The sequence below is a fragment of the Pelophylax lessonae genome (genome assembly GCF_965119305.1).
Source record: "Pelophylax lessonae genome assembly, chromosome: 1".
NCBI lineage: Eukaryota > Metazoa > Chordata > Amphibia > Anura > Ranidae > Pelophylax > Pelophylax lessonae.
The window spans coordinates 55,241,991-55,382,229 of record NC_138768.1 but is presented as its reverse complement, the minus strand read 5'-3'; the positions used below and the strand labels follow the sequence as shown (position 1 = coordinate 55,382,229).

Genomic DNA, 140,239 nt, shown 5'->3' with positions numbered 1-140,239 from the left:
AAAGTTAGCCCATTTTTTTGTATATTGCGAAAGATGATGTCACGCCGAGTAAATAGATACCCAATATGTTACGGTTTAAAATTGCGCCCCCCCGTGGAATGGTGACAAACTACGGACAATAGAGATCTCAATAGGCGACACTTTAAATTTTTTTAACATGTTACCAGTTTAGAGTTAGAGTGTAGCTCTTTTTTTTTAAATGATTGCCCACGCTCTGGCGATCGCGGCGATACCTCACATGTGTGGTCTGAACAGCGATTTCATTCGCGGCTCGACTTCCGTATACTTTTTTTGTGCGCGAGCTAACAGTGACGGGGGGGGCTAAAATGTTTTTTTTTTTCCTATTTATTTTATTTTTTTTTTTAACTTTATTACAGGATTTAAAAAAAAAAAAAATCTGATCACTTTTATTGCTGTCACAAGCAATGTAAACATCCCTTGTGACACCAATATGTAGTGACAGGTACTCTTTATGGAAGGATCGAGGGTCTAAAAGACCCCAGACCCCTCCACTACACTTTCATGTATGCAAAACGCAGAACGGCATTTTTGCATACAGCCATTTTTTTAATTTGCCGCCTTTTGCAGCACAGTAACCCGGAAGTGACGTCATGGACGCCGCCTCCGGGTTACGTCATCGGAGACCCGATCTAAGCCGTTTCCGGCATTGATCGGGACTCCATCCAGCTGGCGGACGTGCCGGCTGGGTGCTCGGGGCTCCCGGTGGGACGGGAGCCCCGAGCAAAGTCACGGAAGGCGGCGGGAGGGGGGGCGTCCCTTCCCGCTCACCCGGGTAAGGATCGAGCGGCTCCCGGGCCGCATCGGTCGTTACCGGCGGAAAGCCGACCGTTGGCTCTAAACCACGGTACCGGGATGGTGCCTTTAGCTAGAGGCATCATCCCGGTATAACCCCGCAAAGTTACCCGACGTACCCCTATGTCACTTTGCGGTAAGTGGTTAAAGTCAGTTTGTATAAAACCAATAAATTAATACCAGCGCTGTGATGTTGAATGAGTTAAAAGTCAGTTTGTAACCAATGTGTTGATATTTAGGTGTTTATATCTTTAAATATCCACAATAAAATTCTACCATATTGTTAGATGTCATGGAAGGGGGATGGGGGGGGGGGTGTCTTTGTGTGACAACTGAGTGTAATGATTATTTTATAGATTACATTCTGTTATATTTTATATCTTCTTGTTCTTGTCCTGAATATCCGACCAAAAAAACTTGTCTGATACCATGACCACTGATGGCTTGACTTGAGTATCGGCTAGGTCATCAGAGCCGAGGGGGGGGGAGGGGGATTGAACATTATAGGGAGAGTTTGCATTGGAGTTAGTGTCGGGGTTACAAGGAAGGGTAATATAAGCATTAATGAGGGTAACAAAGAGGGTTAGTATGACAGTTATAGGGGAAGTATTGTGAGTGTAACAGGGAGTGTTAGGGTTACAGGGAAGATTAGTGTTAGAAGGAGTAACAGGGAGGGCCAGTTTGGGGGTTATAGAAGGGGTTAGTGTTGGGATTACGGAGAGGGTTAATGTTATGTTAATAGGGTGAATTAGTGTGTGTACTGGCATGGTTAGTGTTAGGGTTACAAGTAGGGTTAGTGTTAGGGCTACAGAGAGGGTTAGTGTTAGGGTTACACAGGGTTAGTGTTAAGGTTACAGGCAGGGCTGGTTTTAGGGTTACAGGGGTGGTTAGTGTTAGGTTTACATGGAGGGTTGGTGTTAGGGTTAGAGGGAGGGCTAGGATTAGGGTTAAAGGGGGGGTTAGGATTACAGGGAGGGTTGGTGTTAGAACTACAGGGAGGGTTAATGTTAGAATTACAGGCAGGGTTGGTGTTAGGATTACAAGGATGGTTAGGGTTACGAGGATGGTTAGTGTTAGCATTACCGGGAGGGTAGGTGTTAGAACTACAGGGAGGGATTAGTGTTAGGATTTCAGGCAGGGTTGATGTTAGGATTACAAGAATGGTTAGTGTTAGGGTTACAGGGAGGGTTGGTGTTAGGATTACAGGGAGGGTTGGTGTTAGAATTACAAGGATGGTTATTATTAGGGTTAGGGAGGGTTGGTGTTAGAGTTAGAGGGGTGGTTAGTAGTAGGGTTTCAGGGGTGGTAAGTGTTAGGATTACAGACAGGGTTGGTGTTAGGTTTCAGGGAGGGTTAGTGTTAGAAATACAGTAGGGGTAATAATAGGATTACAGGCAGGGTTGGTGTTAGGATTACAAGGATAGTTAGGGTTAGGGTTATAGGGAGGGTTAGTGTTAGGAGTACAAAGATGGTTAGTGTTAGGGTTAACAAGGAGGGTTGGTGTTAGGATTACAAGGAAGTTAGGGTTAACAAGGGGGTTGGTGTTAGGATTACAGGGAGGGTTGGTGTTAGGATTACAAGGAAGTTAGGGTTAACAAGGGGGGTTGGTGTTAGGATTATAGGGAGGGTTAGTGCTAGGATTACAGGGATGGTTTATGTTAGGATTACAGGGAGGGTTGGTGTTTGGGTTAGAGGAGTGGTAAGTATTAGGATTTCAGACAGGGTTGGTGTTAGGAATACAGGCAGGGTTAGTGTTAGAATTACAGTGAGGGGTTGGTGTTAGGATTACAAGGGAGTTAGGGTTAACGAGGATGGTTAATTTTAGGATTAAAGGGAGGGTTAGTGTTAGGATTACAGGGGCGGTTAGTGTTAGGATTACAGGGAGCGTAGTGTTAAAGGGGCAGTTGGTATTAGGATTACAGGGGCGGTTAGTGTTAGGATTACAGGGAGGATTGGTGTTAGGATTACAGGGAGCGTAGTGTTAAAGGGGCAGTTGGTGTTAGGATTACAGGGGCAGTTAGTGTTAGGATTACAGGGAGGATTGGTGTTAGGATTACAGGGAGCGAAGTGTTAAGGGGGCAGTTGGTGTTAGGATTACAGGGGCGGTTAGTGTTAGGATTACAGGGAGGATTGGTGTTAGGATTACAGGGAGCGTAGTGTTAAAGGGGCAGTTGGTATTAGGATTACAGGGAGCGAAGTGTTAAGGGAGCAGTTGGTGTTAGGATTACAGGGGCGGTTAGTGTTAGGATTACAGGGAGCGTAGTGTTAAAGGGGCAGTTGGTGTTAGGATTACAGGGGCGGTTAGTGTTAGGATTACAGGGAGGATTGGTGTTAGGATTACAGGGAGCGTAGTGTTAAAGGGGCAGTTGGTGTTAGGATTACAGGGAGCGAAGTGTTAAGGGGGCAGTTGGTGTTAGGATTACAGGGAGCGTAGTGTTAAAGGGGCAGTTGGTGTTAGGATTACAGGGGTGGTTAGTGCTAGGATTACAGGGAGGATTGGTGTTAGGATTACAGGGAGGATTGGTGTTAGGATTACAGGGGGGGTTAGTGTTAGGATTACAGGAAGCGTAGTATTTGTGTCGCCTTTATTATCAGTGATTTACATTTTGACTCTGGAAGAAATCCAGCCTTGCTAGCATTCTGTTGATAAACTCCTTCTAGTCCTTGGGCCCCTGCAATGCATTGGCGGTTTCATTTCACATTTCCCCAATTGAGAGAATTTAAAAATCTTCTTTGACTTTATATTCGTTATTTCCACAAAAGAAACCTGAAAGGAGAATTAACACGGTTTCTTCGGCTTTAAATACACTGCCTGCAAAAAATTCATATTTTCAGCCCTCACAAAGTATTTATTTCCCGTGTTTTTTGTGCTATCTTCATCTTCAATCACAGGGCTGTTGCAAATTGACAAACAGTCAGCGAGTGATGGCGGCAGGGATGATAAATGGCCGAAGCAGGTGACGCATATTATAAATATCCAGCTCCAATATTACTGATAAGGGTGATGGATTGTTCTCAGGGATGGAACATATACAGTATCAGAGGCCAGGTTTCAATGTAATTTTTATATATATATATATATATATATATATACACACACACACATACACTATATTTCCAAAAGTATTGGGACACCTTCCTTTACACACACATGAACGTTAATGGCATCCCAATCTTAGCCTGTAGGGTTCAATATTGAGTTGGCCCACCCTTTGCAGCTATAACAGCTTCAACTCTTCTGGGAAGGCTGTCCACAAGGTTTAGGAGTGTGTCTATGGGAATGTTTGACCATTCTTTCAGAAGCGCATTTGTGCGGTCAGGCACTGATGTTGGACAAGAAGGCCTGGCTCGCAGTCTCCACTGTAATTTATCCAAAAGGTGTTCTATCGGGTTGAGGTCAGGACTCTGTGCAGACCAGTCAAATTCCTCCACCCCAAACTTGCTCATCCATGTCTTCGTGGACTTTGCTTTGTGCACTGGTGTGCAGTCATGTTGGAATAGGAAGAAGCCATCCCCAGACTGTTCCTACAAAGTTGAGAGCATGGTTCAAAATGTCTTGGTATGCTGATGCCTTAAGAGGTCCCTTCACTGGAACTAAAGGAGTTGCAAAGTCAGAAGGTGTCAAACCCAACCCCTGAAAAACAACCCCACACCATAATCCCCTCTCAACCAAGTGATTTGGACCAGTGCACAAAGCAAGGTCCATAAGGACATGGGCGAGTGAGTTTGGGGTGGAGGAACTTGATTGGCCTGCACAGAGTCCTGACCTCAACCCGATAGAACACCTTTGGGATGAATTAGAGCGGAGACTGCGAGCCAGGCCTTCACGTCCAACATCAGTGCCTGACCTCACAAATGCTCTTCTGGAAGAATAGTCAAACATTCCCATAGACACACTTCTAAACCTTGTGGACAGCCTTCCCAGAAGAGTTGAAGCTGTTATAGCTGCAAAGGGTGGGCCAACTCAATATTGAACCCTACAGACTAAGACTGGGATGCCATTAAAGTTCATGAGGGTGTAAAGGCAGGCGTCCCAATACTTTTGGTAATATAGTGTGTGTGTGTGTGTATATCTATACACATGTGTATGTATGTGTGTATCTATAATATATATATATCTATCTATCTATCTATCTATCTATCTATCTATCTATCTATCTATCTATCTATGTGTATGTATATATACTGTATATATATATATATATATGTGTGTGTGTGTGTGTGTATATATATATATATTTACACACACTATATAGGCTGGGCCCTCTATGCATGTGCAGTGTGCTGTTAGTGGTAAATTAAGGTAAATTATTTCTATACTTTCATTGAGTACATGATTGAAGATAGAATTGTAAGGTTTACCTTAACAATGCTGCAGTCATTTTTACATTTCTGCTATGAACCTTCAGGCCTCATTCACAATGGATGTTTGGCCATCTCTCCTGGACGCCTTTCTTCCTGGCAGCAGCATTTTGGCAGAAAAACAAAGTTTGACACTTGTAAACGCATTTGAATGCATTTAGGCATTAATTCATTTCATAGGCCAGTATAATAATTTATTCTGGCCATTGAAAAGAAATAACACTCAAGCACTAAACACCCCTAGCGTTAATGCGCTTTTCCAAGCGTTTTTTCTGCCGCTTCTGGATGCGCTGGCTGTGTTTTCTTTTCTGCCTGTAAACACCTCTTAACGCCTATGTGTGCATTGACACATAGGTTACCATTAGTGATCGACCAATATCGTTTTTTTAAAGCCGATACCGATTGGCCATTGAATATCGGTATCAGACGATATTTTTATACATTTAAGAACATTTTTTTTTTTTTTTCTTGACAGGTACTGTTGTGGAGGGATTTGGGGGTCTAAAAGACCCCAAACCCCTCTTTTGCACTCAAAAGCATTCAAAACGCCAAGTTTGGCTGTTTTGAATGCTGTAATTTTTTGGAATTTGGTGCCGAGTACCCGGAAGTGATGTCATGACATCACTCCCGGGTTTCTACATGGAGACCTGATCAGAGCCCAATGCGGCTTTGATCGGGTCTTCGGCAGCTGTGCAGGATGGTTGCCCTGGGACTCCCGGTGGGACGGGAGACCCGGGCGAGCTGCGGAAGGCGGCGGGAGGGGGCGTCCCCTCCAGCTCCTTGTAATGACAGCCGAGTGGCTTCTCAGCCGCATCGGTTGTCATTACAAGACAGACGACGTTGGCTATGGATGCCGGTACCGGGGTGATGCCTCTAGCTGCAGGCATCACCCTGGTACAAGTACTTTCCTGAAATATCGGCAATATCGGTAACCTCAGGGGCCGATTCCGATATATGGGGGAAAGTCCATAGCAGCCCCCGATATATCGGCATTGCCTATAATCGGTCGATCCCTAGTTACCATGCAGGGGTGTTTAGAGGCAGAAAAAATGCCACCAGATGTAGCGCATGTGCAGCTCAGTGTACATTCTTAGTATGCCTCAGTGCCAGGATAGTCAAACTCCCATGCGTGGGAGTTATTGCATCCTGGCTTGATCAATCAAGATAGCGAAAAACCCTGAACCCAAAAGAAGTCTCACGAACATTGCATCACTGGAAAGGAGTTGAGTACTGAAGGGTTCTGCTTTAAACTCTGAGTTGCTCAAAAAGGGCAACTCAGTGCTGAGGACTCATCTCAACCCCATATGACCGCAATACACTGATCTCCCAACAGCCGTTATCATAGGAGTGCGTAAAGTGCTCCTCCATGTGGATGGGGCTCAGGGCTCAATGCCCGCTAGGGAAGAGAACTCCCATGGAGACCAGTTGTTGCCACAAGCTATATTAACTTGGGGTATAGAGGAAATATATCAGAGTCTGCATAAATGGCCATGCCGGGCCAAAGCACTTACAATGAACCATACAAAAGATTTCCCTGCACACAGTTGACACCCAGCAGCTCCGATAGAGGAGGCGGCTGGAAGTCAGACCGGCAACAGGGCACCTAAATAAGGAAAGGCTGCTGCCCTTCCCCACAGGACTTCTCCCAACGCTAGACCACCTGTCTCTAGCCAGCAGGGGTTCTATCTTTGACCTGACCATGTGAAAAATGCGTGCCAACCAAAGGGGGGTAGTGCTTTTTATTAACACTGCCCACACTAAAGATGGCCACGGAGGTCAGCCAGGGCAGCAGCATCCACTCGGACAGCTGCTCCCCTGTGACACCTATGGAGGGCTCAGAGGAACATGGGGTCCTCCTCTCCCTCCGCTTTCTGCACCAGGCTGCCAAACAGCACCCCACTTGCAAGGAGACAAACTACACCTGCTTACATCCATATCTGAAGGAACAGCTGAATATAGCAGTGAAGGAGCAGGCTATTAAAGCAACTGTTGAGTTTACCTGCATAGGCAAAGCACAGGTTTGCTTTGATGAATTCCAGGCACGGAATTTTTTTACATTGTTACATTGGGCCAGCTTAGACCAATGTAACTATTTATATAAAAAATATGTCTGATACCCCTGGAATTTAGAAATCCCTGAAGTAGACACAGCTACTCCAGTGATCCCCACTTGCTTCAGGGTCCTGTGCTGCGCGGTCCACCTGATGAGCTGTGAATGGCTTAGGTACCCTTCAGAGAATTCTTTGCATCTTTTGAATGAATGTAAAGCATTCTCTGATTAGCCAATGTAGGGAGGGTAGGCAGTGAGATCACACTCATGGTGACATCAGCACTTCATCCATTCAGAGGATGCTTTACATTCATTCAGAAAATGCAAAGCATTCTTTGAATGGTGCCTGTGCTGAGCCGCCAACCTCCTGTATTCAAAATGCATCAGGCCAGCTGCTCAGCACAGGAAACAAGTAAAGTGGTGTCTACTTCAGTGATTTCCAGCTTCCAGGGCCATCGGCCAGGTATAGTATATACAAAGTCCCATTGGTCCAAGCCAGAGCAATGTGACTATGTAAAAATATACCATGCCTGGTAATATTCTTTAAAAATCAGACAGCAGTATTCTTTGTTATACCATTGTATTCTCTTTGTTATTGTGAAAAACTTTAATAAAAATAATGAAACAGAAAAAAATTGGACAGCAATGTAGGCACATCTCTTGGCTATTTAAAGCTGAAACTGGTTGTTCTTAATTACAGCACTTTCCACATAATAATAGCATTAGCGAATCAGTTAGTTAAACCTTTTATGTAAATAAAAAAAACAACACAGACACCAGTTAAATCTTGTATTGTATTTGTTCTTTTTAATTGATCAACTTGTGTTAGGCCTATGGGGGCACCTTTAGAGTCAGGTGAACCGATGGCAAAATTATTAAGGGGGTCACAGTGAATGAAACCACCATAAACACAATGGCAACAACACTGTACAAATACAAAATACATTCACATTCATCAGGAATCTCCCTCCGCACAAGGTAGCACTGGTTTTACAGTCTCACACTGGTTTAAGTCTTAAAGTATATCTAAAGCCAATACTTTAATTTGGGATATGTGTCCAATTAGGCAGATTGCCTTCACTCCCTGTCCTGTAAATTCAACAAGAAGTGAAGGGATAACCTCATAGCCAGGAAAATCCCCTCTTAGCCAGTTGTCACAGGAAAGTGTCCCGACTGGAAGATTTCCCCTCTATTTCTGCTCTGGTGGCAATTAAAACATTTTTATTTACTCTCCCTCATTTATAGAGCGCTCTTCATTGGTAGAAGCTACAGTACAGCTTCCTACAATGGAGGAGGTAGGCAGAAAGGACAGGCCTAGTCAGCACCCTTGATGAGTGCATATGACAGGTCCCTCAGCTCCCTTGCACCGTTAGAAGAATATGGATGTGGGGTAGGGGGTATCAGAGGACTGAAGATTTCAACAAAAAACAGAAGCACTAGGGACACTTCTTTTTAAAAGTAAACATCCCTAGCTACTAACATATGTACTGTATCTGCTGAGCTTAGCATACTTGAGTTTTCCTCAACATCTGGAAGGCCACAGCTCATGCATATGGTAGTATATAGTCCATAAGCATGAACATACAAAAAGCAGACCTTCATTCATAATTTAGATCCGAGCACGAGGTTCTTAGGGCATCTTGTAAAAAAAAAACCTGCAGCCCCACTAAAGTTGAGCATTAACATGTGACCACGCAGATATCAGTAGGCAAAAATATGTCATGTGGATCTTTATTCTATGTACAGATTACCCTTAAGCCCCGTTATCATTGGCAATCGATGCACATACTGTACTTCTGGCATGGTGGTATGGCTGAAGGCCCGCAATGCAATTTAGTATTGAAAAATACAGGTGAGGTGTAGCTAAAGTCTGACCTTAAAGCTGGACCATGCCCTGGCCAAGCTTGGACCCTTTGTGTGAGGGCTACCAATGCTCCATGGATATGAAGACGTGTTCAGCCACCTTTTTGTTGCCTTTTACTTTTTGAGGATGACTTTTAGTGTGTAACTTCCCTACAGTCTTGCTTTCTGATCTTCCTTCTCCTTATAAATGGGTTCGCTAGGAAAGTATATTGTCATACCAGACTTATCTCCCTCTATTGAAAATGAATTTAAACTCATTTAAAGAGGAACTTTAATAAAGCTGGCCATACATGGTTCAGCATTTTTCATTCAGCCAGCGGGCTGAACAAAAAACTAAATCAATTCCCCCATCCACACAATACAAATTGAGAGACTTCCCGAATTCTGTTCAACTTCAGTGGCCACACAAGGATCGAAATTTGGTCAGTCCCTGCTGAACTGCCTGAATTTTGATCCATTTATGGCCACCTTAATAAGTTTGATCATTATACCCAGGCATTGGAAACCTGTGCCTATGCAGATACTATGCTTCTGGAAGAGAACCATTTCCTTTAGCTGGGTGGAGACCTCCAATTGTAGAGTGGAATCTAAAATCTGGCTAGTCAGTAGAGATCCACAGCCTGATGACCAGCTTAGCAAGATGGCCTGCCCACAAAGAATGTAGAAGGCATCTAAGGTGAAGCAAATAGCTTAAGTAGCACTAGGGGCTACCATATTGTTGGTGGTCAACTAGTGAAATGGGGCAACTATTGTCCTAGCTGGTTATCAGACAGCTGGGATCCTGATGACAAGCCCCATTTCAGAAAGCAACATTGCAATCAATTGGGAGAGCAGTTAGAAGAAGGGTTTCTCTTGGGAAAATAGCCATTTATGTACAGGTTGCCTGATGACAACAACTGGAAACAAATTTAACCAGAGAACCTGCTCAACACTTGCAGGGCGAAGATCTTATTGAAATGCTATGCCAAAAAAATTGGAATTTTTCTTACCATAAATTCAATTTCTCTGATTTCAACGACATACACAGCGCTCCATAAATCATAACTTTGGGTTATATTGCCTCCTCCAGGAGTAGGACTAGGTAGAACAAAAAAAGACATGGCTATGCCCATTGGCCATCCAAATGCAGTGCCAAAAGGAAAATGAGGGGTGGGGAAAAGGCTAAACATAAGAGCCCTTAACCGGGACACAGAAGCCCCATCTGAAAAATAAAAGTTTAAAGACAAACACCCCTCAAGAGGGAACAGCCCCTCCTAAACAGCAGCTTGCAAAACTTTGCGGCCAAAAGAAGCATCCGCAGATGCCAAAAGTATCTACCTTATAGAATTGTATGAAGGTATTCACCGACAACCGAGGGGCCGCCTTGCAAACTTGTGATATTGATGCCTGATGACGTAAGGCCCAAGAAGCTCTCAGTGCCTGAGTAGAATGCGCCGTTATAGGGAAAGGTAGAACCTGACCTTTAATGGAATAGGCCTGAGTCACCGTCTGTCTGATCCATCTGGAGATGGTAGCCGAAGAAGCGTCCAGCCCCTTTCTTGGTCCGTCTGTAACCACAAAAAGGGAGTCTGACCTCCGAAAGTACTCAGTAGCTGCCAGATACACCGAATTGCACAAACCACATCCAAGGTATGCAAAGCAGATTCCTTGGGATGAGCCTGCTTGGGACACAAGGAAGGCAACACAATGTCCTCATTCAAATGGAAGTCAGAGACAACTTTGGCCAGGAATGATGGACAGGGGTGAAGAACCGCTTTATCCCTATGGACCACTAAATAGGGACTGTGACAGGATAATGCCGCCAATTCCGATACCCTGCAGGCTGAGGTAATGGCCACCAAGAATGTCACCTTCTGGGATAACATAGGCAAGAAAATTTCCCGGATATTCTCAAATGGAGGTTTCTGGAGAACCAAAAGTACTAAATTTAAAACCCATGGCGGCAAAAGAGACCATACAGGTGGAGCCACATGTCGAACCCCCTGAATGAAGGTACATAATAAAAATTGCAGGGCCAGGGGTAGCTGAAAGAAGACTGCCAGGGCAGACATCTGGCCCTTGATGGTACTTAAGGCCAACTTCTGATCCACGCCCTGTTGAAGAAAGGTTAAGATCCGAGCCACAGAAAAGGATTGAGAATGAGCACCAATCGACTCACACCAAAAAATGTACGCTTTCCACGTACGATGGTATATCTTGCTGGAAGACGACTTTCTCACCTTCACCATAGTGGGGATCACTGATCCAGACATACCTTTATCCCTCAGTACCTGGTTTTCAATAGGAATTGCGAAAGAAGCCTGAGCCGAGGATGATACTGGCCTTATTGTGGCCCTTGGATGCCTGCCAGAGGAACCCGTGATCTCGCCACAAACCTTGGTATCTTCCTGTGGAGCCAAACCTGCTAAAGGAGCTGCATGTAGGACTGTGCAAACAGAACTGTCTTGAAGGCGGATACCACCAGACTCAGAACCTGAATGCAAAATGGGAGAGAGAACTATCTGTGTGACAGCAGCTGGGGGATCACGGCCTGGGGTTCCTGAAGTTTGTCCAGAGGAAGGACCACCCTGGTCAGAATTAGAATCAAACCTAGGTAAATAAATTCCCTGGACAGGGATAGGGGGGACCTTAGGTAGTTCGGACATTTCCTGAACCTTTGCAGGAATTAACACAAGGAGACTCAGGACCTAAAAAAACCTGAAAAGAACAAACTTTGCCCCCCTCTTGGGTACCCACCCCCAAAATAATCATTTTGTGCATCCCCGTGACGCTCATGAAGGAGGTCCATGAGGCCTGAAACCAGCGAAGATGTCCCCCCACCCCAATAATGGGTGAGGGCAGACCTTCATTCTGAAGGGGTCTTGTCTGCGGGTCCGGAGAAGCTAGCTCTAGGCCAGGGGTGGGGAACCTTTTTTTTGCCAAGGGCCATTTGGATTTTTGTAACATCATTCGGGGGCCATACAAAATGATCAACTTTAAAATTAGCCTGTTATATTTGGTCAAACATTTAATTAACTCACTCCTAATGTGATGGCTGGAACTGCTTCTCTTTGGTGAGGTGTGTGATGTTAGCTGATATTGATGATGTTGCAATGATGTGCCCCCTTTCAATGCAGACGGACCACAGCATTGCCCCCTTTCAATGCAGACTGACCACTGCGTGCCCCCTTTCAGTGCAGACTGACCACAGCATTGCCCCCTTTCAATGCAGACTGACCACTGCGTGCCCCCTTTCAATGCAGACTGACCACTGCGTGCCCCTTTCAATGCAGACTGACCACAGCATTGCCCCCTTTCAATGCAGACTGACCAATGCGTGCCCCCTTTCAATGCAGACTGACCACTGCGTGCCCCCTTTTAATGCAGACTGACCACTGCGTGCCCCCTTTCAATGCAGAGAGACCACTGGGCCTCCCGCCTCCTCCTCAACCAATGGCATGTGTTCGCCTTTCGAGACCCGCTTCCTGATTGGCCAGGAGGAGGATCCGTGTGACAATAGCAAATTTTCATTCGCTATTGTCACACAAATTGGTGGGCTCGGGACGCACTGCTCTGCGCCCCGGGTCCACACTTTTCTGAAGCTTTTCTGTGACTCACACTGTCAGGACGGAGCCATCGGCTTCTTCTGACAGCTCCGCTGGCATACACAGGCTCAGCGGCATGAGGGGGGGGGGGCAGGAGCAACAATTGTCTCCCCCCCTGCTCTAGGCTTATCAGACCAAGGATGCTTGGAACCTCCCAGGGAAGATTTGAAAGATCGATTTCCTTTATTCTCTGTCCCAGAAGCACAAAGTAATTTTATATGTGTTGAGAAGGAGGGCCCCCGCATGCGACGAGGCTCCTTCCCTTTCCTAGACTATAGCAGGAAGGCACTCTTTCCCTCCCGTGATACCCTTAATGATTTCATCCAGGGTAGTCCCAAACAGGTGATCGCCTTGAAAGGGCAGATCAATGAGAGCTTTCTTAGAGGCTTGGCCTGCAGATCAATTCTTAAGCCACAGCACACTCCTAATCACCACCACTGAAACAGAATGTTTGGACAGCACAGGAGCTGTATCCAAAGCTGCATTACAAAAAAAAAGTGTAGGCCATTGACCAACTGGTCCGCTAAATCAACATAAGCAGCGGGAACCTGCTCACCCCCCAGGCCCTTGCGCAAAAGCTCGGCCCATTCAGTTAGGGTCTGAGACACCAGGACTGAGGCAAAGACTGGCCGCAATGTCAAACAAGCCATAGTAAACATGCTTCGTGCCACAGCCTCCACTTCCCTGTCAGCTGGGTCCTTAAAGGACAGAGATTCCTCTACTAGGATCAGAGTAGCTTTGTTCAACCTGGAAACAGAAGGGTACAACACTGGTGGACTAGTCCACTTTTTTAAAAAGTATCGGAGTGCTTATAAGGAGTTATCACCTACTAATTTCCCTGGAGAAGAGTACACTATAAGAGGTCGGGAGTAAGTGGATAATTAACCAGCCTTCGGAGGGACCCCTGAGAGTCACCCCAAACAATGTTTACCCCTGTAGGGGTACCACTATCTGGTGAGTGCGGGATCAATAGGAGGGGAGCACTTATTTCCTTATTCAGCACCCCCACCATTTTGGAACCTCTGGAATCCACTTTCTCCTGATAATCTCTTCTCCCTCTATATTTTGGGACTTATCTACATCTGATTGTATATTTGTGGTACCAGTTACCTTTATGGACATTTTATGCAATTTGCTGGGACACTGTTTATGATTTGATTTTTTCACATTTTTTTTCTACCTAATTTATGCATTGCTATATAGTTTTTGGATCACTAGCCTATTGATGCACTTGAATAAGAGCACCTTAAGGCTGCATTCACATGTCAGCTTATAATCGCGGGCAGAACCGCCGTGGTTCCGCCCGCGATTCAGAGATTTATTGCAAATCGCGGGACGCCTAGCGTTGCCCGTTGATTTGCAATAGCCCCCCAAACGCCAAGCGATGTTGCCGCGATTTACGCCCGCCGAATCGCGGCAACATCGCGCAAACAAAATCGCGGGACGCAATACGCTCCAAAGAAGCTCTTGTACTTTTTTGGAGCGTATTGCGTCCCGCGATTTTGTTTGCGCGATGTTGCCGCAATTCGGCGGGCGTAAATCGCGGCAACATCGCTCGGCGTTTGGGGGGCTATTGCAAATCAACGGGCAACGCTAGGCGTCCCGCGATTTGCAATAAATCTCCGAATCGCGGGCGGAACCGCGGCGGTTCTGCCCGCGATTATAAGCTGACATGTGAATGCAGCCTAATTGTTTAATAGTTATTTATTTATGCTACTTAATTTATGCAATATTATATCACCTTATGTATTGATTCTATTAGCGTGGTTTATAAGTGGATCAGATTTTTACTCTTTATTGTTACACACGGAATTTATTTATTTTTGTGTCACTTATATCTGAATAATTTTACACATATTTGTTTCTATTTCCCACCATTTACACACGGTGATTTTTTAGATTTTTTACATTTTTATATTTATAAGGATTCACTGCATATCACGCTCTAATTTGTGGATTTTATAATCTGACACATTTTACCTTATTTATTTCACATCATAAGTGTACCCACTGTTATATTTATATTCCCTAATTTATACGTCTGACAGCACCATTTACCTCCATTCCCCCCACACTTGCTAAATATAGCTTGCTATATTTTGAGGTAGGCTGCAGTCATTTATTTAAACTCCTCCATCAGCGCTGGAAACCCTTCTCCACACTTTTTTAAAAGTGACTACTCAAAAGGGTCTATACTTAACCTCAGGGGCGTAACTACAGGGGTTGCAGGGGTTGCAATCGCTACCGGGCCCCATGCTCCAGGGGGTCCGGTAGCAAACCAGTGGGTGAACTTCCAGGATCGCAAAGGTCACACTTGCGACCGGACCCTGGCATTGCACCACTGTGGGGAGGCCCCAAGATTTCAGGAAGGGGGCCCACAAGATTGCAGGAAGGGGGCCCACTGCAGAACTTGTGAAAGAATCCTGCTGCTGGACCGTAATAAAAGGCCATGCAACGAGTGTAAAGAGCCCCAGGATTAGTGGGAAGAGCCCTGGGCTTGAAGGTAAGGGCCCCGGCCAGGGGTCTGGGGGGCCCTTCATGGTTTCTTGCATCAGGGCCCTGAAGGTTCTAGTTACGCCTCTGCTTAACCTTCCATGGTGCGGGTAACGTTCCAGACAGAATCCTCGCCACCGAAGTAGAAGAGCTGTCGGCCAAGGGACCGCTGCCACACAGACCCAAGCCCGGTCGTATGCGACCCTGCGAGATGTTTATCTCGCGGGCCAGCCTCTGTCAGTGAGGGTATGTCACGGCCGACCGAATGTGTAGCTGCAGTCTGCATGCGCTTGCTGGCTGGGCTGGGGGGACCACTGGATCTAGATTATCCAGCCTGTCGCCCAGCCCGGCAGTTGATTGTAGATCTCCCAAGAGAAAAAACAAAAAAGATGTAAGGAAGGATAAAAAAAATTCTAGGACCAGAGATCCCAGCCAGGAGCCTAGGTCCTTACTCCTGACTAGACAGATTAGAACTGATCACCTAGAGCAGAGAGGGGGATTTATACCAGCTGAGGATGGCCCATGGGCGCAGCCAGGTGTTTTTTGTTCTGCCTAGTCTTACTCCTGGAGGAGGCAATATAAGCCAATACCCAGTAGTTATGATTTATGGAGAGCTGTGTCCTTAGATGAACGAAAGAAAAATATTCCTTTACTTTTAATGCAATCATACTTACAGTACAGTGGGTATAAATGATTTATTCTGCACAGAAGATTTTAAGTATGCCTGTGCACCAAAAAGGGCATGTCAGATGAATTATGTTCTTTTGACATTATTCTATACAACATCCCTTGCTGAGGGTGGAGCTTGGAACCAGGTAACACATTCCTTTGTATTTTCACCGGCTTCAGTACAGGACACAGCTTCAATCCAGGACCATTTTTCTTTTAAAAAAGCCCACAGGAGACCAGGGATTTTAGTGGCATGATCAGTCAGGAATTAAACATGAATCTCATGTAACAGGGAAGGTGCATCCCTTAATTCAAATTTCTTATCTTTGATTACAGTGTACTTTACTGTATATTTAATCCACAATCACCTAAAAAGTGTCTCTGCTAACAATACTGTTTAAAGAGTAACTCCCCCCCCCCCCCCCCCCGGGAGATCTATGTACATTGCAAGGAAGTTAAACTTTGTTGCAGATTCCTAACTTTTGTTATTTTGCAGAAATAAATGTTGGTGTCCATGTGCACAGTGAAGGAGAATGGGAGTGGTTTTGTAATTAGCTGCTGCAACTGCAGGGCTCCGATGAGGAAAGCTGCAGAGTCTGCATCCCTTTAGACATGATTTTCTTTGTGAGTATGTTGTTGCAGGGGATGCTCAAAATTGAATTTGTATCTTAGTGCAGATTTCTGAGAAAATCAGTAAGCCAAGCACACAAGCAGATATTGACATATCTGGGGGTTGTTCTGTACACCGTATATGTACATAACACCTCCAGGTAGCCATACTGCATTGCATTTTACAGCAGCTGTAGATTAAGAAGAAAAGGTAATTTTTAATAACATTCAATTAGAATATTACTTGTGTCACAATTGTATACGCTATATTATTATTAATTTTTTATTTTTTGCTAATTTTTTCCCCCACAATAGTGGAGTTACCCTTTAAGTGTTTGCTGTATTTAATCTTCAAATCAAGTTCTGTGTGCTTATGTAGCTCCTGGGTCTTAGGGCAAGGCTTAATTATGAGCTAATAATTATATGGTGCCTGTATTAAGGTGCAGTAAAGCTGGTATTTGACACAGATGTATAGAGGTATAAACCTAATTTTACTTGTTTTTTTTTTTTTTTTCATGTATTGTCGAACTTTTTTTAAATAAAAACATATAAATAGAAAAAAAAAAAAAAGGATATGGTGCCTGTAAGTCCCATCCTCATTTAACCATCTGGTGACAACCCTCAGTGGCCAACAGAGTCTCGGCCATTTGAAAACTGAACTGCAAGGGTGGGACTTAGCAGCAGAAGGGGCAGGGCCTAGTGCTGACTTGGCAATAAGTCATTACCCTGTGTACAGCCTGGAGCTAGTATCCACAGGGCTCCTAAAAAACACAGAAACTGGTTTAAATATTAAAGCATAAACTTCAGCAATATTTAAAGCAGAAACTTCAAATTTAGTTTACTGAGGTGTTTAGATGAAATTAGGTGAAAAAAAAGAAAGTCCTATTCTGTTATATTCATTCATTTAGAGTTTTTTTTATTTATTTATTTATTTGGGGGGGAGGGGGTGTATTTAGTTTGTAAGGTCTACTTTTATTTTTTAGGAATATATTCTACATTTTGCTCATCCCTAGTTGAAAACACCCTGCTTGTTGAATTTCTAAATCTCATTTTAACGTTTCCAAGGCTTTCTTCCAGTCTCTCCATTGCCCATATCTGGGCCTCTTAATTGGTAGCACAGAGGGCACTATATTGAATAAGCCTGGGTGAGGCTGTGCCCATGCTCCAGTATCAGTGTGTGTGTGTGTAGTGACTTTTGGAAGGCACTCTTAGGCCCCTTTCCTACATACGGTCCGTTTGTCCGTTTTTCATCCATCCGTTGACATATGGAAAAACGGACATCTCTATGTAAAAACGGATGACAACGGATGGTCATCTGTTACCATTCGTTTTCATCCGCTTCCGTCAATGTCCGTTTTTTGGAATGGATGAATGCCCTATTTTTCATCCATCAAAAAAAACAGTTCGAACGAAAAACGGATGTAAAACGGACAAACGGTCCATTTTCATCCGTTTTTGCATTGGTAGTAGATGTAAAAAAAACAGATGAAAAACGGATAAAAAAACGGATGAAAACGGACGAAAAACGGATGAAAAATGGATGAAAAGGGATGAAAAATGGATGAAAACGGACAAAAAAACGGACGGAAAACGGATGGAAAACGGTTGGAAAACTGATACATTTTGACGTGACTGAACTGATGAACTGAGCGGACCGTATGTGTTAAAGGGGCCTTAAGGGCTGCTATTGAAAAAAATAAAAATGAATAATAATATTAATAATTATATATATATTCACCTTCTTTGCCCAATAGAGGAGATCTCACTTGACTTCTTGTCCCATTGATACAACAGGAAGTAGCGGAAATCTCTCCAATGTAAGCGAAATTCCTCTTTCAGAGTCGTCACTGGGACAGGAGTTCCTATTGGAAGATTTCCTCTCTCCTCCAGGTCTGGTGACAACTCAAAATTTGGAATTTTACCTTACTTACGTTTGTCCCAGGCACAATCCCTTTGCAAGGGAATTTTCCCTTAGCTTAGTGAATGTGATAAAAAATTACTTTGCAAAAAATACCCAATCACATGAAAAAATAAACAGCATTCTTGCTTGCACATGATTGGACGATGGAGTTCAGCAGAGCTTCACCTCATTCCAAAAGCTAGGTGAACATTCCCTTGCAAAGTGTACAGCCTATTTGCCTTTAGCATATTCGACCCTATGGAGAGTATGAATCTTATCACAGACATCAATAAAGAGCAAACAGAAGTTCTAACCTACTTTATTCAAAAGTTGGCTTTAGATACACTTTAAATATTTTTCACAAAAAAAAAAAAAAAAAAATTAAACAGATTCCTGCATCTGTGCTAGAGAATTTTGGTGTGTTGTACTGTTCTGCGAATGCTTAGGTACACCTTAGTTTTGCTATTGTGCTTGCCATTTTTACTTTTACTGCAGATATACGCTGGAGAACTTCAGTTTCGATTGAGCGAGTTTGGGCTTTTGGTGTGTATCTGCACCTTTAAGGAAGACTGGGTTACTGTAACTGTTAATTCATTTTTAATGATATATCTTAGTATGTGAGCTCTGTTATTTTTTACAGCCAGGGGACCACAATTTTCAGAAGTACCTTGACACAGCTTCATATATTTGTGCAAATGTTTGCAACAAAAGTGCAAATTGTTGAAACAATTTAGACTTTTTTTTTTGGACTATCTGGTAAGTTTGCTGGGGAACTTTTTTTTGTGAAATTCCTGCATCCAGCTCGTATTCTTTTAATAAAATGCTTACATTTGAGTTAAAAAAAGCAATAGTCACAAAGCAATAATCATATCTTGGCTATCAAAAGATTCTATAATTTTTGTGCTGAACAAAATATTTTACCACTGCCAAAGTTAGCAATTTAATTGTTTTTATTCGGTTTGAACCCAATTGTGTTAAGTGTTAAATCTGGTAAACAATTCATGTTTGTTATGCTACCATAAAAAATAAGGTGACTTGTCAAAAGGTCACTGTTTATCGGCAGTTTTTTTTTTTTTTTCTTTTTTGCTATTTAAAACAAAAAGCAGCGCAATATTTACAAAACCAGCTTAATCTTATGTGTATTTCTTTTAATGAAATGGTAATTATGAATGGTGTGAGCGAGAAATAAAAATATAATCTAATGTTTTTGCAATACACAAATTATAAATTAATTTGGATAATTAGATAAACTATATATATTCATATCTCATTCATATATTAAATACAACTTTTAAATAATTATACAAATAAAATTAAAAAACAAATATCTATTTTTGTAATAATTACCACTTTACCCTGTTGATATTTAAGACATTTAAAAGAATTTAAATTACTTTAAAAATGAATAAAAATTTAGTGCTGTGCCTCTCAAGAAGTATTCAATCTGTGACGATTATTATTATTATTATTATGTCAGTTGCTATTTTTACAGTATATTTCACAGAATTTTCTTTTTTTTTTCCAGTGTCATCTACTTTATGTTATAATTTAGATCATTCTTCTAAAGGTATAAAAAGAAAAAAAAATGGAATGGAAAATGTTTCCTTAAAGTTAATAATATTTAAAATTGCAAATTACATTTTTTTTTTTTATATATACATAAATGTAAAGGTGCTTTAAATTTATGAACCATATTTGCTCATTTTAACCTTTATACACCTTAATCAGCTGGTAGTGTATAAAGATGATCCAAAATGATATGAAGGATACAGTGCAAAAGATTATTTGGTGGGCACACCATCTGAGGTTAGTCTTTAGAGTCGATATTAATGATTCTTACAGCATATGTTCTACATTATATAAAAGTATGTGGACATCTGGCCATCACACCTACCATATGGCCAAAAGTATATGGACACCTCTCCGAGTCACTGTTCCTTTAGTGATGGATATTGTTAATGCTGGAGCATTACGTGTGGCAAGTTTGGTGAAGGCTCTTTTCTGTTGTAGCACGACTGCGCCCCAGTGTACAAAGCCAGCTCCGTAAAGACATGTTTTGACGAGGTTGGTGTGGAAGAACCTAAGGGGTCTTCATACAGTCCTGACTTCAACCCTACTCAACACTTTTGGGATGAATTGGAACACTGATTGTGAAACAAGGTCCTCTCAACCAGCATCAGAACTTGACCTCACAATAGCTTTTTTTGGCTGAATGGGCGCGGATTCCCACAGATACACTTTAAGGCCCTATGGAAAGCCATCCTAGAAGAGTGGAGGCTGTCAGTTCTGCGAAGGGGGCAAGGAATGGCGGGGACTCCATATTAATGCCTATGATTTTTGGATGGGATATTTAACAAGCATATAAGTGTGATGGTCAGATGTTCCAAAGTTGTGGCCATATAGTGAAAATTAATATAATGCACATCTTTGTCATATTAAAAAATTAGGGGACTTAATATAGTTTTATCAGGAAATCAAAGCTATCCCTCAAGCTACCCTGTACACCCAATTCCCTAAGGGTCATAAAAAGCAAGAGTCTAGAATACTTTAGCAAAACGCACAAAGAGAGGGCCCACCAGCCTAATGCATTACCAAAAAACCACTATATTGACTCAAAATGATCAAATATACTCGCAACCATAAGTATAGGCAGGCATGTCACTATTCCAACAAGAACTATCCCGTGTGTTATGCACGTGATGTCTAAAGGGTATAGATCATGAGTTTCTAGGGCAGTACCCTCTTCCTCAGATTTAATAGGGGCTAATGAAGCCTCTGTGTGTGCCTCTGTTAGCTCTGTGGAAGAAGGCAATGCCCTAGAAACGTTCAAGATACTCTCCATACGCTTGGACATCACTTATCACACAGGATAGTTCTTGTTGGAATAGTGATTTGCCTGTCTATACTTACTGTTGTGAGTATATTTGATCATTTTCAGACAATAAAGTAGTTTTTGGTAAAGCAAGAGGCTAGTGCCCCGTCTCTTTGTGTGTTTTGTTTCAGTTTTGAAGGATCTCCAATGTCTGTAGAGGGCAGCAAAGCTTGTTCATCACGGGACTTTCAATGGATTATCTGATTAGAAGAGTTTATCTGAAATTTGCCCTTTACATTTCTGGGACTGACTTCTATTAGCGAGTCAGCTACTGCTTATGCTTGTTTTTGTGTCTAGAATACTTTACCCTTGCTGCAGAAACCGGTGGACATGTGGTCACATGGTCTTTTCTGATGCAGATCAGAGCTCTGTTCTTCCTCTTTTGCAGAGATCAAGTGACCAAATGCATAAAAACTTCAGATCCTGGGGTAGCAAAGGCAAATATTTTAGCACATTTGTTTATGACTTTCGGGTAATGGTGATGGCAAGGTGCTTGGGGTATTTCGTTACGGACTTGCATTAGAATCAGCCTTGCACTAGCATAATCCAAATTATGTCTGTATTTGGTCCATTTAACTGTTCATACAATCAGGACTTTACAGGCAACAGAAGGACAGCTGGAGGGTATGTGGATTAATAATTAAACAAACCAATAGGTTTTTTGACTAGGGATGTAAGTCATGTTAATTGAATATTTTCTGTTTTAACAAGGCGGTGCTGTATTTTGCCCAGTATCTTATTGGGAAGAGTCCAATTGGAATTCTTTAGTTAGATATACTGAACTTTCAGTAATTGAAAATATACCAACCATAAAACATCTACTTTGTACCTTTTTGCTATACATTCAGGATATCTATATATAAAATAGGAAACTGCATTTGAACTTTAATCTAGACTGTAAGAGGTCTTCTGTGATGTAAATCTTGACCTTGGATACATACTGCCCTATTTGCTCCAATGCAGCCTATCAGCTGCATTGTTTGCTATTTATCAACCATATAGTTCCATATTTGGTTACCATCGCTTGCTATTGAACAATCATAACGTTCTGTATTTGGCCACCATTACTCTTTAAAGCATTAAAGTGCACCTGTCTTATAGCATAAATTAATATGGTAAAGAGGTGGAGGGTAGAATGTGTCCATTGCCTTTGTTTTTGCCTCAGTCTTGAGAGATTTAGGTTGGTGTTATGATACAGCTATGCCTTACTTCTTTACGATAGATTGGTCGATTTACAAGGTTAGTTCTCACTTGCAGTGATGTTGTAACATACAAGAAAAAATATGGAAAATACCTCCAAACTGGCACAAAAAGGAGTAATAAAATCAAAAGCAAAAATATTTTTCTTATGACTGATGCCCTCTAATGTTACCTTCACTTGTTGGTTGAAAGCTGTAAAATATGACAGTACTGGTGTTTCCTGTTTTTTTTTTTTCCTGTGCTTGTTCACATGCATCTACCCTTTTTCTTGCTTACTCCCACTAGCCTGTTTGGTGACCAGTCCTGTTTTATCTATCTGGCTGCAGTAGCAGTTTTAATTGCTGTGTCAAAGGGCAGTGATGCAGCACTGGCTACTGGATTCCTCCAAGTTTTTCAAGGTGGTAAAATATGGCGCGAGGGCAGCTCCCAGAAGAAATTAAAGAGTAAGTATAATTTGCAGTGATCACCTTTTTTTAAAAAAAAAAAAAAAAAAAGATTTCTTGCTAAGGAAATTAGTTATTTTCTGTGGAATTGCTGACAAACTAATTCCACAGTGATTTGTAGTTCAGTCAGCCGCAATCACTCAGCATTTACCACTATGGCTTAGCTACAAAATAGCTGAAGGGTGGTGATTTGTAGCAGAGCGCACTAACCCAGTTTTGGCCCTGCCAGGGTAAAATACATATAGCATGAAAGCACAGACACGTGGAGTAGGCCCTAAACAAGAAAATTCCAAACTACACTACAGTATATTGCCAAAAGCATGTGGACATCCCTTCAAATTATGGAGTTCAGGTGTTATTAATGAAGGGTAGTGTTAATGCTACATCATACAAAGACATATGTGATCATCAAAATTGTGACCCTCCATCCTTGTGCCAGCAAGTGTGTGCCCCCATGCACAAATTTGCTATCTCATAGCAAGACATGATTTGAAAAGTTTGGTGTGGAAGAACTTGAGTTGCATGCATTGAGCCTTGACCTTAACCCTACTGAACACCTTTTGAGATGAACTGGAATGCTGATTGTGAGCCAGTTCTTCTTATCAAACATCAATACTTGAACTCACAAATGCTCTTTTGGCTAAATGGGCACAAATTCCTACAGATACACTCCAAAATCTTGTTGAAAGCCTTCTACAAGTAGGAGTGGAGGCTACTATAGCTGCAGAGGGAGTCAACTCCATAATAATGCCTATGGTTTTGGAATGAGATGTCCAACAAGTTTATACAGGTATGATGTGCAGGTGTACACTAACCTTTGACCATATAGTGTATACCTTTTCATCACATAAAGCATCGAGTACGGCATCCACCATCCCTGCCCTCCTCCTTCACATCATTGCACCTATTCAATTACAGGTGTCTTTAAGGAATAAAATAATATTATAATAATATTTCTAATATGTACACTGGTGTATAAATGATAAATGCTAATGATCTCTTATTGTATGTATTTTTCCACTCTCCTTCACTCAAAAACTGTAAGGCATCAAATATTGAGCAGTCAGTAGAACAAGCCTTTAAATTAAAGGCATTTAGGATTTTGCAATGTAATAAGATTACATTAGCTGTATATCAATACACTATTTTTTTCACCAACCCTTTATCTTGAAAGTTGTGCGAGATATTCGAGGCATCACAGTATACTTGCCAACACTCCAAGAACATGTGAAACATCAACTAGCTCACGCTCTGTTCACAAATTACCAAACTCTGCCTAGATACACCCAAACACCATCAAAACCCCACCATTTTCAGTCCCAGCACCACCCTAACTGAACCTTGGGCAGTCTAGAACTGTTGGCAAGTATTTGTTAGTACATTGCTCAGTATTCTAGATAAAAACATCAAAGTTTACACCAAAGGCCTAAAAAATGTTCTCAGTAAAATATTCCATTGTTATAAGGTTAGTGTATTATCATAAATATATTTATGAAAAAAAGACACACTATTTAAAATCCAACCATTCACTCTACCATCTGTCTTTATGGAATACTTCCTTCTGTGCAATATCCTTTGGGTGCTCAGAAATACAAGCCCCGTTGATGTCACTGCGTTTATTGTCAGGTATTTCTTCCTGGCTAGTACACAATTTAAGTGCCCTGGTAATAAAAACATCCAGATTAAAAGAGGAATCGGCATCCTTGTTAATAGTGCTCTGGTCCTCCTGATGAGGAGGACAAGGTTGATGTTCCTCCTGCATCTCCGAAACAGGACTTGGTGGACATTCTAGCCCTGCCTGGGTGCTCTTCACCCATTGAGCTATCTCCAGAAAAAGATTGGATGGTTCCTCTCCCAAGGCAATGTCACCTGTTGGTGGTATAGTAGTCTTTTTCCAATTGGAAAGATCCAAGATGAGTTTAGGTTCAGAGTAATGGTGGGGCTTGTTGTCTCTCCATAGTAACTTATCGAGGTAGGATGGGGATCCTACTTTATATTCACATGACCTTCCACAATCCCCCTCAAAAACCCGATCCATAGAGGAGTGTGACTGTTCAAGGAATCTTTCCGAACTGCTTTGAGAGTACTTGCGGGGATCAACTTGAGCTTCTTCAACTACGGAACCTGATCCAGCACGTGGGTCCCGCTGAACATCACTCATGGCGTGGCTATGGCCCTGTCTCCAATCCAGGTCAGAAGACATGCTCACTTGATACCTGCCAAAAAGGATAGACAATGTATACATAGGTTTAAAAAAAAAAAAAAAAGTCTCAGAACGCTTGGTTTTCTAAGAAAAAAAGAAAAGGAAATTATTACCAAAGGCAAATAAAACAAAGGCAAGTCTTAGGTCCAAATATTGATATAAGTACAGAAGAAGTGACAACATACCGTATATACTCGAGTATAAGTCGACCCGAATATAAGCCGAGGCCCCTAATTTTACCACAAATAAGTGGGAAAACTTATTGACTCGAGTATAAGCCTAGGGTTGGAAATGCAGCAGCTACCGGACCCAACTGGACCACTACGAGACACAAAACAGGGGCTGTAGGCATGGTACAGGAGATGGCGCAGGTCATGGTATAGGCATGGCACAGGTCATGGTAAGGGCATGGCACAGGTCATGGTACAGGAGAGCACAGTATGTACAGGCATGGCACAGTAGGTATAGGCATGGCACAGTAGGTACAGGCATGACACAGGAGATGCAGTGCTGCGGGCATGGTACAGGAGAATGTCCTGTACCATGCCCGCAGCACTGCATGAGAAAATGCAGGGGCTGCGGAGGAGTCTCACTTACCTTGCGCCGCCGATGCTCGGGAAAGCCCGTACACGTTGGGCTATTCCCGGGCATGTGGCACATGCGCGGTGACACGTTGGCACCATTTTTGAACAAAGACAGTGACTCAAGTATAAGCCGAGGGGGGCATTTTCAGCATGAAAAAACATGCTGAAAATCTCGGCTTATACTCGAGTATATACGGTAAGTTAGACCTTTTTAGGATATGTAAAGTCTGATTCAGGTAAGCCCAAAGGGGCACCAAAGACACCAGCATGAAGTCTCGTAGACGCGTTTTACACATACATCTTGTGCTTAATGATTAAGCACAAGATGTATGTGTGAAACGCATTTACGAGACTTCATGCTGGTGTCTTTGGTGTCATCACTTGCAACTTTTTGGAAATAAAGGTATTTGAAACCTATTGGAATCCCTGGATGTGCGGCTAATTATTTTCCTACTAGTAAGTTGGGCAGCTCCCACCCTCAGTCCCGATCTGCAGCTCCTCCCACCCCTGCTTGCTGTGAGGATGGCAGCGGAGCCTGGGCGGGAGACTCGGAAGAGCGTACACAGCTGACTGTGCCTCTACTCTGCCGAAGGCAGAACAGTACAGGGGTGGCTTATGTTGAAAGGGACACTGTGATGTGGAGGAGCACTGTATTGTGATGTGGAGGGGCACTGTAATGTAAGGGGCAATGTGATGTAATAGAACTATGACGTAAAGGGCAATGTAATGTAGGGGGCACTATGACGTAAGGGGCACCACTCAGACATAAGGAGCACCACTGTGACATAAAGAGGAACTGTGACGTAAGGGGTACTGTGATGTAAGGGGCACTGTGTTTAAAAGAGCTAAAATGAATCCTGGGTGGCTAACCCTAAACGTAAAAATGCATATAAAAGCAAACGAAAAGGCCTTTAAAAAATACAGGGCTGAGGGGTCAATGTCAGCATTCCAACAATACAAAGAATAAAATAAGAAATTAAGAGTGCAATCAGCCAGCTAAAATAGACCACGAAAGGCACATAGAGGAGGGGAGTAAAAAAAAAAAAAACAAGAAATTCTTTAAATATATAAACAGCAAGAAAGTGAGACCAGAACATATTGGCCAATAAAGGACAATGAAGGGAATTAGGTTACAAAAGACAAGGTGAAGGAAAAGGTTTCAGTTTTCACAAAGGAAACGGGGGGGGGGGGGGGGGGGGTGGGGAATAAGTAACCAAGATTGTAATGTTAATAAAACATCACAGAATGCACAATCTTGGCTAACAGAAGCCAGTATCAAAAATAGACTTGAAAAACTTAACATAAATAATTCACCAGAACCAGATGGTTTACATCCGAGGGTACTTAAGGAACTCAGCCAGGTGATAGCTAGACCATTGTTCCTAATTTTTATGGACAGTTTACTGACTGGAATGGTAACAGCTGATTGGAGAAAAGCCAACGTGGTATCAATATTTAAAAAAGGGCTGAGATAGATCCCTTGAAACTACAGACCAGTCACCCTAACATCGATAGTATGTAAGCTAATAGAGTTGATGATAAGGGACTATATCCAAGATTTTAGTAATTAAAATGAGATTATTAGGGGTAATCAGCACGGATTCATGAAGACTCGTCCTTGCCAGAGCAATCTTTTAACTATCTATGAAGAAGTGAGCTGCCAACTAGATAAAGGAAGGCCTGTGGATGTGGTGTATCTGGATTTTGGAAAGGCATTTGATACAGTTCCTCACAAAGGTATACTTTCCAAACTGAGGTCTGTCAGCATGGACCAGAAGGTGATTACCTGGACTGAAAACTGGCTACAGGGACGCGTCCAAAAGGTGGTGATAAATAGCGGGTACATGGAATGGTCCGGGTTGGTGACTGGTGACCCTCACGGATCTGTCCTGGGACCAATTCTGTTTAATGTATTCATAAACTATATAGAGGATGGGATAATCTCAATATTTCAGGATGATCCAAAGTTAAGCAGGGCAATAAACTCAGGAGGATGTGGAAACCTTACAAAACGACCTAAATAAAATAATGTGGTGGACATCTACATGTCAAATGAGGTATATTGTTAAAAAAATGTAAGGTAATGCATTTGTGTGCTAAAAATATGAATGTAAGTTACTCGCTAGGTGGAGAACCTCTGGGGGAATCTAGGATAGAAAAGGACCTGGGGGTCCTAGTAGATGACAGGCTCAGCAATGGCATGCAATGCGAAGTTACTGCAAGCAAAGCCATCAGAATATTGGCATGCATTAAAAAGGGGATTCAGTCCAGAGATAAATCGATAATTCTCCCACTCTACAAAACTCTGGTCTGGCTGGATCTTGAGTATGCCGTTCAATTCAGGGCACCAGTCCTCAGGAAGGATGTGCTGGAACTGGAGGGAGTCCAGAGAAGGGTAACAAAGCTAATAAAAGGGACTAGAGGATCTTAGCTATGGGGAAAGACTACAAACATTGGACTTATTCTCTCTGAAGAGGAGACCGTTGAGAGGGAATATGATAGTAATGTACATATACCGTACTGGTGACCCTAGCATATGAAAGGGAATTTAAAAAGACACATGGCCATTCAGTGAAATTGGATGAGAAGCAGTTTAACCTTAAACTGCGTAGAGGGTTCTTTACTGTCAGAGCGGTAAGGATGTGGAATTCTCTTCCATAAGCAGTGGTATCATCAGGGAGCATCGATAGCTTCTAAAAACTATTAGATGGGCACCTTAATGATCATAACATACAGGGGTATACAATGTACTATTGACATAAACACAAGCACACTCACGCACCACAGGGTTGGGCTGGATGGACTGATGTTCTTTTTCAACCTTACCAACTATGTAACTAGGATGTAAAGGGGTACTGTAATGTGAAGGGCACTGCAACGTAAAGGGGCACTCCAATGTAAAGGGGGGCTCTAATGTGAAGGCGAAATGAGAAAACTGTGGGACTGCTTTAAGGGGGGGGGGCTGTGATATAAAAAGGGATTACATTGCTGATGTAAAGGGGGGGACTGTCATGTTAAGAGGGGTTCTGATGTGAAGGGGGTGGGGACTGAGGATACGGATGTAAAGAGGGGGCTGTGATGTAAGGAGGGTTATGATTTGAAGGTTTGGCTAAAGACACTGATGTACAGGGGGGCTGAGATGTGCTCTAGTGCAAACATGAGATTCAGACCTCTGCTGAAAATATTTTTTACTGACTGGACCCCTGTAAATTTTAATTCAAGACCCTGGCCATAGTATATCCTGGTGCCATCTCTTCTCTTCACTGTTATCAGTGATGTCATCACTTGGAGATTTAAAATTGTTAAAGAAGATAAAGGTTGCAGTACTGACATAGCCATTAATCAGTTTAGAGTTCACCCCAACAATAATTCTTTACTGCTCTGCCCATGGCATGAGGGATCCCCATCAGCTCCAAAGCACTGTGTGCATATAATATCCTATTGTGTGATGTGCGGAATGTATAGGTCTACACTGACTAAGATGGTATCTGAGATTTGGTGAGTGCTGGACACACCTAAAGTACTTCAAGAACACTTGGAGATTTATGCAGTGGGCATATAAGTATTGAGTATACATATTCATGAGAAAGCAAAGATCACTCGCTGTATCAGGAGCCTAAAGCTGTAAGGGGCACATAAGTTTTTCTCCATTATCCATCTCTATTGAGTTCAGGTGTTTCCAGTGAAGGGTACCACATACAAATATATTTTAGACAATTGTGTGCTTTCGACCATACAACAGCATTTTTAGGAAGACATTTTGTGTTCCAGCAAGAATGTGCTCTTATGATAACAAACTCAGCTCCATAAAGACATGGCGTGATGAGTTTGGTGTGGAGAAACTCAAGTGGATTGCACAGAGTCCTACTGAAAACCTTTGGGATGAAGTGGAGTGATTGAAACCAGATTGTCTTGTCCAACATCTCTACCTGACCTAACAAATGTGCTTTTGATTGAATGAACACAAATCATCACAGACACACTCCAAAATCTTATGGAAAGCCATCCCAGAGAAGCAGAAGCTGTTATAGCCACAAAGGAGTGAAGGGAAGCTTTTATTCTTGTGGAGAAAGTGCCATTTTTGGATATTTAACCACCTCCCACCAGGCCACTGCACATATACGGCCGGGTGGGAATCTCGTCCTTCTGATCGGACGTTCCCGGAACGCCCTTCAGAAGGAGCGAGATCACGCCGCCGCGGGCACGCGCAGCGGCGCGATCTCGATGTGCCTGTGTCCCTCGGACACAGAGCAACAAGTTGCGGCAGGAGGGCCCTGTGATTGGCCCTCCTGATCACATGACAGCTGTGTCCAATCACAGCCGTCATGTAATGTAAATACAGCCGTTGTAACGGCTCTGATCTCTTCTTCTCCTCACACAGAGCCTGTCAGTGAGGAGAAGAAGACGATCTGTGCTGCAGCCAGAGGGATCAGTGAGTTTTTCTAATTACTCACTGATCACGGGGGGGGGTCTGTGCTGGTAATCAGAACATTAATTACCAGTGCAGCCCTGGGGGGGGGGGGGTGCCACACTAGAGCCACCAGGGATGCCCATCCATGGCCACCAGGGATGGCAATCAGGGCTCAGAGAGCCTGCCAGTGGTGACCTCCCTATCAATGCTGCCCACCAGTGCCCATTATTGCCATCTATCAGTGCCACCCCCCAGTGCCCATTATTGCCCACCAGTGCTGCCTTCAGTGCCCATCAGAGCCACCTATCAGTGCCCATCAGTGCTGCCGATTAGTGCCGCCGATCAGTGCCCATCAGTGCCACCTATCAGTGCCCATCAGTGCCGCCGATCAGTGGCCATCAGTGCCGCCGATCAGTGGCCATCAGTGCTGCCGATCAGTGGCCATCAGTGCTGCCGATCAGTGGCCATCAGTGCTGCCGATCAGTGCCCATCAGTGCTGCCGATCAGTGCCCATCAGTGCTGCCGATCAGTGCCCATCAGCCGATCAGTGCCCATCAGGGCTGCCTATCAGTGCCCACCAATGCTGCATATCAGTGCTACCTATCAGTGCCACATATCAGTGCCCATCAGTGCTGCATATCAGTGCTACCTATCAGTGCCCATCAGTGCTGCATATCAGTGCCACCCCATCAGTGCCACCCCATCAGTGTCTCCTCATCAGTGTCTCCTCATCAGTGTCTCCTCATCAGTGCCTCCTTATCAGTGCCTCCTTATCAGTGCCTCCTCATCAGTGCCTGTCAGTGCGGCGTCATCAGTGCTCATCAGTGCAGGAAAAACTTATCTATTTACAAAATTTTATAACCTAAAACAAAAAAACTTTTTTTTTTTCAAACTTTTCGGTCTTTTTTTATTTGTGCACCAAAAAAGAAAAAACCTTGCAGTGATCAAATACCACCAAAAGAAAGCTCCAAATTTGGTTTAGGTACAGTGTTGCATGACCGCGCAATTGTCATTCAAAATGCAACAGCGCTAAAAGCTTAAAATTGGTCTGGGAAGGAAGGGGGTTTAAGTGCCCAGTATTGAGGTAGTTAAATCAATCACAGTGCAGTGAGCTGTTATGACAGACAAAAACTCTGGTCAGTACTGAGTTATAGGCATGCTGGGGGTAAATGAACAATGAGTGGTGCAGGCATAAAGCCTGTGCCACTCTTCTGAGCTGAAAAAACTAAGCAGATCCTGCTCCAAATCAACAAATGGCACACAAGGCCCTTTTTTTAAAAATTAGTGGCGATCTGCTCCGTCTTGTATGTTATGTCTATGCCAGACACGTCATAAAGAGCAGGAGACCTAAACTACGTTATTTTGTTTACCCTGAAGCGTTTTTTAGTGTGCCGCAGTGTGTTTAAATGCAGAATCTGACATTTTCACCCGGCGAACAGCAACACAGCACATAAAGCGATACGCAAACTGTTGACGCTATATAAATCCTGTATAATAATAATAATAATAATAATAATAATAATTAGAGTAAACTGTGCCTGTTGGAAATAATAGATTTCAGCTCATCATTAGGCCCACTAATTTTGTATAAATGAGCCTTGAAAGGAGATTGTTTTAAACTTTTTGACTGCATTTTCTGCATAATTTTGATTTAGGGAAAAAAATCTATTGCTTTACTTGCATACAGAAGTTTGGATATACCCAGGTTAATTGCACATGGTTTGCAAGTGCCCTGTAGTAAACAAGTGACCATATGGACACAATCTAATGAATATATCCAGTGTTCCAAAGTGCCACAGTAGCTTTCAAATGACACATTATGGTCAGTATGCGCTTTGAAGGATGTCTCCCAGGAACTGATTGGAAATGCTAATTCCAGTACCAACTGTCACATTTCAGCACACGATGTTAATAGACACCAGTGACCAAGCTAGCTTGCTCTTTCCTAATGCCAGTTTCTTTACCTAGCACCTAATCAATTTTGACTATCACATTTGTTGTGTGTTTTTCAATTGCCCAAATAGAATTATATTTGTTTAAGAAAATTCTGTCAGTCTGGCCTTGGAGAATTATTCCTTTATGTTGGGCGATCTTATCAGCTTAAAGGATTGCTAGCATCACCCTTATCTAAATATAACCGCAAATTGCAGCAGCATATGTGAAGCTGTATACCTTCCCAATGTGTAGACACAATAAAAAAAAAATTGCTAGTCACATGATCTATCAAAGGCTCCCGTCCAATCACAGAGTTCTCTTTGCTGCGTTAAGCAAAGAGAAACCTGTAGGATGTTGCGGACTGCATTTTATGAACTGGACGCAAGATGCAGGCTGAGGTATGGAATAACCCTGCAGAGTATAACAGAGCGGGGATAGTAATATCTGCTCCTCCATTATCAATCATCCCCTTAGTCTACCATAGTGCAGGTCTTACCTGTCCCAGTTAGACAGCTGGCTTTGACTGGCCTCCATTAGTAAGATGTCATCGATTTCATCCTCGATCCGGAAGGGATGCAGCGATATGGGCTCATCCTCTGGACAGGAATAAGGCCCCATATAAGGATGTTGTAGAGCAGCCTCAGCTGTTAGCCGGTCCATTGGGTTGAAGGTCAGAATTTTCTCCAAAAAATCAATAGCTGGGGATCAGAAGCAATGATAACTCTGTACTTGTATATAGAGAAATGTAACTTCTTCAAACATAATCTAATTTATTTAAAGTATATCTAAAGCCTACATTCTGGATACACCTGTTTCAGGGAGAACTATCAGAGAAGATTTTCTCTCATTTGAAGAGATTTCCTTTTATTTCCTGCTGTGTCTCCAGGCCAGAGAGTAATTTCTGAAGGAAATTTCCCCAACTGAGAAGGACAAGAAAAACCTGACAGAAGTTTTACCCATTACATACACCATCCAAAACTTTTCAAAAGTCTTGATGTTTTATATATTATACAAGACCAGGCACTACAAAGGATTTAACTTGCCTTCAATATTAGACTAAATTTCTTCTGTTGTCAGGACCTAGATCACCTGCTGGTGGCACTGTGCTTTCAAACAACAAAGGCTGTAGTTCCCTGTGCCCACCAGTCGGTGTCTTCCAGCAGCCAGCAGATCCCATTAATCTGTCTCCGCCTGATGCTGGCTGCTGGGAGGGTATTTAGTCCCTCTTCTGCTGATTCACCTTGCCCCAGTGTTCTACTTGCTGCCAGATACTGCTGACCATTATCTTGTTCCTGCTCTTTGATTTTGCTCTAGGCCTAATATCTTTACCCTGAACCCTGCTGCTTTGTTCCTACAGTCCCTTGTCCCTGATCCCAGTTTTGATCCCTTCACCTCCAGTTTAGCCTACGTTCCTGTGTTCTCCGTTTGTGTATATAGTATATAGTTCCTTCAATAGTTAGGATTTCTGTTATTCTTTTAGGTTGTTTAATTGGGGAATTGTCATTGGGTATTGGTTCACTTTTATCTTTGTTTGCGGTTTGCTGGTGCTTTTTTGTCTTTTACTTTACTATTAATAAAAGTTTATTTAAATCTTACTCATTTATTTAATTGTATTGTAACTGTAATGTCTGTCCTCATCTTTTACAGAGCTGTGCAAACTAAGTGCTATATAAATCTTGTATTATAATAATAATAATAATAAACATATATGGTCTGGTCCCAGTTTCCTTGGTGTAGCTACACAGGTTTGGCCATATTTGCTGCGGATTCCTGACATCTGTGCTCCCAGGGAGTCCAGCAACCCCACAAACCAATGGTAGTGCCTTGGCAGCCAATAACAGTTCTTATTTATTTGTGGGATGTCTAGGGTAAAGCTGCAGTCAAGGCCTCTGATCTGCCCTGGTATTGCAAGGGTCCTTGGAGGGCACAGAGGAGGATCCACCACTGGAAATGGTGAATACTTCAAGGGATAATACAAGCATGAGAGAACAAGAGAGGTTATATTACTTGTTGCTTAGGAGGTAATTTTGCTGGTTTAGTATACAATATAAGATTAGCCAACTAGCCATGCCTGGATAGGAGGTGAGGCGGAGACGGCTGCAAATAGAAGAATCTATCTCTCCATTTTCATCCTGCAGGTGCTGAATTCCTGCAGGAAGGAAGAGGAGGAGAAGAGGAGGCATTTAATGGGCTCGGAGGGAAGGGCCTCAGCCGGGGCTTAGGGGGGCTCTTCATGGTTTCTTGCACCAGGGCCCTGAAGGTTCTAGTTACACCACTGGTAGCCTCCTTAAATAATTTAAACTCTAAACAGAACAAAGTTTATAAAACACTGACCTGATAAGTTAAGTCACTACTGTCTGCTTGAAATGTGGATGTTACTTTCACAATCTTTAGATGCTTCCTGTACTATACTGTAGTTTATAGCCCTGGAAACTGGTTCTCTTTTTAGAGAATATGTCAACTTGCCCATTGCTATGGCACCCCCAACAACCAGTGATAATTCTCTTCTCTAGTCTCCTCTGCCATCCCGTTCACATGTTTATCTGGGGGAGCATGTGACCTTCCCCACTTCCTTAGAGGATGCAGTGCTATGGCCTCAGTGAGCAATTGATTAAGCACTATCATGTGAAACGCGTTTGCTGAATGGTGTGTTGTCCTATGGTCTATGTCGGATGATTTTATGTGCAATAAACTCCACGATTTTCCTGCATTTGGAAGTGCCGCATGCTCTCTTTTTACATATCTGAGTGAGCAATTGCCAGGCCTGAGCCCTGTCATGTCAGAAAGGGAAGAAGGTCATTGACGTCATGGAGCTTACAAAAATAATTAAGACTCCAGGAAGGGGAGTGTCAAGTTTTAAGAAAATGTTAAAGCGGAGTTCCACCCAAAAGTGGAACTTCCGCTTTAGGTAGTGCTAACCCCCTGACATGCCACATTTGGCACGTCATTTTTGGAGGGGGGGGGGAGCGGGTACCTAGTTTTGACAGGTACCCGCTCCCACTTCCGCTCGGTGCGCCGCAGCACCCTGAGCGGAAGTTCTCCTTTCCCCCTCCCTCCCTGCAATCTTCTGGGACATGTCAGAGGTCCCAGAAGATTACCGGCCAATCACGACGCGTAGCGCAACTCACGCATGCGCAGTGCGTACCCGGCTGTGAAGCCGCGAACGGTCATAGCCGGGTGCCCACACCAGTGATGCCGGCGCCGGAGAGCAGAGAGGGAGAAGAGCGAGGCTTCGGGCGACCGCATCGCTGGACCGTTGGACAGGTGAGTGTGTTAGGCTGGAACTCCGCTTTAAGAATATCATGGGAAAACTTTTAGGAATATGGTTCTTCAATGTTTCTAGAGCATCTGTGATTGATGTATAACTTTAGAGGCAGAGACTGGTTTCTCTATTTTATGAATAGAGCTCTCACCTTCCAGGTTCATCTCCGGCAGAAGCTTTCTCAGAGGTCTCTTCACTACCCAGGTGGCGTTAACAAATGATGGCATAACTTTAAGAAGTTCTTCTTTGTCTTCCTTATGGACCACGGGAATTGTGTCCAGGATCAGCTGCATCTGCTCCAACTCATGGCTTCCTACATTAAAAAAAAAAAAAAACATAGGGAGAGGTTGCTGTTTGTTCGAAAATGCACTATATGACCTAGAGTATGTAAACCCTTTCAAAGTTAAGTTCATTGTTTAAAACAATTGTGATAACAGTTTGGAGAAGGCTGTTTTCTGTTCAGCTTGACTGTTTCCCTGTACAGTACACCAAGTCAAATCCATAAAGACATGGTTTGAGTAGTTTGGTGTATAGGAAATTAGGGGGCCTGAACAAAGCCCTGACCTCAGCCCTACTGAACATCTTTGGGATGAACTGGAACACTAATTGTGAATCAGGTCTTTTCGTCCTGACAAATGCCCTTTTGGCTGAATGGGCAGAAATCCCCACAGTCATTTCAAAATCTTGTGGAAGCCTTCCAGAAAAGTAGAGGCTGTTATAGTTCCAAAAAGGATAAAGGATCCATAATAATGCTCATGGTTTTGGATTGGGGTGTCCAACAATTTCATATGAGTTTAGAGATCAAGTGTCCTCAAGTATAGGGGAACATCCAGTGTACCAACCCCCCAGACAAATCTTAAAATGTCAGCCCTCTGCTCTGAATTTTTTTGTTTTTGTACTGTTTTTAATGCTCTGACAGTTCATACATGAACTGGGGCCAAATATGAGTCATGTTGCAGTCATGGTAAAAAAAAATAAAAAAGACTACACCCACCACCAATAGTACAATTGGTACAAAGAAATAGCAAGAAATGGCAACCACCTTAACTTTTAATTAGCCTTTTCAGCAAGGAGAACATGGAAGGTCAGCGCATGTCAAAAAACAACAAAACAAAAATTCCCAGCTCACTTACCAGCCAGCCTGCAACAAACCGAATTGACCTGTCTAACAATTCACATTAAAACCAAGGGGTTTAGTTTGCACATATTTTCATTTATATAGGTACACTGCAGAGGCCACGTCAAGGCACCCCAGTGTACTGCAGTCCCAACTCAATACATTTTGACAGATTCCAAAGTTGGAGCACATATATATTAATGGATAGATTAAGAACAGGTATGCCTGGAGGGAGCCTACCCCTCTATAAAGGTATAGGGATGCATTTGGCACCGAGCAATAGCACAATGGCATTCATCAACAGTAAAAAAATCAACCACCTCCACATATAACTTGCTTTTGCAGTAAGGAACACACGGAAAGGCGATACATGTCAAGAAACAACAAACAAAAATTCCCAGCTCACGTACCAGCCAGTCTGCAACAAACCGAATGACCCGGTCTAACAGTTCACAATAAAACCAAGGGGTTTAGTTTGCACACATTTACACCCACCAACATCCTAAAGTGGACCTAATCTCAAATGTTAAAGTTTTAATAATATAATTTAAAATGTTACTAAGCCCACAACAGTAAGATCTGTCTGTATATGCAGAATAGCATGCTTGTTATACTCACTGCGTAACCTAAGTGATTAATCCTCTGCAATGTGTAAAAAGGCTGTGTGATCCGGTATGCACAGATCCTCCCCCTCCAGCTGAGACACAGTAAGTGTAGTTCATCTGCACATGCTCAATTTGGTCTCTATCGCTGGAGAGAACACTTCTAGGTTTTAGCTGAGCTATTCAGGTCACATGGTATTGACATCACACATTTGGGCGTATATACAGATCCTAAGTGACAGCCCAGTCCCTCCCTTCTCCTCCATGCCCAGTAACTAAAAAAGAACACAGTGGGTGGGGTGTCAAATGATTGATGGATGCTCCGCCTCCCATAAAAGCAAGAGGACACAAGCTGTAGTGGATTTCAAGAGGCAGTGATTCCATAAACGAGATCACACCACTGTTCATGTTTTTGCAGTGTTCTTTTCTGACTTCTCAACAGCATCAGTTACAGCCTGCAGACATGCATAATGACGTCCTATATATTTCTAAACTTTTAAAAATAAATGTACTTCCCAATTTCTAAGTTCATAAACAATACAGATTATGCCAAAAATGTGTTTTCTTTTTTTCATATTTGTAAAATCTTCTCTCTTTCTGTGGCTTTCCTCTTTTTTTCTCCCTCTCCCCTGTCATCCTCATCCCACCTGGCAATCCACTGCAACCTTGCTAACCCCCCACCACCTACCGTCCTCATCTTCATCACACCTGCACCCCACTGCAACCTTCCTAACACACTACCCCCTGTCATCCTCATCACACCTGGCAAGCCACTGATACCTTGCTAACACCCCACCCCCTGTCAGCCTTATCACACCAATCAGCACTGTCCAGATATATTCAGGCAGGGGATCAGGGGTCTTGAAGCCTGATAGGAAAATCGTAGGAGAAATGAAATCTCCTCCTACAAGCTACCAGCATGCACTCAAGAAGTGACATCAACAAGTCACAAGATTGCTCTAACTGTTATATACAGCTGATGAAGAACGGTATTTATCAGTTTATATTTACTAAAATAAATAGCATTTTCATGTTCTGCCTATTGTGGGAGACCAGATATAGTGAATGCAAGATCTGGGTTTAGTAACACTTTAACCACTTGCCGGTACCGGTACGTCACTAGCCTGTGAGGCTCTGGGCAGTGAGCGCGCGATGTCCGCCGCTCACTCAGCGATCGTCGGGGGAGAGGGAGAAAGGCAGGTGGCTTGTGTAAACAAGCTGCCTGTCATTCTCCCCTGTGTAGAAACTGTGATCACACGGTTCTACTATGTAGGAACGTTGATCACTGTTTCTACAGCTCAAGCCACAGCCAATCACAGTTTGAATCACGCCCCTAGGGACACACACAGCCCCTCCCTCTCAAATAAAGTTAACCCCTTCACTGCCAGTGTAATTTTACAGTAACAGTGCATATGTATAGCACTGATTACTATAGAAATGTCACTGGTAACCCCAAAAGTGTCAAATATGTCAGTCAAGGGTCCGATCTGTCCGCCGCAATGTCGCAGTACTGCAAAAAAAAAAATCGCAGATCGCCGCCATTACGCGTTAAAAAAAAAAAACAACAAAAATGACAAAAATCTTTCCCTTTGTTAGTAAACGCGATAACTTTTGCGCAAACCAATCAAAATACGCTTTTTGCGATTTTTTTTTACCAAACATATGTAGCATAAAACAAATTGGCCGAAAATGTTAAAAAATTTTGATTTTTACATTTTTTTTTGGGGAATTTTATATAAAAAAAATGTGAAAAATATTGTTATTTTTGCAAAATTGACGCTCTTTTTTTGTTTATAGCGCAAAAAGTAAAAATCGCACAGGTGATCAAATACCACCAAAAGAAAGCTCTGTTTGTACAGCGTCGCACGACCGCGCAATTGTTCGTTAAAGTCACGCAGTGCCGAATCGCAAAATACCCCCTGGTCTTTAAGCAGCCAAATCCTCTGGGGCTTAAGTGGTTAAATACAATGTGAAACAGGAACAACAAAGTAACATTCTATAGACAGAAAAACTCATGGTAATTTATTAAATTCCTACTGTGATTCCCGAAAGTTGACTATATTTAAGAAGATCAAGAATTTTTTTTTGCCAGCTTGCCCTTTTGTTGGGTATAGTTATGCCATCACAGACAGAAGTTAGTGTATCAAATAAGATGTAAAGGTTAACTTTTTTGCTTAGCTGTATCAATGAATTGTGAGGAACAGAAAATAAAAATCTACATCTGCGCTGAAGCTATCCCTTTTCAGCCAGTAATGAGCCATGGGGGAGTTAATTATCCTGCGGTGGAAATTTACACGCGGCACGCCAATTAGGAAAGCGGAGAACGGGTGTTTGAGGCTTATTTAATGATCCAGCATAACAGAGAGAAAAAGCTACAACAATTGTATAAACCTGCCAGAGTTGAATCAAAGAAACTAGAAATATTTTTCATATCATGGACTAGGCCGAGAAAAAGCCAAAATTTGTATGTGCACCATATTCGCTTTATATAGGATTAACATTTTTTTAAAACGTGTTAATGTTTGAAAAAAAAATAGAAAGTTCTCCATTTACCTGTCTTATACCCAAGGAGATTTTTTCTATAGGGTTGCTGGGTGCTGCACAGGCTTTTGACTGAAAGTCTCCTGGCAAGTCTGCACTAGGCTTGCCACCTCATCCCTTTAATCCAGGACACATATTAATTACACAGGTTCTGAGGCTAATATAATGCACTTAAGGCACTAATTGAGTTTAATTACCACCTTTATCAGCTGGAGAACCTGTCTAATGAATGTGTCCTGGTTTAAAGGGATGAGGTGGTAACCCTAGTCTGCACATATGCATTCGCTTTCCCATTTATTCCAATGGGGAGCATGTTAAACATTGGGGCCAACAATGGACCTAACAGCCCTTTCAGGTTATTTTTTTTTTTAATCCTGTGCCCCACTGGGGGGATTTTTCCTCACTTCCCTGTCCTGGAGACACAACAGGAAATGAAAGAAAATATCTCCAAAGTTAAAGTAGAACTATAGGCAAAATGTTTTTTTTTCCATTTTGGATAGAGCAAGGGAGAGTTATAACCCCCATCCAATTTTTTTTCGCCATCTGTGTCCCATTGCGGAGATTTGCCTTCACTTCCTGTTCCATAGCCAAACAGGAAGTGAGAGGAAATCCCTGCAAATTAAGGGAATTCCTTGGGGACCCTCATGTCACCAGAGTTAGTGTCACCATTGGAAGATTTCCCCTCTATTACTTTTCTGGGGACAACCCAAAATTTGGGGTTTTTTGTTCCCTTCACTTTCAATGATAATGTTAAACAGTTTAAACAGAGCTCCAAAATAGAAAAAGAAAAAAAAAAAAAAAAAAAAAAAAAAAAGGTTTGCCTTAAGTTATACTTTAAGAGAATACAGATCTTAGGGACCTTTCACACCAACAGGGACCGGATCGGACCACCTATTGGTCTCTATGGAGTGGCAGATGTCAATGGACATGTGTCTGTTGACACCAGCTGGCATCCAATCCAGTCCGCTAAAAATAATTGGACAGGGATCCGTTCCCCATCAGTCCAGCGGGGCAGATCAGATGACAGTTGGATTGAAACGGATAGGCAGTTCTGACCGCCCCATAGAAAACAGCAGGCTGTGTTTGTGTCCGCTCTACATAGCCGAGCAGGCAAGGATCTGTCAAACGCCTGCTCAGGAGGGATCAGCGGAGAGACCCCCTGCTAAGCAGGCAGATCCGCTTGACGAATACCGCTCCATCTGAAGGGGGCCTTAGGGAGTTTTCATAGGATCAAGTGTCCCCATTGCAGGATTCATCCTGACCTCTTTTCCCCTCCCTTTCTGTCTCAGTGGCAATGGTCACCAGGACATATAGCATGGTGAACCTCCCCAGAGGGGGACATAGACAGCAATAAAAAAAAAACCAGAAAGGTCTAACACTACCTTGATCTATCCAAAATAAAAATTAAAAAAACATTTTTACATCACACGTTAAGGGGGTTGTAAAGGTTTTTTTTTTTATAAAAATAACAAACATATTATGCCCACCTGCTCTGTGCAAGGATTTTGCACAGAGCAGCCCCAAACCTCCTCTTCTAGGGTGCCTGGCTCCCCCTCCTCATTGGGTGCCCCCACAGAAAGGCCACTTTCCATGGGTCGTCCGTGTGGGCGCGTTCGAGTCCTGCTGCTGCGTCCATTGAGACAGACCCAGTGTTCTAGCAGAAAACCCTACCCCATCAGATTTCCCTACCTACGTCATTTCCAGTGCGGGTTCATCATGCACCAGCTGTAGCCGCTTCACACGTCCTACTGCGCATGCGCGGAATAGGTAGGGAATTTTGATAACATCGTAAGGGGTGAGGCAAAAGTCCTACTGCGCATGAACGGATCGGGCAGCGCCATCTCTTATAACAAACATACATCCGATATCCATGGCACACACTGCGCTGGGCCAACAATGGGACAATCCTATTCCCTACCCACACGCGCACGCCCACTGTCTCATTGTCGGGTCGGCGCAGTGTGGGGCATGGAGATCGGATTGTCGGCTCGGTGCAGTGTCGGCTTGGCGCAGTGTTGGGTCAGTGCAGTGTGGGGCATGGAGATCGGATTGTCGGCTCGGTGCAGTGTCGGCTCGGCGCAGTGTCGGGTCAGTGCAGTGTGGGCCAGGGAGATCGGATGGATGTTTGTTATAAGAGATCTCTCTGCCCAACCCGTTGGTGCGCACTAGGACTTTTGCCTGACCCCTTAAGATGTTATCAAAATTCCCTACCTATTCTGTGCATGCCCAATAGGACGTGTGACGCGGCTACAAGCTGCTGCATGACGAATCCACAGCTGATCTCAACCAGAAATGACGTAGGTAGGGAAATCTGACAGGGTTGGGAAATCAGATAGAACACCGGCCCATTGCCGGCTCCCGTGTCACTGGGTTTGATTGACAGCAGGGGGAGCCAATAGCTCCTGCTGCTATCAATCTGTCAAATTAGACGAAAGCCAGCGGCTGGAGCCGCTGGGCTTGTGCACAGCACTGGTATAAATGGGCTCAGGTAAGAAAAAGGGGGGGTCTGGGGGGGCGCTGCAGCAAAGTAGGTTTTTCACCTTAATGCATAAAGGTGAAAAACTTTGTGACTTTACAAACCCTTTAAAGTACATTTATCCATTAACCTTGCAAAATTATAGTTGCAGTATTAAAGCCTCCTCTTTTTTCTACATTATTTTACAAGTATTTGGGGTTAATTTACTAAAGTTGGAGAGTGCAACATCTGGAGCAGTTCTGCATAGAAACCAATCCGCTTTCAGAATTTTGGCAAAGCTTAATTGAACAAGCTGAAATTAGAAGCTGATTGGCTCCCATGCACAGCTGCACCAGAGTTTGCACTCTCCAGTGCACTCTCTATAGATTTTCCTGATAGAGGGCTGCGCTGACTTTGGACTTGATAAAACACAGTGGACCAACACCAGCAGATCACATGGCTCCCAAATTTTCATGGACTGTGGGAAGTTTTGCATTTCATTTGGAAATTAAGGTCCCAGAGTCTGGAGGAGGAGTGGAGAGGCACAGAATCCAAGTTGCATGAGGTCTAGTGTGAAGTTTCCTCAGTCAGTGATGACTTGGGGAGCCGTGTCATCTGCTGGTGTTGGTCCACTGTGTTTTATTAAAGCGGTTGTAAACCTAAAAAAAAAACCCTGCAAGACAAAGGCATAATGAGCTAGTATGCATCGCATACTAGCTCATTATGAATTACTTACCTTAGAACGAAGCCCCAACACAGACCCCCGGACACCGCTGTGGGAGCTGACATGATCCCTCGGCGTCTCTTCCGGGTTCGGCGGCTCTGGCGCTGTGATTGGCCGGAGCCGCAATGACGTCACATGCGCGCGGGAGTCATTTTCCGGCAAGCTCCCGGCAAGGAAAGTTGAAGGTCCGCCGGACCTTCAGAGCGCATGCCCCGCAGTGCAAATATCTCCTAAACTGTGTCGGTTTAGGAGATATTAATTGTACCTACAGGTAAGCCTTATTATAGGCTTACCTGTAGTTAAAAGTGGAAAAAAGCGGGATACTACCGCTTTAAGTCCAAAGTCAGGGCAGCCCTCTACCAGGACATTTTAGAGCAGTGTTTCTCAACTCCGATCCTCAGGGCACACTAACAGGCCAGATTTGAAGTATTACCTTGGGTAGATGCAGACTAGAATACTGCAATCACGGAGCAGCAACTGATATCACCTGTGATGTATTTCAGTTTTCTTGCCAACCTGGCCTGTTAGTGTGCCCTGAAGACCGGAGTTGAGAAACACTGATCTAGAGCACTTCATGCTTCCCTCTGCTGACCAGCTTTATGGAGATGCTGATTTCATTTTCCAGCAGGACTTGGCACCTTCCCACACTGCCAAAACTACTAACACCTGGTTTAATGATGATGGTATCATTGTAATCGATTGACCAGCAAACTCGCCTGACCTAAATTCCATAGAGAATCTGTGGGGTATTGCCAAGAGGAAGATGAGAGACACCAGACCCAACAATGCAGACAAGTTGAAGGCCGCTATCAAAGAAACCTGGGCTTCCATAACACCTCAGCAGTGCCACAGGCTGATCGCCTCCATGCCACACCGCGTTGATGAAGTAATTCATGCAAAAGAAGCACCGACCAAGTTTTGAGTGCATACTATATAGTACATAGACATACTTTTCAGTATGCCAACATTTCTGTATTAAAAATCCTTTTTTTTTTATTGGTCTTATGCAATATTCTACTTTACTGAGATCCTGAATTTTGGGTTTTCACTAGCTGTAAGCCACAATCATCAAAATGAAAAGAAAAAATATCACTCTGTATGAAACGCATCTATATAAAATATATGAGTTTTACTTTTTGAATTGAATTACTGAAATAAGTTAACTTTTTGATGATATTCTAATTTTATAAGATGCCACTGTATATAGATGATTACTAGAAGGGTCAATTCCAGCAAACAAGTATAAATGTTGAATCAAAAATGACTTCCAGGTAAAGGTCACGACAATAACTTGTAATGATAGCATTCTTGCTTTTGCCATCTCTTGGGAAAGACAGCCTCAGGTGGAGGTTTAATGTGAAGTTGGCGAGAGTCCATACCGTGGTTCAGGTTGCAAACTGGCTGCAGGCAGCTTTATTCTGCACCTAGTATAAGATACAATATAAGCAGAATTTTTAGCCGCAAGTAACCTAAGCAGCTTGTCCACGGCAAAGAATCAAAAGCTAAAAATAAATCCTAGCCTTAGTGGTCCTTGTGTCCAGATCCTCAAAACAGTAGTTCTTACTTGCTAAAGCTATTGATACATGACTAAGGCACCCCAGATGTAATCCTCAAACTCATCATAACCTCTATTTAACCCAACCCCCTTTTACCCCAACTCTGTAGAAAAAATGCCAAAACACATTTGTTGGAGTAAAATTTGGCCATAACGGCCATTTATTAAAACCAAAAAAAAATATAACAAACATTCCTTAAAACAACCAAAAATAATATTACTGTAGCACCCTCCTAGGTAGGTGCTAGGAAAGCCATAAGGAAGGCACTGTCTGCTTATCAGGGGGGCCTAATTGTTCAGTCAGGCTGTCATGTGTTTCCAGGTGTGTCTGTTGGGCTTGGGGAGTCTCCCCACTGCATCCAATGAGGGCTCTTATTGGACAGTGGAGGAAACCTGACCAATAGCACACCAGGGCTTGTATCTATCCCAGAGGGCAGAATCTGCCGCAATGCATTCTGGGAGGGGGTATAAGTCTGAGGGGAGCACATGACAGGGCGTCTTTGGCAGGAAGCAGAGTCCCAGGAGGAAGAGGACAGCTGTCTCTCCTCCTGTCAGCGTTAGTGAAGGTGTCCTTGGCGGTCGGCCTAAAGGACAGAAGGTTAAGCTGAGCTGCAGAAGGGATCCAGTGTGCTGTGGACCGTGTGGAGCTGCTGGGCAAGAGTTTTCGGGAAAGCAGTGTCGTGAGTACTGGAAACTACCCAGGGGTCTGCCTAGGATAGGGGACCACTCCAGGAGGTCTGAGGGATCCAGAGCCAGCTAACCAGTACAGAAGGCTTAGAAAGGGGGTGCCAGTGTCTGAGCCTTGAAGATAAGTGTAAGAAAGAGGGAGCCGGTGCGGGCTCTGAAGTGTTACAGCAGTGCAGCAGATCAACAAGTAGCTACCTCAGCCAGGAGGGCTAAAGGAAGCAGTACAGAGGACTTTGTGCCACAAAGGGGTGTCAGAAGTCAGCTCAGCGTTAACCGACAGCAAGTCAGCGTTAACCAGCCCCAACTGGCGTTGACCGGCATCCAGCCAGTGTCAAGTCAGCATCAATAGGCATTTTTCAGTTGTCCCATTCAAATTGTGCATAGTTGAGCCAGAGGAGTATCTCACTCATCCCTTCTCCCATTCAAGTTCTCAATAAACCTAAAAACCCAAAGATATTGGACTGTTTTTTTTTTCTCAGTGCTCACACTTGGAGTACATGCCTAAATTTGCTGTTGTTGCTAACGGTAACCCTGGCGGACCAACATCCAGCAAAATGTCTGGGAATCCTGCTACATTACAATAACAAGAAACATGAGGTTGCCGATCTTTGGAGGCACCAAGTATCAATTATCAACTTTGTATCTGCATAACTACTTAAATGGTCCCTAGCCGCACCACACCGGCTCGGGGACAACCTCAACATTCTGCACAATTTTAACCTACCAGTTAACCCACCATTAACTGGCATTCCACAGGTGACTCCATACCTTAGATGGGTCCCTAAACTGATAAGCACAGCAGATTTTTTAACCCCTCCAAAGACCCCAACCGCCAAATCATGAAGACCACATACAGAAGCATAAATCCAATATATGGGCAGGCGGGAACCTTCCTTCCCACGTGCTTCACGGAATGCTGGGAAGATGTGTTGCCTTCTCCAAGACCACCCTACCAGTCCCTCCCACAGGCTAAATCAAAATCCCTAACTGGGTGGAAGACTGAGTGAACTTCTAATGAACTTTCTTAACCCTATCTCTCCTGCTTACACTATCTACCTAGTCATGCTAGCCCAGCACTTATCTTTTTTTTTTTGCTTCGGGCTGTACAGTATCTCTCTATGCAGCAACATACTCTGACTTTCCCAAGGTTTAGTATAAAAGTTACTCTTGCGCTTATCTGGAACTAAAAAGGTGCACATAAACCAAAAATCAAGGGGAAATAAAAAATACCTCCCACCCATGTATGCATGAGCTGCCCCCCCAATAGGACTTTGTTCAAAATAATAAATGGATCAAAGTAAAAAAAAAGTAATAAAAACTATTAAATTGTGAATACAGTATGTTCACAATTTAATATTGTGTGCTACTTTATAGCATAGGATGAGATGTTAATTCAGCGTCACCCTTTGATTAATTTATTATTTCCCCAAGATTTAACAGACTTTGATAGATTGTCATCCGTCTCCTCTATCAGAACAGTGGCAAAAAAATCCCCTAAAGCTATCCTTTACTAAGTGGTTAGCACTTCTGCCTAGCAGCACTAAATTGGATCCCAACCATGACACTACCTGCCTGGAGTTTGCATGTTTTCCCTTTGCTTGCGTGGGTTTCCTCCAGGTACTCATGTTTCCTCCCACACTCCAAAGGCATGCTGGTAGGGTTATTGGCCCTAGTATATATATGTATGTGAGTTAAGGACATAAGACTTTAAGTTCCTGGAGGGCAGGGACCAATGTAATTGTACAATATATATGTATAGCACTGTGAAAATTGAGGGTGCTATATAAATACCTGTAATATATACCACACAAAATCAGGTTAGAGCTTGATCACATTACCCTAAACAATGCAAACGGTAAACAGTAATAACATGACATCTAATTAACAGCTACATAAACAGTAAACTAAATAACAACTAGTCACCTAACAACTAAGGCCCCGTTCACACTGGGGAGATCCGACTTCCCGGGACGACCTCCGAGGTCGCGGTGCGAGCAGCGCGCCGCGACCTCGGAGCGGCCGGCACGGACTTCATAACATTGAAGTCTATGACGGTCGCTCCGGGTCGGAGCGACTTGTGTCGCTCCTATTAGAACGGGTCCGCAGCTTCTCTATGGAAGGCGACCTATGGCGACCTGTGAGGCGACCAGGTCGCCTCACAGGTCGCCCGAGTGTGAACGGGGACTAACAGTGATCTAATCAAACAGCAATCTAATTAACATCAACATATAACATCCCACAATAGTTTTGTAACAAGTAAAAGGGGACACAATACAAGACGAGGCTCCAAATCTGTATCCAGATCCTACATTCTAGAGTCTGTGTGTTTGCGGGGAGACATGGACCCGAATCTTAAGCAAAACCACCCCAAAGGTCCCCCAGGCACACACCTCCCAAAGAATAGAGCCCCCTAAAAAGCCAGGGTCCATAGTCAGTAGGCAAGAAACTACCCTGCAGTCCCCTCCAAAAGCCCCTTACCCAGTTGGGTATGTCACATTTACCATTACCAAAAAGCTGCCTATACTACAGATAAGGGGAATCTGTAGATAAAAACAAACTGTCCAACTCTGACTAAAGTTGAATAGGTGCTATAGGTGTAAGTCATTTACATACCTCCTGAAGCCTGAATGGACAACTTCTTGGACATTGCTAAGAGGAACCCACTTCTCACCTTTATCATCACAGGAGCAATCCTACCAGTTCCAAAATACACTGGACAGAATGGTGACTTTGTGATTGGCACTGGTGCCTTGCAGTTGGGCATCCTGGGTTGTCCAACCAAGCCCGCCCCCCCCCCCCCCATGCCCTCTTATGCCCAAACTGGGGCATATATCATCGCATATATCATCACATACGTTTCTATTTGTATACAAGTAATATCATACAATAAAAGTGTTTAGATTATATTCAGTATATTGATATTCATAATTACTTTTCAAATAGGAGAGTAGGGGACCATATAGTAAATAGAATCCAGGAATACATGAAATAAATCAGCATGATTCTGTGTTGTAGAATTTCTCCCTCTGAGAACTATAGAGGGCGATGCTGGGAACCAGAGAATGCTTGGCCTTCATCACTGGGTTAGATTTGGTGCCATACCAAGAACAGGGTTACCAGTAACCCCAGTGGGCAGACAGAAAACCGCACATGATCAATACCAGAATGGAAATGACCACAATCTGCAGGTAGAATGCATTGTTTCTTGAATGACTGGAGTACACCTTTAATTTGCAGTGACCAGGAATCTCTTCCATCTTCAGAACTAACATCATCATGGCTCTGATTTGATTAAAATGATTAGTGCGCTGTACTGGACAATGGAAAAGCGAAGGCTTTCCTGGAATCCTAGCAGGCACGGTATGTAAGTATAGCTGATTTACAGTCTACCCCCATTGTAAAGAGAGGAGACACTGCTGTGTTTATTGATGGAACCAGCATGTACATTATTGCTTTTCTCTGGAAAACTGGTTTACAATACACTTACATTTTTTATGCAGACAAAAAAAATTGTGATAATAATACAGAAGGCTACTCACTAGGATGCTATAGAAAAGCTTTATAGCTAAAGCATAGAAAAGTGATGGCAGAAAAATACTAAGTAGTCCATCGAATCTGCCCATTTATTTCTTGTTTTTTATTTTGATCATTTTGTTGTATAGATCTACGTTTGTCCCAAGCATGTTTGAAGCCATTTACTGTTGACTGTCTCACTACCTCTGCTGGTGGTTTATTCCAAGCATCAACTACTCTTTCATTAAAATAATACTTTCTAAAGTTAGTTTTGAACTTTTCTCCAGTTAATTTGACGTCCCCGTGTTCTTGATTTTGGTTTAATATTAAAAAACTGCCCTCCTGAACCTTATTCACAGCCTTGATGTATTTTAAGTTTTCAATCACGTCTCCCCTTCCCCTTCTTTGCTCCAGACTGTATATAATAAAGTGGGAGTAACTCCCATGCATGCATTTTACCTATAGGTAAATCTATATTAAGGCTTACCTATAGGTACTGTAAAAATCTCCTAAACGTGCATTTACTGTAGATGCAGCAGGTGACGTCACCGGCACCTGCGCAATGAAGGAACGGCATACCTTCAGAGTTATGTGTCGTAAACGGCGGCTCTCCCCATGAGACCTTGCATGGAGCCCTAGACTGAGGGAGATTGACAGCTATTTTGGGTTTCTTCCATTTGCGAATAATCGCACCAACTGTTGTCACCCTCTCACCAAGATGCTTGGCGATGGTCTTGTAGCCCATTCCAGCCTTAAGCCCCGTACACACGCGTCGAAAATTGGCAGGGAATTTTCGTCCGACGTCCGATCGGCCGATTTTCGGCTTGTTAGTATGATGCTTCCGACAACCAACTCTGACTTTTCGGCCGAAAAAAATCTGGTGTGCAGACTATAAAATTTTTGTTGGCCGTCAACACAACGGCCGATTTTCGTGCAGTCAGTACAGATTTAGACAGGGAAAAATCTGATCAGCAAGACTAGGCATGCTCAGTGAAGAAAGAACACAAAGAAAGCAACCCAACACATGACATCACTTCTGAAGTAGAATTTTGTTGGGCGAGAAAATTTGTGTGCAGTCTAGGCACATTCCAACCAACAAAACACAACTCTGGACAAAAGGCGGATGATCGGTCGGCCGATAATCGTTGCATGTGTACGGGGCTTTAGGCAGGTAGGTCTATAATCTTGTCCATGACATCCTTGGACAGCTCTTTGGTGTTGGCCATGGTGGAGAGATTGGAATCTGATTGATTGCTTCTGTGGCCATGTGTCTTTTTTTTTTTTTTTTTATAGAGGTAACAAGCTGAGATTAGGAGAACTCCCTTTAACCACTTAAGCCCCGGAGGATTTGGCTGCTAAATGACCAGGGGGTATTTTGCGATTCGGCACTGCGTGACTTTAACGGACAATTGCGCGGTCGTGCGATGTTGTACCTAAACGAATTTGACGTCCTTTTTTTCCCACAAACAGAGCTTTCTTTTGGTGGTATTTGATCACCTGTGCGCTTTTTACTTTTTGCGCTATAAACAAAAAAAGAGCATAAATTTTGCAAAAATAACAATATTTTTCACATTTTTTTATATGAAATTCCCCAAAAAAAAATGTAAAAATCAAAATTTTTTAACATTTTCGGCCAATTTGTTTTATCCTACCTATGTTTGGTGAAAAAAAAAAAATCGCAAACAGCGTATTTTTATTGGTTTGCACAAAAGTTATCGCGTTTACTAACAAAGGGAAAGATTTTTGTCATTTTTGTTGTTTTTTTTTTTAAACGCGTAATGGCGGCGATCTGCAAATTCTTTTGCGGTACTGCGACATTGCGGCGGACAGATCGGACCCTTGACTGACATTTTTGATACTTTTGAGGTTACCAGTGACATTTCTACAGTAATCAGTGCTATACATATGCACTGTTACTGTAAAAATACACTGGTAGTGAAGGGGTTAACTTTATTTGGGAGGGAGGGGCTGTGTGTGTCCCTAGGGGCGTGCTTTCTACTGTGATTGGCTGTGGCTTGAGCTGTAAGGACACTGATCAACGGTTCTACATAGTAGATCCGTCTGATCAGTGTTTTTACACCGAGGAGAATGACAGGTGGCTTGTTTACACAAGCCGCCTGACTTTCTCCCTCTCCCCCGACGATCGCCGAGTGACCGGGGGACATCGGGTCCGCCAGTCACACGCGCGGGGGGGGGGGGGGGTCCGTGACCGCGCGGGAGCGCGCCTCCGCGGGCGCGCGCTCGCTCGCTCCCCAGACCCTCCCAGGCTAGTGACGTTAATTAACGTCACTCTGCCTGGCCGGGGCTGACCGCCGCAGTAAATCTACTTGCGGCGGTCGGCAAGCGGTTAAGAGAGTGCTCCTAATCTCAGCTCCTTACCTGTATGGAAGACACCTGGGAGCCAGAAATCTTGGCGATCGATAGGGGATCAAATACTTATTTCACTCACTAAAATGCAAATCAATTTATAACTTTTTTTAAATGCATTTTTCTGGATATTTATGTTGTTATTCTGTCTCTCACTGCTAAAATAAACCTACCATTAAAATTATAGACTGATAATTTCTTTGCCAGTGGGCAAACGTACAAAATCGGCAGGGGATCAAATACTTTTTTCCCCTCACTGCAGAGGAGTCAGAACCTCCTTCCTCCTGCTGGTGATCCCTCTAGTGATGGATACTAGAATTCTTTTTGCCACTGCAGGTCACATTGTGTGCTCATTTTGCAATAATCTGAAATAAGTACCCCCAAATATTTTTCTTTTGTAATGCTGGCTAACACTGTACCCCCAATGTTGTACTCTCTCAGGGGATTTTTTTCCCTAGGTGAATTATTTTATATTTAGAAACATTGAATTGCAGTTTCCACTGCTTTTACCTCCGGTTAAAAAAAATAATTTACCCTTGAAGTAGCTCCCCCTCCCCATTGCAAGAGTTAACCGCTCATTTTGCCAAAGGCATGATGAACAAAGTAATATACTTACCTAATTCATCACTTTTTCCGCAGCAGGCCCTCCCCACCACTGCTTGACACTCTGCATTGTGGGGAATCTCAGTCTCCTCCAGTTTAATGCAGGACTGCTGGTCCTGCCTTGTGTGCGATGATGTCAGAGAGCTGTGACGGATGACTTCTGGAGGGAATAGGAAATCTATATAATTTTATTCATCATCAATAAGCAAAATGAACAGTTAACCCTTGCAGTGGGGAGGGGGTTCCACTGCAAGAGTAAACCTTTTTATTTTCCTGGAATTCACTTTCATTAGTAGGGATTAAAGGCTTGTCTTTTCCTAGCAAAGGCTTGGCTGCAGAAGCAAAATAGTACCTCCTTTCAACCAAGTTCCCATGCTTGATATTTGTGGGCTACTTTGCTTGTTCTCTATTGCTTCAAAGTCAATTTGGTCAGCAAGAAAGAATATGTTTTCTCCACAATCCAGGTATTCTTCTCCCCAAGGTTGTAACCATTTCCATTAGCAGTGTTGCCCACCGCCCGTAGATTTACGGGCAGCCCGTAAAACAGGGCACTTTTAGGCTGCCCGTAAATGCCCATAGGAGCCAGTAAGTGCCAGTAAAAATGGCTGCTACAGGCTCGGGTGAGAACTGCGCATGTGCAGTTCTGGAAATCGCTGAGTCAATCCGATCTTGAGTCCGCATCACCCACTGATAATGTCATGCCGCACAGGCGACGGCCTAAAAAATTAAAAATGCCAGGAGCCGAGCCGTGGCGCGGGCTGACGGAAGGAGGAGACTTGTTGTGATCAAGGTGTGAACAGTGCAGGTGACCCGAAGGCGAGGCGGGTGTCTGAGCAAGCATGATGTCATCATCATGGTGCCATTCCCACCACTACCGCCAGCCAGCCGTTAAAAAAAACCCAGGACTCAGGAGCCAAGCAGAGTGTGGCCTGATGTGCGGGACGGACCAGGCCAGATGGGGCTTGGGAGCTCAGCAAGGCAAGCTGGGACGGACGAGTAGGACTGTGTCAGTGACTCGGTGGCAGACTGGCAGTGCTTTTCTGTGCTGGAATCTGGAGGGAGCAGTGACCACCTGTCCAGGCATGGGAGACTGGACTGGCTATATTCAGGAATGATACAAGCAAGGTATGCCATTACTGTAAGTTTTCTGGAGATGGCAGAAAGTTTTTGAGGCATTGGCTTTCACATTCAGATATCATTCGTTCATCGAGCCATTATACCTTTGTGCAAATAGTAAGTGCCTAAGATGTACAGGATTGGCAGTTGACCCATGTTTTTTGGAGATTTGTTCCTGTAAATCTGAAATCCCATAACCCTGATAAATGCCACACTAAAAGGAATGCTATATTCTCTACTACTCACTCTACATAATAACCTATCTGTTCTGTACTCTACAAGGCTTGGCTATAGTACAGCAAAATGTTCTGTATGGTCTGTTCTCCGACACCTCCACTAAAATTATACAATAAAGAAAAAAGAAAGCCAATGCGCTACCAATGGGGTATAAGATAGAATAGGAGTAGGGATTATGCAAAAAGTGGTCACCGCCTCCACCTATAACTGGTCTTAGTGGTAAGGAGCACTGGAAAGGCGGACGCAGATGCTTACGCATGTATTTACAAATGTGTGCAACCAAACCCCTGTTTTTAATGCATACTGTTAGACAGGTCAATTTGGTTGGTCGCTGGCTGGTTGGTAAGTTGTGACTGGAAATCTCTTCGTTTTTTTGATCTGCGTCTGCCCTTCCAGTGCTCCTTACCACTAAGACCAGTTATAGGTGGAGGCGGTGACTACTTTTTGCATTATTGATATCTATATTGAGCCAGGCAACGCATTGACACCTTTGCCACCATTGTGCGATGTGCTGGGTGTTCAGTGTGACCCTGTGCCTTTAAGGAGGGGTGGGCTCCCTCTAGTCACCTGTCCTCCATCTATCCCATTAAATGCATGTGCTCTCATTGTAGAGACTCTTTAAATTGTAGAGTTAGGGACTGCAGATCACAGGGTGCCTGGTGGGGGCCTGCAGCTTACGCATGCATTTGCAAATGTGTGCAACCAAACCCGTTTTTAACGCATACTGTTAGACAGGTCAATCCGGTTGGTCGCTGACTGGTTGGTAAGTTGTGACTGGAAATCTCTTCGTTTTTTTGATAGGAGTAGGGATTAGTCTGTATATTTGAACCAAAATTCCTGAAACAGACAGCCAATTCTGAAGTGTCACCACCTACTCACAGAAATAGGAAGAAAAAGGGGGGAATCTGCGCTTGTTTCACTGAATGATGGCCCAAGGAATAGGTTCCTAAAACTAAATATGACACAAAATCCTGGTTGCACTGTGATACACGTTCCAATGTGTAAATGTGGTAATACAAAATAATGAAGTGGATACAAATTAAATATGCGACTTCAGTGAAAAGGTTTTGGGACTTAAGTGAAAAATAAAACATTCATAGGTGCATGGAACATATATGATAAAAGGTTGACTGATGCAATATAATGAGAAAAAAATATCCACAATAAAAAATGTTAATCAATAAATATAAAGATGAAGAAAATGAATAAATATTATACTAGTATTGGGGGGTGATATAAAAAGTCCATGTGCAGGAAAGTGCAAAATAATGCTTGAAAGGAAAGGTGAATTTCGTGACTCTTCACAAAAATTTGAGTGACTTTCGTGGAACTGAGAACCGTGTCACTAGGAAACACATCTGTCAAAACATCTCATCCAATAGAGCACCTTTGGGATGTGGTGGAACGGAAGTTTCACATCATGGAGAATCTGACAGCAACTGCGTGATGCTATCATTAGGGATGATCGAACGGTTCGGGTCGACCATCGGTTCGACCCGAACATTGACTGTTCGAAATTCGGCAGAATTTCGAACTTTTTGCTGAAAAAGTTCGGAATTCGGCAACCAGAACCGACCAAAATGCAATGGGACAGGAACTGGGCTTTAAAAGCCCGTGATTGGACCAGAATCATCAGTAAAAGCCAATTGAGGGGGCAGGAGGATGCTAGGAATGTGATTGGAGTGACTAGGGGGTCCAGAGGCCAATCAGTAGTGAATACGCCCCCCAGTATATAAGATAGCCCCGCCAAATCTCTAGCATTGTAATACAGGGCTGTGGAAGAGAGTGGAAGCAGTTCTGTTACTCCTGCTTCAAAAGTGTCATTTAGCAATTATTAGTGTGAGGAAAGGGATATCTAGTGTAGTTAGGGTGCTATTTTCCACTATAGTTAGATTTAATAATCTAGTTTCTGTAGGGAAAGTGTTAAGTGTCAGGGTGACTGTAGTGTAGTGTAGGGTGAACTGACTCTGACTGCTATGGCAGGGTGACCAAACCCTTCCATGTCAGGGTGACCGCCATAGAAAAAAGATTGTTTCTATTAGAATTGCAGTAGAGCAGGATAGTGGCTTCGCTACTTTCACACCTGGCTGTTTTTGTTGCAGGCGTTTTATTGGGCTTTTTTGTGGACATCTTTGGAGGCAGGCATGAAATGTGAACTTCTGTGTAGGGGCATATTGTTGTATCTATGCCACGAAAAATTAGGGCAGTTCTGAAGGCAAATGGGGGTCCAACTCAGTACTAGCAAGGTGTACCTAATAAAGTGGCCGGTGAGTGTAAGTACCTGAAATAAAAAATAACTACACATCATAGTGCTGCTGTTTTTTTATTCTCTCTGTAGGCTGTATGGTGAAGATTTCCTACTGCAAAAGACCGCATGAACAACGATGATCAACAGATACACAATTTACTGACCTGCAAAGAGCATCCGTCCCGTCAGCATCTCAGCTAGTATACAGCCTGTAGCCCACATGTCAATGGCTTTGGTATAGTTATTTGGGGAGAGGAGAAGATGGGGCGATCGATACCACTTAGTAACCAGTCCTTCTGAGAGGTAACCCTGGAACAATACAGAAGACATCAGTAAATCATCTGCCATTCTCCGCTATGCTTCTCTGGATAAGACAGCTCTATTTGTGATGCAAGTGTGAATGTGGACCTGTCACACACAATGTCAGGATTAGCAAATCCCATCAGTAAAAAACGAAAATAAAAAATAATTCTTTCCATGTAAAAATGCTGCTGGTGAGCCACTATATGACCTCAAGCCAAACTCAGGGGTCTGATTACATTACTTCTGCTCTGCACCACTTGTCAGTTTCATTAATTTGGTGGAGCACCAGCAGGTAACGAGGGTTCTGCTAAGGTTCACAGCAGAGAAGCGAAGCCTTCTTTGCCCCCCCAGGGGATTCGATGAATTAGTAAAACTGACAAGGGGTACAGACCAGGAGCAACGTCACTGCAACCTGAAGCTGGCAGGATCAGATGTAGAATTTAACAACCATGGAGATTGCAGATTGCTGGACGACTTTGGCTCCAAACCCACCAACATCCATAGAAAGAAGAGGACAAGGGAAAGGAGATCCTTCATAGAGACAACTATTATAGTAAACAAAAAATGAACACAAATTTATAAAGATACGTGTGTGAACACAATCTGCTTAACACCTTCCTGCCCTACATTAAGGTTCCTCCCCACAATGTTCCAGGCTGTAGATACATTTATATACATTCTATTTCAGAACTATTAGCGGTCACCTGTGCCAACTGCTGGTTCTGTTATATTGCGGTCAGAAAATAGTGAAAGGGAATCCTGGGCCCTCGGTTTTTTTAAATTTTTTTACAGTTTGAAAATGCTTATGCCACTTAGAGCTTCTAAAAGCCTGTGTGCATGGACACATAGAAAAACATTGAGAGGCATTTTTAATAGGGATCGACTGGTTATTGGTAATGCCGATATATCGGGGGCCGATATGCACTTTCCCCGATATATCGGAATCAGCCCCTGAGGTTACCGATATTGCCGAAAATTCCAGGAAAGTGCTTGTACCGGAGTGATGCCTGCAGCTAGAAGCATCACCCCGGTACCAGCGTCCATAGCTGACGGTTGACTCTCTTGTAATGACAACCGATGTGGCTGAGAAGCCGCTTGGCTGTCATTACATGGAGCGGGAGGGGACGCCCCCCCCCCTCCCGCCGCCTTCCGAGAGACCCCGGCATCCTACCTGCACGGCCGCCGAAGAGAAGACCCGATAAACGCCGCATTCGGCTCAGATTGGGTCTCCATGTAAAAACCCGGAAGTGATGTAAAAAAAATTACAGCATTCAAAACAGCCACACTTGGCTGTTTTGAATGCTTTTAAGTGCAGAAAATGGGTTTGGGGTATTTTAGACCCCCAAATCCCTACATAACTGTACCTGTGAAAAATAAAAAAAAATCTTTTTTTAAATGTCTGAAAATATCGGCCAATATCGTCCGATACTGATATCCGAGGACCAAAATATCGGTATCGGCACTATAAAAACGATATCGGTCGATCACTAATTTTTAACCACTAGCCGATCCCCCACTATGTATATACTGTGGCAGTGTGGCTCTACCTGTACGTTGTTTCGGTCAATAGCCACTAGATGGCGCGATTGCGCCATGTTTGGCTAGAGTGAATGTCAATCAGTGGGTCCGCTGGCCACCCGCGATCATCCCCGGGAGAGGCAGAACGGCGGTCTGCCTATGTAAACAAAGAAAACAGGAAAACGGATCTCTGTCTTTCCTGAAATCAGTGCAAACCCCCCCCCCCCAGTTAGAAAGCACCCCCTAGGGACACATTTAAACTAGCGATCAACCGATATCGTTTTTTTATTGCCGATACCAATATTTTGGTCATCACATATCAGTACTGGCCTATATTATTGGACATTTAAAAAAAAAAAATGTTTTATTTCACAGGTACTCTTGTGGAGGGATCTGGGGGTCTAAAAGACCCCCAAACCCCTCCTCTGCACTTAAAAGCATTCAAAACGCCAAGTTTGGTTTTTTTGAATGCTGTCATTTTTTTTTTAATCTGGCGCCAGACAGTACCCGGAAGTGATTTCATGACATCACTTCCGGGTTTTTACATGGAGACCCGATCAGAGCCAAATGCGGCTTTGATCGGGTCTTTGGCGGATGTGCAGGTAGGATTCCACGGTCTCCTGGTGGGACGGGAGACCCGGGCGAGCCGCGGAAGGCGGCAGGAGGGGGGGCATCCCCTCCCGCTCCTTGTAATGACAGCCGAGCGCCTTCTCAGCCGCATCGGTTGTCATTACAAGACAGCCGTCCGTTGGCTATGGACGCCGGTACCGGGGTGATCCCTCTAGCTGCAGGCATCACTCTGGTACAAGCACTTTCCTGAAATATTGGCAATATCGGTAACCTCAGGGGCCGATTCCGATTTATCGGGGAAAGTACAGATCGGTCCTTGATATATCGGCTTTGCCGATAATCGGTCGATCCCTAATTTAAACCTTTGATCACCCCTGATGTTAACCCCTCCCCTGCCAGTGACATTAGTGCAATAACAGTGCAAGGTTTTTTTAGCACTGATCATTGCATTGGAGTCACTGGTTCCCAATAAGCGTCAAAAGTGTCAGTTAGACGTCCGATTTGTTCGCTGCAATGTCGCAGTGTTGCTAAAAATCATAATAAACAAAAATATTTTATCCTTTGTAGATGCGATAACTTTTGCGCAAACCAATCAATATATACTTACTGGGATTTTTTTGACCAAAAATATGTAGCAGAATACATATTGGCCTAAATTGATGAAAAAAAATCGATTTTATTTATTGGCTGTGTTTTATAGCAGAACGTAAAAAGCATTGTTTTTTTTTTTTTTTTCAAACTTGTCACAATTTTCTTACGCCTCTAGAAGCAGCTATAAAAACGTCCAGTGTGCATGGGGTCTTTTACTTACTTGCCTCTTTTGTGAGTGAGAGTGAATCACCCCAACAAAAAAAACGCGATAAAAATACAACAGAAGTGTCGCCCTTTATCCAGACCTACAAAAATTTGTTTAGTCTGGAGTTGCACTTTAAGTACACGGAGGCAGTACTAGACAAACTGGTATTCCTGCACCCTGGCTGCATTATACTGATCTTCAATGCATGTGTACAGTCAGCTCAGATTCATAATCATTCCTTATACACAATACATTCTCTTGGTAGCTCGTTCTGCAAATAGTTTTATCTCAGCAATCATTCAGCAAGGATTCTAATTGCAGCTGTTACATTGTAATGAAAATATGGAAAAGCATGATATTAAAATTTTGAAAGCGAAATCAAAAATAATTTCACATAAACTGAAAAAAAAATGATCTATATAAATGTTCCCTTTAACAGAGAGTTCGGAGGATTGATTTTTGCGCCGTGCCTGACCATGAATCATACCTGGAGATTGTCAATAGCAGTCTATTAGCGGCTTCTTTGTGAGACAGTCACATTACAAATCTAATCGCCTCTCTTGCCCTCTGTGACGGGTCCACAGTGCTGACTATTCAATACATTAGCACTGCTTCTCTCATTAGTAAAATTAGTTCATTAGGACCGCCCTGCAGAGACGCCGCATGCAGCATCCTTTCAGTATGTCATCTGTCACAACGTTGGCGTTGGCAGATCACACTCCAGAAGAAGGAAAACAAAATTACAAACAACAAAGGGCTTGATCACACCTGTGTGTTGCAATAACTCAGTGTAAAATCCATGGTTTATGGCAAATGGCTGCAAACGCATAGCAGCTTATGTACTACAGTGCATTGCTAGTGTAAGTGATGTCAAAATCAGGTACCCCATATAAAAAACAAATAAGTATCATATTTCCAGCTCCAGCAGTCCAGGGTTATAGTTCTGTTCATAGAGAAAAGTAAAACTCATGGCATTTCTTTTTCTTTTTTTCTTGTCTAACAGAAGAAGATTATTTATTGCAGCTGTTACTTTTTATGGCATTTCTATTAAATCACCAATAGATGGCAGCATAGAGTTAAAAGCCTGAATGACAGAGAGCACATTTTAATGGAAACTGCCAATAAAGCAGGGGGAACCAAAAAGACAGACCTTTGTTTCTAGCGGGCACAGAATAGCAGTTGCTATCCTGTCTTTTAGACAGCAGGCCATGCTTTATGTCATTGCAGGTAAGAGGGAGCATATTTAGGGCTATAAACAGAGCAAAATGGATTTAATTTACATCCCTGTGATCAGTAAAGGCTGGCCGCTACTGTGTGAATAAATAACACATTGCATAAATGTTAGTGGATCACACTGAAGCATCACATGGCGCCAGTGTACCGGGAATGTGATTATCATAGGGTTATGTTCTTATTTTATATATTTTATTATTAGACCACGGTGGTGCAGAAGGAGAAAAAACGTGTGTGTGTGTGTCATTGCAGAAACGTTTCAATAAAAACACTTCTTGTTTCACCCAGCCCGCTCCCTTCGCACATTGGAGTTTGTTCAACACGATTCATTTTGAATAGCACCCCATTGCACTGCTCCCAACTGTCCCTAATTTAAAGGGACTGTCCCTGATTTGAAACAAAGTCCCTCTGTCCCTCTTTCCTCCAGATTTGTCCCTCATTTTGGTCTGATCTACATAGTTGTATATAAAATGCACTTTTTATCTTTCAAAAAGTGTTAAACCTTTCATCCAATTTCTAAATTGCTGCATTAGTAAATTTCAAAAGACAATATAAAGGAATAGTAGTGGTAAAAAAAAAAACATTTGTGGATTTAACCACTCATTTTTTTGTACAATTCTCCTTTAAGCGCGTGTGTCCTATACCTACATACTTTTGCTAATAGGTGTCCCTCATTCCCATCTGTAGTGCTCTGCGCTCAAAAAAAGTGTGTCAAATAGTATTTTTGGTGCATTTCGGCACATTAAAAATGAACGGATTGCTTAATGCAATGTACTTAGCTGATGCAACACTCCACAACACATGGTGCTTTGGTTTAGTGTGTTGGGGTTGGGAAGGGGTATATGATTGGTAAAGGAAACGGGGGAGGCTGCTGAATTTGTGGACCATGCATTTTACTGCTTTAGGTTGCGTGTTACTGTGGCGCATTTACTGTATGTGTAGCCCCCTTGTCTTAAAGAGGAAGTAAACCCTCCTCTGACACTTTTACCTATAGGTAAGCCTATGATAAGGCTTACCTATAGGTACTGTAAATATCTCCTAAACATGCACCGTTTAGGAGATATTTACCTTACATGGAGCCAGTGACGTCACTGGCGCATGCGCTCTGAAGGAACGGCCGCTGGTGCCGTTCCTTCAGAGCCCCATGCCGTGACCGTCGGCTACCGCGCGCGTTCGCGGGAGTGACGTCACCGCGGCTCCAGCCAATCAGAGGGCCGGATGCCGCGATCCCGGAAGGCGGGCGACTGGACATGTCGCCCATCATACAGGTAAGCGGACGGCACGGCGGGGGCTCATTCTAAGTTAAGTATTTCATAATGAGCTAGTATGCTGTGCATACTAGCTCATTATGTGTTTCTCTTTCAGGTTACAAAAATATATATATATATATATATATATATATATATATATATAGTTTTACAACCTCTTTAAACGGGCAACAAGTACATTTAGCTGTGCTAGGTTGTAGTTAACCTGACTGATTTGTAGTCTTTGTGATCATTTGGGTTTTCTCCTAAGCATGGTGTAGCTGTAGTTCCTCCCTTTGTCAGTAGGTGGCACGGTTACCATTGGCATTAGTATGATGAGCTGCAGTAAAGCTGGGTTATAAATATGCATATGTAGCACCCTCCTAAGTAGGTGCTAGTTTAAATATGTGACTCTGTTCTGCTTATCAGGAGGGTCTGATCTGTCAGTTAGCCCGTCACATGTTTCTAGGTGTGTTCTGTTGAGTCTTGGGAGTCTCCCCACTGTATCCAATGAAGGATCTTGTTGGACAGTAGAGGAAACCTAGCCAATAGCACACCTGGGTTTATGACTGTCCCAGTGGGTGGGCATTGCTGCTATGCATCCTGTGATTGGAAATAAATCTGAAGGGAACATGTAACAGGGTGGTCTTTGGGCAGGAAGCCAGGTCCCAGGAGGACGGCTGTCTCTCCTCCTGTTGCTGAGGAAGGTGGTCCAGGCAGTCGGCCTAGGGACCAGGGGTTGAGCTGTGCGCAAAAGGATCCAGTGTGCTGACCAAGTGGAGCTGCTGGGCAGAGGACTTTAGAAAAACAGTGTCGTGAGTACTCAAGAATCTGCCCAGGGGTCTGCCTAAGAGAGGGGACCACTCCAGCGTGGTCAAGGAGATCCAGAAGTCAGCTAACCCAGAGTGATACAGTAAAGGGGGAGTCAAGTTGTTAAGCCCTGAAGATGAGGGATTAAAGGGGGTTCCAGGAAGGACCCTGAAGTTTCTCAGCGGTGCAGTCTAATATTGAAGTCGGCTACCTCAGGAAAGGAGTGCCTTAGGTAGCTAATAAGACTCTTTCACAGTCAAAGGTGAAATACAGTAATGTTCAGATCTACAGCTCACGGAACATTGGGGTGATCAGCGAGCTGTAATACAACAACAATTATTTTAAGAAATAGCATTAAATAATAGAAATAAAATATTAAAACTTACCTATTTTATGTGAAACTTGTACTGTTTTTTTCTGCACAGATGCTTAATTATGGGTTTAACTGGAGATAAGCAGTGTACAGGGGACAGCAGGGCAGAGCACAGGAGAACACAATATATGAGGGGGGGGGGGGGGGCAGTAGGGCACATTACATGGGGGCAGCAGGGCACATCATAGGGCACACAGCAGAACAAGGGGCGCACAGCAGAACATGGGACAGAAGGGGCATACAGCAGGGCACATTATGGGACTCACAGAAGGGCATTGGGCACACCGTGGGGCTCACAGCAGAACATTGGGCACATCATGGGGTACACAGCAGAACATGGGGCCCACAGCAGAAAATGAGGCACATCATGGGACACACAGCAGAAAATGGGGAACATCATAGGGCACGCAGCAGAAAATGGGGAACACAGCAGAACATTGGGCACATCATGGGGCATACAGCAGAACATGAAGCACATCATGGGGCACACAGCAGAACATGGGGCACATAGCAGAAAATGAGGCACACAGCAGAAAATGGGGCACAGAGCAAAAAATGGGACACATCATGGTGCACACAGCAAACAATGGGGCACACAGCAGAACATGAGGCACACACCAGAACATGGGACACAATGCAGAACATGGGGCACAATGCAGAACATGGAACACATCACATGGGGCACACAGCAGGACACAAGGCACATTACAGAGCTCACAGCAGAATATGGGGCACATAGCAGAAAATGAGGCACACCGCAGAAAATGGGTCACATCATGGGGCACACAGCAGAAAATGGGGCACACAGCAGAAAATGGGGCACATCATGGGGCACACAGTAGAATATGGGGCACATCATGGGGCACACAGCAGAACATGAGGCACACAGTAGAATATGGGGCACATCATGGGGCACACAGCAGAACATGGGGCACACAGTAGAATATGGGGCACATCATGGGGCACACAGTAGAATATGGGGCACATCATGGGGCACACAGCAGAACATGGGGCACACAGTAGAATATGGGGCACATCATGGGGCACACAGCAGAACATGGGGCACATCACATTGGGCACACAGCAGGACACAGGGTGCATTACGGGGCACACAGCAGACAATGGGGCACATCATGGGCACACATTAGAAAATAGGGAACATCATGGGGCACACAGCAGAACACTGGGCACATCATAGGGCACACAGCAGAAAATGGGGCACATCATGGTGCACCCAGCAGAAAATAGAACACATCATGGTGCACACAGCAGAACACGAGGCACAATCCAGAAAATGGGGCACACAGAAGAAAATAGGGCATATCATGGGGCACACACCAAAAAATGGGGCAAATGAGGCATACAGCAGAAAATGGGGCACATCATGGGGCACACTGCAGAACATGGGGCACAATGCACATGATGGGGCACAATTCAGAACATGGGGCACATCATGGGGCACAATTCAGAACATGGGGCACAGAACAGAAAATGGGGCACACAGCAGAAAATGGGTAACATCATGGGGCACACAGCAGATTATGAAGCACATCATGGGGCACACAGCAGAACATGAGGCACACAGCAGAAAATGGGGCACACAGCAGAAAATGGGGCACATCATGGGGCACACAGCAGAACATGAGGCACACAGCAGAAAATAGGGTACATCATGGGGTACACAGCAGAAAATGGGGCACATAGGAAAAAAATGGGGCACATCATGGGGCACACAGCAGAACATGAGGCACACAGCAGAATATGGGACACACAGCAGAACATGGGACACATCACATCAGGCACATTGAGGGGCATACAGCAGCACACAGGGTGCATTACGGGGCACACAGCAGAAAATAGGGGCACACAGCAGAAAATAGGGCACACAGCATGAGGCACACAGCAGAAAATAGGGCACGTCATGGGGCACACAGCAGAATATTGGGCACAATGCAGAGCATGGGGCGCACAGCAGGGCACAATTACTGGGCTCACAGCAGGGCATGGGGCACATCATGGAGCACACAGTAGGACATGGGGCACACTGCAGGGCACATCAAAGGCTCACAGCAGGGCATGAGGCACACAGCAGGGAACATAACAGGCTCACGGCACGGCATGGGGCACACAGGGTAGACTGTAGTAGCAGTTTCTTTCAAATGCAGAGTAGCACAGGAATCTGCTTCTCTCATAGCACGCTGCTCCCCGTTGGCCCTTCTTCTCTTTTTGTCTATGGCAGGTGATGTCACAAGTTGTGATGGGGTGGATTGGAGAAAAAGAGGGGCCAGTGGGGAGCAGCGTGCTATAAGAAAAGACTTATTACAGCCGCTTACTGCGCTACTCTGCATGTGTTACCTGAGCCATGATTTACCCGTCAGCTGCTTGTGATTGACTGGCAGATCGCTGCAGAACCCCTAGAGACTTCTGGAGGAACCCTGATTGAGAAACACTGCTCTAGAGGTTGCTGGGGGTACCTTGATCTGTTGTTGATTGACCTCCTCTGATGGTGCCTGCATTGTCCTGGGGCCAATGCCACTTGGCAGAGGAAGCGGTGTGACATTAAATTATGTGTAGCACCCTACAAGGCAGGTGCTAGGTAAAGTATAGTGGGCCTTGTCTGCTTAACAGCAGGGTCATGATTTTCAGCTGGGCTGTCATGTCTCCCAAGTGTGGCTGTTGAGACTGGGGAGTCTACCCACTGTACTTAATGAGAGGGTTCTCATTGGGCAGTGGAGGAAACCCATCCAATGGTTCACTCAGGCCTGTAACTACCCCAGAAAGGCAGATTCTACCGCACAGCATTCTGGGAGTGGGTATAAGTCTGAGGGGAGCGCATGACTCAGCGTCTTTGGCGGGAAGCAGAGTCCCAGGAGGGAGAGTACCGCTGTCTCTCCTCCTGTCAGAGGATACGGGAGTCCCAGGCAGCTTGTCTGAGGGAATAGAGGGCTGAGCTGAGCTGCAGAGAGGATCCGGTGTGCTGAGGACCAGCGGAGCTGAGAGCGATCCCGTTTCAGGAAAGCATTCCCAGTTCGTGAGTACTGCAAACTGCCCCTTGGGGTCTGTTAATTCAGAGGGGACCACTCCTGGAGAAGGCCAGAGGGGTCCGGGAGCTACCTAGCCGGTGCAGGAAGCAAGTGTACAAGGGGGTGCCAGTGTTGACCCTGAAGTGTAACGGGGGTGCCAGAGTTTGGACCCTGAAGTGTGCAAGTGGGTGCCAATGTGTGGACCCTGAAGTGTAAAGGGGGTGCCAGTGTGTGGACCCTGAAGTGTAGAGGGGGTGCCAGCAGTTGGGCCCTGAAGTGTTCAGTGTACAGCGTTCAGTGTACAGAGAGTTGCAGAAGCAGTTCACAGAAGGTACCTCAGTCAGGAAGGACTGGAGGGAGCAGTGTTCAGGACTTTTGAGCTAACCAGAGTGTCAGAAGTCAAGTTTCAAGTACAGTACAGCAAGTCAGTGTTTTTCAAGTGCCAGCAAGCGTTGGTCGGCAGACAGCCAGCGTCAAGACAGCGCTGAAAGGCATTTCTCTTCAAGTGTCCCATTTTGTACCTAGTTGAGCCAGAGGAGTATCCCACTCATTCCCTTCTCCCATCCCCATTATAAAATAAACAAAACAAACCAAAGATGCCAGACTGGTCTTTGACTCAGATCTCACACTTGGGTATTCAGCTTAAGCCCCGGTTCACACTTATGCGAGTGCGGGAAGGCTGCAAATCTGTTCCCGCATCGCACACGCACCCCCGGCAGTTCACACTGCCATATGCGATATGCTGGGGGTGTCAATGTAATCTTAACGACACCCCCAGTTTGATCGCATATCGCAGTGCGATCGTGCAGTTCGCACAGGATCGGATCGCACAAGTGTGAACCGCTGTGCGATCCGATCCTGATGCGGCTTCCAAAAAGGGTCCCTGTGCGTGTTTGGTGCGGCTGCGGTGCGAATTTAGCCATACAAACTGTATGGCTAAACTCGCACCGCACAGCCGATCGCATGTAATGTCAGAGCAGTGCGCTCCGACATTACATGCGAACCCGGCACACGCACAAGTGTGAACCGGGGCTTAATGGACTGAAGGTGTTACCGGTAACCATGGCAGACCCACATCAGGCCCAATGCCTGGAAAATCTTCTACATAGGTTTTTGTTTTTTTTTAAACTATCTTTAAGAATGCATTCTTCCCACTGACCTACAAAGTAAGGGCCATCTTTCCAATGACTCCCCATTATTTTTTTTCCCAGGAAATCCCCAAGGCTTGAACGTTCTCCTATGGATTTCTTGGGGGTAAAAGCCTAACAAAGGCTGTTCTAGAAGAAAAAGGTGGTGGGTGACCCTGTGGTGGGTGGCTGGCTGGCACCCTGTGGTGGGTGGCTGGCACCCTGTGGTGGGTGGCTGGCTGGCACCCTGTGGTTGGTTGGTGGGTGGCTGGCTTGCATCCTGTGGTGGGTGGCTGGCACCCTGTGGTGGGTGGATGGGTGGCGGCCTGGCACCCTGTGGTTGGTGGGTGGGTGGCTGGCTTGCACCCTGTGGTGGGTGGCTGGCTGGCACCCCGTGGTGGGTGGCTGGCTGGCACCCTTTCGTGGCTGGCTGGATGGCACCGGGTGGGTGGCACCCTGGCTGGCTGGCACTTCTTTGATGGCTGGCTGGCACCGCTTTGATGGCTGGCTGGCACCCTTTTGTGCACCCTTTTGTGGCTGGCTGGCACCGGGTGGGTGTTACCCTGGCTGGCACTCTTTGGTGGCTGGCTGGCAGTGGCACACTGTGGTGGCTGGCTGGCACCGCTTTGATGGCTGGCTGGCACCGGGTGGGTGGGTGACTGAGTCAACCTTTGGTGGCTGGCGCCCTTTTGTGGCTGGCTGGCACCCTGTGGTGGCTGGCTGGCACTGCTTTGATGGCTGGCTGGCACCCTTTCATGGCTGGCTGGCACCAGGTGGGTGGGTGGCTGTGTCAACCTTTGGTGACTGGCGCCCTTTTGTGGCTGGCTGGCACCATGTGTGGTCGCTGGCATGTACAGGCCTAGGGCCTGTGGCTGGCTAGCTGGTACAGTCAGGACTAAGGAGTGTTAGGACTCAGGCAGGGCCTGTGGCTGGCTGGCTGGTACACAGTGTGTGTGTGGGACTGGGTGGCTGGCTGGCACCGGGCAGCTGTGGGTGGTGGGTGGCCGCGGCGGCTGTGTTACAGAACAGAATAGATACAGAACGTGTGTCAGACTGTTGGACACTGGTATCACTCACTAGGTGTAGAACTCACTGTCCCGACCGACCGCCTGTGCAGCATGCAGACTCCAGTGTGGCCGCGGCAGGTAAAATACACTGCAACGAGGCTGAGGGAGGCGGCCTAAGAGTTGCCCAGTGCGCGGAGGCGCGTGTCGCAAAATACGTGATGACGTCACAAAAATATTGGTAAATCAGAAGGCCGATTTTGGGATATCGGGGAAAGTGCATATCGGCCCCCTGATATATCGGTGTTGCCACTAATCGGTCGATCTCTACTCCATACACAACAAACTGCGATGCTCTGTGTGTTCTGATGCCTTTCTATTGGAACCAGTATACTTGTACACATACATGTATCTTACGTACCATGACTAGCTTTACTCTACTCTTACCTGTATATACGTTATATAGGAACTATACATTTCAAATTCATGTCATCCTATATTTACATTACTGTCTTATTGGTATAAAGATAAAATCTTGCACTATCAGTAAACTTTGTCCATGTAGTTCATTAAACTGTTTCAGCTATACACTATAAATTGTGTAAAAGATAGTACACATCATTTAGTGCGTTGACACCTAGTAATATATCTGCATTCTTTCGCTAAATATCTGAAAAGTGATAGGAAGGAACGCATCCACTGTGATAATAATTATGTCAACATGCTTATAGATAATCCTGGAAAATGTTTTAGCCCAGAAATGTGATAATGTCTTAAAGTATACATGAACCCTAATAATAAAAAATGCCTTTGAATAAAGTAAATGGCAGGAGATTATTCTTAAACCTTAAAGAATTCCAGGTATGGTATTTTTTTTTAAATTGCAAAGCATTCACTGACTGGATGAGGTGGAGAGAGTGATGTCACCATCCTGCCGGTGCCTCTCCACCTCATTCCATCATAGAACACTTTGCATTTATTGAAAGAATGCAAAGCATTCTCTGAGTGGCACCCGTGCCAAGCGAGTGACCTCCTGTATTCACAATGCAGCAAGGCAGCTGCTCAGCACAGGACCCGGAAGCTAGTGATCACTGGGGCAGTGGTGACTACTACAGAGATTTTCAGCTTCTAGAGGGATCCCACAGGTATATTATCCAAACTGGATTAATGTAGCTTTGGAAAACAACGCCATATCTGGAATTCTTCTTAAATAATTTGTTTGTGCCAACTTGGCTAAACAAATTCTGTGTGTGCCAGAATGGACTGGCCACTGCTTAGTCTGTAATTGGGTGTTTTTCTGGATCAACAAGGTTTACCCAGCATTGAATCTTAAAGGAGAAGTACAGCCAAAGCATGTTTGGCTGTACTTCTCCTGTGGATCACAGGAGTGCATTTCCTTCTGCACTCCAGTAATAAGCCTGGAACTGGATGCCTAGCATAAGAGGAGGGCCTACATGACTGAGTTTGCAGTCTAGGCTGTAGTTAGACAGGTTAGGTGATGTAGATAGAAGGAGGCTTACATGATTGGACAAGAGCAGGGTGTAGCAGGGTGGGGAAGGGTGTAGCAGGGTGGGGAAGGGTGTAGCAGGGTGGGGCACTAGTGGTCTGATAGTAGAGCTTATTAATCGAATGGTCAGTTGGAGCCTGGTCAGCCGTGGAGAAACTTTACCCTCCCCTCATTGTTACGGCTTGGTTAGTTTACCTTCCTCTGTTTCTTTTTCCTTGACGGTGTTTGACGATTGTTGAAGTGCGTGTTTCTTTCGCAATTTCTAAGCGAGGGGGTCCGGTTGAGTCATAGCAGTGGGCAGGGGTCTCAGGGTTTTGAAGGCGGACATGCTCAAAATAGTCTTTGGAGAATGAAAGGCCAATCTCTGGTATGGGTGTACCTTGCCTACTAAGTGATGTCAGTAATGGGATTTCGGTCTTCTGGCTGTATTGGGTGGTAATTTGGTAACCAATTGTCCCCGAGCCAGTGTAATTGTGGCTAGGGCCGTAATATGGAAGTTCTGTAGAGCAGTGGTCCTCAACCCCGGTCCTCAGGGCCCACTAACAGGCCAGCTTTGCAAGATAACTGAAATACATCCCAGGTGATATAATTTGCTGCTCAGTGATTGCAGTACTCTAGTCTGCATCTCCCCAAGGTAATACCTAAAATCTGGCCTGTTAGTGGGCCCTAAGGACCGGAGTTGAGGACCACTGCTGTAGACCATGCGTGCCTTCAGAAACCTAAGACTTAGGTGCTTTCTTTCTTTTTTCCCTTTTCCAATTTGCCCCTAATAAGTAGTTCCACCTCTGTGGCAATATAGAGACAATAAGACATTGGCATTGGCAGACTTGTCCTTGCTTTGAAGAAGGAGCGTCACTGCGTTAGTCATCGCAGCCAGCAAGCTCGGAAACGCGTCACGCATTAGTGACGTCATCTTCCTTCTCAGGACTTCTCTGCGCTTCGGGCCTCTTTTTCGGATTTCATCAGCTAGTGTCATCAGCCAGTGTCGAGTCGGGTGTCGTTCTACACCGTACAGCCAGCTCAATTCATCATGGTGTCGGACCCCCCCCTGACAGCGTTTGCCTCTCCAGGAGGACTATAGATGACCCACTCAGGACTTCCAGTCTACAGGCCTTTTTTTCTCCTTCATCTTGTGAGTTGATTACCACTTGCTTTAATACATTTTACCTTACTTATTACATTTAAAGGTGCCTCCTGTTCCTTTGTTTTTCTATGCAGCTTTCTGGGATTATACTTCTGGTCCCCATGGATGGCTGCCCAGATGTTATGAACTTTTATATACTGGACTATATATATATATATATATATATATTTCTGGTAAATCCCCAAATATATTTTTGTCATTCCATGCTCTGTACAGTGTTTTTGGGTTACTGTGACGGTCTGAACAGTTGCGCCTTTTTTGTGTTTTGTTTAATAGAAGGTCAGTTATGTACATTATCTTTGTAAAGTTTGTTTTCATTAAATGTATTTTAAAGCCGAATTTGTTAATTGTGGTTTGTTAATAAAAGGCTGCTATGGCCGTTTAAATCCATACTATGGTAGTCGTGTCTTATTTACATATGGCGGGAAGTGTGAGGGAAAGTCTGGTAAGGTCGTGGCAGCCAGAAAATCAGCAATACATCAGCTGACTTCACAGAGCCGATCCTGGCTCGGGAAAGATCGAGACCATGTAGTCAGAGGCCACCCAGGAGCCTGGACTGACACCTGGCTTAGCCTTTCAGCGAGTCGCCGAGAGACTGAGCCAGCCAGTCCCGCCCCCTCCAGAGCCCAGCGCTCCAGCGCTGCAGAGGCGGAGCAGAGAGTGGTGACTGACAGTCACCGCTCTCTGCTCAGATCTTTGGAGAGAACTGAGCGATAAGCGGTGTTTGATCGCTCAGTTCTAAGCCTTAGAGACAGCAGGGGACAGATGCAGCATCGGATGCTGCATCCACCTAGGTAAGATAATAATAATAGTAATAAAAAAATAAAAATAAAAAAATCCCACACTTCTCTTTTAACAGGTTTTCTTTTTCAGGGTTTTGTGGCTGTTTAGGGGATAGGATGAGCCACTGCCTGGCTTCTGACATCTGGCTCTTTTGGAGGATGACCTGGCTTTCTAGGCTTGTGAGCAGTGCATGCTACTTTTATTTATTTTTGCAGTATATTTTTTGTGTATTTTTGCAGTGCTTTTAAAGCCCAAGAAAATTACAAAATTCTCCCTTGCAGTGTGAGTGCCGGTTTAGGTCTAGAGGGCATGGAAAATAAAATTTACTTACCCAATCCCCTGCTCTTCTGTGCTTCTAGACCGATCCCTGCAGCTTCTTCTGCTCAAGCAGTATTAGGGTCCCTATGTCATCAAGACCAATGTAGAGTCTATAGGCCTGCACTGGTGTAGCCCAAACCCGAGATCGGGCTGGTTGTATTATCACAGGTTTCATTCCCTGTGAGGCACATAGGAACCAGGCACACAGCAGTTCACACTCTCTGAACTTAAGAATCAGGCAGTGCTTGTCTTTTTGCGGTTGAATGCTGATTTAACATGGATAGGGTGCAGGTTGGGCCTTGAGATACTCCAAACTTAGTATAAGGGATAGTGGAGGGCACGTCTAACTGTACTGTCTCTTCAGGGTGCAGCCACCCTCTTGAAGCTACTGTGAGTGGACTACAGCTCAGGGGACCCAATTACGAAGATAAAACCGGAGCCAGTGAACTCAAGAGTACCCTTTCCAAAACTTAGCATGGATGGTCTCTAGGATCTATTCAGGCTTGTAGTCACTGTGACCTGGGTACTTGGATGCTTTCTTGCAGTACCAGACAGCTTCTGTACTGTGTGCCTGCCAATCAGATCCTCTGTAGACTTCCTACAACTGCTCTCAGGAACTTCAGATCTAGGTCCCCTAGCTCTAACTGGAGCTGGGACACAGAGGGTTTTTTCTAAATTTAAGCTATGTGCTCCAGAGGGCCACAGCCCTCAGGCTGGGTCTCTTGCCACAGGAAAAGAACCCTGATGTTCCAGGCACCAGCCTATTTATACGTGCTTCAGCCCCCTAGTGGCCATTCTTCCCTCCAGGGATTGTCTGAGGCTGTATGAATATGCAAGTGAGGGTCTCCCTCTTCCACCCTCTAAATTCTGGAACCTACCAGAAATCAGGGAAAAGCAATCCCTGCCAGGGATTGGCTGAGGCCATATGAATATGCAAGTGAGGGTCTCTCCCTCTTCCACCCACTAAATTCTGGAATCTACCAGAAATCAGGGGAAAGCTGTCGAGCCGGCAACCAGCAGAACCCAGCCAAAAGTAATTAAACATCTATCCACTGGCTACAGAGGAGCCAGAAACTAAATTTGCATCAACTGCTAGACACCTAACTAGGAGGGTGCTACACTGGATGCGAGGACGCCAAGGGTTAGTCCACTGCCAAAACATTGGGAGTGCCGTCTTGCAGCTCTCAGGAACTTTGGATGTGGGTCCCTTACCCCTAACTGGAGCTAAGACCCAGATTATCTTTTCTAAACTTCAGCTATATGCCCCAGAAGGTCACAGCCCTCAGACTGGGTCTCTTCCCACAGGACAAGGACCCTGCTGTTCCAGGCCCAAGCCTATTTATACACACTTCAGCCCCTTACTGGCCCTTCTTCCCTCCAGGGATTGTCTGAGGCCATATGAATATGCAAGTGAGGGTCTCTCCCTCTTCCACCCACTAAATTCTGGAATCTACCGGAAATCAGGGGAAATCAGTCCCTGCCAGGGATTGGCTGAGGCCATATGAATATGAAAGTGAGGGTCTCTCCCTCTTCCACCCACTAAATTCTGGAACCTACCAGAAATCAAGCTCTCGAACCTGCAAACAACAGAACCCATGACAGCCAAAAGCAATCAAACTTCACTCCACTGGCTACAGATAAGCCAGAAACTAAATTTGCCTCAACTGCTAGAAACCTAACTAGGAGGGTGCCACACTGGATGCAAGGACGCCAACGGGCAGTCCACTGCCAGAACATGGGGGAGTTCTGTCTGCTAGGGGAATGGAAGCCTGGGGAAGTAAAAGTGTTTTTACTCCCCCCTAGACCTAAATGAGCAGTTAGCAGTGAAGATTATGGGGGGATATGATCAACATGTATAAATACATAAGTGGTCCATATATTTTGTGAACTAGGTGTGGAGTTATTCACTTTAAGGTCATCACAGAGGAAAAGGGGCAGTCTAAATCTGGAGAAAAAAGAGATTTAATCTCCAAATATGGAAAAGTGGAGCTGTGAAAATGTGGAATAGACTCCCTCAAGAGCTGGTTCTGGCCAGCTCAGTAGATTGTTTTTAAAAAGACCTGGATTCTTCCCTAAATGTACATGGCATAACTAGATACTCATTATAGGTAAAATTGATCCAGGGAATGTCCTATTGCCTCTTGGGGGATGAAGAAGTATTGTTTTCCCCTGCTGGAGCAAATTGGATCATGTTTTATTGGGGTTTTTGTTTTTACCTTCCTATGGATCAACTGTGGGTATAGGATTTTGTATATAGGATTGTATAATTTTTATTTTCCCTTTTATTGGTTGAACCAGTTGGACTTTTTTCAACCAGACTAACTATAGGACTTTTGCAGTAGGGCATTTTTCTGGCATTGGGCTTTGAGACATAAAATATTGGGAAATGTGAATATACTGCAGTTCTGCAGAAAGTTTTTTTTTTTTTTTTCCTTTTAATGGAGACACATTTGTAGCAAGTGTGAATGTGCTGATCATATCGATGACCTTGGGTAAGCAAGGTTTTCTGTAATTTTTTGCCTAGATAAGAAGAGTGCCCAATAAAGTAAACTATATATGGTCTGTATGGTTGTGTATTACCTTTGTCACTTGGACTGGGGGTAATTGTGCCGTATGCCTTTATGTCTTGAGCATAAGTGGGTGATAGGGTCAGCGCCTCTGTCAACTTTTTATTGCTCTGTCTCCATTGGGGAGTTTCCTCCCCACTTCCGGACTATTTTATGGGTATCAAATATTTTCTGCTCAAATGAAAATAAGTAATAATATATGAATACATAAATGTAAAAAAAAAAAATACACAAATAACAAAAAAAAAAATAAAAATCATTAATAAATATTAAATAAAACTTACATGTAATAATAAATAATTAACCCCTAATATTACAAAAATATAATAAACTATTATTATTATTATTATGATATAATAAATACCCAAACTTGATTAATGATTAATAATAATAACAACAATGTATTATTAATATAATATTCTTTTTGGTATTATTAACAATAATAATAATGTAGGCATTTATTTTTTGTTAGGGTTAGGGTGATTAGTTATTTATTATTTTATTATTATTTTTTATTTGTTTTTAAGGGTTAGGGGGTAAGGTTAGGGGTTAAATATTTAATTATTACATAGTATTAATTTATTTAGTTATTTTTATCTATATGTGTATTTATTTTAAATGTATTCATTCATTTATTATTATTATTTTTTATTATTAGTAGTAGTAGTAGTAATAGTAGTATTAACACCTTAAACCTAACAAAAAATAAATAGGTAACCCAAACCTCTAATCCTAAACCCAAACCCTAATCCTAACCTAACCTCTAACCCCTTACCCTAGGAAAAAAAAACAATAAATTATTATTATTAATAATATTTTTTAATATTATTATTATTATTATTACTAACAATATTAAAAAAAAGAAATTCAAGCTAATGGAAAAGCTAAAAAAAGCTGAAAAACCTAGCGACAAATTATGCAACAGATGATAGTTTTGCCTATTGGCTTATAAAAAAAACGCCAATGCTCAAAAGCCCTGTAAAAAAACGTGCCATGATGGCACATAAAAATGCACAAAAAAATACACGCTGAAAAAATGCCCAAAGATGTTATGGTCAGATGTGAAGGCAGCCTCAGCTTGATCTCAACCTGCAACCTCTTGTTAGAATAGAAACGGCCGCACATCCAGGAATTCCAATTGCCTTTAATTTCCAAAGCGATGACACCAAAGACACCAACATAGGGTCACGTAGATGCGTTTCACACATACATCTTGTGCTTAATCCTAAACCCAAACCCTAATCCTAACCTAACCTCTAACCCCTTACCCTAGGAAAAAAATTATAAACAATAAATTAATAATAATAATAATAATATTAAAAATAACAATATTAATAAAAAAAGAAATTCAAGCTAATGGAAAAGCTCAGCCCTAGGACCAACCTTGTTCAATTTATTCATAAACAGCATTGAGGACGGGATCAGTAGTTCGATATCAGTTTTTGCAGATGACACAAAATTAGGCAGGGCAATAACAGCACAGCATGAAGCAGATATCCTACAGAATGACCTGGACAAAATAACGGAGTGGGCAAAGACATGGCAAATGAGGTTTAACGTGGAGAAATGTAAGGTTTTACACTTGGGGACTAGAAACATAAAAGCACAATACACGTTAGGAGGGGAACCCTTGGGAGAATCAAAAATGGAGAAAGATCTGGGAGTCTTGGTTGATGATAGACTAGGCAACAGCATGCAATGTCAAGCGGCAGCTGCCAAGGCTAGCAGAATATTAGCATGCATAAAGAAAGGGATGTATTCCAGAGATAAGACTATAATCCTTCCACTTTATAAAACTCTGGTCCGACCACATCTGGAGTATTCGGTCCAGTTCTGGTCGCCAGTCCTCAGGAGGGATGTGTTGGAGCTGGAGAGAGTCCAGAGAAGGGCAACTAAACTAATTAGGGGATTGGAGGACCTTGATTATGAGGAGCGTCTGCAATCGCTTGATTTATTCTCCCTGGAGAAGAGATGCCTGAGGGGGGACATGATAGCAATTTTTAAATATCTAAATGGGGATCTAGGCTTAGAAAAAAAGCTGTTCAGTCGAAGGGATTGCATGAGAACTCGGGGGCATACAATGCGATTAGAGGAGAAGCGTTTTAACCTCAGGCAACGTGGGGGGTTCTTTACTGTTAGGGCTACAAGATTGTGGAATTCTCTACCACATGAGGTGGTTTCTGCGGGTAGTATGGTGGCTTTCAAAAGACTCTTAGACGTACATCTCAAGGATCAGAACATTCAGGGGTATGCAAGATGATTACAGCCACACACATCTACACAGGTTGAACTGGATGGACTTTTGTCTTTATTCAACCTCACCAACTATGTAACTATGTAACTATGTAACTATGTAACTATAAAAAGCTGAAAAAACTAGCAACAAATTATGCAAGAGATGATAGTTTTGCCTATTGGCTTATAAAAAAAACGCCAAAGCTCAAAAGCGCTGTATAAAAATGTGCCATGATCGCACATAAAAATGCGCAAAAAAAAACGCCGAAAAAATGCTCAAAGATGTTACAGTCAGGTGTGAAGGCAGCCTCAGCTTGATCTCAGCCTGCAACCTCTTGTTACTAAACTTTGGCTTGTTTACTCACTACACTTCTGCTTTGATCCCTACTTGCTATATCTGCTACTGGACCCGGGCTTGCTCACCTCCTGGTGGGGCACTCCAGAGGTCTGGTACTAACACAGCAAAACCCATCCCCACCATCAGGAGCTCTGGTGAATACCGGTTAGTACTTGGACTGTGCACCTTGGACGAGCCCACGTCATCAGCCAGGGTGACCGGCTTGTATACCTGTCCTGGTCGGTGGAAGCCTCTCTACTGCTATAGCTTCTGGTCTCCAAACCTGACTCCAGACCATAACATGTAAACTGTATTTATAAACTAAAGTAAAAGATATGACAAAGTAAGTCTGGTGCTCCTTAGTCCTCTAAGATTGTTTATTTTGAAGCACCCCTGTCATCACCCGATCTGTGGCAATTATTCAGAAGACGCAGTGAAACGTACTCTACGTGAAGCAGAGAACTCGCCAAAAAGCTCATAATGGAGAGAGTTTACATTCCTGCCGTAGTGACAGCATCGCTAATAGATTAGATATTTCAATTGTTCTAATCTCCGTCTCTCTGACACGGTGTGAGTGGAACGCATTATCTGGGAAGAGCTCCAATAGACTGACTCACTGCTTTGCTTGTTATCATTAGCACTGCTGAATCAGGCTGATCAGCCGAGCAGCACCGTGTTATCAAATTAGTCTAATGTTTTCCATGCCCTCTGCAAATGTAATTCGCTGGCAGAAAATGAATGAAAACAAGTACTTTTTTAGAACGTGAGGAAGACGTTTATATTCCTAGACAGTGTGGCATGATCAAGGACGTCATCTTGTTGGCTTTTTTACAGGAAACCATTGGAATGATCATTGGAGAGTTAATTAACCATTCCTTTATCTATATTATTCGCTGCGGCGAAGTGAGGAGCAGGTACTTGTCAAAACCAGGTACCCGCTCCCCCCTCCCCCGAAAGGGGCCCCATGTGGCAGCATAGAGAGGGAAAAGGCAGACAAGCTGAGCTTCCCCTTTTGGGTAGAGCTCCACTTTAACACCTTCCCTACCAGCACATTGTAATAGGACGCCAGTAGGAGTACTCTGGTACTCTGATGGGCTGGAGACAGGTCCTCGGGTACTCTGATGGGCTGCAATACCTGTCTCCAGCCCAGAGTACCCAAGTACCTATCTGCAGACCATTGGAGTACCCAAGTACCTGTCTCCAGCCTAGAATAGATGAGTACCTATCTGCAGATCATCAGAGTACCCGAGTACCTTTCTCCAGACCATTAGAGTACCTGAGAACCTATCTGCAGCCCATCAGAGTACCTATCTGCAGCCCATCAGAGTACCTGAGTACCTATCTGCAAAACCCAGAGTACCAGAGTACCTATCCGCACACCATTAGAGTACCCAAGTACCTGTCTCCAGCCCAGAGTACACGAGTATCTATCTGTAGCCCATAAGAGTACCCGAGTACCCTTCTGCAGTCCATCAGATTACCTAAGTACCTATCTACATCCCATGCCTCAAAGAATATACGTTGGGGTGTTTGCTTTCCAAAATGGGGTCATTTTGTGGGCTTCCATTGTCCTGGTGCTCCAGGGCCTTCAAAAGCGTGATTGGTTGTCAGGAAATTATATGTGTAATTTATGCCCCTAGAACACCTGACAGTGCTCCCTGCATGTTGGGCCTCTGTATGTGGCCAGGCTGTGTAAAAGTCTCACACATGTGGTTTTGCCATACTCAGGAGAAGTAGCAGAATGTATTTTGGGGTGTAATTGCAAGTATGCATATACTATGTGTGAGAAATAACTTATGTAACTTATGACAATTTTGTGTAAAAAAAAAAAAAAAAAAACAACAAATAATGATAATAATGTCTTTATGTTCCCAAGAATTGATGGAAAAAATTACAACTTTAAAAAACTCACCATGCCTCTTAGTAAATACCTTGGACTGTCTACATTCCAAAAAGGGGTCATTTGGGGGGTATTTGTACTGTCCTGACATTTTATGGCCTCAGGAAATGATATAGCCCATCAATACATCAGGTGTGCTCAATTTTCAATGATTGGCATCATAGCTTGTAGACTCCATACCTTTCACACTGACTAAATAATATCCACTAATTTGGATTATTATTACCAAGGATATGTAGCAGTATAAACGTTGGCCCAAATTTATGAACAAAAGCTACTTATTTGCAAAATTTGATAATATAAACTAAAAAAAGTGTTTTTCTTTTCTTCACATTTTTGCAATTTAACTTATATCGCAAAAAAAAAAACAGTGATGATTCATCACCACCAAAAGAAAGCTCAATTTGTGTGAAAAAAAATGCTAAACATTTTGTCTGGGTAGAGTGTTGGATGACTGAGTATTTGTCATTCAAAGTGTAAGAAAGAAAGTGCCCTGTATTGAAGTGGTTACGTATATTGGAGTTCTTGCCCTTGTTGGGGAGATTTTATTTCCGGTCTTGTCCTGGTGACCAAATAGGAAATCAAAATTCCCCTGTGAGGATACAAAACCCATGGTAGTAAACCACTTCAATACCGGTCACTTTTACCCTTTTTCTGCCCAGGACAATTTTCAGTTTTTAGCGCGGTCACACTTTGAATGACAATTGCGCAGTAATGCAACACTGTACCCAAACAAAATTTTGTATCATTATTTTGCAAACATGGGAGTAAGTCACTCATGTGCAAGTCACAAGCAAGTCTCAAGTCTTAACCTTCACGTCTCAAGCAAGTCCCAAGTCACTGTGGTGAAAAGCAAGCAAGTCAAGTCGAGTTGCTGCTAGAAGTCAAGCAAGTCAAGTCAAGTCATTTATTTTGGTCAAGTTACAAATCAAGTCAAAATACTGATCTACCCCAATTTTCACCTTTAGATTTCAATATTTTTATTGATTTTATGAAAAAAGAGAAACACTCATGGTATAAACAGGCAATAATCACCATGGGCAGTAGCATACAATTAGCAATATGTAACAAGGTCAACAGAGGAAAGCAAGAATATGGCAAACTGAACAAAAAAAAACCCAAAGATAGTTGGTCAGTGGCTCTTGTCGTGGGCTGGAGCCAGACCGGGCCCGCCCCGCTCCCTCCAGCGCCCCCAAGGGAACACACTGCGCCTCGAGGGAGGAAGCGAACACCCTGTCTCCAACCCACTAGACCATTTATATATATATATATATATATATATATATATATATATATATTATATATATATATAGAAAAGCTGCTCATCTGAAATAGATGGCGCTAAATCACAGACCAGGTAAGTTCTATAGTAGCCACAAAAGGTGGTAGCAAAAGGCAATAACAGCCCTAGGTAATCACATCAACCTAAGTCACAGTGTGGTAGAGAATGAAAGAGACAGAAAAGAGGGAGAAACAAGGGAGAGGTTGAGATGTAGAAGAAAAGAAAGAGGAAGAGATAGAAAGTTCCTGTCCAGGCCCACAGAAGGAGGGCTCAGGTAGCCCACACAGGCCACCCAGTCCCCCCATAAGGGGGGGTGATCCCCTTTATCCGGAACCCACCAGGTATCGCACCCAGGGGTCTCAAGACTTTTTGAAGAGGCGTAGTTTATCCTGGAGGATGGCCACCATCCTCTCGTTGATCATAATCCAGGTCAGCTTAGCCTTAAGCAACTCGAATGGCACCACTGGACATCTCCAGGAGCGGGCTATAACTATTTTGGCTGCAGTAAAAGTGAATGTCACCAGGCGCTTCATATGTTTTGAGGTATTCTTGATTGGTTTACCGAGAAGCGCCTGGAGGGGTGATTTGACCAGGTTAATGAGAGTGAGAGACTATATAAAATTATAGACTCATCCAGAACCATCTGACCTTAGGACAGGTCCACCATATGTGCAGGACCGTGCCCCGCTGTCCACACCCCCTAAAGCATTGCGGAGAAGCCTCTCGGACTGCTGCAGCCAATCTGACCGGGACCATGTACCACCTCAAGAACACTTTGTAGTTGGCCTCTATTAGGGACGTGTTAACCAAAGATCTTGAGTTAAATTGTGCCAACGTATTCCATTCAGCTCTATCAAGTTCCTCCCCCAGGTCCCTCTCCCAACATATCATGTAAGGCAACTTGAGTTCATCAACGTGTAGGATACTGTATACCAAGGAGATATATCCTGTCTGTTTATCTATCGTGTTGCAGAGACGTTCCATTGGAGTGGAAGTAGTGATATCACAATGGCGTTCCGACGAGTCCACATTTCACCTTTAAATCAGTTAAAAGTCAGTGGTCAGGAAAGGTTTTGTTTTATTTTCAACATTAACAAAACTGCTAAGTGCTTTTTTCTTGGCATATTAAAGAAACACTTTGAATGCCCAAATAGCTCAAAATCCTTCGTCCGATCATGTTTCAAACCCCACAGTAAAAACATGTTACATTTTTCCATTGTTAAACAGCCAGTGTCCTAAAAATTAGAACACACTGAGGTGTTTTAAGTGACTGTGGTGTCAGAAACATAACAGGCACATTAATTATGATTTAACACTTCTTGAGAAAATGCAAATATTTAATAACTTAAAAAAGTCATTTCGAGTCATATGTCTCAAGTCAAAGTCAAGTCTCAAGTCATGAATGCCAAGTCAAAGTCAAGTCGAGTCTTTTATTAATTTTAGTCAAGCAAGTCTCAAGTCCTCAAACTGGTGACTTAAGTCTGACTTAAGTCAAGTCATGTGACTCAAGTCCCCCACCTCTGTTATTTTGAGACAGATAGAGCTTTCTTTTGGTGGTATTTAATCACCACTGGGTTTTTTATGTTTTGCGATACAAGCGAAAAAATACCGAAAATTATGAAAAAAAGGGTTTTTCTTAGTTTCTATTGTAAGTAAGTAAGTAGTTTTTCTTCATAAATTTAGGACAACATTTATACTGCTACATTTCTTTGGTAAAAATAACCCAACATTGATAGGCTGCACTGATGGATGCGCTGACAGGTACACGGATAGCCTGCACTGATGTATGCGCTGACAGTTACTTGGATGGGCTGTACTAACAGGTACACTTTAATCCAGGGCAATCAGGGCAGTGTGGTGCACAGTACAGAAGGGGTAATTGGTAAATCACTGTTCCCAGGTTCTCCTCATCACACAGGATTGGTGTGTGAGGAAGAGAAGCCCTTAACAGCGAGTTACAGCTGTCTGTTTACATTTGTGATCGACTGTGATTGGACTCAATGACCAGTGTCATTGGCTCTTTACCCTGATCGGTAAATCACTGTATTTGAGGGACACGGCTCACTGCTGATTACCGTGCTGCAAACCCCTGGGGGCATGCACCATCAGCGTGCCCGGGTGGACGTCATATGATGGAGGAGAGACCTGCCTGGCCGTCAATATGACATTAAAGTCAAGCCAAATCTTACATTTATTATATTGGTGTTCGTATCCATGTTGGAAAGATTTCACCTCACTTCTTGTCTTGGTGACCAAATGGAAAGTGAGATTTTAGTTTAGTTAGTGTGCATTCTTCAGGCCCCCAACAGCCGGTTATCAGTGTTTTCCCTGCCTAGGTGGTTACGCATGACGTTAAAGTCAGGTCAAAACTTCTATTGGTTATATTGGAGTTTGTGTCTCCGTTGGAGAAAGGCCACCTCATTTCTCGTCTTGGTGACCAAATGGAAAGTGAAATTCTCATACGACACAGATCTCATGGATCCATGGTAGTTAGTGTGCATCCTTCAGGCCCCTAGAAACCAGTTGTCAGTGTGTTCCCTGCCTAGGTGCTTATTCTGGCCTAATCAGAAATGACGTTAAAGTCAAGCCAAAACTTATATGGATTATGTTGGCTTTAGTGATCCTGGTAAAGAGATTTCGTCTTGTCCTGGTGGCCAAATGGAAAATTAGATTTCCCCTGTGATGATACAGATCTCATGGACCCATGGTAGTTGGTGTCCATCCTTCAGGCCCCCAGCAACTAGTTGTCAGTGTTTTCCCCTCCTAGGTTCCTACTCCTACCTGATCAGCACATGATCTTTAAAGTCAAGTCAAAACTTACGATGGTTATATTGGGGTCTGTGTCCCTGCTGGAGAAATGTCACCTCACTTATTGTTCTGGAGACTAAATAGGAAAGGAGACTTCCCTCTGAGAAAATACAGATGGCAATGAATACCTGATAGAGGTTCTCACTCTACTCCCAAATATATTACAACCTGCTGTAATATTGAAGGGATTTTACTCACTTACAGTTTAGGGGACCACGCAGGAAGTGAACAGAATTCTCCCCAATGGGTATGGAAACTGTAAAAAAACAACTGACAGAGGTCCTATCACCTTAACAACTCAGTCCAAAGCTGGACTGAGTGGCTGAAGTTCTTAACAGTCTCTAGACTTTCCTTATAGTTCTTCATTTTGTGACCTAAAGGACAATGTGGGAATACTCCTTCCATAAACCTCACTGGTTCCCATTCTAATAATATGGTTTAGAGAAAGAAAATGTAGATAGAGATTCTGTGTGCTATATGCCCACACCCTAAATATTGTACATACAATGCCAAGATAATTGTAGCGATGGACTTTAGAGGGCTTATAGATATTGGCACCACAATCATCATTTCCGAAAAGGGCCAACACAAGAACGATGAAATGGATGAAGGCCACCCAATCCTCACACAAGAGACCCCATGTGTGAATAGCCCAGCCCAGTATTGGTCAAATCTCCAAAAAAGAAACTCGCCAATATATAGATATCCCAACAGAGTCCAATATAGACAGTAAAAAGTCCTGGATAATCATGTATATAAAGTAACCCAGCGTGTGTCTCAAACCTCCTCCAGGAAACTTTTTGCTGGGTGCCTTCAGCCATTTCAATATTCTTCTGTTGCCCCTTTCTGGAAATGATGATTCACATCAGTCTTGTTCCAGCACATACTGGAGTTGATTTACTACAATTGGAGAGTGTAAAATATGGTGCAGCTGTGCCTAGTAGCCGATTAGCTTTATGTTCTCCTGAAGAAGAGGTTTGATCATTCAAAATGCGTTGAGCTGACATGTGGATTGTTAGATGGAAAAGCTTTGTGACCCCTATCCTAAAGAATTGGACATGGTGCTTTATGTGCTTTTCAAGTTTGTAAAATAAACCAAATACTTTTACATAATTTTTTATGGTGCCAATATCTATATACCCTCTAAAGTCCGTAGCTACAATTATCTTGGCATTTTACAATTTAGAGCAAGTTCTCTCTATATCACCATATGTGTACTACTAAAACAGCCTCATATTACTTCTAGCTTTCTACTGCACGTATTCATCTAATAGGTTGCTCTTGTCTTTCGTATATCCTTTATGCTTCTTGTTGAAGCTAGGAGTACAAACCGTGAGTAAGCTCCGTATAGTGAGATGTCAGAGCTTACACAGGGTTGATGATGTCCTTCTCACCCTCACGTGAAGACCCATACAGAGTATTTCCAAAGGGCTACGACAAAGCAACTGGGAAGCAGGGTGAAGGTGGGAATAAGTAGGTGGGGAGGGGGGGGGGTGGCTTGGACTTTCAAATTATGCACATACCATACATTTGGGGTACCCGCGGAAGCTAGAAATCACTGTACAAGGCACTGCTACAAGGCACTGCTAGTAATTGCCGTTAGCAGGTCCCATGCTGAGTGGCTGCCCTGCTGCTTTTTGAACACTCGCTTGGCATGGGCACCATTCATAGAACATTTTGCATTTTCTCAATTAATGCAATGCATTATCTGATTGGACAAGGTGGAGAGGTGAGGTGGTGACGTGACAATCTCCACATCGTCCAATGGCACCTATGCTAAGTGAGCAACCTACTTTGTTCAATAAGCAACATTGGCAGATGCTCAGCAGAGAACCATGAAGCTAATGGCAATCATTGTAGTGGTGGTAAATACTACACTGATTTACAGCTTCCATGGGTATGGCATAAATAGGTTCAAGCCGGACCAATGCAACTATTGCAAAATAAGTCAATACTCTGAATTCAACTTTAACTGACGGCACAGTAGAGAAGATAACTGTTGCCAGATTCTGTACATGCACATGGAAATACTGCACAACCAGGGGTTTTATCTAAAAAAGAAATTTTAATTGGCCAAAATCAAATACAGCATCCCTTTAGGAGGCTTTGAGGACACATTGTCACATGATTCAGAGAATTCCATCCACAGCAAATTGCATTCCGGTAACTGAAACAACAGCTGTGCTCGTTCTGAATACCCTGTTTACGACAGGCTATGTTTGCAGGGCCCACTCTAGCCAATGGTGACCTAATCATCCAAGTGCGAAGAGTAATAAAGGCTGAATGTAAGACAAAGAGTGTACCGAGTGACCAGCGGAGAGCCACAATACAAAACGAATGCTGATCGCTGATATTTGTTCCGCAGTCATTGTCCAGCCAAGCTGGCACTCAGACCGCTATATCTGCAGCCAAGGGAACAGAACATTGGATGTATTGAAAGTCAAAGAGGGTGAAGCCAAGCTGACGCCTTGTATTATGCCACCGACATTTTTATGCTTCTATTTTTGCTGCCTGGCTGATCCCACTAGGGTTGTCACCTCATCCCTTTAAACCAGGACAAATATTAATTACACAGGTTCTGTGGCTGGGTAAGGTGGTAATTAAACTCACTTAGTGCCTTATGTGCATTAGATCAGCCTCAGAACCGGTGTGATTATTATGTGTCCTTGTTTAAAGGGATGAGGTAGCAACCATAGATTCCACACTTTATACATTTTTATTAGAAGCACTAACAAGCAGTTCAGCCTTTATTTTCATAATGGCTTTATGCTTTCCAAACTTTTCAAGGGAAGCTATGGCCTTTTTAAAGGGTCAGTCCACCCACAGCTGTTATTTCAGCTTTGGTTATTTTATGTTAAAAAGTAAAAGGCTCACTTTCTCTTTTTGAAAATGATAGCTGCTTGACTATCATGATGACCCTTTGCTGGAATACAGTGCCTTGAAAAGTATTCATATCCCTTGAAATTTTCCACGTTTTGTCATGTTACAACCAAAAACGTTCATGTATTTTATTGGGGTTTTATATGATAGACCGACACAAAGTGGCACATAATTGTGAAGTCGAAGTAAAATGATAAATGGTTTTCAAATAAATATCTGAAAAGTGTGGCGTGCATTTGTAGTCAGCCCCCTTTACTCTGATATCCCTGACTAAAATCTAATTAAACAAATTGCCTTCAGAAGTCACCTAATTAGTAAATAGAGTCCACCTGTGTGTAGCACCCTCCTAGGTAGGTGCTAGTGAGAGAGTATAGTTTTTGGCTCTATCTGCCTATCAGAGGGGCTGTAGGCAAATCTATATTGTTCTCTGCCTACCAGAGAGCAGGATCTGTTAGTGAGGTCTGCTCATTGTGCTCAGTATGCGATTCATTCTGTCTGGTCCAATAGGGAGGTATGTTGGACAATGGGAGGAAACCTGACCAATGGATGGATAGGCTTTGATACAGTCCTGGTGATTGGGAGAGACAGGCTGTCTCGGTGCATTCTGGGATACTGTATAAAAGCCAGGAGCACATGTGCTGCGGGGTCTTTGGCTGGAAATCAGAGTCCCGGAGGGAGTGTGGCCGCTGCCTCCTCCTCTGTAGCAGTGGCATGTGGCCTCAGGTCGTCCTGAGGGCCAGAGGAATGGAGCTGAACTCAGAGGTCCAGGAGAGCTGACTGAGACACTGGAGACCCTGGAAAAACAGTATCATGAGTACAGGGGATCGTGTTAAGAGGCCTGACCTGAGGGGGGCCACCCCAGGAGTAGGATAGTCAGTGGACGGGGTCAGCAGCCAAGAAAGAGTATACTAAGTAGAGTGTCCTGAAGATAAACTTAGTTCATCAAGTCATCTGGAAAACAGACTTAAAGCTAAATTCACCTCAGTGGCAAGGTGGATCAAAGGCCTGGCTGTACCCAGAGATAGAACTCCTCACATCTTGTGCATAGTTAATTCGGAGTATCCCACTATTCCCTTCTCCCATCCCTAATTTATCAATAAAACATACCCCTGGACTGTTTATTGAATGAGCCAATAAGGAAAGTGAGAGACTGTTCTTGTCAGGGTTGCTAATGGTAACCCAGGGGGACCCGTAAGTGTGAAATCCAGCAGTCCTCAAGGGGGCAGTGCTACATGTGTGTAATTTAATCTCAGTATAAATACAGCTTGTCTGTGAAGCACTCAGGAAGTTTGTTAGAGAACCTTAGTGAAACAACAACATCATGAAGGCCAAGGAACACACCAGACAGGTCAGGGATAAAGTTGTGGAGAAGTTTAAAGCAGGGTTAGGTTATAAAAATATCCCAAGCTTTGAACATCTCACAAGCACTGTTCAATCGATTTCAATTAATTGATTCTTTTGTATATTCATTATTCTTAATTTGATTTGATATTCGAATCTCGGAAGACAGCTATATTCATTCTGATTTCTTCTAATTTATTTTATTTTTTCTATTTTTTGCTGTTTTATTCTAGTCTATTCTTTTAGATTCTATTCTATTTAATTCTTATTTTCAATTATTTTCTATTTTATATTCTATTCTGTTTTATTCTATTCTATAAAGTAGCCTTACTGAATTTATTGCAAAATGTTTCCATTTCAAATTTGAATTTATTTTCAAATTTGGATAATTTGTTTGTTAAAATTTATTTTAGATTAGTTGAAATCCGTCTTGGATAAACTCGAATCTCAGAATAACCAAATCTTTGTCTGAATTTCAATTCATAACGAAACAGGGACCTTAGACTGAAAGCTTTGCAGACACAGACTGATGTGAATGTACAGTATGTAAGACGCTGTATAAAACAAATGGTCCTCTATAAATACCACCAACTCTATGTACAGAACCGTGATCACCTATATCCTTCTTATATCAGACAGGGACAGTTAAAACATTGATGGCCAGCTTTCAAACTTTCAGTACTCTAGGTCAGTGGTCTCCAAACTGCAGCCCAGGGCCTTTGCTTGCTTTTATCCGGCCCTTGGAGCACCGTTGCATCCACTGATCTCAACAATGGGGCACAATTCCTCCCAATGACACTAAATTTAGGGCACAATTCCTCTCAATGACACCAACCATCGGGCACAATGTGTCCCAATAATACCCACGGTGGGACACAATTTATCCCAATGACACCAAGATGGGGCACAATTTATCCCAATGACACCAATAATGGGGCACAATTACTCCCCCTGAAACAAATGATGGGGCACTATTCCTTCCACTGACACCAAAGATGGGACACTATTCCTCCCACTGACACTAATGATTGGGCATTATTTTTTTCCAATAATATTGGGACATTTTACTCCCAAATAGCCACATTCAGGCCCCCCCCTAAAGTCTGAAGGACAGTAAACCTGCCCTTCGTTTATAAAGTTTGGAGACCCCTGCTCTAGGGTAAGTGTAATGTCATCTCTGTCCTCTAACCTTGATGCATATGAGATAAGTGAATACAAGTCGCAAACTTTCCATGAACACAGCTAGAAAGTTTTACAAGCTGGGTTCAAGGATAATGGTAGTAGAAAATGTTACAATTCTTCTGATGCAAATGAGATAAGTGCATGCAAGTCACACACTTCACATAAACACCGGTAGAACATTTTACAAACTGGGTTCAAGGATAAGATCCTGTTATAGGAAAAAATGATACAAAGCATTGTCAGATGAAAGTCAGCAAAGACGTTCCTCAAATGTGTCTAAAGGGTTTTCTACCTGTTTTAAGATCCTGCAACCCTGAGCCCCCTAAAACCCAGTTCACTAGAAATGGATTAGCCATCTACAGGACCCACACAGGGGTTTGCAATATGGCACATGAATACACATAATTAAATTACATTTAATGAGGGGAACATTTCTGAAAGAGCAACAACTACAAAACCGGGAGCACCTAGAGAGGCATTAAGAATTCCATGAGAACGCCTGAGCATCCAACAACTGGAATATTCTTGGTGGTCAAAATCTCCAATTCAGTTTGTGTCAACCTAAATATTATTATTGGTAGTAACAATCTCAAATTTACTTTTTGTACACCGGAATATTCTTGCTGGCCAAGAGTCTCCAATTTACACTATGTCTAATATAATATTCTTGGTGGCCAAGATCTCCAATCTACCCTATGTCCACTGGAATAGTCTTGGTGATCAAGATGTCCAATTTGCTCTATATCCACGGAAACACCCTTGGTGGCCAAGATCTCCAATTTGCTCTATGTCCACTTGAATATTCCTGGAAGCCAATTTACTTTATGTCCACCTAAATATTCTTAGTGACCAAGATCTCCAATTTACTTTATGTCCACCTGAATTTTTCTTGGTGGCCAAGCGTCTCAAAATTACATTATGTCCACCTGAATATTATTGGTGGCCAAGATCTCCAATTTGCTCTATGTCCACCTGAATATTCCTGGTGGTCACAATCTCCAAATTACTCTATGTCCACCTGAATATTCTTGGTTGCCAAGATCTACAATTTGCTCTACGTCCACTGGAACATTCTTGGTGCTCAAGATCTCCAATTTACTTTACGTCCACCTAAATATTCTTGGTGGTCAAGATCTCCAATTTACTCTATGTCCCATCTGAATATTCTTGGTGGCCAACAGGGGAGGACTGTGCCAGGGGGCAGGGGGGCAATTGCCTCCTGGGCCGCTCTGATGCTCTGTAAAAAGGCTGCCCTGCTTTTGCCACAGACATGCCTAAAGGGTTCCTAGTGAAGAGAAATAAAAAAAGTCTCTGCTACTGACCTACTGAGTGTGGGTTGAAAACAAGGACAGAGCGCAGGCCCCCCGCATAGATAGTGTAAACTGTGTCTGAGCAGAAGCCGGTTCTGTGCCCCACTAGAGACTCTTCTCCTCCGGCAAGCCCCTACCGAGCTGTCCCAGCTCCCCCCAAACACCCCCTGCTGGCCAGGTACAGAACTCGTATTCCGTCAGTAAGTAGAGAGTATGTGGAGCAGGGCTTCAGCTTGAAATAGGGGTCAGGAGGGGGACGGGAAGAGGGAGAGTGGTAGGGAGGCCGAGTTGCTGCACCGTGGGCCTCTGGCTTGTACTTGCCCCCTGGGCCGAAAGTTGCCAGTCTGCCCCTGGTGGCCAAGATCTCCAATTTACCTTACCATCAAGGGGGAAAACTGGAGCTATCCCTTGACTAATATGCAGTATAGCAATGGAAAGATTGTCACCAATTACACATTTCAATAACTTTGCAAGTCTGCATGACTTGTAAAGTAATGCATATTGTGGCATTGAGTTCAGTGACTTTGCCTGGGCTAAGATGATGTCATTATTCTGCTGCAGGCCAGAGGAAGCATTTCCTCAATCTCCTCTCTCCCAATAATCACATGAAACATTGTAACTTTTGCAGCAAGCCACAAGTGGAGAAATAAAGAATATTGTTAAAGTGTATCTGTAGGGAAAACAATTTTTCTTGGTTTTGGATCGAATGAGGAAGGGTTAGGCTGTCTGTGATTTTTTTGTTTCAGTCTGTGTCCTCATTGAGGGGATTCTTCACTCTATATGTACTTTTGCCCATTTTCACTAAGAAAGACAGTGAGGGTTAATCCAAAATTTTAGAACTGACCCTAGAACACACAATAAGGTAAAATCTTCCAATGGTGGTATCTGTCTAAGAGGGGAATTCCCCACACTTTGATGCCTCTAACTTCCTGTTGTGTTTCTGGGACAGAAAGTGAAAGGAAAATGTCCTTCAAAGACAGCAAGAAAAATACCTAGCCAGGGATTTTAATTGCATACTTGTAACTAAACTCTTATTGGACGAGATGGAGATGACAGGTGGTAAAGTCACAATCTCCATCTCATCCAATCAGAGAATGCTTTGTTTTCACTAAATAAATACAAGCTGTTCTGTAAATGTGGCAGTGCCGGGTGAACGACATAGATACTTCACATTCTTTGCATATGTGCCAAAAGGCGGCCTGCTGCATTGTGAACACAGAGCTTCCCTCACTCGGCACATGCGCCATTCAGTCAACACTTTGCATTCTCAATTAATGCAAAGCGTTCTCTGATTGGACAAGGTGCAAAAGTGGGGCAACCTCCTGCGTTCACTATGCACCAGGATGGTTGTTCGGTGAGGGACCTGGGAGCTTACAGAGATCATTGTAGTAGTTATGACTACTACAGTGATTCCCAGCTTCCATGGGGATTCCACAAGTATGGAACATACACAGTTACATTCTGTGCTGGTACAAGGTCATCCAGCGCCCAGGGCAAGGAAGCCAACTGCCCCCTACCCTTTCCTTAGGGTTAGGGTAAAGGCGCCCCATCACTGCAATAAACTATTGCGCCCAGGGCAACCGTCCCTCCTGCCCACCCCTTGCCCCGGCCCTGGTCACATTGGTCCAAGCTGAACTCATGTATCATTTGATTGGTTCTTCTGCAGCATACCATGTCCTTTGCTCTAAGCAAAGCCGCATATTTGTTCCACTTATAAAAAAATAAATTAGTCTTAGTTACTCTCATGTCATGGTCAATGGATGCCGCTGTTCCTCCGCGTCCTAAAAACGTTTGAACTCGTAAAAAGCGTTGCATAAAATCCGAAGGGTATTTTCATTCTTTTCTTTTAGAAAGACGGATAAAATGTTTCCACTCTAAATGGGATTGCACAAATACTGAGAGAGAGGGGTGAATGACCCCACAAAGCATCGGCAAGATTATAAAGCCGGTTAATCATACTTAGATAACCTACATTTTATTACATAACTGTGTCTTATCACAAGGCCTGGGGCTGATTACTGTGGCCAGCCAGCTCTGCATTATAACCCCATGAAATATTCAGGGAGGTATATTGTGAATGCAGCCCAGGGAGAGGAAGAACACAAGGATTACATTCACCCGGCAGAATCTTAGCTTTATGTAACCTGCAGTCTGCATGGGAAACTCAAACTCTATTCCTCTGCAGATCTATAGGGACTCTGCGTAATCCTTGCAGCACAGATCAATGCAGACGATTGTATTACAGTAGATAAAAAAAATGAGAGCGTTTTTTTCATCTATCTTTTATAATGACCAAGCATATGATCTTTTTTGAACTGCATCGATTGTGACTTTAAAATGTATCTAAACTAGAGTTGGAACCAATACGTAGAAAATGGGACTTTAACCACTTTAAAGCGGAATTCCACCTAAAAAAAAAAAAATGACATAAAAATACCCCCGGGACAGTCAGGGCTAGTGCAATCCACAATGGATAGCCTCTGAACTGTCCCGGGTTGCACTTACCTGCAAGAAGAAATACTTACCTTGAAAATGTATTGTCCAGCGCTGCCATCTCAGGTGTGGGCAGCTTGAAGCCAGCGCAATCCTCTTCTGCGTCCTCTTCGGTCCCACGATGCACTGCACCGTCACTTCTGGTGTGGGCGCGTCATCCCTCCACAGCTTCTGGGAATGCCCAGAAGCTGTTTAGAAGGGGATGACGCGCGCGCACCGGAACGGACGTCGGGCCGGTGCAAGCGCATTGATTCCTGGGAGCGATGACATACAGCTCCCAGGAATCATTGCATGCCAGGAAGTGACGACGGGCCGCGGCCGCCGAGGGGAGGAAGAGGAAGTAAGGTAAGTATATTTTCTTCTAATCCAAGGTAAGTAAAAATAAAAAAAAAAAATGCGATTATCCATTTCTTTTTAAGGTGACCCGGACCAAGAAGATGGACAGAAGTGTAATTTTAGGGTGGAACTCCACTTTAAGACCGGGCCTATTTTTGACAATTGGTGTTTACAAGCTAAAATCATTTTTTTTGCTTGAAAACTACTTAGAACCCCCAAACATTATATATTTTTTTTAGCAGAGACCCTAGAGAATAAAATGGAGATCATTGTTTTTATCACACTGTATTTGCGCAGCGGTCTTCTAAACGCAATTTTTTGGGATAAATTCACTTTTTTTAATGAAAAAATAAGAAAACAGTAAAGTTAGCCCAATTTTTTTCCATAATGTGAAAGAATGTTACGCCGAGTAAATAGATACCCAACATGTCATGCTTCAAAATTGCTTGCTTGCGGAATGGCAACAAACTTTGGTACTTAAAAATCCCCATAGGCAACACTTTTCTACATTAAAATGTCTACAGGTTACCAGCTTAGAGTTACAGAGGAGTTCTAGGGCTCAAATTATTGCTCTGTGCTCTAACGAACGATCGTGGCAATACCTCACATGTGTGGTTTGAACACCGTTTATATATGTGGGCGGGACTTCTGTATGCGTTCGATTCTGCGCGCGAGCTAACGGGGATGGGCGTTTTAATGTTTTTTTCCCTATTTATTTTATTTTAGTTTTTTTTTTTAACCACTCTACTACCGCTCACAGTAATACTACTGCGGCAGAGTGGCTCGTTCCCGTCCAGTCACGTAGTATTAACGTGACTGGACTCCTCCCCTTCTGGGCGGCACTTGCGCGCCGCCGGAGGCTCGCTCCCGCTGTTTTCATTCACAGCGGGAGTCGGGCCAGGGGAGGAGCAGCGGCGATCGCCGCTGCTCTTACCCGATCGTCGGGGATCGAGTCTGGAGATCCGCCCGCTGTGTGTAAACACAGCGGGCGGATCTCCATAGTGACAGGGAGTGACAGATCGGACTGTTCAGCATAGCTGGACATCCGATCTGTCCATGAATCACACAGTCACCTCCCCCCCTACACGTCAGTAAGCACCAGGCATACATTAACCCCTCCCTCTCCAATAAAATTAACCCCTTCCCTGCCAGTGTCATTTTTACAGTAACAGTGCATATATATAGCACTGATTACTGCAGTAATGTCACTGGTACCCCCAAAAGTGTCAAAAATGTCAGTCAGGGGTCCGGTCTGTCCGCCGCAATGTCGCAGTCCCGCAAAAAAAATCGCAGATCGCCGCCATTACGCGTTAAAAAAAAAAACACCAAAAATGACAGAAATCTTTCCCTTTGTTAGTAAACGCAATAACTTTTGCGCAAACCAATCAAAATACGCTTATTGCGATTTTTTTTACCAAACATAGGTAGCAGAAAACAAATTGGCCAAAAACTTTTAAAAAAATTGGTTTTTACATCTTTTTTGGGGGGAATTTCATATAAAAAAATGTGAAAAATATTGTTATTTTTTCAAAATAAACGCTCTTTTTTTGTTTATAGCGCAAAAAGTAAAAATCGCACAGGTGATCAAATACCACCAAAAGAAAGCTCTGTTTGTGGGAAAAAAAGGACGTAAATTTCGTTTGGGTACGGCGTCGCACGACCGCGCAATTGTCAGTTGAAGTCGCACAGCGCCGAATCGCAAAAAGTGGCCTGGACGGAAGACAGCAAAATCCTCCGGTTGTAAAGTGGTTAAACAGTTTAAAACATTTTTTTTTTTATCATTTTTATTCCTATTACAAGGAATGTAAACATCATTTGTAATAGAAATAGGCATGACAGGACCTCTTTATTGTGAGATCTGGGGTCAAAAAGACCTCACACCTCACAACTACACAAAAAAAAAAAAATTGTTGAAACAAAATCGGCCTTTGTCAACGACGATTGACGTCGCTCCAGTCCTCCAAGACCATAGAGTCAAGTGAGGACGAGATAACCCTCACTCGAATTCCTGTCACTGAGGATCCGGGACCGGATCATTTTCCCCGCTGCCGGCGGGTCCGACAAGCAGGGAAAACGGCTGGGACGTGGTGGGAGGGGGGCACCTCTTCTGCCGAACCGTAAGGGTGATCCCGCGGCGAATCCGCCGCTGGTACCACCCTTATCTGAAAGCCGATCGCCCACTGTTTTTAAAAATACCAGGGTTATGGCAGCACCCCGGTATTTAGCATCAAAGGACCGACGTAAAACTGCGGCGGGCGGTCGGTAAGTGGTTAAAAAGGCACAGACTCACATTCAAAGCCAAAATCGATAACATTACATATTTATTACAAATCCCTTAATGGGTTAGTTACCATGGTGGGTTACCAAAAAACGGTTTATGTAGTTAATGGATAAAGCTTCAATCACGTCAATCATAGGGTCCCACAGCCCACCCGTTGTTGGCACTCCCTCCTCTTCCCTGTAGCCTCCGCTCACTGACACAAGAGAGCTGGAGCTGCAGGATCAAGTGACCAGACCTGGGTGGATTAAAAATAGGTAAGTAAACAGATCGGTTTTCTACAGGCAGGATAGGTAGGAGGAGGGGAACATTTTTAAGAATAGTTCTAGTTAGGTTTTTTCCTCTGTAACAATAGGAGATCCTAGCGCCTCTTATGCATGCACTACGCCAGTCTTTCTCAACCTTTTTACCCTGAAGGAACCCCTGTAATACTTTAAGGTCTCATGGAACCCCTGCTAAGATTAGTCCATTGGTAGTCATTGGGAAAATGTCCCTTACATTAGTGATGGTCAGTGGGAAGAATGCTCCCCTTAAAGTCATGCCTCTGTTTCTGGCATGTTAGAGCTGGAACTATGCAGAACCCATCACATAGGAGGTCATTTATCCACAGCACAAGAAACCCCTAGCCACTTCTGTAGAAACACTTAGGGTTCCACAAAACCCTGGTTGAGAATGGTTGCACGTTCGTGCAGCAAAAAACAGCATTACCAGCAGCACCAGATCTAGTCTATCTGATCTGGGGGTGCAGTATAAAATTCAGGGGGCAAAATGTCAAAACTGTGTGTGAGTCATTGACAGTCTATCACACAATGTCACGACCTGGAAAACACTATTAAACAGAACCTGTGCCCCCTTATATCAGATGTCCTAATTAGAGTCCACGTTTACATAATGACTACTCATTAGAGTGCCCCCTTACATCAGGTGTCCCCATCAAGAGTACTCTCTTACATCAGGTGTCCCCATCAGAGTGCCCCTTTACATCAGGTATGCCCATCAGAGTGCCCCCTTACATCAGTTATGCCCATCATAGTGCCCCCTTACATCAGGTGCCCCCATCAAAAGTAACCCCTTACATCAGGTGTCCCCATCAGGAGTAACCCCTTACATCAGGTGTCCCCATCAAGAGTGCCACTTACATTAGTTGTCCCCATTAAGAGTGCCCCCTTACATCAGGTGTCCCCTTACATCTGGTGTTCCCATTAGAGTGCCCCTTACATCAGGTGTCCCCATCAGAGTGCCCCCTTACATCTGGTGTTCCCATTAGAGTGCCCCCTTACATCAAGTGTCCCCATCAGATGTAACCCCTTACATCAGGTGTCCCCATCAAGAGTGCCACTTACATTAGTTGTCCCCATTAAGAGTGCCCCCTTACATCAGGTGTCCCCATCAAGAGTGCCCTCTTACATCATGTGTCCCCAACAGAGTGCCCCCTTACATCTGGTGTTCCCATTAGAGTGCCCCTTACATCAGGTGTTCCCATCAGAGTGCGCCCTTACATCAGGTGTCCCCATCAGAGTGTCCCCTTACATCCAGTGTCCCCATTAGAGTGTCCCCTTACATCAGGTGTCCCCATTAGAGTGCCCCCTTACATCAGGTGTCCCCTTACATCAGGTGTTCCCATTAGAGTGCCCCTTACATCAGGTGTCCCCTTACATCAGGTGTTCCCATTAGAGTGCCCCTTACATCAGGTGTCCCCATTAGAGTGCACCCTTACATCAGGTGTCCCCATTAGAGTGCCCCTTACATCAGGTGTCCCCATCAGAGTACCCTACATGGATTGTCCTCAGAGTGCCTCCTTACATCAACTGTCTGCATCAGACTGGTTCATGGATCAGTGAATGCCCCCTCAGAAATCTTGGTGGGGTACAACTAAAATCTGGGCACAGCTCACCTCAGCGACCCCCCTAGTTGCAGCCTTGATCACCAGCCCTGCCCAGTTCACCTCTAACATCTCACAAGTTCTAGAGATGAGGAGATAAAGGGGGTTGGTGTTCTGTAGTCCTAACATACCTCCATACAATAGTGTAGTGTTACTGAAAGGGAAACAAAGGAAAAAGGTAGAACAAATAGATTTACATCTAAGGACTGATAAACTGCAATATATAACATTTTTGTTCTTGGGTTTAGATACACTTGAATCCTCTTCTCAGTGTTCACATTGTTCAGACCTCTAACCTGGAACGTCATGAGCGGCCCCTTTCCACATTTGTCATTTTAAACATCAATTGGGTATTGACAGGAGATAATGTGGAGCTGGCCGTGACTGGTATACATTATATCCCACATATCAGACCACATACAGTGGGTACGGAAAGTATTCAGACCCCCTTAGATTTTTCACTCTTTGTTATATTGCAGCCATTTGCTAAAATCATTTAAGTTCATTCTTCTTCCTCATGAATGTACACATAGCACCCCATACTGACAGAAAAACACAGAATTGTTGACATTGTTGCAGATTTATTAAAAAAGAAAAACTGAAATATCACATGGTCCTAAGTATTCAGACCCTTTGCTCAGTATTTAGTAGAAGCCCCCTTTTGATCTAATACAGCCAGGAGTCTTTTTAAGAAAGATGCAACAAGTCTTTCACACCTGGATTTGGGGATCCTCTGCCATTCCTCCTTGCAGATCCTCTCCAGTTCTGTCAGGTTGGATGGTAAACGTTGGTGGACAGCCATTTTTAGGTCTCTCCAGAGATGCTCAATTGGGTTTAAGTCAGGGCTCTGGCTGGGCCATTCAAGAACAGTCACAGAGTTGTTGTGAAGCCACTCCTTCGGTATTTTAGCTGTGTGCTTAGGGTCATTGTCTTGTTGGAAGGTAAACCTTCGGCCCAGTCTGAGGTCCAGAGCACTCTGGAGAAGATTTTGTCCAGGATATCCCTGTACTTGGCCGCATTCATCTTTCCCTCAATTGCAACCAGTCGTCCTGTCCCTGCAGCTGAAAAACACCCCCACAGCATGATGCTGCCACCACCATGCTTCACTGTTAGGACTGTATTGGACAGGTGATGAGCAGTGCCTGGTTTTCTCCACACATACCGCTTAGAATTAAGGCCAAAAAGTTCTATTTGGTCTCATCAGACCAGAGAATCTTATTTCTCACCATCTTGGAGTCCTTCAGGTGTTTTTTAGCAAACTCCATGCGGGCTTTCATGTGTCTTACACTGAGGAGAGGCTTCCGTCGGGCCACTCTGCCATAAAGCCCCGACTGGTGGAGGGCTGCAGTGATGGTTGACTTTCTACAACTTTCTCCCATCTCCTGACTGCATCTCTGGAGCTCAGCCACAGTGATCTTTGGGTTCTTCTTTACCTCTCTCACCAAGGCTCTTCTCCCCCGATAGCTCAGTTTGGCCGGACGGCCAGCTCTAGGAAGGGTTCTGGTCGTCAGAAACATCTTCCATTTGAGGGTTATGGAGGCCACTGTGCTCTTAGGAACCTTAAGTGCAGCAGAAATCTTTTTGTAACCTTGGCCAGATCTGTGCCTTGCCACAATTCTGTCTCTGAGCTCTTCAGGCAGTTCCTTTGACCTCACGATTCTCATTTGCTCTGACATGCATTGTGATCTGGAAGGTCTTATATAGACAGGTGTGTGGCTTTCCTAATCAAGTCCAATCAGTATAATCAAACACAGCTGGACTCAAATGAAGGTATAGAACCATCTCAAGGATGATCAGAAGAAATGGAAAGCACCTGAGTTAAATATATGAGTGTCACAGCAAAGGGTCTGAATACTTAGGACCATGTGATATTTCAGTTTTTCTTTTTTAATAAATCTGCAACAATGTCAACAATTCTGTGTTTTTCCGTCAATATGGGGTGCTATGTGTACATTCATGAGGAAGAAGAATGAACTTAAATGATTTTAGCAAATGGCTGCAATATAACAAAGAGTGAAAAATTTAAGGGGGTCTGAATACTTTCCGTACCCACTGTAGGTGAAATCTCTTTGTGAGTGGAGCATAATCTTACAGCTTATAGGGAATTGATTTACGTCCGCACAGCAGCTGGGTGAACTGACCCAGAAAGGACAGTTTATTGCTTTGTTCAGGCATTGTTAGGAAATAAGAGTATCTTACAGCAGTGGTGACATTAGAAAAGGAAAGCTTTCTAGGCTCCTTCACAATGCAGCATAACATTGCCCCAGAAGCAGATATCACAGCAAACAACCTAGGGAGCGACACGGGGCCCTGTGAGTGTCGGGGTTCCTGTCCTCCTACATTTCAACTATTACTTGGATGGGAGAGGCAGCACAAGGAACCAATCAGCTGTGCCACAGTACAAGGAGCGACCTGATGGGGGAAAGAGCAAAGTGACAGAGAGATGGGCACATCGGGCTGCTGCTTCATCTTTCACTGTCCAGTCACAGGCTGTGGGTGGGACAAGACCTGTAAGTAATGTTTAATTGCAGTGGAGAAAAATAAGGTCTCCACCCCTACTAGGCTAGCTGTGCTGTGTGGCAGAACTTTATGAATCTCAAGACTAGATGGACAGAAATATACATTTTTGGCAGGTAAAACAGACCAGGTGACAAATAAGAAGTCATCTTTATTTACATGGTATATGGAGTGTCATTTTAATGTTTGCACTACTGCCTTTGTGGTTCATATTTTTGCCTTGCAGCCAGTGGTAGAACTACCAGGGTCACTTGCAATTGGGCCCTGGCTTTATGCCACTGTCAGAGGGGCCCCAGCAGGTTGCTGGCTGCAAGGCTCTGAGCTGAGAGCGGCTCTCTCATACAGCCCAGAGCCTGCACTGACAGTTCCTCCTCCCTCACATGGATTGGAGAGGAGAGAGCAGATCTGCTCCTTTTCCTCCCGCCCCTCTCCTCCTGTGTGCATCGTGGGAAGTGTAATGCTAAGCAGGTGAATTTGACCATTCACCTGCTGGGCTTCACACTTCCCACAGGTCATGCAGAAGAGAGGAGAGGGGCAGGAGGAGAAGGAGCAGATTGTCTCTCTCCTCTCCAATCCGTGCGAAGGAGGAGGGAGGGGGAACTGTCAGTGCAGGCTCTGGGCTGTATGAGAGAGATGCTCTCAGCTCAGAGTCCTGCTGCGGAGGCACTGATAGGCAGCACTAATAAGAAGCACTACTGGGCACTGATAGGCGGCACTGATGGGCACTGATAATCATGGCACCAATAATCATTGGCCTGGCTCCCCTTTCCTCACCCAGACAAAGCATGGGTGGAAAGGACTGCTAATAACTGGCAAGTGTGTTTACATGTGATCAACAGATCATATGGTAAAGGGCCACTGTAATTGGTGCTTTACCGTGATCTGCAGACACAGAGCGAGCTAGATACACGCCACAAGAGGCACTCAGGAGGCGGGGATCTGGGAGGATGTCCATGGACGCCCTCCCAGAACTGGAAGCCTGGGGCTTGGATGGAAGGGGGCGGTCAAGGGGGCCCTTCCTGGTTTCTTGCACTGGGCCCCCGAAGGTTCTAGTTGCTTGTAGTACTAGGGCCATTGGTTCAAATCCCAAACAGTACACTACCTGCATGGCATGTTTTCCCTGTACTTGCATGAGTTTCCTCTGGGTACTCTGGTTTGCTCTCATGGTCCAAAGACCATGCTGGTAGGCTACTTGGCTCCTGCCCAAATGGGCCCCCATATGTGTATGTATGTACCTAAGGCAGGGGGACTTTAGACTGTAAGCTCCTTGAGGGCAGGGACTGATGTGAATGTAAAGAGCTCTGTAAATTGACTCACTCTATAAATACCTATATTAAATAAAATTTGATAACAAAATATTAAATACTAGAATAAAAAAATAAATAAAGACATTGCAATACAGAAACCAGTTCTGCAGTAAAACAGCAGGAGAGGTCAGGATACATACACAGCTTTAATGACTAAGACAAAAGACAGCTCCTTTATCTTTGCAACGGTTAAACCATCTTCATTAGTTCTGGACTTTCTAATTATAAAACTCAGCATGCTTTGCAAACTGCGTGCCATGGATGCTTCCTACATTCAATTTGTATTGCAATATAAAGGCTTTAAAATGATATACAACTTCCGTTTATAAACCTATAAATATGATAAACTAAAACTGACAAAAAAATATATAATGGTCTCCGTTTTGTAATCTGTAATTTTTGTTATTGGCAAGTGCTCACTTATACCTGCTGATATGCCGGAGATCCAAGCTGTGTCTCACTTGCCATAGTGTCTCATTCCCCCCGCTGAAGATGGAGGGAGGGGGTCTCACTTCTACTGCTATATTCTCTGTATTGTAAAATAAATGAAAATGTTCAGACAACTCTGCATTTGAAATAGCAGCAGCACGTCGGAATAGCTGAGAAATCACTTGCAGAGTACAGAAGAAATATCTTATCCACCTGTCCTAAATTCATATATTAGCTGTTTTAATCTTTCCTAATATCACCAGGTCCTAGTACGTGCCTAAGTTACTGGATGGGTACTGGGCAGTGATGGTATGATCTAGTGGCGGCTGGTCATACGGGGTGCAGGGGCGCCGCCCCCCCTATCCATGCGTCTGGCCCCCTAATCTACATGCGGGGCGCCGAAAGCATGGAGTTCAATGGGGATTTTTTTTGTTAGCCACGTGATTAGAGCCAGAGGCTCTCACAGGCTAAAAAAAAGGGTGGACCCTGCGCCCCGAGCCCACCCAGTTGTGTGACAATAGTGCAGGAAAATTCGCTATGGTCACAGGGATCCTCCTCCTGGCCAATCAGGAAGCGGGTTTTCAGACCTGTTTCCCGACTGGCCGGAAGGAGAAGCCATGCCATTGGGCATGGAGGAGGAGGGAGGAGACGGAGTAGGCGGGGAGGGAACCGAAGCTGCCGCCGCCTGCTGCTGCATCCAGGCAGGTTGAGTGAGCGGGGGGGGGGGTCCTCTCCTCTCCTGTCTTCCTGTGGTCCGGGGGGTATGGTGTGCGGCCTGGTGTGGTCCTGGGGGGGGGGTCTGCTGCCCCCCCCCCCCCGGTCCATGGAGCACCAGTCGCCACTGATCTAGGAGAATCAAAGTATCCTCCTGGCACAAGAGGCGAGTATACACAACTAGCTGGCAAATTTAATAATAAGGAAGGCAGGGTTAAAACTGAATCTTTTCCTTTTTTTTCTGTAGTCCACATGTTATATAAAAACAAGCAGTTTGAGCTGAAATCCTCACCTTTAACCATGACTTGCAATACCTATTCTTCACCATAAGATGCCCTCAGTCTTCCAGGTTGAATAACATTTATCATCACTCAGTCCCGAAGATTGAGGATTATACTGCGAGTGCAGGGTGTGATGGTTCTACCCAGTAAGTGGGTGTGTCACGATAGCGCTCTTCATTCACAATGTACTGGTGTGAATAAGTCAGGAAGGGGTGACCATTTTTGTGGGGGAAACCAAAAAGTTAGGCTTTAAATTTAAAGTTAGATGTTCAAGTTAGGTTAGGATTGTGTAACCTTGCCCATATGGAAGAAAAATGTATTTCCAATATATTTAGGGAAAAAATATTTTGAAATATATTGAATATGGCCAAAATTGTAGCATTTGAAATATATTTCCAATATATTTGGGAAAAAATAAAAAATGTTTTTTTTTTAAAATATATTGTAAATATATTTTTCTTCCATGTGGGTGGGGCAGGATATTGTTCTTTGCTTGCCTAGTCACAGCTGGTGCATAGCTGGCTGTGTCCCACTGCCCATTTCTGTTTGCCCCTTTGCTCCTAAGCGCCACCTACTGTGACACAGCCAGAGCTTGAAAGAGAGGATCCCACTGCACTAATGACAGCAATGGGCAGTGAGAATTATTAGGGCATTAAGCCCTTTTTTTCAAACTCTGAATATGTCACTATGTAGGTGGTGTTTGAGAGGAAGAGTTCCACATTGATGGGCAATGCTACTTAGGCGAAGCACAATGGGCCAAGCCTGAGGAATCCAGTACTGTTGATGCCCGCTGTAGGGTCTTCCCAACCTGGAAAGCCCTAGGCTAATTTTTATTATGGCACTGCCCCACCATTGAGAGCCTCAGGCTATAATCATATAGCTCCAAAAAGCAATGTGCCTTCTCTTACTTTTTTTTATACACAGCAATGTAACCCACACACTACTTACACACTATATAATATATCTACATTATGCATTAAATATTTATCTCAGTGCTTCGATTAGACAGGAAATGTCAACATTAGGTCCATTAGAGCTGGCATAGGTCATATTCAAATGTTGACCCAGGGATGTATCCGATTATCATTAGTGGTCAAACGATGTTTTTTTTTTGTCCCCATTAAAGGATACGTACACTTGAGCTGGCCATAGACAGTTTGAATCTTGGTCAGTTCAGCAGGGAACGGCTGAGATTCGAGCAATGCATGGGCAGGCTAATTGTATCCACGTTGCTTGGTTGATCAACTTGGGTACAGCCAGCATGTCAGATTTTTCATGCAATTATTGCCAGCGGCTATAGCTGCTAGCAATATTTACTGTGTGTTTTCCTGGCTGGGACAGCTAACCCTGCCCCCCCTTCAACCTGGAGAACACAATAGCTTTGTGGGAGCTATTTCCCTCATCAAAACTTACAGCCACTGCCAGGAAGGCTTATGAAGGTGGGGGGGGGGGGGTTTACACTAGTGATCGACCGATATTGTTTGTTTATTGCCGATACCGATATTTTGGTCATCGCATATTGGTATTTTTTTTTTTTTTTTACAGGTACTCTTGTGGAGAGATCTGGGGTCTAAAAACCCAAACCCCTCCTCTGCACTTAAAAGCATTCAAAACGTCAAGATTGGCTGTTTTGAATGCTGTAATTTTTTTGAATTTGGCACCGAGTACCCAGTGTAATTCCGTAAAGCCTTTATTGGTAAAAGTGCATACAAATGGGTACTCACAGTTTAAAAGTAGTAACAAACGAGATAGGAGATCCTTGGAACGCAATGCGTTCCACTCAAGTACCGGAACCGGAAGTGATACAACGGCACTGTACGTGTTTCGTCACAAGGCGTCCTCGGCAGCGGATCTCCTATCTCGCTTGTTACTACTTTTGTATGCACTTTTACCAAAAAAGGCTTTACGGAATTACACTATAAGCCTTTTTTCTTGCCCCATATGACCTACCTGCCCTAACCCCGTCCTGATTGGCTGATGCATACCTACAGACCACTGGAGGTTATACCCCCTTTGAGTGTGGACCATCACAGGATCCTGAATACCTTTTAAAGAGCCCCTGTCTATCCCGAGACCCCACGGAGGACCCCTGGTATATTCATACCTACAGAGGGAACAAGGATCCACTTGAGTGATCGTTCTCCTCAATTTATATCCGCTTTATACCCCTGTGTGGGGTGGGTATGTCCAGTGAGTGGGCTACTTACCCTAGGGGTCACTAAGCACCTCACCCACCACGGGGCCACCTCCGACTTCTATGTGTGAAGATTTAGTCACCTATATTCGCTTACATTTGTTTATGGACTTTCACCCAGTCACCTTAAGAGCCGGTTCACACTGCTGCGACCATAAGTCGCCCCATGTCGGAGCGACTTTTTACCGCGATTTTACCGCGATTTTACCGTGACTTTACCGCGGCTTCAGCGGGACTTGTGAATTATTTTGCGCGACTTATATGACAGGCGACTTTGTGTTTGGCCAATCAGAATATGATGTGTTGTGACCTAATTCCCCTTTTCTGTTTTTTTTTTTACTCATTTCCTCATTGCCCACCAGTGCCACGTATGTGTCCACCAGTGCCACTGCCCACCAGTGCCACGTATCACTCTCCACCAGTGCCACTGCCCACCAGTGCCACGTATGTGTCCACCAGTGCCACTGCCCACCAGTGCCACGTATCACTCTCCACCAGTGCCACTGCCCACCAGTGCCACGTATGTGTCCACCAGTGCCACTGCCCACCAGTGCCACGTATCAGTGTCCACCAGTGCCACGTATCAGTGCCACGTATCAGTGTCCACCAGTGCCACATATCAGTGCCACGAATCAGTGTCCACCAGTGCCACGTATCAGTGCCACGTATCAGTGCCCACCAGTGCCACATATCATTGCCACTAATCAGTGTCCACCAGTGCCACTTATCAGTGCCACTTATCTGTGTCCACCAGTGCCACTCACACAGACCAAGCAGAGATAATGGAATATACTGTATATACCATTACATATATACATATATATATATATATATATATATATATATATATATATATATATATATACCATATAGGCATGGCTGCAATGTGAGGAATGCCTGGCTAATCTCTTTCTTCTTCCTGGAAAGTCTGATAACAAGGTCGCTTCAATTAAGATAAGGAGGCGACTCCCATTGAAGTCTATGGGACAAGTCGGATCACAGGTGGTCTAGTACAGGACCCTTTTCTGAAGTCGGAGCGACTTCAGTAGTGCCAATTAGGACGGCACTGATTGATTAACATTGCTTTTGTTATGTCAAGCGACCTGGGGCGACCTGGGGCTACACAAGTCGCCTCACAAGTCGTGCTAGTGTGAATGGGCTCTAAATTGATTTTCTCTGATTTTGTGTACTGGCATATGGACTTTTTTGCCAGTTGATACTTTGTCACTTTAAGTGCACTAATCACTTTATTGTACCTTTTGGTTGATACAATTTTATCTGATTTTGTGCACGTTGCCACTTTATTGTCATCTCTCACCATACTGCACCTTATCACTATTGAGATATACATATTTTTTGTGTGCACTATAACACACTTTCTTTGCATATTTATTAACTTATCTATTTATTGCACCTGTGCTGCACTTCAACTTTATTAATTATATATTATATATTTTTTATTTATTTTATTGTCCACATATTGTGTACTTTGATTATTTATTTTATACACTGGTACCCCTCTAATACATACCCCTACATACTATTAGTAGGCAGCGCCATTCCCCTACCTTTATTTTTCCATTTTATATAGCCTCTGGTTATAGTCTAGGGAGGCTGCAGCCCATCCATTTATTACACATCTATTTCCCTAGCGCGGGGTTTACCACCTTCAATCTCATATTTTACCAAACATTGGATAATATATTGCGCTCTTGTGTCCTAAAATTAACTTTAGTGTATCTTTTACTGTAAATATGTGCTAAATAAGCTGTTGTGCAAATGTCAAAAACTGGAACTACCGCTATTTTATTCTCCAGGATCTCTGCTTTCAGAAAATAGCTCATGTTTGGGGGTTTTAATTAACCACTTGCTGATCAACCACCATACTTATCCTGCTGCAGGTCGGCTTTGTTATGCAAAATGACGTACCTGTACGTCGTTTAACACGACAGATAGTGGGGGCGCACGCGGGGGGAGGGGAAGCCAATCAGCGGGTTCGGCGGCCGCGATGGCCGCCGGGGACCTGTGATCGCTCCCCGTGGAGACAGAACGGCGGTCTGCCGATGTAAAGACGGCAGACCTCTGTTCTGTCAGTGATGAACACAGGGATCCGGTGTTTCTCTTATTTAGGAAAACACGTCTCTGTGTTTATCCAATACATAAATCTCCCCCACAGTTAGAAAGACCCCCTAGGGACACATTTAACCCTTTGATCGCCAGTGTCAGTACAGTAACAGTGCATATTTTTAGCACTGACTACTTGAGTAATGTCACTGGTCCCCCCAAAAGTGTCAAAAAATGTCAGTTAAGTGTCTGATCTGTCCGCCGAAATGTCGCAGTCCCACTAAAAATCGCAGATTGCCGCCATTACTAGTAAAATTAAATAAATAAATATAAAGGACATAAGGCCCCGTTCACATAGGGGCGATGCTACTCGGAGCGGCCGCCTCGGACTTCATAACATTGAAGTCTATGGCGGTCGCCTCCAGGTCGCCCCAAAGAAGCTCCGGACCCTTTTTCTAAGTCGGAGCGACTTGTGTCGCTCCTATTAGAACGGGTCCACAGCTTCCCTATGGGAGGCGACCTACGGCGACCTGTGAGGCGACCAGAATACAAATTGGCCTAAAATTATGAAAAAATTTGATTTTTAAATATTTTTTATTGGGAATGTTATATAGCAAAAAGTAAATATTGTGTGTTTTTTTTTTTTTTTTTTTCCAGAATTGTCGCTCTTTTTTTGTTTATAGCACAAATTAAAAAAAATATCGCAGAGCTGATTAAATACGACCAAAAGAAAGCTCTATTTGTGGGAAAACAAATGACATCAATTTTATTTGGGTACATGGTTGCACGACGGAGCAATTGTCAGTTAAATTAGCGCAGTGCCGTATCACAAAAAATGGCCTGGTCATTACAGGGCAAATCCTTTCGGTCCAGAAGTGGTTAATCTGCAGGCCTAAAATTATTATTTAAATGTGTGCAAAAACAGCTGCGGCAGCCATAGGGTTAAGGTTGAATGCAATGGACATTTTTCCAGCCTAAGGAACCCTATAGAACTATATGACCTATTCTTTATAAGACGTGTTTATGAAGGCATATCATGTAAACCTTTGCTTTTAGACCTCATGCACACTGGGCATTTGGCATTTTTTATTTCTGCCCCTAAATGCCCCTGCATGTTAGCCTATGTGTCCGTGCACACCTAGGCATTTAGAGGTGTTAAGAGGCAGGAAAAAAAAGCCTACTGCCAGCACCTATAGTAGTAGCAGTGTTTTGGCAGAAAAACCGTATGACATTCCTAGACATGCGTAAGCGCACTTTAACCACTTCTGAACCGGAAGATTTTCCCCCTTAATGACCAGGCCATTTTTTTTGCGATTCTGCGTTATTTTAACTGAAAATTGCGAGGTCATGCGACGCTGTACCCAAATAAAATTGATGTCCTTTATTCCCCACAAATAGAGCTTTCTTTTGGTGGTATTTGATCTCTTCTGCCATTTTTATTTTTTGCGCTATAAACAAAAAAAGAGCGACAATTCTGAAAAAATAAAACAATATTTTTTAACATTCTGCTATATAACATTCATATAAAAAAAAAAAATGTAAAACAAATTTTTTTTCATCATTTTAGGCCAATTTGTTTTCTGCTACATATTTTTGGTAAAAAAAAATCCCAATAACCGTATTTTGATTGGTTTGCTCAAAAGTTATCGCGTGTACAAACAAGGGGAAAGATTTATGTCATTTTTATTTATTTATTTTTTCTACTAGTAATGGCGGCGATCTGCGATTTTTATCAGGACTGCGACATTGCGGCGGACAGATCAGACCCCTAACTGACATTTTTGGGGAGGACCAGAGATATTACCACAGTGATCAGTGCTAAACATATACACTGTTGCTGTAATAATGACACTGGCAGGGAAGGGGTTAACCCTATGGGTGATCAATGGGTTAAATGTGAGCCTAGGGGAGTGATTCTAACTGTGGGGGGTGTGGCTTGTGAAATGACTATAGGGCCTTTTAACCCTTTATAGAAGGATCACATGAGCTCTGTGATCATTTCAGGAAGAAGGACGGTCGGCTATGTTTACAACAGCCTACCGTCCTTCTCTCTCAGCGGGGAAACTTTTGGGGGGACCAGTGACATTACTACAGTAATCAGTGCTAAAAATATGCACTGTTACTGTAATAATGACACTGGCAGAGAATTGGTTATAGCACTGATTACTGTAGTAATGTCACTGGTACCCCCAAAAGTGTCAAACATGTCAGTCAGGAGTCTGATCTGTCCACCGCAATGTCGCAGTCCCGCAAAAAAACGCAGATTGCCGCCATTACTAGTAGAAAAAAAAACAATAAAAATGACATAAATCTTTCCCTAGTTTGTAGACGTGAAAACTTTTGCGCAAACCAAAATCAAAATATGCTTATTGCCATTTTTTTTTACCAAAAAAATGTATCAGAAATCAAATTGGCCTGAAATGTTAAAAAATTTTGATTCTACATTTTTTTGTAATTTAGCAGAATGTGAAAAATATTGTTTTTTTTTTTTTTTGTCGCTCTTTTTTTGTTTATAGCGCAAAAAATAAAAATCGCACAGGTGATCAAATACCACCAAAAGAAAGCTCTGTTTGTGGGAAAAAAGATCAATTTTATTTGGGTACAGCGGCGCACGACCGCACAATCGTCCTTTAAAGTAACGCAGTGCCAAATTGCAAAATAGGGCCTGGCTTCCGGTCTTAAAGTGGTTAATAAAGTTTTTTTTTTTTTTTCTTTTTTAAAGTACAACTATAAGAAAATTATAGTCATTAAGAGCTTTTATTAATTACTCGAATCAGTAAAACATATTTAAAAACTTACATTTTTTTATCAAAACTTTCTAACTTTCAGGCAAGTTTCTGCAGAAAAATATACAGGAGGATTCCTTATATTGAGGATAATATCTGTCGTGTTGATGAAGGAGAGCTCTGTGTTCGGCTCAGGGGGAGATGGAATTTATGCCCTGGCTAGCTGACAATATTTCATGTGAGACGCAGAATATTTCCACTACATCTACAAATCGCAGAACCCATGAAGGATAATGACAATAGCTGAACAGATGCAGGAATTTCCCTCTTAAAGTGACACTGAATGAAATCCTTATTCTCGAAAAATAAGACAATGGCTTGGAACCAGGAGCAGTAACATCACCCATTGGCTCCCTATGGCCTATCTGCTGTCTGTGCTTCCTCCTCTCCCCTGCAGCTGGCGCTGGCTGACCTAGGGAAGCCGGTACACTTGACCGAACCGGAACAGGCTGAAATTAGGTAAATATATATTATATTACATATATATATATATATATATATATATATATATTTTTTTTTTTTTTTTTCTTACACGGGTTAGTTAGCATACACTATATTGTCAAAAGTATTGGGACGCCTGCCTTTACACACACATGAACTTTAATGGCATCCTAGTCTTAGTCCGTAGGGTTCAATATTGAGTTGGCCCACCCTTTGCAGCTATAACAGCTTCAATATCAGATTGGAATCCTGCGAGCTACCCCCCTAATCTAGATTTTACAACTGCAGCAAACACCTCACAATCCTCAGAAATATATTGTATTTATAGCTATAACAGCCTCAACTCTTCTGGGAAGGCTGTCCACAAGGTTTAGGAGTGTGTCTATGGGAATGTTTTACCATTCTTCCAGAAACACATTTGTGAGGTCAGGCACTGATGTGGATGAGAAGCCCTGGCTCGCAGTCTCCGCTCTAGTTAATCCCAAAGGTGTTCTATCGGGTTGAGGTCAGGACTCCGGTTGAGGTGAGGACTCTGTGCAGGCCAGTCAAATTCCTCCACCCCAAACTCGCTCATCCATGTCTTTATGGACCTTGCTTTGTGCACTGGTCCAAATCATTTGGTGGAGAGGGGGATTATGGTGTGGGGTTGTTTTACAGGGGTTGGGCTTGGCCCATTAGTTCCAGTGAAGGGAACTCTTAAGGCGTCAGCAAGACATTTTGGACAATTTAATGCTCCCAACTTTGTGGGAACATTTGGGGATGGCCTCTTCTCAATATTGAACCCTACAGACTAAGACTGGGATGCCATTAAAGTTCATATGTGTGTAAAGGCAGGCGTCCCAATACTTTTGACTATAAAGTGTAGGTGTTAGGGGGAGGGAACATTTTTGCGACTAATTAGCTTTAGTCTGAATAATGTAAAGTCAACCCTTTGCTTTGGACTACCTGGGCAAAACACGGGTTCATTTTAACCCAACCCTACAATGGAACCTGTAACCTTTTTCTAGCTCCTGTAAAGTCAGAAGGTTTTTTTTATCTTAATGCATTCTGTGCATTAAGATAAAAAACCTTCTGTGTGTAGCAGCCCCCTAATGCTTACCTAAACCCCCCTCTCGATCAAGCGATGTCCACGATCGAGACTCCATCCAGCCTGCGGACGCGCTGGCTGGTTGCTCGGGTCTCCCGGTGGGACGGGAGACCCGGGCAGAGCCGTGGAAGGCGGCGGGTGCGTCCCCTCCCGCTCGCTGGGGTAACGATCGAGCAGCTCCCAAATCCCGCATCGGTCATTACCGCAGGAAAGCCGACCGCTGGCTCTAAAAAACGGTACCGGGGTGATGCCTCTAGGTATCACCACGGTACAACCACTTAAAGTCAGCCGACATAGACCTACGTGGCTGGTCGGTAAGTGGTGAAAGTACCTATAGGTAAGCCTTATTAAACATGCTACCCAGAGCTCTGCATCTTTAAACTTTAAATCGTCCCCCCCCCCCTATATATACACAAGAGCAGACAATGAGGATTGCAGCAAAGTCTAATGCATGGATTCCCAGGACCTGCTAAACATGTATAGATGCTCTAGTCACATCACATTTTCCACACATTATCGGCCGTGTTAAATAAAGAACTGTGTACACATCATGAGATGTGCATCTATTTATCTGTTTATAGCAGTGGTCTCCAAACTGTGGCCCAGGGGCCAGATGTGCTCATTATTTTGCCTTTAACTGGTCACCATACCTTCCACTGATGCAGGGCACTTTTCCTCCCACTGACCCCAACAGTGGGGCTTAATTCCTTCCACTACCACCAACAATGGGGCTTAATTCCTTCCACTGCCACCAACAGTGGGGCTTAATTCCTTCCACTGACCCAAACAGTGGTGCTTAATTCCTTCCACTGATGCCAACAGTGGGATTTAATTCCTTCCACTGACCCCAACAGTGGGGCTTAATTCCTTACACTGACCCCAACAGTGGGGATTAATTCCTTCCACTGACCCCAACAGTGGGGCTTAATTCCTTCCACTACCACCAACAATGGGGCTTAATTCCTTCCACTGCCACCAACATTGGGGCTTAATTCCTTCCACTGACCCAAACAGTGGTGCTTAATTCCTTCCACTGATGCCAACAGTGGGATTTAATTCCTTCCACTGACCCCAACAGTGGGATTTAATTCCTTCCACTGACCCCAACAGTGGGGATTAATTCCTTCCACTGACCCCAACAGTGGGGTTTAATTCCTTCCACTGACCCCAACAGTGGGGTTTAATTCCTTCCACTGACCCCAACAGTGGGGTTTAATTCCTTCCACTGACCCCAACAGTGGGGATTAATTCCTTCCACTGACCCCAACAGTGGGGATTAATTCCTTCCACTGACCCCAACAGTGGGGTTTAATTCCTTCCACTGACCCCAACAGTGGGGCTTAATTCCTTCCACTGACCCCAACAGTGGGGATTAATTCCTTCCACTGACCCCAACAGTGGGGTTTAATTCCTTCCACTGACCCCAACAGTGGGGTTTAATTCCTTCCACTGATCCCAACAGTGGGGTTTAATTCCTTCCACTGATCCCAACAGTGGGGTTTAATTCCTTCTACTTACCCCAACAGTGGTGCTTAATTCCTTCCACTGACCCAAACAGTGGGGCATAATTCCTTCCACTGCCACCAACAATGGGGCTTAATTCCTTCCACTGACCCCAACAGTTGGGTTTAATTCCTTCCACTGATCCCAACAGTGGGGTTTAATTCCTTCCAATTGACACCAGGACATTTTCTACTTCCACAGTCTAGCCCCCTCAACGTCTGAAGAACAGTAAACTGGCCCTTTGTTTAAAAATCTCTTTAACCCGTGATCTATAGTAAAGGTGGTAAAGGTTAAAGCAACACTTCCATCACCAAAAAATAAAAGCCCAAAAGCAGTTCCCTGTAACAAAAAACTGTAAAACCCACCTCTCTGTTGGCCTGCATCTTCTATCTCTGCTGAAGCCCTACAAGCTCTGTTGGAAGCTTCAGCATGTAACACTTCTGGGAGTATCAGATACCTGTGTACCCCCACTGTGCACTTTGGTTCCACCCTCTGTTCCTTGCTTTGGTACAGAACAGTAGTGACGTAAAGGGTAAATGGATGAAACCAAAGCAATCAGTGGGGAACACAGGCATCCAACACTCCTAGAAGTGTTAAATGCTAAAGATTTGAATAGGGACTGCAGTGATTCAACAAAGCAAAGATAGGATATGCGGGCCACTGGAGAGGTGGGTACAATACAACCTCTATTCAGCTAGCTGCTTTTGGAATTTTTGGGGGGAAATTACAGTGTCACTTTAAGGTAGGAGCTAGGTTAAGGTTAGTTTAAAGCGTATTTTTAGCCCACACCTTTTCTTTTTGTTTTGGGTAGACTAAGAAAGGGTTAGAACACCTGTCTTTTTTTTTTTCTTGCTGTTTGTGTCCAGTTTGTAGATTTTTTCTCACTTGCTGTCTCATAGGCACAGCTGCAGAGCATGAGTTTTAGCTAGAGTCAGATTTAATGTTACAGCTGTGTTTATATTAAGGGTTAGATTTTTGGAATGTGATTCAATTTGTTTTTGGTTTTAGGCTTCAGTTTTCGGCATTTGCATCCAAAACTGCTAATACACCATTAACTATATACTGTACATACACACAATATACTGTATATACTGTACACTGATCCCTGCAGCTCCACCAGGGGCGTAACTACAGGGGTTGCAGGGGTTGCAGGGGTTGCAATTGCAACCGGGCCACATGCTCCAGGGGGCCTGTGCGGCTCCCCTGTACACCTGGATAGGCGGTGGGGGCAGCATTTAGAGAAGTCACTGTCCTCCTTTCTCCTCCTGTAGTAGCTGCAGGGGGAAAATGGAGGAGATTGGTTCCTCTGTATGCTGCCCCCGCCATTCCTCCTATCCAGTTCACTTGTGTTCTGCTGTCTCTGGGCCCCTGTGTGCTCCCCTGATTCCCCCCACCCCCCCAATGTGCTGCCGGCTTCCTCCCACCCCTCTCCTGCCAGCTACTGCAGGGGATGTGTCACAATAGAGAACCAGGAAGGGGGTCGGTAAATATGTAATTTACCAGTTCATTCCTTTTCTGAATGGATAGAGTCAAAGTTAGTGACATTGTAAAAAAATACAATAAAATGATAAAAATAAAAATATTATTATTATTATTAATATAAAAGATAAAAATAATACAATTAAAATAGCAAAAAATTAAAACTACTGACACCAGTGGGTGAACCTCCAGGGTCACAAAGGTCACACTTGCAACCAAGCCCTGGCATTTGTGGGGAGGCCCCAAGATGGCAGGAAGGGAGCCCACTGCAGAACTTGTGAAAGGACCTGCAATGAGAGTAAAGGGCCCCAGCATCACTGGGAAGAGCCCCAGGCTTGAAGGGAAGGGCCCTGGCCAGGGGTCCATGGTTTCTTGCATCGGGGCCAAGAAGGTTCTAGTTACGCCTCTGAGCTCCACTATAACAGCCTTCACTTTTCTGCGAAGGTTTCCCACAAGATTTTGGAGCATGTCTACAGGAATCTGTGCCCATTTAGTCAAAGGGTCAAATACTGACATCGAATGAGAATACTTGAGCTTGTGATAGGGACTTCAGTTCATTCCAAAGATATTCAGTAGGGCTGAGGTCAGGATTCCAACTCCTCAACACCAAACCCATCAAACTACGTCTTAATGGAGCTGAGTTTTTGGCATAATGGAATAGAAAAGATACTTTCCCAAACTGTTACCACAAGTACGAAAGTGCATGATTGACTAAAACAGCCTCTCTCAACATTTTAACAAAGAGGAACCCTTGAAATAACTTTCCGGTCTCAGGGAACCCCTGCCCAAAATGACTACATCTGCAACTCATGATACATTAGTGTGATGGTCAGTAGGAAGAAAGTTCCTTACACTTTGGTCTAAGAAATTAGCCCCTTAAAGATTGAGCTTATCTGAGAGGCAGGAATTGCTCATTGCTCGGGGAACCCCTAAAAACCTCTGGAGGAACCCTAGGGTTCCCATGAAACCCTGGTCTAAAATGTATTTACATTTTGTAGCATTACCATTACCTTTCACCGGAAACTTCTGCACTAAATAACTTGCAGATGGGTACACGTGAACATATAGTTAGGTGTGACGGTCAGTTGTCTACAAACCTTTGTCTGTATAGCGCAGGGGTCTTCAACGTTTCTAAACAAAGGGCCAGTTTACTGTTCTTCAGACCTTAGGGGGCCTCACTGTGGCCATCTGGAGTAAAAAATGTCCCAACATCAGTTAGAGTAAACAATGCCCCATCTTTGGTGTCAGTAAAAGGAATTGTGCCCCATCATTGGGGTCATTGATAGGAATAGTGCCCCATCACTGGTGTCATTGGGAGGAATAGTGCCCCATTATTGGTGTCTTGGGAGGAATTGTGCCCCATTATTGGTGTCATTGGGAGGAATTGTGCCCCATTATTGGTGTCATTGGGAGGAATTGTGCCCCATCACTGGTGTCATTGGGAGGAATTGGGCCCCATTATTGGTGTCATTGGGAGGAATTGTGCCCCATCCTTCGTGTCATTGGGAAGAATTGTGTCCCATCCTTCGTGTCATTGGGAAGAATTGTGCCCCATCCTTCGTGTCATTGGGAAGAATTGTGTCCCATCCTTCGTGTCATTGAGAAGAATTGTGTCCCATCCTTCGTGTCATTGAGAAGAATTGTGCCCCATCACTAGTGTCATTGGGAGGAATTGTGCCTCATCATTGGTGTCATTTGGAGGAATTGTGCCCCATTACTAGTGTCACTGGGAGGAATTGTGCCTCATCATTGATGTCATTGGGAAGAATTGTGCCCCATCACTAGTGTCATTGGGAGGAATAGTGCCCCATCATTGGTGTCATTGAGAGGAATTGTGCCCCATCACTAATGTCACTGGGAGGAATTGTGCCCCATCATTGGTGTCATTGAGAGGAATTGTGCCCCATCACTAATGTCATTGGGAGGAATTGTGCCCCATCATTGGTATATTGGGAGGAATTGTGCCCCATCATTGGTGTCATTGAGAGGAATTGTGCCCCATCATCTGTGTCATTGCGCCCTATTGTTGATGTCATTGGGAGTAACTGTGCCCCATCATTGGTGTTATTGGGAGGAATTGTGCCCCTTTGTTGGTGTCAGTGAACTATATAGTGCCCCAAGGGCTAGATAAAAGAGTAAATGGCCGCTTCCAGCCCATGGGCCACAGTTAGAGACCAATAGTATAGCATATATGCACAACTATGTTATAACAATCATTTTAAACCACCACCATTCTGTTGTAGCTTCCAATTCACTTTTAAAACAGAAAGGACTACAAGGGTGCCCAGCAAAGACTCCTAGAGCCATACCAAGAAAAATCTGATTTACTGTAGCAAAGTTGTCATGTCAATAGACAAGTATACATGATATGAATGCATCTGAACTTACCTTGTGTGAGTAGTGTTGATCCACAATCCTCGCCAGACCAAAGTCTCCAATTTTCAGTACAAGGTCCTCGGTACTGATGAAAATGTTAGCTGGTTTCAGGTCCCTGTGTAGGACATTGGCCGAGTGGATGTACTTCAGACCTCGAAGCAGCTGGTACATAAACAGCTTGGCATGTTCCTCACTGAGAGGACCTTGTTCTAAAAGATGAGCAAGATCCGTTTCCATGTGTTCTTGGATGATGTACACCACATTGTACCTAAATATATCCCCCTGCAGATCAGCCCCTCTTGGCCCTAGCACAGCATGGACCTTCACGATATTGTCATGATTAAGACGCCGGATGATCTTTATCTCCCGCAAGGCGTGCTTCATACTTCGACAGTCGCCAATGGTTATCTTCTTCACCGCCACCTTCCGAGCATTTTTGCTGTCCGTAGCCGACAGAACCAACCCGTTGGCTCCAAAACCTAAGGGCTTAAAATCCACAAAGTGGCCCCCCAAATCATAGCCGTACATGTTAGCAATGAAGTCACACTTTTCCGCCATGGTTGTTTTCCGAACGTCAAAAAAAAAAAAAAATCCCGTGTTTTTGTCTCCTTTTAAATTTTCAAGAAAAAAGGAGCTTCAGAAAATTAATCAGTAAGACCAAGTAAAAAAAAAAAAAAAAAAGCAGCAATTTTTTAAATCTTTGCAACACCAAAGATTCAGATTAAAAAGAATTTTCAGCAAAAATAGATAACCTCTAAAGATAGAAAATAACTAAAAGTTCAAAGTTCTTTTGTTTTCAAACCCAAAATATCTCATCGGCAGCAAGGCTTAGCTTGGTTATCCCACCTTGCGGCAGATGAGGATTTGTCTACAGTGTATAAGTGTCACCCAGAAAAATATCATGCTGGCTTTGTAATCATTACTTTGACGGCTGAGGCTGTGATGTCACTCCAGTGTGCCATTAGGTGCAGCGGAAACTCACGTCACCGACTATTTATCCTCTTTAGGAGACAGCGGAGCCATTCTTGCCACCTGTTCTTGTCACTGCAGTTCGATAATTAATAGACCAGCGGGGACTTTGTTTTGTGACGACCATAGGCCAATCTCATCTCCTGCAGCCGGTAAAGACGGGTTAGCAGAAGAAGGAGGCAAAGTGCGTCCTGATAGAGGCAGCCGGGAAGATTCTGCTTGATCCTGCTGTCATCTTCCTCTTTTCCCTTCCAGTGATCCTTGATCTTCAGCGGTGAAGAAGACTCTGGTGACCTGTATTGTGCTATGCAGACGGCCTCCTAGGCTTTAGCGGTCTCTCTGAAAACAAGCAGAAAATTGATTGAATCGATAGGACAATAAGTGTGAACTGCTTGTAATGTTAATTCTCACTGTGTGAAGGTTAATAGGAAGAACTGCGATGACCTTTGGTAATTCATTAGCTGTGCTCACCTATACGACTGCATTCTCCCCGGCGAGGGCGCTAAACAAACATAGTGCGTTATTGTTTAAAGAAAGATAAAAGAAAAAAAAAAACTGATACAAGCCTCTGGTTCTGAAAATGCTGGTGGCCTGGCTGTCATGCTGATCCGATGGCTTGTGCTGCCATCCTACTAATGCTCACCATACAATCTGATCGTTAATTAACCACCTCAGCTCCGGAAGGTTTTATATAGAAACATAGAAAAGTGGCAGCAGAAAAAGACAGTAGTCCATAGAGTCTGCACCTTTTTTTTTTTTTTTTAATTTAACCACTTAAGCCCCGGAAGATTTTACCCCCTTCCTGACCAGGCCCTATTTTGCGATTCGGCACTGCGTGACTTTAACGGACAATTGCGCGGTCGTGCGACGTTGTACCTAAACTAATTTGACGTCCTTTTTTTCCCCACAAACAGAGCTTTCTTTTGGTGGTATTTGATCACCTGTGCGATTTTTTGATCATGCGCTATAAACAAAAAAAAGAGCGACAATTTTGCAAAAATAATATTTTTCACATTTTTTTATATGAAATTCCCCCCAAAAAATTGTAAAAATCAAATTTTTTTTAACATTTTAGGCCAATTTGTTTTATGCTACATATGTTTGGTAAAAAAATTGCAATAAGCGTATTTTGATTGGTTTGCGCAAAAGTTATTGCGTTTACTAACTAAGGGAAAGATTGTCATTTTTATTTATTTTTTTTTTAACGAGTAATGGCGGCAATCTGCGATTTTTTTTGCGGGATTTCGACATTGCGGCGGGCCGATCGGACCCTTGACTGACATTTTTGACACTTTTGGGGGTACCAGTGACATTACTACAGTAATCGGTGCTATACATATGCACTGTTACTGTAAAAATGACACTGGCAGGGAAGGGGTTAACTTTATTAGAGATGCAGTGACTATGTGTGTCCCTAGGGGCGTGATTCTTACTGTGCAGGGATGTGGCTTTTCATGTAACAGCAGAGATCAACGGACTGTATGATCTGTGCTGTTACACAAGGGAGAATGACAGGCGGCTGTGTTTGCCTGCCTTTCTCCCGATGTAACCAACAATTGCGAGTGAGCAGCGGACATCGGGTCCGCCGCTCACACGCGCGGGGGGGGGTCCGTGAGCGAGCGGGAGCGTGTCTCCGGCGGCGCGCGCGCGCTCGCTCCCTAGAGCCTCACAGGCTAGTGACGTTCCCCTACGTCACTTTGCCTGTAAGGGGCTGACTGCCGCCGTATATAGTCGTGCGGCAGTCGACAAGTGTTTAATTTTTTTTTAAATTGAATTTCTTTTTTTTTATTTAATTTTTTCTTTTTAATTTAATTCCCCCCCCCCCCCCCCCGTTACCTTTTCTGTCCGAGTATAGATTTATATATTTGTCCCAAGCATGTTTGAAACCATTTACTGTTGACGGTCCCACTACCTCTACTGGTAGTTTATTCCAGACATCAACTACCCTTTCACTGAAATAATACTTTCTATGATTAGTTTTGAACTTTCCTCCAGTTAGTTTGAGGTCATGTCTGAAATACTGAAAAAACTGCCCTCCTGAACTTCATTTACCCCCTTTTTACCGTTTGACCCCCTTCATGACCAGGCCATTTTTTGCTATCTAGCACTGCGCTATTTTAACCGGCGATTGCGCGGTCATGCAATGCTGTACCCTAACACTAATTTGTATCATTTTTTTTTTTTATTCACACAGAGTTTTCTTTTTGGTGGTATTTGATCACCACTGGGGTTTTTTTTTTTTCATTATTTTTTTGCGACATAATCGAAAAAAGATCAAAAATTTAGAAAAAAAAAAACAATATTTTTTACTTTCTGCTATAAAAACATATCCAATTATAAAATGTAAAAAAAAAAAAAAAAATCTAATTTCTTCATTAATTTAGGTCAAATTGTATTCCGCTACATGTACTGCGCTTTTTTAACAGGCGATTGCGCGGTCATGCAACGCTGTACCCTAACACAATTTTGTTGAATTTTTTTCTTTTTGGTGGTATTTGATCACTACTGGGGTTTTTTATTTTTTTTTGCTATATAAATCGAAAAAAGATCAAACATTTTGAAAAAAAACCCCCAAAAAAATATATTTTTTACTTTTTGCTATAAACCATATCCAATAAAAAATGTAAAAAAAAAAAATCCAATTTCTTCATAAAATTTAGGCCAAAATTTATTCTGCCACATTTTTTTGATAAAAAAATTCCAATAAGTGTATATTGGTTGGTTTGCGCGGTTATAGCGTCTAGAAACTATGGTACTGTATACTGGAATTTTAATTTTTACATTTTTTTATACTACTAATGGCGGCGATCAGTGCGGTGGAAATCTGACACTAACTGGCACTGGGGGAGTGACTGATTAACCAGTTCCGGACCTCTTACGGTATATTTACTGCGGATGGGCTGACTCCTACAGGCAAAATGACGTAGATCTATGTCGCTCGCCTAGGAGGAGCTAGGGGGCGAGCGCGCGCCGCCGGAGTCGCGCACCCGCCTCCAACCCTCAGCGGGGAAGCCGATGCGTGTGTCAGGAGGCTCTGATTGCCACCTGACACCTGCGATCGTTCCCCGCTGAGAGAGGACGGTCGGCTGTTGTAAACACAGCCGACCGTCCTTCTCCCTGAAATGATCACAGAGCTCATGTGATCCTTCTATATAGGATCAAATGTCTCTGTTGTCATCTCAGGAGCCACGCCCCCCACAGTTAGAATCACTCCCCTAGGCTCACATTTAACCCCTTGATCACCTATACTGTTAACCCCTTCCCTGCCAGTGTCATTATTACAGTAACAGTGCATATTTTTAGCACTGATTACTGAAGTAATGTCACTGGTCCCCCCAAAAGTGTCAAAAATGTCAGTTAGGGATCCGATCTGTCCGCCGCAATGTCGCAGTCCCGCTAAAAATCGCAGATCACCGCCATTACTAGTGGGGGCACCCGAGCCGAGCTGCAGCTCCATTTGGCTAACTGACTTTGACTGACAGCCACAGGAGCTAATGGCGTCGCTGCTGTGTCTCAGCCCATCAGGAGAAAGAGTCCAGGGCGGCCGAGGGACATCGCTGGATAGAAAGGGGGCACAGGTAAGTATTAGGGGGGCTGAGGGGGGCTGCTGCACACAGAAGGCTTTTTATCTTAATCCATAGAATGCAGTAAGTTAACAAAATTTCTGCCTTTACAACCCCCTCCTTAGTTCCAGTGAAGGAAACTCTTATGGTGTCAGCATACCAAGAAATTTTGGACAATTTCATGCTCCCAACTTTGTGGGAACAGTTTGGGGATGGCCCCTTCCTGTTCCAACATGACTGCGCACCAGTGCACAAAGCATGGTCCATAAAGACATGGATGAGCGAGTTTGGGGTGGAGGAACTTGACTGAACTGCACAGAGTCCTGACCTCAACCCGATAGAACACCCCCCCCCCCCTGCTGCATTCAGTGGGCAGTGCCACTCGCATTCAACTGAATAGGGCCATGGTGTTGTAGTTGTTATGGGTTAAAACAGGAAGTGAGAAGGTGACATATCACCTACTCATCGCCTGCCTAACGCCCTCTGAAAAGTGATCCACCATGAGTTGCTCTTCATAGGGCAAAGCCAGTCTAATCAAGATCTTCTACATTTATTATGACTCTGTCAGTATTTTTGTAATGAGATATTTTCTGCTGATTAGCTTTTTTTTTTTTTTTTTAATTGGAAATTTTATGGCATATTTGCTCATCGCAGGTATTTTAATTTGCTGCCTGAATAGTTTTATAGGTGTCTCTATAGGACATAAGATATCACAGTCACCCTCCTCAGTTATTGCCATCTAAACCTTTATATGCAGAAGAGTTAAAAGGTTAAAAGGGAATAAAGCAGTCCAGGGAATGGGAAAAGGTGTTTTACAACACTCCTAGGAGGTGTAAAAACAAGTTTCATCACATTCTGCCAAGCCCAGCGCTTGTCTTTATAGCTTTATACAAAAAAAGAGGTTGGGACTTTAAATGAGAGACATGAAGGGGTCGGCAGGGAAATTGTCAACAGCATTTATTGATACATATAAGTTAAACATACATAGCAGAAGAAAAATAACAACATCAAAATAATGTAATAAGCGCCGGTTCACACTGGCGCGACGCTACCTTCAGGGGCGACCTCCAAGATCGCAGTGCGAGCAGCGCGCCGCGACCTCGGAGCGGCCGCCACAGACTTCATAACATTGAAGTCTATGGCGGTCGCCTCCTGGTCGCCCCAAAGAAGCTCCGGACGCTTTTTCTAGGTCGGAGCGACTTGTGTCGCTCCTATTAGAACGGGTCCATAGCTTCCCTATGGGAGGCGACCTGCGGCGACCTGTGAGGCGACCAGGTCGCCTCACAGGTCGCCCTAGTGTGAACCGGGGCTAAGGTAAACACTCCCCAAATACAATAACATGATCTCCAATAGGGCTGATTTCCAATAATAGAAGGGTAATAAAAGGATTCAAGATATAAGGCTGCATGTCAGCGTTTGGATCGCGGGCAGAACCGCCGCGGTTCCGCCCGCGATCCGGAGATTATTGCAAATCGCGGGACGCCTGTGCGTTGCCCGTTGATTTGCAATAGCCCCCCAAACGCTGAGCGATGTTGCCGCGATTTCCGCCTGCCAAATCGCGGTAATATCGCGCAAAAAAAAAAATCGCGGGACGCATTACGCCCAGAAAAGTACAAGAGCTTCTTTGGAGCGTATTGCGTCCCGCAATTTTTTTTGCGCGATGTTACCGCGATTCGGCGGGCGGAAATCACGGCAACATTGCTCAGCGTTTGGGGGGCTATTGCAAATCAACGGGCAACGCACAGGCGTCCCGCGATTTGCAATAATCTCCGGATCGCGGGCGGAACCGCGGAGGTTCTGCCCACGGTCCAAACGCTGACATGTGAATGCAGCCTAAAAGAAATTGAGATTCCAGGTAATAGAGTAATTCAGTATTTTACAAACATCATACCCTCAACGCGTTTCGTGGACCCAAAATCGCCACTTCATCAGGAATAGACGTATGTTTGTTATTAGTCTATAAAAATAAGAAATATAGACACAAATAAGGATGAAAATGATTGTAAATATTGCTGTGCTTAAAGGTGAAATAAGTTAGTTATACACTAGCAGCCAAGCACATGAAGTTGTAGAACCGCAACACAAATGAACTAGAAACAAGGAGTGCAGCGCTCAGAAAACCCAACAAAAAAGCTAAAAAAAATCCTGGGATCTTACACAGAATGAATATTGACATAAAAACAAAATGTTTAAAAGTCCATATAAAATCTTCATAGACAGACCCTCATAGGAAATTCCATCCACCATGTGCTGGTTAAAGAGACCTCCACCAAACACCATACAGTGTGGCCCCTTACCGGAATGTGTTGATCCCCATAACAGAGACCAACACCAGCTCCAAAATAGATATCCTCAAAGCACAATACTCAAAGAAATTGGCTCCAGAAGCTTCAATATTTCCAGGGATTTTCCAGAGGTACACACTCACAGTAGTGGTCTCACCACACCAGACAGATCATGGGATATGTCATAAAGAAAACAAAAGGAAGCTCCACATCGTGAAATATGTACGGACATTTTAATAGTAGTAAAACAAAGTATTCCACTGACATGTCACTAATCATTGAAAGCATAGATAATGTCCTGCGGAGGTCTTCCTTTCAAAGGGTAGGGCCGTGGGTAGCTAATACTTCCATCCAAGGTCGGTAAGACAATAGGGATGCGCGAAGTAAGTGAGGTGCCCGATCCCCTACCGGTTTCGTCAAAGATATGACGTCTTCAGGGGGACAAATAAGGATAATGCAAAAGATGAAAAGTATAAAAAATATGAGAAACGTCCCCCCCTTTTTTCCACATGGATAGGGATAGAGAGACATGTTTTGAGGCGACAGGGAGGTATTTCTTATTATTTATATATGATCGCATGTGGTGGCTTGCACCCCATAGCCCATTATGTTAGGTCAGATATTCCTTCCCACCATTAGTTGGGTGTGTTACTCTAACTATTGTCACTGCCAGTTTTTTACAAAATAGTAGCATCATTTATGCTGATGTTACACCATTATCCTTGCAGCACTTCCCATTTTTCTGGGGCACCTTGGCTTGTCCCTGGGTGGCCCCCATGCGTATCCCGGGAGCTGCGAGGCGCGCCGCGTGCTCTCCCTTTCTCCCTCCGCCTCCAGGCGTGGGGGGGGGGGGGGGGAATTGGGTAGGCGGCACCGCCGCGCCTTGGCGCCACACCTCTGTCGGCGCATGATGTAATTTTGGTGCCATTGCGTCGACATTTGATTCTCCATCTCAGTGTATATTAGACAGCCCACAGAACGGTCATACCCCGGCGTTTACCGTTCCCGTGGAACTTCTATTTTATACACTGTCGTGGCGTTGGACTCACAGAGCAGGATTTCCCCTCGGTGGACATTGAGCACCATGTCATCTGTCTGGGTTTTTTCTTTTGGTAATACTTGGCTCATTCCCCTTCACTTTATACTTTTTATTGTCTACTCACCTTATTTATGCATGTCGTTTTCTGCCTGATTTTCCTCATCTATTTTCACCCTCACTCATTACACTTTACGTCCCATTCCCCTCTTCCTCTGGGCATTTCTTCACTATTGGCCTCCATGCCACCAGGCGTTTTCCATCCACTTCATTCTTATCTTCTAATTTCTGCACACTTTATCTGTATAACTATGATACTTTCTTACCCGTATATATTTATGTACTTCAACATATACTTCATTTTAATTTTTACACATATTCTCATTATACTCCTCTTACAGATATATGTATACGGTCCTGTACTCCTGGATCTTGTCACTTCAACTACCTAGCCCACACATACCATGTGTGTGACATGTTCCACCTGGTTTACCTGCCTGTGTGCCCTCAGCTCCCGTGGGAGACAATTGGGGCCATTTCCAGTCTTTATGCCATCTTGCATGCTGCGATGTAATTTTTTAGGAGTTATGGGGCATTGTTCCCTCCCCCCCATTTTTCATATTTTTCATCGTTTGCATTATCCTTATTTGTGCCCATATTTCCTATTTTTATAGACTATTAAAGCCACCACATGCGATCAGATATAAATAATAAGAAATACCCCCCTGTCGCCTCAAAACAATGTCTCTCCTTCCCTATTCATGTGGAAAAAAGGGGGGGGGGGAATTTTTCATATTTTTTATAGTTTTCATCTTTTGCATTATACTTATTTTTGTCTATATTTCCTATTTTTATAGACTACGGTATTAACAAACATACATCTACTCCTGATGAAGTGGGGCCACGAAACGCGTTGAGGCTATGATGTTTGTAAAATACTGAATTACTTTATTCCCTGGAATCTCAATTTCTTTTATATCTTGAATCCTTTTATTACCCTTATATTATTGGAAATCAGCCCCATTGGCTATCATGTTATTGTATTTGGGGAGTGTTTACCTTTATTACATTATTTTGATGTTATTATTTTTCATCTGCTATGTATGTATAACTTACATGTATCAATAAATGCTGTTGACAATTTCCCTGTCGACCCCTTCATGTCTCTCATTTAAAGTCCCAACCTCCTCTTTTTTGTATACAAATATTAGGGATGAAGGCGCCTCATTTAAAGTCCCACAATTCCCCCCCCCCCCTTTTTTTCTATTTGTCTTTATAGCTTTGGATGCAGTTAGGATTTTAAGGTCTGTGACCCCACTGGGGAGATTTTCCCTCACTTCCTGTCCCTTTGACACCACGACAAGGAATGGGGGGGCTGATTGTCAGTGGGAAGAGGAAGGCATGGCCAGCAATACACACTCGATTAGAAGTTCTAATCCTTCCCCACTCAATTATTCAGAGGGCTCGGAAAGTCTTAATAAACATGTCATTGTATCTATATGAAATTATCTATGAAAAAGGTAAAGTTACCAAATCTGGGCATGTTAGCCGGACTCGGAACAAACTACTTCTGACTAATGGCAGTCATACACCCTTCAATTTTATCACTTCCCTATCTAAATTGTTTTTAATTGTTTTTTTTGTTTTTTTTTATAATGAACTTTTACATTACAAAAGAGAAAAACCAAAAAACATCATAGGAGTCACATACATGGGAAGTAGGCTGTACATCACATAGTTTGTACATCACGGGTCTCCAAACTTTTGAAACAAATGACCAGATCAGACTTTAGGGGGGCCAGTGAAAATAAAAAAATTACATAGCACATGTGGTCATTAGGAGGGGGAATTGTGCCCCATAATGGGCATTAGTGATAGGAATGATGGCCTATCGTGGGTGTCAGTGGCAGGAATAGTGCCCCATCATTGGTGTCAGTGGGAAGAATAGTGCCCCATCATTGGTGTCAGTGGGAAGAATAGTGCCCCATCATTGGTGTCAATAGGAGGAATACTGCCCCATCATTGGTGTCAGTGGAAAGAATAGTGCCCCATCATTGGTGTCAGTGGGAGGAATAGTGCCCCATCATTGGTGTCAATAGGAGGAATACTGCCCCATCATTGGTGTCAGTGGGAAGAATAGTGCCCCATCATTGGTGTCAGTGGGAAGAATAGTGCCCCATCATTGGTGTCAGTGGGAAGAATAGTGCCCCATCATTGGTGTCAGTGGGAAGAATAGTGCCCCATCATTGGTGTCAGTGGGAAGAATAGTGCCCTATCATTGGTGTCAGTGGGAAGAATAGTGCCCCATCATTGGTGTCAGTGGGAAGAATAGTGCCCCATCATTGGTGTCAGTGGGAAGAATAGTGCCCCATCATTGGTGTCAGTGGGAAGAATAGTGCCCCATCATTGGTGTCAGTGGGAAGAATAGTGCCCCATCATTGGTGTCAGTGGGAGGAATAGTGCCCCATCATTGGTGTCAGTGGGAAGAATAGTGCCCCATCACTGGTGTCAGTGAGAGGAATAGTGCCCCATCATTAGTGTCATTGGGAGGAATCGTGCCCCATCACTGGTGTCATTAGGAGGAATAGTGCCCCATCACTGGTGTCAGTGGGAAGAATAGTGCCCCATCATTGGTATCAGTGGGAGGAATAGTGCCCCATCATTAGTGTCAATGGGAGGAATAGTGCCCCATCATTGGTGTCAGTGGGAGGAATAGTGCCCCATCATTGGTGTCAGTGGGAGGAATAGTGCCCCATCATTGGTGTCAGTGGGAAGAATAGTGCCCCATCACTGGTGTCAGTGAGAGGAATAGTGCCCCATCATTAGTGTCATTGGGAGGAATCGTGCCCCATCACTGGTGTCATTAGGAGGAATAGTGCCCCATCACTGGTGTCAGTGGGAAGAATAGTGCCCCATCATTGGTATCAGTGGGAGGAATAGTGCCCCATCATTAGTGTCAATGGGAGGAATAGTGCCCCATCATTGGTGTCAGTGGGAGGAATAGTGCCCCATCATTAGTGTCAATGGGAGGAATAGTGCCCCATCATTGGTGTCAGTGGGAGGAATAGTGCCCCATCATTGGTGTCAGTGGGAGGAATAGTGCCCCATCATTGGTGTCAGTGGGAGGAATAATGCCCCATCATTGGTGTCAGTGGGAGGAATAATGCCCCATCATTGGTGTCAGTGGGAGGAAAAATGGCCTATTAAAAATAATGTGATGTCAGCGCTCAATTGGTCAATTAACAGCTGTGTGCAATCAGTGCAGATATACCAACACTCATAGAAACAACATAAAGAAATATTGCAGCGCTGTAAGTGCAATCCTATAAAAATAAAGAAAATAAATCTCTAATTTATACAATACAACAAAGTGCATGAAGTAGTGATAAGTGTCCTTAATCACAAGAAAAAGTGTCCTTTATATATCAAATCCAAGTGCAGATAAATGACAGTCTCCGGTGTCACCCGTGGTGTCATGCCTCCACCATATTTTTTTATATATTTTATGGTATAATAAATACTACACTACTTTCTCTTGTGATGGCGATTTTCCTGCCTGGTCAGATGAGAGTTTCCTGATGGCCTCATCATAGAGATTGGGAGATCTACTACATCCTATTGATTAACACTGATAACCAGAGAGGAGGAACACTAGTAGCTGGAGGCGTTGTTGCTGTCCTATAATTTAGACAGCAGCTGCTTCCAGTGAGTTTATATTTTAGCTATATGGTGGAGGCATGACACCACGGGTGACACCGGAGACTGTCATTTATCTGCACTTGGATTTGATATATAAAGGACACTTATTCTTGTGATTAAGGGCACTTATCACTACTTCATGCACTTTATTGTATATATTAGAGATTTATTTTCCTGATTTTTATTAGATTGCACTTACAGCTCTGCGATATTTCTTTATGTAATAATGGCCTATCATTGGTGTCAGTGGGAGGAATAGTGCCCCATCATTGGTGTCAGTGGGAGGAATAGTGCCCCATCATTGGTGTCAGAGGGAGAAACAATGGCCTATCGTTGGTGTCAGTGGAAGGAATAGTACCCCATTTTTGGTGTCAGTTGGAGGAATAATGGCCTATTGTTGGTGTCAGTGAGAGGAATACTGTCCCATCTATGGTGTCAGTGGGAGGAATAATGGCCTATCGTTGGTGTCAGTGGGAGGAATAATGGCCTATCATTGGTGTCAGTGGGAGAAATAATGGCCTATGGTTGGTGTCAGTGGCAGGAATAGTGCCCCATCTATGGTGCCAGTGGGAGGGATAGTGCCCTGTCATTGGTGTCAGTGGGAGGAATATTGGCCTATCGTTGGGGTCAGTGGAAGGAATAGTACCCCATTTTTGGTGTCAGTGGGAGAAATGATGGCCTATTGTTGGGTGTCAGTGGGAGGAATAATGGCCTATCATTGGTGTCAGTGGGAGGAATAATGGCCTATCATTGGTGTCAGTGGGAGGAAAAATGGCCTATCGGTGTCAGTGGGAGGAATAATGGCCTATAATTGTTGTCAGTGGGAGGAATAGTACCCCATCTTTGGTGTCAGTGGGAGGAATAATGGCCTATCGTTGGCATCAGTGGAAGGAATCATACCACATCGTTGGTGTCAGTGGGAGGAATAGCACCCCATCTTTGGTGTCAGTGGGAGGAATAATGGCCTATCATTGATGTCAGTGGGAGGAATAATGGCCTATCATTGGTGTCAGTGGGAGGAATAATGGCCTATCGTTGGCATCAGTGGAAGGAATCATACCACATCGTTGGTGTCAGTGGGAGGAATAGCACCCCATCTTTGGTGTCAGTGGGAGGAATAATGGCCTATCATTGATGTCAGTGGGAGGAATAATTGCCTATCATTGGTGTCAGTGGGAGGAATAATGGGCTATCGTTGGCATCAATGGAAGGAATTGTACCCCATCGTTGGTGTCAGTTGGTGCCTGACTTTCTCCCTCTCCCCCGCTGATCGCAGAGTGACCGGCGGACATCGGGTCCGCCGGTCACACGCGCGGGGGGGTCCGTGACCACGCGGGAGCGCGCCTCCGGGGGCGCACGCTCGCTCCCTAGACCCTCACAAGCTAGTGACGTAACCCTACGTCACTTTGCCTGTGAGGGGCTGACTGCCGACGTAGATCAGCGTTAGGCAGTCGGCAAGTGGTTAAAATGATGCACTTAGTGTTCTGCTTCCATGATCTTATCGCTATCCAATTCATGCAGACTTGATTTGGATCGGATTTGATCAAGGGTGGGTCACCAAATCATCACTGACTGTGGAAATATTTGCATTTCATTTGGAAATCAAGGTCCCAGAGTCTGGAGGAAGGGTGGAAAGGGAAAGAATCCAAGTTACATGAGGTCCAGTGTGAAGTTTCCACAGTCAGTGATGATTTGGGGAGCCATGTCTTCTCCTGGTGTTGATCAGGGCCAGGACAAGGGGTGGGCAGAAGGGATGGCTGCTCTGGGCGCAGCATTTTTTTTTGTAGGGATGGGGCGCTCAAAGTTTCTTCTACTATATGGCTAACAGGAGTAGAAACAGTGGCATCCTACTTCTGTCAGCCCATCGCTGGAAGTGGCAAGGAGAGGAGGAGAGAGCTGGGAGGAGTTGCAGGCTGTGCTCTCCCTCCCCCTCCTCTTCATAGGCTCACATATAATAAAGAGGGGGGGCACAGTTTGGCATCTTTGCCCTGGGCACTGGATGATCCTGTCCCGTCACTGTGTTTTATCAAGTCCAAAGTCAGCTCAGCCCTCTACCAGGAAATTCTAGAGCACTTCATGCTTCCCTCTGCTGACCAGCTTTATAGAGATGCTGATTTCATTTTCCAGCAGGACTTGGCACCGCCCACACTGCCGAAACTACCAATACCTGGTCAAATGATCATGGTATCACTGTGCTTGATTGACCAGCAAACTCACCTGACCTAAACCCCATAGAGAATCTGTGGAGTATTGTCAAGAGGAAGATGAGAGACACCAGACCCAACAATGCAGATGAGCTGAAGGCCGCTATCATGCAACCTGGGCTTCCATAACACCTTAGTAGTGCTGCAGGCTGATCACCTCCATGCCACGCCACATTGATGCAGTAATTCATGCAAATGGAGCCCCGATCAACTATTGAGTGCATACTATACTGTACATGGACTTACTTTTCAGTAAGCCAACATTTCTATATTAGAAATCCTTTTTTATTACTTTTATATAATATTCTATTTTTCTGAGATACTGAATTTTGGGTTTTCACTCGCTGTAAGCCATAATCATCAACATTAAAAGAAAGAAACGCTTGAAATACACTACACAAAAAAATGAAAGGAACACTTTGAAAACACATCAGATCTCAAAGGGGAAAAATCTCTCATGCTGGATATCTATACTGGTATGGACTGGGTAATGGGTTAGGATCTATATGGATATGGACTGGGTATGGGTTAGGATCTATGCTGGTATGGACTGGGTAAATGGTTAGGATCTATACTGGTTTGGACTGGGTAATGGGTTAGGATCTATACTGATATGGACTGGGTAATGGGTTAGGATCTATACTGATATGGACTGGGTAATGTGTTAGGATCCATGCTGATATGGACTGGGTAATGTGTTAGGATCCATGCTGATATGGACTGGGTAATGTGTTAGGATCTATGCTGATATGGACTGGGTAATGTGTTAGGATCTATGCTAATATGGACTGGGTAATGGGTTAGGATCTATACTGGTATGGACTGGGTAATGGGTTAGGATCTATACTGATATGGACTGGGTAATGGGTTAGGATCTATGCTAATATAGACTGGGTAATGGGTTAGGATCTATGCTGATATGGACTGGGTAATGTGTTAGGATCTATGCTAATATGGACTGGGTAATGGGTTAGGATCTATACTGATATGGACTGGGTAATGTGTTAGGATCTATACTGGTATGGACTGGGTAATGTGTTAGGATCTATACTGGTATGGACTGGGTAATGGGTTAGGATCTATGCTGATATGGACTTCGTAATGGGTTAGGATCTATACTGATATGGACTGGGTAATGGGTTAGGATCTATACTGGTATGGACTGGGTAAATGGTTAGGATCTATACTGGTTTGGACTGGGTAATGGGTTAGGATCTATACTGATATGGACTGGGTAATGGGTTAGGATCTATGCTGATATGGACTGGGTAATGTGTTAGGATCTATATTGATATGGACTGGGTAATGGGCTAGGATCTATACTGATATGGACTGGGTAATGTGTTAGGATCTATACTGATATGGACTGGGTAATGGGTTAGGATCCATACTGGTATGGACTGGGTAATGGGTTAGGATCTATACTGATATGGACTGGGTAATGGGTTAGGATCTATGCTGATATGGACTGGGTAATGTGTTAGGATCTATACTGGTATGGACTGGGTAATGGGTTAGGATCTATGCTGATATGGACTGGGTAATGGGTTAGGATCTATACTGGTATGGACTGGGTAATGGGTTAGGATCTATACTGATATGGACTTCGTAATGGGTTAGGATCTATACTGATATGGACTGGGTAATGGGTTAGGATCTATACTGGTATGGACTGGGTAAATGGTTAGGATCTATACTGGTTTGGACTGGGTAATGGGTTAGGATCTATACTGATATGGACTGGGTAATGGGTTAGGATCTATGCTGATATGGACTGGGTAATGTGTTAGGATCTATACTGGTATGGACTGGGTAATGGGTTAGGATCTATGCTGATATGGACTGGGTAATGGGTTAGGATCTATACTGGTATGGACTGGGTAATGGGTTAGGATCTATACTGGTATGGACTGGGTAATGGGTTAGGATCCATACTGATATGGACTGGGTAATGGGTTAGGATCTATACTGATATGGACTGGGTAATGGGTTAGGATCCATACTGATATGGACTGGGTAATGTGTTAGGATCTATACTGGTATGGACTGGTTAATGGGTTAGGATCTATGCTGATATGGACTGGGTAATGGGTTAGGATCTATACTGATATGGACTGGGTAATGGGTTAGGATCTATACTGGTATGGACTGGGTAAATGGTTAGGATCTATACTGGTTTGGACTGGGTAATGGGTTAGGATCTATACTGATATGGACTGGGTAATGGGTTAGGATCTATGCTGATATGGACTGGGTAATGTGTTAGGATCTATACTGGTATGGACTGGGTAATGGGTTAGGATCTATGCTGATATGGACTGGGTAATGGGTTAGGATCTATACTGGTATGGACTGGGTAATGGGTTAGGATCTATACTGGTATGGACTGGGTAATGGGTTAGGATCCATACTGATATGGACTGGGTAATGGGTTAGGATCTATACTGATATGGACTGGGTAATGGGTTAGGATCTATACTGATATGGACTGGGTAATGGGTTAGGATCCATGCTGATATGGACTGGGTAATGGGTTAGGATCCATACTGATATGGACTGGGTAATGTGTTAGGATCTATACTGGTATGGACTGGGTAATGGGTTAGGATCTATGCTGATATGGACTGGGTAATGGGTTAGGATCTATACTGGTATGGACTGGGTAATGGGTTAGGATCTATACTGGTATGGACTGGGTAATGGGTTAGGATCCATACTGATATGGACTGGGTAATGGGTTAGGATCCATACTGATATGGACTGGGTAATGTGTTAGGATCTATACTGGTATGGACTGGGTAATGGGTTAGGATCTATGCTGATATGGACTGGGTAATGGGTTAGGATCTATACTGGTATGGACTGGGTAATGGGTTAGGATCTATACTGATATGGACTGGGTAATGGGTTAGGATCTATACTGGTATGGACTGGGTAATGGGTTAGGATCCATACTGATATGGAATGGGTAATGTGTTAGGAAGGAAAGGATGCCACATCGTTTGATGAAAATGAACCCTGCAGAGGGCTGAATTCAAAGACACCCCCAAAAATCAAAGTCTGTCCCATGTGCTCAGGGTGAACCTGGTCTTATCTGTGAAAAGCACAGGGCGCCTGTGGCGGACCTGCCAATTCTGGTGATTCCTCTGATAAGGAAGCAGCTGGCAATAAAACCTGATAGAGTCTGGGTTTACACTATGGCTGATACCGACTGTCCCAGATTTGCCGGGACAGTCCCACTTCTAGGTGCTCTATCCAGTTGATGCTAGGTCAGGGAAAGGAGTCTCTAATCCCCAACTTTGGTGACTGTAGAACTATAGGTCCGACTAAGACCTCATTCACACCGGTGCGATTTGACAGTTCCAAAACGCATGACAAGTCGCACTCCATTGTCGGCAATGGAATCATTCAAATTGCCGCGACTCATGTCGCAGCAACTTTCTATAAGGTTCCTGCACTACTTTATTATGATTTCTATTAAAAGAAGTTGGAGGTGCAAATTGCCGAGTTCTGCGGCTTTAAAATTGTGCTGAAATAGCGCGATTTCAAAGCCGCACCAGTGTGAATCAGGGCTTAGCAGGGGAGCGTGTCAGACTTCTACAGTGACACCACTGCTGTAGGTGATTTTGGTTCTTTTATTGAACACTTTTGTATGTGTGGCCTCCTGTGTACAATAGAACCAAAAAGCATGGTGGAGGACTAGAGCAGCCTTTTTCAACCTGGGGTGCCTTGAGGTTTCTTCAGGGGTGCCTTGGCAAAATGCCTAAAAAATGCCCAAAAATGTATATAAGCCAGCAGGTGGATGAAGCCTGCCTTTCAGTTACACAAAGCCATGGGTTTTTATTGTGCACCATTTTAACCTTCCAGCCACTGGCATCCTAACCACAGTGATGTCATCAGTGTTGATAAGAAGGCTATTGATTGCCTGCACAGCATCCTTATTTGACCCTCCCCTGCCCCTCCCCATCAGCACTGGGGTCACATTAGCTGACTGTTGGAGAAAATCTGAGGGAGAAGAGAAACATTGGAATACTAGTCCGTGCCAGTTTGCAAAACTGTATTTGCTTTGGAAGAATAAATCCCCTCTAACATTGGGTGTCCTACGTGTGGATGTTGCTGCATTGTGTCAAACTATTAGATTCGTTTTTACACTTTATAATGGGGTGCCTTGAGACTCTCCATATTTTTAAAGGGTGCCTCGACTAAAAAAGATTGAGAAACACTGGGCTAGAAATTATACAAATCTGATTTGAAACAATCGGCCACACTGCTGCTCACAGTGGAAAAAAAAAAAAATCGAATCTGATTTTATGTAAACGTATTGGTGATTTTTTACTCTGGCCAACCTTCCCCTTTAACCGGTTCCGGACTGCCCACCGCATATATACTGTGGCAGGCTGGCCCTCCTGCGTGAACAGACGTAGGGCTACATCAGTCACGTGCCAGCAGCCAGGGGGCAAACGCACGCCACGCTCCCGCCCCCACTCGGCAGCAGGGACTCCGATGCACGGGGCGGGCGGCCCTGATTGCCGCCTGACACCCGCTATTGCTCCCTGCTGAGACAGAAGAACGGTCAGCTGTTGTAAACACAGCTGACCGTTCTTCTCCCTGGAATGATCACAGAGCGCCTGTGATCCTTCTATATAGGATCACATGTCTCTATGGTCATTCCATAAGCCACGCCCCCCACAGTTAGAATCACTCCCCTAGGCTCACATTTAACCCATTGATCACCCACTGTGTTAACCCCTTCCCTGCCAGTGTCATTATCACAGTAGCAGTGCATATTTTTAGCACTGATTACTGTAGTAATGTCACTGGTCCCCCTAAAAGTGTCAAAAATGTCAGTCAGGGGTCCGATCTGTCCGCCGCAATGTCGCAGTCCCGCTATAAATCGCAGATCGCCGCCATTACTAAAAAAAAAAAAAAAATGACATAAATCTTTCCTGTAGTTAGTAGACGCGATAACATTTGCGCAAACCAATCAAAATACGCTTATTGCGATTTCTTTTACCAAAAATATGTAGCCGAAAACAAATTGGCCTAAAATGTTAAAAGATTTATATTTTCTAATTTTTTTTTTTTGTAATGTATATGGCAGAATGAAAAAAATATATATTTTTTTTCAGAATTGTCGCTCTTTGTTTATGATGCAAAAAATAAAAAAAATTGCAGAGATGATCAAATACCACCAAAAGAAAGCTATATTTGTGGGGAAAAAAAGGACATTTTATTTGGGTATAGCGCCGCAAGACCGCGCAATTGTCCGTTAAAGTAACGCATTTCCGAATCGCAAAATATGGCCTGGTCATTAAGGGGGTAAAATCTTCCGGTCTAGAACTGGTTAAATAATCCTGTATGTGTGTCCACTTTGTACTTCAGAGGCTGCTAAATGCAATCAGAAGTCTTTTCACACTTTATCCCGGTAATTCGGTTACTTCCATTCTTACCCCATTCCCCTGACATCAATAGCAATTTTTAAAACGCTGCTCTGTCATTGACGTCCCCGACGAAAAACAGTTATTTTCAGACTGGTGACGTGATCTGTCTTTTCCTTGACTTTGAATCTAGGAGTCATCTGAAGGAGCAAGATGGGAACGCAAGTCACATAAGAGTGTTCATGGGCGAGAAAGCTCACATGTATAGTACATGGGTTTCACCGAGAGAAATTACAGTATCTCACAAAAGTAAGTACACCCCTCACATTTTTGTAAATATTTTATTCTATCTTTTCATGTGACAACACTGAAGAAATGACACTTTGCTACAATGTAAAGTAGTGAGTGTACAGCTTGTATAACAGTGTAAATTTGCTGTCCCCTCAAAATAACTCAACACACAGCCATTAATGTCTAAACCGTTGGCAACAAAAGTGAGTACACCCCTAAGTGAAAATGTCCAAATTGGGCCCAATTAGCCATTTTCCCTCCCCGGTGTCATGTGACTCGTTAGTGTTACAAGGTCTCAGGTGTGAATGGGGAGCAGGTGTGTTAGATTTGGTGTTATCGCTCTCACTGTCTCATAATGGTCACTGGAAGTTCAACATGGCACCTCATGGCAAAGAACTCTCTGAGGATCTGAAAAAAAGAATTGTTGTTCTACATAAAGATGGCCTAGGCTATAAGAAGATTGCCAAGACCCTGAAACTGAGCTGCAGCACGGTGGTCAAGACCATACAGCGGTTTAACAGGACATGTTCCACTCAGAACAGGCCTCGCCAGGGCTTTTTTTCTCAGAGAATAGGTGCAGGATCTCCCCCTTCTAAGTTACTTTGTGTCTCCGCCCCCTACCCACCTCCGAGCACTAACCCTTGGTTCCACCCCTTCCAACCTCCAAGCACTAACCCTTGGTTCCACCCCTTCCAACCTCCAAGCACTAACCCTTGGTTCCATCCCTTCCAACCTCCGAGCACTGACCATTGGTTCCACCCCTTCCAACCTCCGAGCACTGACCCTTGGTTCCACTACTTCCAACCTCCGAGCACTAACCCTTGGTTCCACCCCTTTCAACCTCCGAGCACTAACCCTTGGTTCCACCCCTTCCAACCTCCGAGCACTGACCCTTGGTTCCACTACTTCCAACCTCCGAGCACTAACCCTTGGTTCCACCCCTTTCAACCTCCGAGCACTAACCCTTGGTTCCACCCCTTCCAACCTTCGAGCACTAACCCTTGGTTCCACCCCTTCCAACCTCCGAGCACTGACCCTTGGTTCCACCCCTTCCAACCTTCGAGCACTAACCCTTGGTTCCACCCCTTCCAACCTCCGAGCACTAACCCTTGGTTCCACCCCTTCCAACCTCCGAGCACTAACCCTTGGTTCTACCCCTTCCAACCTCCGAGCACTAACCCTTGGTTCCACCCCCTACCCAGCTTCCTGTACAGCCCCTTTTAGAGAATATAGAGCCAAGTATAATTTTGTATTGGAATGTATAGAATTAGGTTATGATAACAAGAAAAGCAATAAAATAGATCCCCCGCAGCCAGCAGCAATAGACCCCCCCCCCCCCCAGCAGCAGCAAAAGATCTCCCAGCAGCCAGCATCAATACATTCTCTAGCAGCCAGGAACAGTGGACTCCTCCCTAAACAGTAGATCCCTTCTAGCAACAATTAACCCTCAGTATCAAAAGATCCTCCACCAGCAACAATAGATTGCCATGCAAAAATAGATCCCCTCCAGCAATAATAGATCTACCAGTAGCTAGCATCAGTAGACCCTCCCGCTGAAAAAAAGCCCTGGGCCTCGCCATGGTCAACAAAAGAAGTTGACTGCACGTGCTCAGCGTCCTATTCAGAGATTGTCTTTGGGAAATAGACGTATGAGTGCTGCCAGCATTGCTGCAGAGGTTGAAGGGGTCAGCCTGTCAGTGCTCGGACCATACGCCACACGCTGCATCAAATTGGTCTGCATGGCTGTCGTCACAGAAGGAAGCCTCTTCTAAAGATGATGTACAAGAAAGCCTGCAAACAGTTTGCTGAAGACAAGCAGACTAAGGACATGGATTACTGGAACCATGTCCTGTGGTCTGATGAGACCAAGATAAACTTATTTGGCTCAGATGGTGTCAAGCGTGTTTGGTGGCAACCAGGTGAGGAGTACAAAAACAAGCGTGTCCTGCCTACAGTCAGGGCTTTTTTTTCTCAGAGAATAGGTGCAGGAACTCCCCCTTTGCAAGTAACCCCTTTTCTCTGCCCCCCCACCCATCTCCGAGCACCATTCCTTGGGTCCAATCCCCCTACCCACCTCCCAGTACTGCTCTTTTAGAGAATACAGAACTATGTATCATTTAGTTTTGCTAAGTAATTTGTATAGAATTTGGTAATGATACAAGAAAAGCAGGAAAATGAATCCCCTGCAGCCAGTAACAATAGGCCCCCTAACAACAACGGACAACCCGCAGCAATACTAGCATCAATAGACTCTCTATTAGCCAGAAACAATAGACTCCTCTCTCAAAAGTAGGTCTTTCCCAGCAACAACTGATCCCCAATAAAAGACCTACCCCCAGCAACAGCAGGTCCCCCACCAGCAATAATAGACCTCCTCAGCAACCATAGACCACCCTGCAAAAAAAGATCTCCTCCAGCTAGAATGGATCCCCCATTAAAATAGACCCTGCAGCATACCTCAGCACCCCTTGCGACTACAAACAGTCAGTGCTGGAGGTGCCGGAACTGCGTTCCCGCTGAAAAAAAGCCCTGCCTACAGTCAAGCATGGTGGTGGGAGTGTCATGGTCTGGGGCTGCATGAGTGCTGCCAGCACTGGGGAGCTACAGTTCATTGAGGGAACCATGAATGCCAACATGTACTGTGACATACTGAAGCAGAGCATGATCCCCTCCCTTCAGAGTCTGGGCCACAGGGCAGTATTCCAACATGATAACGACCCCAAACACTTTTAAAAAAACAGCCACTCACCTGTCCCATAATGTGCTCACCCCAGGCGGTCTCACCTGCTGTCTTTTGTCCCCAGCGCCGGCATCTTCACTATGTGCATCCGGCTGCGAAGCCAGTTGCCCACTGTGCATGCGTTGCGCATTGTGAATGGTGGATGCAGTCTTCTGGGACCTGTCAGTGTACCGGAAGACTGCAGGGGGGAGGGAGGAGAAAGTCTGTGGTGCTCGGAAAGGAAGTGGGGAGCAGGTACCTGTGAAAATCAGAGCCCACCACCCCCCCCCCCCCCCCGCTGCTCAAAAGTGACAATTGTGTCGGAGGAGCGGAGAAGAAGTCCTTAACCACTTAAGCCCCGGAGGATTTGGCTGCTCAAAGACCAGGGCCTATTTTGCGATTCGGTACTGCGTGACTTTAACGGACAATTGCGCGGTTGTGCGATGCTGTACCCAAATGAAATTGACGTTCTTTTTTTCCCACAAACAGAGCTTTCTTTTGATGGTATTTGATCACCTGTGCGATTTTTACTTTTTGCGCTATAAACAAAAAAAAAGCGACAATTTTGAAAAAATAACAATATTTTTCACATTTTTTTTTATGAAATTCCCCCCCAAAAAAAAGTAAAAATCTAAATTTTTTAACATTTTGGGCCAATTCTTTTTCTGCTACATATTTTTGGTGAAAAAAATCGCAATAAGCATATTTTGATTGGTTTCTGCAAAAGTTATTGTGTTTACTAACTACGGGAAGGATTTATGTAATTTTTATTGTTTTTTTTTTTAACTAGTAATGATGGTGATCTGCGATTTTTTTTTTTTTTTTTTTTTGCGGGACTGCGACATTGCGGCGGACAGATCGAACCCCTGACTGACATTTTTGACACTTTTGGGGGGACCAGTGACATTACTACAGTAATCAGTGCTATACATATGCACTGCTACTGTAAAAATGACACTGGCAGGGAAGGGGTTAACTTTATTAGAGAGCAAAGGGCAAAGTGTGTCCCTAGGGGCGTGATTCTAATTGTAAAGGGGCCTGGCTTTTGATGTAACCACAGAGACATATGATCCTACATAGCGGGATCGTATGATCTCTGCTGTTACACCAGGGAGAATGACAGGCGGCTTTGTTTACATTAGCTGTCTGCCTTTCTCCCTCTCCAGCGGGAGATCGCGAGTGACCGGCGGACATCGGAGCTGCCGGTCACTCGCGCGGGGATGCCCGTGAACGAGCGGGAGCGCGTCACCCCCCTATCGGCTCGCAGGCAAGTGACATACCCATACGTCACTTTGTCTGCAGGCGGCTGACCGCCGCAGTATATGTACTTGCGGCGGTCGGCAAGTGGTTAAAGTGGAACTTCCCCTTTTGGGTGGAGCTTTTTTTTTTTTTTTTACAGGCATGGTCTACATTTAATCTGCTTCAAGCTACGAAATGGACAATGTGACGGGATTAACCACTTAAGAACCGGAAGGTTTTACCCCCTTAATGATCAGGCCATTTTTTGCGATTCGCCACTGCATTATTTTAACTGACAACTGCGCAGCGACGCTGTACCCACATTTTTTCATCATGTTAGGCCAATATGTATTCTGCTACATATTTTTGGTAAAAAAAAAATCCTAATAAGTGTATATTGATTGGTTTGCGCAAAAGTTATCGTGTCTACAAACTAGGGGAAAGATTTATGTCATTTTTATTAAATTATTTGGTTTTTTTTTACTAGTAATGGCGGCGATCTGCGATTTTTTTACTGGGACTGAGATATTGCGGCTGATAGATTGGACACCTAACTGACATTTTTAACACTTTTGGGGGGACCAGTGACATTACTACAGTAATCAGTGCTAAAAATATGCACTGTTACTGTACTAATGACACTGGCAGGAAAGGGGTTAACACCAGGAGCGATCAAAGGGATAAATGTATGCCTACGGAGTGTTTTCTAACTGTGGGGGGGGGGGCCTATGGATTGAACACAGAAACCTCTGTTCCTAAATAGGAGGCACACAGGAGCCCTGCGTTCATTACTGACAGAACAACAGTCTGCCATGCTTATAACAGCAGACTGCCACTCTGTCTCCCCGGGGAGCGATCGTGGGTGCCCCTCAGCAATCGCAGCCACCGGCCCCGCAGATCAGCTTCCCCAGTCGTGAATTGCACCCCCCCCCCCCCATGAGCAACGTATGAGTACAGCGATTCGCGCAGCCGGGCCACCTTGCCATAGTATAACTGCGGCGGGTGGTCGGCAAGAGGTTATTAATAATAATAACCACTTCCGGACCGCCCACCGTGTATTTACGTCTGTACTTTGATGTTAAATACTGGAGTTATGGCAGCAGACATAACCCTGGTATTTTTTTTTAAACGGGGGGGGGGGCGGTCCGCTTTGACATAAAAGTGGTTTCAGCAGGGGATTCGCCACGGGATCACTTTTATGGGCGGCGGGAGAGGTGCCATTCCCTCCCGCCACTTCCTTGTCGTTTTCCCCGCTTACTGGAGCCGGTGGTAGCGGGGAAAATGATACAATCCCCTCTGCCGATGGGCAGGAAGTCGAGTGAGGGCAAGATGGCCCCCCTCAACTCTATGGCCTTGGAGGACCGGAGCGACGTCATACGTCACTTCAACCCAACGACCTAAAAGGACCGAATTTAAAAAAAAAAAAAGCCTTTTTTTTTCGCATTGCTTTTAAGTGTAGATGTGAGATCTGAGGTCTTTTTGACTCTAGATCTCACATTAAAGAGGACCTGTCCTGCTTATATTACAGGGGATGTTTACATTCCATGTAATAGAAATAAAAGCGATCAAAAAAATTTTTTTTAAAGGGACAGTGTAAAAATAAAAAGTAAAATAAGTAAGAAAAAAAAAAAATTTAAAAGCACCCCATCCCTCAGAGCTGGTGCGCAGAAGTGAACGCATACGCAAGTCGGCCCACATATGTAAACAGTATTTAACCCCCACACACATTAGAGTGAGAGCAATAATTTTGTCACTAGACCTCCTCTGTAACTCTAAACTGGTAACCTGTATACATTTTTAAAGCGTCGCCTATGAAGATTTTTAAGTCTCGAAGTTTGTTGCCATTCCACGAGCGTGCGCAATTTTAAAGCATGACATGTTGGGTATCGATTTACTCAGCGTAACCTCATATTTCACATTATAGAAAACAATTGTGCTAACTTTACGGTTTTTTTATTTTTAATTTAAAAAATTATTTTTTTCCCAGAAAATTTAGTTTGTAAGACTGCTGCACAAATACGGTGTGACATAAAGAAATTGCAACAATCTCTTTTATTCTCTAGGGTCTCTGCT

General features: G+C 44.0%; 1 protein-coding gene across 1 annotated transcript; it reads right to left on the bottom strand.

The window, feature by feature from the left end:
• Positions 1-24,003: 24,003 nt before the first annotated feature.
• Positions 24,004-115,363, bottom strand: MAPK4 (mitogen-activated protein kinase 4). Its single transcript, XM_082255104.1, has 5 exons — positions 114,796-115,363; positions 55,183-55,327; positions 35,405-35,566; positions 32,488-32,689; positions 24,004-25,074 (listed from the first exon to the last, which is right to left on the bottom strand). The coding sequence occupies exons 1-5, from the start codon at positions 115,339-115,341 to the stop codon at positions 24,390-24,392; spliced, it is 1,740 nt and encodes a 579-aa protein (XP_082111230.1). The 5' UTR covers positions 115,342-115,363; the 3' UTR covers positions 24,004-24,389.
• Positions 115,364-140,239: the final 24,876 nt, after the last annotated feature.

What these genes read in the sequence shown, in the direction of transcription:
- MAPK4 (XM_082255104.1), bottom strand. Translation starts at nt 115,341, where the DNA reads ATGGCGGAAAAGTGTGACTTCATTGCTAACATGTACGGCTATGATTTG. An exon ending in GGGACGGATGCTCTTTGCAG is followed by an intron (nt 35,567 to 55,182) that starts GTCAGTAAATTG and finishes TTTTTAATGTAG; the next exon opens with GAAGCCATGAGTTGGAGCAG. An exon ending in CAGCTGTCTAACTGGGACAG is followed by an intron (nt 25,075 to 32,487) that starts GTAAGACCTGCA and finishes CCTTTTTGGCAG; the next exon opens with GTATCAAGTGAGCATGTCTT.